The sequence below is a fragment of the Zingiber officinale genome, chromosome 9A, assembly GCF_018446385.1.
Source record: "Zingiber officinale cultivar Zhangliang chromosome 9A, Zo_v1.1, whole genome shotgun sequence".
Classification (NCBI taxonomy): Eukaryota; Viridiplantae; Streptophyta; class Magnoliopsida; order Zingiberales; family Zingiberaceae; genus Zingiber; species Zingiber officinale.
Genome location: NC_056002.1, coordinates 28463371 through 28607549, shown reverse-complemented (window position 1 = coordinate 28607549; position 144179 = coordinate 28463371). Strand labels below are relative to the sequence as shown.

The 144179-nt window shown below is 37.7% G+C and overlaps 3 protein-coding genes across 5 annotated transcripts; all 3 read right to left on the bottom strand.

Annotated features, from left to right (window-relative positions):
* Nucleotides 1-4353: 4353 nt before the first annotated feature.
* Nucleotides 4354-5810, bottom strand: LOC122021985 (growth-regulating factor 1-like). Of its 2 annotated transcripts, XM_042580180.1 has the most exons (4): nucleotides 5490-5810; nucleotides 5035-5413; nucleotides 4572-4971; nucleotides 4354-4488 (listed from the first exon to the last, which is right to left on the bottom strand). In XM_042580180.1, exons 1-4 carry the CDS (start codon nucleotides 5710-5712, stop codon nucleotides 4474-4476), a joined length of 1017 nt encoding a protein of 338 aa, XP_042436114.1. In that variant the 5' UTR covers nucleotides 5713-5810; the 3' UTR covers nucleotides 4354-4473. The 2 variants fall into 2 exon arrangements, with proteins under 2 accessions (XP_042436114.1, XP_042436113.1); XM_042580179.1 differs by having other exon boundaries at nucleotides 4354-4971.
* Nucleotides 5811-34430: 28620 nt separating this feature from the next.
* LOC122021588 (alpha/beta hydrolase domain-containing protein WAV2-like) lies at nucleotides 34431-51815 on the bottom strand. Its single transcript, XM_042579712.1, has 8 exons — nucleotides 51461-51815; nucleotides 49167-49202; nucleotides 48999-49077; nucleotides 48802-48856; nucleotides 48573-48689; nucleotides 47657-47821; nucleotides 34976-35228; nucleotides 34431-34789 (listed from the first exon to the last, which is right to left on the bottom strand). The coding sequence occupies exons 1-8, from the start codon at nucleotides 51696-51698 to the stop codon at nucleotides 34773-34775; spliced, it is 960 nt and encodes a 319-aa protein (XP_042435646.1). The 5' UTR covers nucleotides 51699-51815; the 3' UTR covers nucleotides 34431-34772.
* A 1467-nt stretch (nucleotides 51816-53282) lies between these two features.
* On the bottom strand, nucleotides 53283-89511 carry LOC122021319 (anaphase-promoting complex subunit 6-like). Of its 2 annotated transcripts, XM_042579435.1 has the most exons (17): nucleotides 89103-89510; nucleotides 87062-87196; nucleotides 83917-83990; nucleotides 73620-73659; nucleotides 71048-71093; nucleotides 70286-70365; nucleotides 70002-70183; nucleotides 69795-69920; nucleotides 69092-69166; nucleotides 65684-65809; nucleotides 64825-64894; nucleotides 61400-61482; nucleotides 60871-60984; nucleotides 59776-59875; nucleotides 55053-55088; nucleotides 54327-54537; nucleotides 53283-53516 (listed from the first exon to the last, which is right to left on the bottom strand). In XM_042579435.1, exons 1-16 carry the CDS (start codon nucleotides 89346-89348, stop codon nucleotides 54445-54447), a joined length of 1626 nt encoding a protein of 541 aa, XP_042435369.1. In that variant the 5' UTR covers nucleotides 89349-89510; the 3' UTR covers nucleotides 53283-53516; nucleotides 54327-54444. The 2 variants fall into 2 exon arrangements, with proteins under 2 accessions (XP_042435369.1, XP_042435370.1); XM_042579436.1 differs by lacking the exon at nucleotides 53283-53516 and having other exon boundaries at nucleotides 54437-54537; nucleotides 60903-60984; nucleotides 89103-89511.
* Nucleotides 89512-144179: the final 54668 nt, after the last annotated feature.

The window sequence follows — 144179 nt, the reverse complement described above, 5'->3', positions numbered from 1 at the left end:
AAAATCAACTAATTCATCTCATAAAACTATAGGAATACCTTGATTGATAAATTAAACCGAGTGAGATGATTAAGGACCCAAAATTTAATTATAAATATTAATTAAATGTTAATTCAATCCCACTTTGAATATTAATTAAATAAATTCTAAATATTAATCCACTTAAACTTTAAAATAAAGTTAATTAAACATTAAAAATTAAATTAAAACTTAAAATAAAAATAGAATTAAATGTAAAGTTAATTAACGTATTATATTAAATATATTTTTTAAATTAGTTTAAAAATTATTTTTTAAAATTTTTTAGAAATTATTTTAAAAATCCTTTAATTTTTTTAAATTATTTTAAAAATATTTTAGAAATTATTTTAAAAATATTTTAGAAATTATTTTAAAAATCTTTTAAAAATTATTATAAAAATATTTTTAAAATTGTTTTAAAATTATTTTAAAAATTATTTTAAAAATATTTAAAAAAATTATTTTAAAAATCCTTATAAATTATTTTAAAAATATTTTAAGAAATAAAAAATAGATAAAATGAAAATTATTTTAAAATTTATTTAAAAAATTATTTTAAATAATAAAAAAATTATTATCTTAAAAAATTAGTTAAAATATAAACACTTAGCTAAAATCTAAAAACTTAATTAAAACTTATACTTAAATTAAAATATTAATAAAATTAATTTAAACTTAAATGTTTACTTAAATTAATTAATATAAACTTAAATATTAATTAAACAATTAATTAAATTAATTAAAATTTAATTAAATTAAACTAAATTAAATAATTAATAAGTAAACAATTAAAATTATTTGAATATAACTCAAAACATTAATCTAACCTTAATTGATAATTTAGGATAATCTAAATTGAAAACTCAATTTAATTAATACCTTAATTTAATATAACCTAATTTAAATCAATTAAAGTGCCAGTCAATTAACTTAAATCTCAATTAATAACTAAGTATTATTAATCCAAAATAATTAATTAATTTAATTATTCTAAAAATTAATTAATCAATTCATACTTAAATTAATTACAACGTAATCCTTAATTTAACCTAAATTTAAATAAAATTAAACATACCTTAATACATTTAAAATTTAAATCAATAATAAAAAAAATCCAATTTTGTTTCAAGTAAATTATCAATCCAAATATAAACCTATTAAATACACTTAATTCAAACTAAAAAATTTGAATTTAACTTATCTTTAACTTAATAAAATATTAGTAATCAATTGATTCATTTAGTCTGAAAATTAATTAACTTAATCCTAGAATAATCTTCTAGGAATAAATAATTAATGATTAATTTAAACAATCTCAAATTAATCAAACATAACTTATAGTTTTTCAAAGTTATATATTTTCTGAAAATCAATGTACACTAAGTCCCTTAAACAATGATAGAGCTCCTTGGTGTCAGGTTAAGGGCAGTATCAACTTTAGGGGAGAAGGATTAAAAATAATTATAATAATGATAATAATAATAATAATAATAAACTTTAAAAAACCTTTTCAAATTCTTGAAAAATACTCTCAAAATATTTCCAAAACTATTTTGCTTAATCTTTTTAAAAAATATTTTGAAAGTCACTTTATAACTTTGAAAATTATTTCAAAAATTACATTGAAAAATCTTCTAAAAATAAAAAGCTTTGCAAATTACTCCTTGATAATCCTTTCAAAAATTAAGTTGTATGAAACCTCGTTTCACAATATTTTGAAAAGTATTTTAAAATTTATTTTGAAAAATTAACTTTCAAAAGTTGTTAAACATTAAAAAAAATTACTTTACAACATCACCTTGAAAATTATTTTTGAAAAGTGTTTTGAAATTTATCTTAAAAAATAAACTTTTTGAAAATTAATTGTTAACTTAATTTTTTTTCTTTAAATTTGTTTTAAAGAAAGTATTTACTTAAAAAAAATTCAAATCTTTACTTAATTTATTTACTTAAGAAACACATTTACTTAAAATCGTTAAAAAAATACGCACTTGTACAATATTTTGAAAATAAATTACTTAGTAACTTTTTGAAAAATCAGAGTAAAGGTTGAAAATTACTTTCCAACTATTTTTTTTTAAATTATGTTTTGGGCTAATGTTTGTTAATTAAACGATTTTTGAAAGAAAAAATTATACTTAAAAAATCTTTTGAAATCTTCACTTAAAATAATTTTACTTGAAAATACTTTAAAATCCTATTATTTTAGAAAATCACTTGCAAATCCATATTTAGAAAAATCTTTTCTTTTGTAAAATTATTGTTGATCGAACTATTTTTTTTTTACAAATGAGTTTAATATTCTTACAATCTCTTTTTAACTCAATAAAATTCTGACTCTTCCTAACTCTAATTCATATGACTTATTTGTTTCTTTGCATGTTTTGTTATGAATGTGAAAGGAGGAGAATAACGTTAAATTAAAACAAATTATGTTAGAACAAATTATGCAGAAGACTAAGTTGATAAACTCAAACCTAACTCTACAACTCAAAAGGATCAAGAAATAAATATAAATTTAAAATCTCAATTTCTTAGATCATTGTTGCATTCACTTCTTCTATTTTATTTCACTAACTTTAATTAGGTTGGCATTGCATCAAAAAGGGAGAGATTATTGGTGTAATTTGTACTAACAATCTAACTCAGGTTTTGATGAATGACAAGCAAGTTAAGTTATATATTTTTATGATCTAATGCATTTACTGAGCGTGCAGGGATTAACAGATCTAGGAGATCTGACACCAAGCTAAAACCCAACTAGGTCTGAAGATCCGATAATTGGTGCAAAGCCTAGATAAGTCAAAGGGTCGACTTAATGCCTGGCGGAAAGTTTGACTGGGTCCGCAGGGCCTGATAGTTGGTCGAAGTCCAGTTAGGTTTGTGGACTTGACAACTAGCGAGAAGACCTGATGAATCAAAAGACTAGTCAATAGACTGTAAGTTGGTAAGTGAAGGTAAGTCACTGGAGGAAAGAGTTCCAGTGAGGACGAGTCCAAATTTAGACTTTAGGCGCTGGTCCAGTTTAGGTCCATTTGGGGCACCTAAATTGAAACTATGACTAGTTTTTGGTCTTGAAAAGATAGAAACTAATTAATACTCTTATTTTATGTTTATGCTAACTTCATTTTATAGGGTATACTTTGTTCTTGGACTACTACATTTTGCAAGGGTGAAAAAGTATAAAAAGTCTCGGATGAACAGTGCTAAAGCCACTCCTGGCGATTGGAGATACCTCAGAGCAAAAGGCGCTGAGGCGCCTCCTGGCGGTTGGAGGAACCCTAGATCCAGGGTTGGACATGCCTCAAAGGTGTTGGAGGTGCCCTCGAGCAGATAAGAACCGACAGTCGCAGAGCTTATTGGAGGCACCTCGGAGGACGATTGAAGGTGCCCTCAACATGATAAAAACTACAAGAAGAGGAGTTTATTGACTCTAAAGGCACCTCGGGAACTATTTAGCCGAGCCATTTTTGCTCCTTTTGCCTTGTAATTTAGGTTAGTCCAACACAATAATAATCTAACTTGTAAAACAAAATTAGCATAATAATAATTTGATTAATTTATGACTTATACCCTATCTTCCAGACTAGGATCTAGTCAAGGTATCAATTTAGGTTTTCGAAATAGACCTAAATTAGATCAACGTCTACTGTCTCCTCAATCGGGACGCGCCCTCACTTAGTCACTCTCCTCCGGTGACTTACCTTTATTTACTGTGTGTCAAGCTACCTCCTTGACGTCAATCTAACCCACCTGGTCTTCCTACCGGAATCACACATCCAAACTTCGTCACTCGAGAATCGCACATCCTGATCTCCTACCGGAATCACACATCCGAACTTCGCCACTCGGGAATCGAATATCCTAATTAGACTTTCTGTCTAGTGTCAGGTCCTCTTAACTCGTCAAATTAGTCAACCCTGAACACTCGATAACAAGGTTAGACTATAGCAACATCTAACTTAATTCACTTGTCATTGATCAAAACTTGAATTAGACTATTAATACACATTGTATCAACAGATATCTCTTTAATCAGATACCTTTTTTATGTAACAATATTAAATATTAAATCGTCATGAGATAACATCCGTATTTAGTTAGATTTACTATAAATCATGAACATAGAGGAAGGGAGAATTGGGATAACATCCATATTTAGTGAGATTTCTTATGAATCATGGGGATTCTCCGGAGAATGTGTATATCTGTCTATTCATTGACTCGTATTTGGTCAAAACAAATATAAAGTTATATTAAACCCGGGCAATTAATCATCATTGAGAGATTGTAGTTTAATCTTTAGCAGAATGGAATTGTAGAAATAGGATAGAAAACACAACAGCATCTCTTCTTCATTGATCACAACAACATACTAGCAAGAGACGATTGACATAGCAAAAATCTAGAGCAGGGATGACAAAGTGCGGAAGGGCCAAGCTTCTCTCGTCTTTAGAAATCAACCTTCTGCGTTGTGAATGGCAACGAGGTTAAAAGAGAGAGAGTCACAGAGAGAGAGTGAGGATTGACGAACAGAGGAATGGAGATACCGTTGTAGCAGTGACTGGCACGTCGTGGTCGGCAAGCGGAATGGACATGGATAGCTGTGTCTTCGAGCCCACGTTCATGCTCATCCAAGAGCCATCGACTTTGGGAGGCCTCTCGTCGAGAAAACAGTGGAACGGCCTTGGTTGCTCCTCCTCCTTCTCCAACCTGCCATTAGCAGCCATCTCCATCTTGAGGCCAGCGCCCAAGAGGCAGCGCTGCTCATCCTCCTCTCCCTTAGACGAGCAAATCCTGAAGTGGGAATCAATACTCTGCATGCTGCTGTAAGTATGTTTCGAGCTCATCTCCATATGCCCGAAGCTGCAGCGAAGCTCCCTTCCGGTTCTGCAGCCTTCCGGGAGGAAAGGGAACTCACGCGCGCCCTCCTCGAAGCCAAGGATGTTCCTGCTCTCCAAACAGTTCATCGTCAATCGAGAGAAAAGCGCAGAAAGTGTACAGTAGCATTACCTGTGCTTATCAAGATATTGCAAGCAGAAGTTTGAGGAATCTTCGCTGTGCGAGTAGCCAGAACCTATGGCAGAAGGCCTTACGGAGGAGGAACGGGGGGAGAGGAGATGGTGATCGGTGCGCGGCGAGGAGAGGGAGAGAGGAGGAGGGTGGAAATTTGGCGAGCTGTGGGAGACGACCGGCCGGCCGGTGGCCAAAGACAATTCCACAGGCTTTCTTGAACGGCCTTTTCCCCTGTGGATGTGCCTCTCGCAGTACTTGGAGTCAGGAAACGCCTCCTTGGAACACCTCCATTTCTTCCCGTCCGTTCTCCTGCACCTCCCGGGCTCTGGATCCACCTCCTTCCTCGCGTCGCCCATCTGATAAGCCCCCCACCCAACTGAGTAACAACAAAAGCAGCAGGTGTTCAAATTCAAACATCGCCCGGCCAAACCAAAAAAGACAGGAAGACCTACTCGCAGGAGGATGCGGCGGCAGGAAGCGGGGAGACCGCGGCTCCGCGAAGAGACTTCTCCTGACGCAGCAGAGGAGATCAGGAGGAACGGGAACGGCCGACGCCATGTACTTGAAGACGAGCGCTTGGAGCTCCAACTCCTGCCATTGCGACGGCGTGAAGGGATGCCTACTGCTCCCTCCTCCTCCTCCTCCTCCTCCTCCTCCAACTCCTCTCGTCATCATCTTCTCGGAGCCAGCAAACAACAGGCGAAGAAGGCCAAAAACGCAGACAGAAAGCTACAGAGGAAGCAGGAGGCAGCATCACTAGTTTTAACTCCTGCAGGTGCAGGAGCAATAAATCAACTTTTGTCTTGTTATACGACTGCAGTGCGATGAAGGTCGATGAAGGAGAAGCGTGGCTCATTTTACTTGCGTAGGAAGTGTCATTCAGTCAAGGGGCAGAGGGGAATCATGAGACTGCTGGGGGCATAGATAGAGTCGAGACTAGAGCTAATAATAGATCACGGACAGAGAACTATTGTTTACTATTGTTCGGTCGGGGAGGAACTGTATTCTCTTCACCATGCACTCGGTTTAAAATTGAGGGTGTCAGCAGGTGCCTCCTGCTGCTGCTGTCGCTGCCACCTGGTGCCAGTGCTCCCTTCTTATTGCGACTGACAGAAGATAGAGCAACAGGCGTGACACCGCAGGTCTTCACCGACTCTGCGCTCTGCGCGCTGGCTCTTCTGGCTTCTGGCTTCTGGCTTCTGGCTTCTGGCTTGGCCCTACTGCTGTTCCTCTTTTTGTTGCTGCTCTCTGACTCGATCACTGCCAAAGAAACCCATAAGCAAAAATGAGGCTTAAAAACAAAGGGGATAGCATGTGAGTGCCTGACCAGCCACCGAGTGGATTGGTTGAGGAAAAATTATAGAGAGAAAACAAAAATTTCGATAAAAAACATAAATATGTATCTTTTTCATTATATATTATTTTTTAAAATATTTTAATATCTTAAATTTAAGGAGGATGTATTCAATCTAGGAATCAAATGATTTTTATTAATTTTTTTTAATGATAGAGTTTTGTGGAGTTATAGATTTTTATTGAACTTTATAGAATCTCATATAATTTTGAAAAAAATTCTTTGGATTTCTATAGATTTTTTTTTTACAAGATTTTTACATATATTTGTAAATTTTAATGAAACTTGTGGATTTAAAGGGGTATATTAGAAAAGCATATGTGATCATTTATTTTCAAACAAAACCTAAAATACTTAATTAAATTTATTTTTTTAATAAAATAATAAATAACATACTTGTCCATTAGATTTTTTTTTACTTTTTTTAACTTTTATCTTATTTTAACTAAAAACAAAGAAAATAACATCTCACTTTATAATTTAAAAAAAATTAATAATATAATTTTAAATCCAACAATATTATAATAATTTTAAATATTTGTATTTACAAATTTAATCTAAATTATCATATCAATTGTTGGTCAAACTTTTAATAAAATGTTGAATTGATAAATTTGATTAGTAATAATACTATTAAAATAAATATATATAAATATATAAAATTTATTTAGGAACTTTTAAAATTTAATAAATTTTATAGAATATTTTTAGGGTCTAATTTCATTAGACTTTATTAAATTATCTATTAATTAAGTTGAGAATTAATTTGATTTATTAATATATATTTTATATTAAAACATAATGCTTCAAGTTTCTCTGCCTTGTACGTCGTCCAAATTGACTTCAACTTCGACCTACTCACAAGTAGCCGACAGACCGAACGCCTCAAATAATTTTTCTATTTATTTTCCTCCTTTCCGACACATCGCAAGCTTCACTAGATGGCACTTCTCATTGTTTCCCATCACGAGTAACCGGAGAAAAATCTCTGCTTACAACCTGCCGCTGTGAGTCGTCGTCGGAGAAAAGGCTACAAGCGGCTGCCATTCCGTTCCAGCCGTGTCAATCTGTTCTTTTGTCGTTATAATATCGGAGAATGACGTTTCAGAGGACTTTCAGCTTCGCATGAAATGCATGCTGAGAGATTGATGCAAGCCGTTGAGAGGTTGAACAAGGATAGGACCTTTAAGATCAAAGAAATAATCAAAATCGAGGAGCAGGAAGAGAAAAGACTTATTCGTACAAAATTAAAACGATTTGAAGTCTACAGAAATCACAAGGGTGAGGAAAAGACTTTTTATTTTATTTTTAAAATTGTACCAAGTGTTTTAGAGATCTCTTATTAGTTAAAATTTATATTCAAGGAATTCTAAAAGAATCCATAAAAATATATTGAAATTTTGGATACCAAAAGATTTTCATAGAGTTTTAAAAAATAAGTTTGAATACCACATGACTTTTTAAAACTCTATAAAAATCTAATTTGGATACTACTAATTAAAAATACAACATTGAATACATAAGTATAGTCAAAATCAATGGAAGAGTTTTGATTAGATTCATTCTAAATATTATAATTTTTTAAAGAGTCCTGAAATTTATATGTGCTTAGACATTATTTTGAAGTTATTGACAGTAATGATTAAAAAGTTTTTAAAATTTATGATTTTAAGATAATTAATATATACATATAATTTATTATAGGGATATCAAGATATAGACATATTCACAAATACTTTCACTGGACTACCTCAAGGAATTTTGATTTAACTCATTCCAACTATTGTGGGTTTTATTGTGCTTTGGAGTCTAACGCATGAGAGGATAGTGATTATCCTACGAGTAGATAAAAAGAGTGATTGAGGAGAAGGTAAAAAAAGAACGTGAAGAAATTAAAACAAGGAAAAAAATTAGTCGTTTGCTAAAAAATAAGAAACTTGATTATTAATTGAGAAATGAATATTCATATGACTAGACATGAGTTTATATAGAGTTTAGACCCTAAGACAAAGAAAGGAAAAAAAAATTATAATATATAGATCTCAATTTTATTCTTGTTGAAAAAATAAAAAGAAAAGACATCTTTCCATAAAAGAATCTCTTGGTAGAAATAAAAATTAATAAAATAAGACATTATTTTAGACTAATTATGACCATAATTGTTGGGAATATCAAAAATACCTTAAAAACTATAAAAATAAAAATTAGAAAAAGTAATAATAAAATCTTTGGAGGCTAGAATGAGAGTCTAAACGGTAGAATTTGGGTCAAAAAATTGATGTTTATGGGTTCCCCTTAACAAACGTAGATTTTCAAATTGTGCACATGTGGCCACCAATAGAACATAATTCTGAGTCCCAAGTTAAAAGTTATGACTGTTTGAAATTCAAGAGATATAAATATGTCATTCGTTATTATTTTAAAAAATTAAGCACCACAACGATACTGATACAATAATAATGTGCTGGTGTTTCAATTATGGTGTTAATTTTAAAAAAATTAGCAGCATTGTTTTTTTAAGTTGCGCTAATTTTTTAAAAGTAATATCACAATAATCTTAATTTTTAAAAATGAGTATCACACCATACTAGTGTTTAAAAATCAAATCCATACAAAAAATAGAAGAGAGGAAAGGTATTTAAGAAAAGAGAAGAGAGAAAATTTTGAAAAATAAAATAAAATGTCACTCTAACGTAGCCCTCATAATTGTCCTATATTATTAGAAGAAAATAAATCAGGTATACATATCCACATGTAAGGTCTGTAGCTTTTGACGGGATTGGACCTTTTCTTAATTTTACAAATTTATCATATGATTATCGCTCTGCGAGGGGAAAAAATTATGAATCAAATAATACCGAACCGTATAAATAAGAGAGGAAAAAGAAAAGTCATAAGGTTTATGGTGCAGCGACAGTGTTAGCTTCTTGGCCGCCTGCCGCGAATATACACTTTTTAATTTATCATGATAACTGATAAAAAAATTCTATAGAGTATCATTCATATCTAGTCAATGAGATTTACTAGATTTATTTTAAAAAAAACTATTAGTGGGAGGGGTAAATAAAAATTACTTTGGGAAACAATGAAATCTTGGTGCGCTTTTTGATGAGCTTACACCTTTAGAAATTTGTAGTAGAAATTCGGAGTGTTAATTTTAAATATATGTATTCAATTAATTTTAAAAATAGATGATTTTTTAAATTTATTATAAATTTAAAGTACAATTTATATGTTAACTTTAAAAATATTCATTCTTATTAAATTCAAATTCAAATTATAATCTCTTATTTGTACCTGGCAAAAGTGTTGCCGCTGATGCTTTTATTTTGAATGTATCTCACACGGTTGTTGGGTTCTTGTTCAATGAATCTAACTGCCTTTCTACTCTGTCGTTCTTCTAACTAATAATTAGATAATCATTCGTTAATTCATCAAAATTAGGATTTAATCTTTAAATATCTGAAAACCGGAAAGACACTCTATTGTTTCACCATTATTTCTCGACCTTTTTGATAATAATATTCAGGTGATAAATGAATCAAATATTCATGAGCAAATTTGATGTACAACTCTATAAAAATTTATTTATGTTAGTTTAATACACATAAAATTAATAAAATAAACAAGTTAAACAATTCATTAAATAAAATAAATAAGTTTATATATATATATATATATATATATATATATATATATATATATATATATATATTCAGTTCGTTAATGTTCATGAACAGAGATTATAAATTGTCCATGAATAATATTCACGAATAAAATTTATATAAACTATATTATTTAAATAAATCTTATCAATATGATAAATAAAAAAATTAACATAAATAAATAATTTGTATTATAAACTTAATAACTAATCAAATAAGTTTAAAAATTATAAAAAATTCAAACAATAAACAAATTTAATTGAGAAGACTAACATCTAAACGAATAGCTCAAGACAAACATTTACTAGGCTCGTTTATAGCTGATGGTGTTCATTTCTTGCATAGACAATGTTGGTGCAGCGGAGGCCGGCAAGAGGGAGGTGAATTGCTGAAAACACAAAATAAAAATACTCTCCTCGGATTTCAACTCAATTAATGCAATAGTAAATAAAGTAAAGGCAGAAATAAAATTAAACCAAGCAAGGAAATAGAAATTAAGTAGAAAACAGGATTTAACCTGGTTACAACCAAGGAGGTTGTTAATCCAGGGCAGTAAGAAAAAGCTCAGTAGAAAAATCTCCTTTGCTGAAGGCGGAGAAGCCTTTTACACTTTGGAAGCTTAGAACTATTGCTAGGAATGGCTACACAATGATTGCTTGAGTTGTTGTTGAATTCCTAGCTCCAGGGGCCTTTTTATAGCTCCTGGAAAGTCTATCTCGAGGGTCCAAGGCGCCTCCAACTCGATCTGCGGATAAAACTTTATCCGCAGCGCAAACGGTCAAACTGGACTGCTCAAGGCGCCTTAAACAATCATTCAAGGCGCCTTCAATGTGTTCAAGGCGCCTTCAATGTGTTTAAGGCGCCTTCAAGGTTACTGCTACAGTAATTTCTGCTACAGTAATTTCAGCCTCTTTTGTCTTCTTTTCTTCTCCTCTTTAGCTTCCGAAGCTCCGTTCTTTTGGGTGATTGCGACCAACCGGAATAGGGCTCACCCGAACCCAATTCCCGGCCTTCTCCTCGAGCAGCCTTCCGTCCCGGCTTAACGTCCCTCGAACGCCGCGCACGCTCTTCACGCCCACCGGAGTACTCTTCCGCAGCTCTCTCGTCCTTCGGACGCACCGAGCCCGTTGGCTCCCTTCCCGTGCCGTCCTTCTCGCTAGCTGCGTCTTCCGCTCGACTTCCTGTGTTCTTAAGCTCCTGCACACTCAGACACAGGGATCAAACATAGCAGGACCTAACCAACTTGGTTGATCACATCAAAACTACCACGGGGTCCAACAGACAACTCTCGAAAAGCAGAACAAAAGGGGAAATTGAAAAGCCAAATATTTTTTTTATGAAAAAGTAAATACATAACATCAAAATAATGCACACATATAAAGACCAAGGACTCATGCTTATGTCATGTCTAATGAAATATTAGATCTGAGTAGATATTCACGATATGATGTACATGTGCTCACATGAGTATCATCACTCTCTCTATGCAACAATTGTTAGATTTGCTATAGTCTTTGCCTGTCTTCCATAGTGAATCATGTGAGATTAGGCATTGACCAAACTCTATCCTCGATGTCATATAGTCACTTCCGGTAAGTGCCCCTACAATATGAGCAGCTCAACATCCTCGTCTGGCAATCCTTCATCCTCCGAGAACCAACTCATCTAGGCTCTATACTCAATGTCTGACAATCACCTCTTCTAAGCGCCCCTACTGTATGAGTAGCACAACACCCTCCTTTGGTAATCCTTCGTCCTTTGGGTCGGGGGTCTTGCTCCTCTAAGCTCAGATGTAATAGTATGGTAGAATGATGTCTGAATATGCCTATATCTCCTCCTCCTCTGGCCCTATCCCATGCATATCTAGTCTGGTGTGGTGCCACGTCTGGTTAATGTCCTAGTGGGCGATGTGTACTTCTATGCCTCCGTACTCTCCATATCCTCATGGTGTGATGGTTATGCTAGCTCTACCATCAAGTACTCCAACTCTACTCTATATTTGGTCGGGTGTAGCACCATATTTCAACCATGCCCCTACAGGTGATGTGTACTCCTGTGGCTCCTCACTCTCCATGTCCTCCCCCATATGCCTCCTAACTGTATTATTCGCTTAGCACATTTGTCACCTCCATCTACTCACCAATCAATATATCCCATATCCATCCCTAAAAGACTCTATGAGAAATATAACTTGAGCGCCCACACCTAATAAAGTATCAAGTATGGAATTCACCTCAAAGAAGATTTTTTTTTTTTTGAAAAATCATGCAGTTACTCGTAATTGGGAAGGTGCTAGAATCTACTAGTGTCGTTAAGTCTGTACAATGTAGAGTGTCAAAATGCATGCCTCCCGACCCCTCCGATATGGCCAAAAATTGTAAGATCGAAAAGAACGAGAGGGAGGGGGAGTGAATATCATTTTAAAATTTTCCTTTTTTTGTTTTTAAAGGCTTTTTGAAAACACGAGTATGCAGGCAGCAGGAAATAAGAATGTGTTTGTTTTTACTTGATTCATAGTATCGTAACTACTACTCCAAAGCTCGCAATCCCTTGCACCGTATCAATTAGACAATCCACTAAATTCTCCCTTGAAAAATCTTCGGGCAAATAGATCAAATACATAAAAGAAGAGAGTGTTGAACACCAAACAATCTGTAGCCGGAGATTTACAGGAAATTAGCTGAATCTAAATACTCGAATTAAATTCAACTCACAGCTAAGATGACCTGAGCAGATAATCTCAGGCTGCCAGCAGGGGCTGATTTTTCTGACCTCAGAGTCTGAGCAATCAGATCGTCCGAGCAGACTGAAGGATAGACAGGCAGAGCGGGAGACCAGTCGGGCAGATCAGAAGGGCGAGTGGCCGACCCAGCAAATGAAGAGTCCAACCGAGCGGACAAACAGAGCACCGGACCGAGGCCTGCGATCGACGCAGTTTCCTTGAAACAGATTCGTCCCACCTCCGACTGTGCTTCGAGGTTTTCTCGGATCGTCTGTTTCCCAGGATACAACGGCAAGACCATGAACGCAACCAAGCACTGGTTGTTCGTGGCGAACTGAGAATGCACCTGAGTGCTATCACAAATAGTTTAGCCGAGCGGATGCACGACTGAGAGAAAAGAATCAGGGAACGAAGGTGGAAGAATTCTCTTGCTTTCGCTTTTTCCTTCTTAGCTTTGCTCAAGATCCAGCCTCCTTATATAGGAGCTCTCATCTTGCCTGCAATAAATGATCAAATTATGATCATTTAATGCTGAGTTTAATTTCGTCATTAATGATAATGACTTTAATGTCTTCATTAATGTCGAGACGTTACAAAATCATTATTAATGAGATTAATGTCGTCATTAATACTGAGACGTTACGAAATCACCATTAATGAATTTAATGTCGCCATTAATGTCGAGACGTTACGGAATCAGCATTAATTTCACATTAATGCTTCCATTACATCCTTGAGCAAGATTCAAGTGGCTATATGTTGGTCCATTCTTTTGGGTAAATTTTACCTCAACCGGTCCGGCATTCGACATGCACAAGTCGTGCTCGCGCACGAGTCAACCTTGGTTCGGTACAATCCGGGCCCTGGATTTGCACCCACCCCTGCGCACTCACGCGTGAGAGAGTCTCTCCCCATGCATATGTTTACAACGTCAATGCATGTGTCATAATTTAAACCAACAATAAAGCCAAGAGACTTCTAATATGAGACTAAACTCATGCACAATAGAGTCTCTTCGTCTCCATCTCTTTATTCCATTCACATTTCCAACAATCCCCCACATGAATGGAAAACAGGGTATGTGATAGCATTCAACAGTTGAGTCAAGTATAGGATAGGTAGGTTTTACCCTTTGAACTCTCCCTTGTGAAGATCTGGTTGCTTACTGGCTGATAGTAGACATGATGTCTTTGAACTATACTGCCGTCTGTGTAAGCAGTGACAAATCTCACCCAAGACTCTCCCTGATACAACTCAGTTCTCATGAGTGTGTTCGTTCTTGGCCATGAACACGCCTGGTTCTGTGAGAAGCTCTAAGAATTATGCCTCCAATTCTCTTCGAAGCGGCCCCACTTCTTTCTCACATAGGTGATCCCTCAAGAGTTCCAACTACTCTTTTTGATCATTAAAACACCCATCGGCTTACCCTCGTCTAGTCACTGTTTCATTGGGCTACCCCCACAGTGTGTCTTGTCAGCGCAGATTAGTTATCCCTTTGAACCTAGTTTTTGGGATCTCCAGTCAGTATAGGTTGGTTGTCCTCTGCACTGATCGCTGACAACGGCATCAAGCTCATTCCCTATGATGAGCTTACAACTAACTCTCGATTTAACCATTTGGTTAACGGATCCGCTAGGTTATCCTTTGACTTCACATAGTCAACAGTGATAACTCCAGTTGAGAGTAGTTGTCTAATGGTATTGTGTCTACGACGTATATGTCTAGACTTACCATTATACAGATGGCTCTGTGCCCGACCGATTGCTGATTGACTATCGCAATGTATGCATATCGTCGGCACCGGTTTCACCCATCGTGGAATATCTTCTATGAATTGTCGTAGCCACTCAGCCTCTTCACCGCACTTGTCAAGAGCTACAAACTCAGATTCCATCGTGGATCTGGTTATTACGGTTTGCTTAGAAGATTTCCAGGAAATGGCTGCACCTGCTAGAGTGAAGACATACCCACTCATAGACTTAGAGTCTTTTATATCGGATATCCAACTTGCATCGCTGTATCCTTCGATTACAGCAGGATATCTCGTATAGTGCAGTACATATTCACGAGTATACCTCAAGTACCTCAGTACTCTTGTTATCCCTTTCCAGTGCTCAACACCGGGATTACTCGTGTATCTACTCAGTTTGCTTACTGCGTAGGCCAAGTCTGGTCGAGTACAACTCATCAAGTACATCAGACTTCCAATCACTCGAGAGTACTCTATCTGCGAGATACTTTCACCTCGATTTTTCGATAGATGTTGACTCGTATCTATCGGCGTTCGTGCCAAAGCAGTATCACCCTTGGTGAATTTTTCAAGAATTTTGTCCACGTAATGGGATTGACTAAGAACAAGTCCTTCTGTCGTTCTAAGAATTTTGATTCCCAGAATCACATCAGCTAGGCCCATGTCTTTCATGTCAAATCTTGAGTTCAACATATCTTTTGTGGATTTGATTATCTTATCATTACTCCCAATGATAAGTATGTCATCTACATAGAGGCACAAGATGACATAGTCACTCTCTGTGACTCTCATGTAGACACATTTATCACATTCATTGATCTTGAATCCACATTTCTTCATGGCATTATCGAATTTCTCATGCCACTACTTTGGCGCTTGTTTCAAGCCATATAATGACTTCACCAATCTACATACCTTGTTTTTCTGTCCTGGCACAGAAAACCCCTCAGGTTGGTCCATGTAGATTTCCTCTTCTAAATCCCCGTTTAGAAAAGCTGTCTTTACATCCATTTGATGTATTTTGAGATTCCATAGAGCGGCAATAGCCAACAATATTCTAATGGAAGTTATTCTCGATACCGGAGAGTATGTATCGAAGTAATCAAGGCCTTCTCGTTGTTGGTATCCTTTGATTACCAATCTGGCCTTGTATTTATCGATCGTGCCATCTGACTTCATTTTCTTCTTGAAAATCCACTTGCAACCTAGTGGTTTACTTCCCGGAGGAAGATCCACAAGTTCCCAAGTGTGATTTTGCAAGATAGATTCTATCTCAGATGCAATTGCCTCTTTCCAGTGAGGTCTATCAGAAAAGCCTACAGCTTCTGAGTAACTACGGGGCTCACTCTCCAACATGAAAGTGATAAAATCCGATCCATAGGATTTTTCTACCCTAGATCTTTTGCTCCGTCTAGGCTCAACCTCCACTGGTTCCTCATTGTCATCATTTTCTTCTTCACCTTGTGTTTCATTCGCCTGTTTTAAGGAGCTAGCATCCTCACAGGTCTTATATGGAAACACATGCTCGAAGAAAGAGGCATTTCTCAATTCGATTATCGAGTTCTTATGTATCTCCGTTATGTGTGACTCATACACACAAAACCGATAAGCACTGCTGTTATGTGCATATCCAATAAATATGCAATCAACAGTCTTTGGTCCTATCTTAATCCTTTTAGGATCAGGCACCAACACTTTGGCAAGACACCCCCACATTCGTAAATATTTGTAGGGCGGTTGTCTTCCATTCCACAACTCATAAGGGCTCTTATCTATTTTCTTCTGAGGCACCTTATTTAAAAGGTAATTAGCTGTTAACACAGCTTCCCCCCACATGAACTCTGACAATCCAGAGCTTAATAGAAGAGCATTCATCATCTCCTTAAGAGTTCGATTCTTTCGCTCAGCAACCCCGTTTTGCTGAGGAGTGTTTCATGTCTGATCCCATGTTCAGCACACAACTCAGGGAATGGTGACACATATTCACCGCCTCGGTCACTTCGAACCACCTTAATCTTTCTATTAAGCTGGTTTTCAACCTCGTTCTTATAGAGAGCAAATTTCTCTATAGCTTCATCCTTACTTTTGAGAAGATACACATAACAGTATTTTATGTTATCATCTACAAAAGTGATGAAGTATTTATTTCCACCACGCGTTGGTGTACCTTTTAGATCGCACACGTCAGTGTGGATTAGGTCAAGTGGTTCGTTACTTCTTTCAATATGTTGAAAGGATGACCTTGTCATTTTCGCTTCAACACAAATCTCACACTTGTGTTTTGGGTCAAGGTGCAATGTAGGTATGCTTTGCATGTTTATTAATCTACGCAATACATCGTAGTTAACATGTCCTAGTCTACCATGCCACAAACACGAAGACTCAGCATATAAGTGGAAGAGCTTTCAGTTTTATTTATCTTGGGCCTAATGGCCATTACATTGAGCTTAAACAGCCCATCAGATACATAGCCTCTTCCTATAAACCTCCCATTTTTGGACAATACAACTCTGTCCGACTCAAAAACAATGCGAAAGCCATGCTTGCTCAGAAGTGATCCGGACACTAAATTCTTCCGAATCTCCAGAACATACAACACATTGTTCAGAGTGAGGTCCTTGCTCGAGGTCATCTTCAGCACCACCTTTCCTTGGCCCGTGATGTCCGAGGTTGCTGAGTTCCCCATGAACAGTTTGTCTCCAGTGACTTCTTCGAAGTTGTGGAGCAGCTCCTTGTTGCAGCAGACATGTCGAGTGGCTCCAGTATCGATCCACCATTGCCGCGGGTTTGAACCGATCAGGTTCAGCTCAGAGACCACAGCGCAGAGGTCGTCCATTTCTGGTCCCTCGTTCAGGTTGGCCTCCTGCTTCTTCTTCGGCTTTCTGCACTCCGAAGATTTGTGACCCACTTTGTCACAGTTGAAGCACTTCCCAGAGAATTTCTTCTTGCTGATGCCTCCTTTGGGTCCTATCTTGGAAGACTTGGGGTTCTTCCGTTTCGAGCTTTGTCCGTGCTCGACCACGTTGGCTTTGACAGTAGCCGGAGAGAACAACTTTCTCTCTGAACTCTTGTTGTCTTCTTCGATGCGAAGTCGAACGATGAGTTCCTCCACATTCATCTCCTTCCGCTTGTGCTTCAGGTAGTTCTTGAAATCCTTCCAGCCGGGAGGCAGCTTCTCGATGATAGCAGCCACTTGGAAGGTTTCACTCAGAACCATCCCTTCTGAGTGGATCTCGTGCAAGATCACCTGAAGCTCCTGGACTTGACTGATCACTGTCTTGGAGTCAATCATCTTGTAGTCCAGGAATCTGCCCACGATGAACTTCTTTGCCCCTGCATCCTCTGTGTTGTATTTCTTGTCTAGGGACTCCCACAGTTCCTTAGCCGTACTCTTCAGGCTATACACAGCATACAGCGAGTCGGCAAGGCAGTTGAGGATGTAGTTTCGGCAAAGGAACTCGGAATGAGTCCATGCCTCCACTGTACTGATAGTTTGCGCATCAGCATCCTCAGTGCGTTTGGGAGGGTCCTCGGTCAAGAACCAAGCCAGATTGAGTGTGGTCAGGTAGAAGAGCATCTTCTGCTGCCACCTCTTGAAGTTCAGTCCACTGAACTTCTCTGACCTTTCCCCATGACTGATTGGCACAGTTCCAATCGGGGTGGAGGGGGCCTGAACATGTTGAGTCTGTCGCACCTCAACATTTCGTTCCGTGGCCATCTCAACAGAATCGAATTTGTTTCAAGATTGTTGGAAATCAAACAATCTGTAGCCGGAGATTTACAGGAAATTAGCTGAATCTAAATACTCGAATTAAGTTTAACTCACAGTTAAGATGACCTGAGCAGATAATCTCAGGCTACCAGCAGGGGCTGGTTTTTTGACCTCAGAGTCTGAGCAATCAAAGCATCTGAGCAGACTAAAGGATAGACAGGCAGAGCGGAAGACCGGTCGGGCAGATCAGAAGGGCGAGTGGCCGACCCAGCAGATGAAGATTCCAACCGAGTGGACAAACAGAGCAGCGGACCGAGGCCTGCGATCGACGCAGTTTCCTTGAAACAAATTCGTCCCACCTCTGGCTGTGCTTCGAGGTTTTCTTGGATCGTCTGTTTCCCAGGATACAATGGCAAAACCACGAACGCAACCAAGCACTGGTTGTTCGTGGCGAACTGAGAATGCACCTGAGTGCTATCACAAATAGTTTAGCCGAGCGGATGCACGACTGAGAGAAAAGAATCAGGGAACGAAGGTGGAAGAATTCTCTTGCTTTCGCTTTTTCCTTCTTAGCTTTGCTCAAGATCCAGCCTCCTTATATAGGAGCTCTCATCTTGCCTGCAATAAATGATCAATTTATGATCATTTAATGCTGAGTTTAATTTCGTCATTAATGACTTTAATGTCTTCATTAATGTCGAGACGTTACAAAATTATTATTAATGAGATTAATGTCGTCATTAATACTGAGACGTTACGAAATCACCATTAATGAGTTTAATGCCGCCATTAATGTCGTGACGTTACGGAATCAGCATTAATTTCACATTAATGCTTCCATTATATCCTTGAGCAAGATTCAAGTGGCTATATGTTGGTCCATTCTTTTGGGTAAATTTTACCTCAACCGGTCCGGCATTCGACATGCACAAGTCGTGCTCGCGCACGAGTCAACCTTGGTTCGGTACAATCCGGGCCCTGGATTTGCACCCACCCCTGCGCACTCACGCGTGAGAGAGTCTCTCCCCATGCATATGTTTACAACGTCAATGCATGTGTCATAATTTAAACCAACAATAAAGCCAAGAGACTTCTAATGTGAGACTAAACTCATGCACAATAGAGTCTCTTCGTCTCCATCTCTTTATTCCATTCACATTTCCAACAGAGAGTATAACAGCCTACACTCTCTTATGCAGTATATAATACAAACAAATTTTAAATTATTACCAACACTTGCAAAGTATGAAGATTGTAGCTTGAGGTTAGTGTCACTTTAACTGCAAAAGTTGGTCACAGTCATCTGAGGTGCCTCCAGTCACTTACTCAGGGCGCCTCTAATCATCTGAGGCCCCTCAAGCGTTGTTCATTCTAAGTTGATTTTTTTTTTTTTGCATTTAACTCTTGCAAAAATATATTAGTCCAAATAACAAAATTACCTACAAAATACAATTAGCACGCATAATAAAATTTATGAATTAGATCTTGTCTGATACAATCAGGATTTAGTCTTGGTCTCAACTTAGATTTTTAAAATAGATGTAAGTTGGATCAGCACCTACAATCCCATTGGGACTCGTCCTCACTGAATCTCTCCTCCAGTTGCTTACCTTCACTTACTATTTACAGTTTTTCTTGACTCGACATCTGACTCACTAGGTTTTCCCACAAGATGTCTCATCTGGACTTCAGCCAATTGTCAGGTTCTACTGACCCAACTGGACTTTCTACCAAATATCAGGTCCTCTTTGACTTATCTAGACTTCTTGCCAGTTATCAAGTCCTCATGACCTAACTGGACTTCAGCCTGATTTTTTGTCCTCTGGACCCATAAAATCTTTCAACCTGCACACTTGGTAAATATATTATAATACACAAAATCTAACTTTAACCTTTTTCATGCATCAAATCTGAGTTTGATTATTAGTGTTGACTGCATCAACAAAAAATATCAAAGCAAATCTCATGTAGTGATTGTAGCCTAGGCTAGCTACTGTTGAAGAAGGGGGGGGGGGGGGGGGTTCTCCAATATTTTAAAGTAGCTATCCGAGGCTTAGTATTTCTATGATGACTCTACTAGATGCAAAACTCAATGTCAGTGTAAGATAAATACTCTCAACTCTGCTAGGGGTGCGTTGGAGGCCAAATCAATGGTGCTATCTACATGCATGCTCTCAACTTACTCAAAATGCATGCACTCATCCCCAAGTGGTATACTACAGACCTCCCTCTCCTTACAAAAGTATGTTATACAATCCTCACTGTAGCCCATGTTTATAACTATGCCCTTGTTACCCTAGCTACATGAATAATGGTATGCATGCTCTCACTCAAAGAGGTACAAAATGAGTGTCTTTCACCCAATTAGGTATTAGGTTAACCTCAGTACAAAATAAGTTTTTTTCAACCCTGGTGGATTGCTAGATCAAAGTATACATCCAGCGACTGATAGACATGGATATGTATCTTCATGAAGACCACCTCCATATCAAATCACACCTTCAAATATGTTGTGGTTCCTTACCCTTCAAACATGATGTACTAATGTTGACATGACAGGGTGATGTGCCCTCATCATGGCAGAAGTCACCTGACTGATATCTATAAATTTGTAGCATATGTCGATAAGTGGTCATCTCATATCTCATCTGTAGTCATGCCCTAACCCTCCCCCTAACTGATTGATTGGAACACATCTAAAAAATATATGGTCTAGTGGCTCCTCCTCTTGACGGTAGAAAGCACATCTTCTATCTTCCAGATAGTCTTTTCTATCTTGTGTATGAAGCCTCCCATGCGCTAGTAGTCATAATATAAAAGTGTGGCTTGGTTGAAGGTAACTCTGTCAAACTATCCTCACTCATAGCTTCCTAGGCCTAGCATCTCTAAAATGGTTATAAGTCATCTGGACACTTCCCTTCCTCTAATTGAATCAAGTGACCAGGGTTTGGCTTGCAACCTCAGAGCTACCTGTGAAGGCCAAAATAATGTCTCTAATGTGTAACAATTTCTTTATGAGTGAGGAGTCTACATGTCTAACTTGTCATTCTCATACTCCCAACATATTGTAAATATTCATTGATGCACCTATTGAATCCATAAGATGTCTTGTTTGTCATGTATACAACATAATAAAGCAATGTTCCATGCATGTAGTTCTCTCAAGTCAAGACCACCTTTTTTAGACCGACACAGTTCTAATCATGCTATAGGTGAATTTTTTATAATCCACATAAACGACTAGCAAATGTTATATACGTGCAAAGCTCCACTAGGAAGGGATAAGATGGATATGTAATAGCATTTTACACCCAGGAGAATTGAAGCGACGAGCTAAACTTTCCTAACATAGGAGAGGTATTCTTTGACCATGAACTAATCCTTTTGATGAGAGAATTCATCCTTGTTCTTTGTCTTCTCTCATACAAGGTGGGAACTACTTAGTGTTATTTGGCACATATTTCCCCTAGATTTATCCTATTTATGGAAGTCATTAAATTATCGATCTCTACATTGCTAGATTTGAGTGGAGGGAAATTTGAAGAATTAACTCTCGACACTAGAGAGAGATTTTCAAGAGGAGCGTCAATCCCGAATTCATCTTGAGGAAATTGGATGGGAATGTTGGGACACTTCGGAGCTAGAGGGGGTGAATAACTTGTCGTGCTTCGATGATGATGATTTGTAGTGGAATAGACTCGAAGCAAGCTCTCAATTCTAACGCTAAGGATTTACTTGGTATCCACCTCAAGAAGAGGTGACTAATCCAAGAATCTGGTCCTCACTCACACATCCACTATGAATGTATTCCTTCTTGGAAATACTCCAGAGGCAGTGAAGCCTCGTACAAAACTCTCAATACAAAGATACAAGAAGAAGAACAAAAGAAGCTAATATAATATGAACTCTTACAAGATTACAACAGTTGAAACCCTAGCTTCTTACTTCTTGTTTTGGAACACCTCTGACCTTGGAAGTGCAGCAACACTTTGCTTTAAGAAGCCTTAAGAACTGGCGGTGATCACCTGAGAAGAATCGCAAGAGAGTGGAAGGAGAGATTCGTGTCAGTGCTACTGAGAATCGAGCTCGAAAAACCCTTTTCTAGGGTTACCGTTAGTGCCTTAATCGATTTAGAATCCCCTTTATCGATTACCACATCAGCAACTTGTATAAATGACTATAGTTTTAACCTTAATCGACTACTCTAGTCGATTAGGCATTACTGAATCGATTAGCCAGATCGATTCAGCAACTGTCTGTTCAATCGTGAGAAATAGCTTAAGCAATCAGCCTAATCACTTAAGCTTTGAATAGAACCATTCTGTTTGAAGCAAAAGTCACTGTAAGCGATTAGGGTAATCTCTTACGGCATCCTAATCGATTACACTAATTGATTAAAGGGCCTTTCTCATGATTCCAAGCTTAAGTGAAGTCTAGGATTCTTTACTTAGCATCCAGTCAAACTTGACCTATTGAGACTCCTCATTGCCTAGCTTATGGTCAACCTTGACCAACTAGGACTTCTTCACCAAGTGTCTGGTTAATCCTTTGACTCACTTAGATTTTTCTCCTTGTGCCAAATGTCCAGTCAACCTTGACCCACTTGGACTTACCATCTCATGCCAAGTGTCCGGTTAACCTTGCCCCACTTAGACTTCCCAACGCCAGATGTCCGGTCAATCTTGACCCACCTAGACCTCCACATGTCTGGCTTCACTCACCAGGACTTTCCTTCTACCTAGCTTCACTCACTAGGGCTTTCACCTGGCTTCACTCGCCAGGATTTTCCATCTGTCTAAATTCACTCACTAGAACTTTCCATCTACCTGGCTTCACTCACCAGTGTTGGAGCAATTTTGGTACCCTAGGTTTTGATGTTTGGGCAAAGGTTTAAGTTAAATTTATTGTTGTATTTGATATGTATTGTGAGTGTGTAGGATATATGTACAACAAGGAAAGTCCAAGTGTAATCTTGGCAAAGGAGAAAAATCCAAGGATGAGTTTTGTCAGTGTAAGTCTAAGCATATAGTCTTGGCAATGTAAGTCCAAGTGTGACTTGGCAATGGATGAAGTCCTGGAGGTGAGGAGCATCTTGGCAAAAAAAGACCCGACAACAAGGATAAGGCTGAAGGAAGCTCCAGAAGGCAAGACGTGAAACATGGGGAGACATCTGAGGGACGTGAGGCTGATGGAGGAGGCTAGAAGGCTAGGTCTAGGTTGGTTGAGCGAGAACGAGTGTTAAGTGAATGTACTCGGGGGGTCAAATCCTAAGGTTAGGATTTGACTAGTTGACTGGGGTAGGGCACAAAGTGTTTCTGTGCCCGACGGTTGCGAAAATAGTCGTTCGGCACTGCAGTAGTCAACCGATTTACAGCAGTCAAACGGGCACTGTAGCAGTCAATCAGTACTGTAGCAGTCAACTGGTACACTGTAGCAATCGACTGATGCACTGTAGCAGTCGACTGGTGCATTATAACAGTCGATTGGTAGTCGACAATTAGCTTGTAACGGTTGAATTTCACTTAGGACCAATCGGCTGGTGGTTGTACCAGTCGATTGGTGGCGGGAAAACACTTGGTATTTTCCTCTCGAACTCTATTTAATAGAGCTCGGGGTGCTTGGGCAAAGTTGATGAAATAGACTTGGTTAAAGCCTATTAAAGTCTCCCAAGCCCTCGTGTGATCGGTGTACTTGTATTCAAGTGTTTGTGGCGAGGTTTCTCCACCAACAAGGAATTTAAGCTAGTAGGAGATTTTCCGGGGAGTCATCCATCGACGGATAGCGATCATCCACCTTATGAACAGCCATGGAATAGGAGTTTTATCTCCGAATCACGTTAAATCTCTGTATTAGATTTGCTTTCTCTTGTTAGTATTTATTTTTGTATTCCACTATGTGTACTAATCATTGTAGGAAGCGATGTTTTAGGTGAGACGCTATTCACCCCCCCCTCTAGCAGACGTCAAGGTCCCATCAACTAGAACTTTCAACACCAAGTGTCCGATCAACATTGACCCACCTAGATTTTTATCTTCTACTAACCTTCCCGTTTGACTTGTTTTTGCCTAACCTCCAGTTAGGACTTTTCAATCGAGTATCCGGTTAACCTTGACCTACTTAGCCAATTTCCACACATGGACAATTGCAACTGCAATCTCCATATATTGTCAAATATCGAAACTCAAACATCAAGACTCAAACTTGAGTCAACTCAAACTTAGTCAACCTAGTCAACTTTGACCCAAGGGATATTGCACCAACAATCTTTTACTTTTTGATGTTTGACAATACATCTAAGTTAGGCTAATCCCATAGCCTCAACTTCTTCTTCATGCCAAAATATGAATGAGGGTTTCCTTCGTTCTCTCCCTTCCCTAGAGGAAAAACTCCCCCTTTAGGTAATGAAGGCCTAACTTAAACCCTACATTCTCCTCCTTTGGCACACATCAAAAACTTTCCCCCTGAAGAGTTATCTTTTCGTTGTTTGCAACCTCACATGTTGTTCACAACACCACAATGAAGGTCTCATACCCTTCATTATCTTAAATGCTCACCCTTGAGCACTAACTCATCATTCAATGTTTATCCTAACTCATTCACACTCCAACAATGAAGATACCCAATCTTTCATTATTTTTCAATGCTTAACCTTAAGCATTCATCATAATAAAGGTTTCCAACCTTCTATGGTTTCGTGAAAAATAAATACATGTTTCTAAAAAATAGGTCACCCTCAAAACATGCTCTCAACTTTTATTATTGTACCAACAATGATTTGAAAATCCTAAACCTTTAGGAAACCAAAAATTTTAAGTTATGAGGTTCAACATTCAATTTGAAACTAAACCTCATCCTAAACTCCAACTTAATCTTCTTTAACCAATCCTGTCTTGTTTCAACAATAAAACTACCCTTAAATGTTTATCTAAGCACTTCCTAGGGTTAGGAATGGTTAATATGACTAAACACGGCTTATTCAACTTAAATAAACTTATTTAAGCTGAAATCAGGGTTTTAAGCGTTTAAACAAAGCTCTTAATCGCGTAAGACCGGTCGTAATTGATTAAAGTTGGAATTTAATCGATTCCCGAGTGTTAATCGATTGTTGTAATCGATTAAGACTCTTAATCGATCATAGTGATTGTCTGTACTCACGGAATTGCATCCTAATTGATTGTCATAATCGATTAAGATGGGTAATCGACTAACCTAGTCAATTACCATTTCTGATTTTTGAAATTGATTTCAGCCAAATTTTAGGAATACCCCAAAAATTCTATAAAATTTAAAAATTTATGAAAATTCTTGTAGACATTATTTAAGGCATATACTATCATAAGAAAATAGTTTTCTAAGAAAATATATCTTATTTTCAAAAATTAATATAAAATTGGAAACTCTTGAAAATTTCAATGTTTCTTCCAAGTTTGTGTCTAACTTTCCAATGGTAATTACTATCAACAAATAATCTTCACCAAGATTTTCTAAAAGTATGTTGAAATCATTTTTAAAACCAATTTCTAACCATGTTCCTTGAGCTAAGTGCACATGACTTGTACATTAGCTTTCCCAATGATTGGGTAACACATAATTATGTATTTTGATGAAGCTAAGACTCAAATAGATGCACTAGATCAACATCTTGAGTCTTATTCATCATCCTAATATCTCACTTATATCTAATGTGTACTAAAATATATATAAGTCACCTTATAATCTTTGTGAGATGTAGATTTTAGTTTTGCCCTAATTTAAGGGATCATGCATCTCTATCTGGGCATTGTTAAGTTGATCATCTACCTAGGATGTCACTTGTTGATAAATGACATTGTCTTTAATTACTAGGAATTTAAAATAATGTATGATGATATATGACATATATCAAAATGAATATTTTTCAAAAGAAAAACTCTTTTAGCTACATGATATATGTATGATATGACATGATATTTTTATATTTTTCATAACAAGCATGAATGCAAAGTATGATATCATGGCATAAGATGGGAAAACAATCATGGTAATTTAGCATAAATAAATATACCTTTATTATCTATCTAAGTAACTTTAAGTGTTAGCTAATTTGAAATTAATCCTAGATTGCTCCCTTTTTCTTCTAAGAAAATGTCAAAACCCAACTTGACATTTCTTTTGCCCTTTTTTTTTATTTGTGTCAATTTTAATTAAGTATGAATTTTCAAATTTTGGCACATTTTACTCTTCCAAAGAGTAACCATTTAATCATTCTCATTTTCAAGAAGTACAACTATCTTGAAAATGACTCCACGTGTCAACTTCACTAAGGTTGGGTTAACTTCTCATCCGATTAGAGTTGACACTCTCTAAATCCATCTAGGGTGTGAAGAACATACTCTTAAGAACCAAAAATTGATTGGTACTCCTTGGGTGTGTTATGTATTCACTAGAGATATCTTCTCTTGATACCTTCCTAATGACCTTCTTGGGCTTCTTAGAAACCTTGGTCACGCTAGACTCCCGTAAGTCAACTATAGGGATAACCTCCCTTATGACCTTTTTAGTGACTTGCTTAGGCTTCTTAGAAGCCTTAGTCACGTTGGTTTTCTCAAGGTTAACTCTAAGGATGGCCTCCCTTGTAACCTTGGTTTGACCCCTAAACCTAGGATTGGTGGATTGATTCCATAATTATATGGAACCCTACGGTATGACACTACATCCTTCTTGGCTTTAGGTTTGTATCCCAAACCTCTATGGTCATTGAATGACCCTTGTCTTACTAAACATAAGTTATGCTCATTTTGCCCCTTAAGGATATTTTCCATCCTTTTCAAGTCCTTTTTCAATTTATCAAGCCTTGACTTCAAGGCTTGGTTTTCCATCCTTAAATCCTTAGATTTTGATTTTTCATTAGGTCTTTGAGCATTTCTATTTCTAGGCTTATATCTAAAATTCATAGAATTTTTGCCTAGATTATTATCTACCTTCCTAACCTTATGTGAGGTGGTCTTAGCATGATATGCTACATATTTTTCTTTAACCCTATCATGCTTCTTATTTTCATGATAAATAGCATTAAAATGATATAAATTATTCTTGGCATGCCTTTTATCATTACTTAAAGGAATTACATTAATAAAAGATACCTTGGGTTTGCTCTTAATAGTTCTCCCTTGACTTGTGCTTCCTCCTTTACTCTTGGCCGGATTCTTCCCTTTTGGACATTGGCTCCGATAATATCCTCTTTGATTGCACAAGAAACACACAATGTGCTCCTTGTCCTTGCGTACTATGGGGCCAACCTCCTTAGGCTTCTCCTTGTCCTTTGGTGTCACTTGGCCCTTTTTCTTAGCCAATTTGGGGCACTTACTCTTGTAGTGCCTCTTTCCCCTACACTTAAAACAAATGATATGATCTTTATTATTTATAATTGAAATTTCTATAACTTTACTTGTAGGGATGACACTTTCTCCATTTGATCTGGATGAAGAGACTTCTTAATTCGGCATTGATGTTCCACACTCTTCCTCAATCCTTGAGGTGGAGGTCTCTTCATCTTCATCCTCATGCATATAAAATAAGGAGTATACTCCTTTACCTTTGTCTTCGTGCTCTCTAGAGGATGATTCTTCTTCTTCTTCTTCCGACGTTGAGCATCTCTCAACTTCGGACTTCTCCTCTTCTTGATCCAATGAGTTGCCCTCTTTTTACTCCAAAGCTCCTTGGCGTCTTCGAATTCTCCTATCTTACTCAAGATGTTGCTAGGAAATAGTTTGGCCAATAGCTTAGTCACTTTGTCATTAGCCGCACATTTTTGGATTTGCTCCTTGCTCCATTTGTTTTTCTTGATAAGCTTACCTTTGTCATTTGTTGGAGCTTCAAAGCCTTCCATTAGAACAAACAATTACTTTATCTCCATCATGAAGAAATTTTCAATCTTTGATTTCCAAAGATTGAAACTTATTGATGTGAATGGTGGAGGCATCCTTGTGTCATATTCAAGTCCATCTCGGAAATCCATCTTGAAGTTGAGCTTTTGAAATCTTTAACTTGTTGAAATTGGGGCTTCAAGTTCTTCTTCCTCTAGCTCGTTTCCCATTCGGCGATGCAAAGAGCGGCCTCACTCTGATACCATTTATTGCAACACTTCAGAGCTTGAGGGGGGTGAATAGCTTGTCGTGCTTCGATGATGATGATTTGCAGCAGAATAGACTCGAAGCAAGCTCCCAATGCTAACGTGAAGGATTTACTTGGTATCCACCTCAAGAAGAGGTGACTAATCCAAGGATCCGACCCTCACTCACACATCCACTATAAATACACTCCTTCTCGGAAACACTCCGGAGGTGGAGAATCCTCATACAAAACTCTCAATACAAAGATACAAGAAGAAGAACAAAAGAAGCTAATGCAATATGAACTCTTACAAGATTACAACAATTGAAACCCTAGCTTCTTAGTTCTTCTTGTTTTGGAACGCCTCTTGACCTTGGAAGTGCAGCAACAATTTACTCCAAGAAGCCTCAAGAAATGGCGGTGATCACTTGAGAAGAATCACAGGAGAGTAGAAGGAGAGATCCGTGTGAGCGCTGCTAAGAGTCGAGCTCAAAAAATCCTTTTCTAGGGTTACCGTTGGTGTCTTAATCGACTAAGAATCCCCTTTATCGATTACCACATCAGCAACCTGCATAAACGACTATATTTTCAACCTTAATCGACTACCCTAGTCGATTAGGCATTGTTGAATCAATTAGCTAGATCAATTCAGCAACAGTCTGTTTAATCGCGAGAAATAGCTTAAGTGATCAGCCTAATCACTTAAGTTTCAAACAAAACATTTTGTTTGAAGCAAAAGTCATCGTAAGCCATTAGGGTAATCTCTTACGGTTGTCCTAATCCATTACACCAATCGATTAACGACCTTTTTCGCGATTCCAAGCTTAAGCGATTACCTTAGTCGCTTAAGCTATCGTAATCGACTACCTTAGTCGATTACCAAACCCTAACTTCCCAAACTGAAGTCTAGGATTCTTTACTCAACATCCGGTCAACCTTGACCTATTGAGACTCCTCATTTCCTAGCTTCTAGTCAACCTTGACCTGCTAGAACTTCTTCACCAAGTATCCGATCAATCCTTTGACCCACTTGGATTTTTCTCCTTGTGTCAAATGTCCGATCAACCTTGACCCACTTGGACTTACATGTATTACATATTTGGAGTGGAATGTATTCGTTAGGAGGCAATTTGAGATGTTTGGATATTTATTTTTACTTTGTTGTTGGATTATTTTGATACTTGCTTGGATTGAGTTTGATATTTTCCATTTTTGTAAATATATCATTTTGTTGAATTTCAGTTTTGCGAATGTTGTAATGTGTTTGTTTGAGAATGTCAATGTTATATTTGTTAATGTGTTATGTTGTTTGTGAAAATATGTAATACATGTATTTGTGAATGTGTTATGTTGCTTATGAAAATATGTTTGAAAACCATTGATATATATATATACACTAGCGATCGTTATGTAGCTATCTAAGGAACAGTGACTTTGAAATCACTATTCCTTAGATATATATATATTTTTTTATGATCATTCCAAAAAAAATATAAATTGTGTCAACAAAGAAAACCCCATTTTTAATTTTTCTTTTGATTTTTAATTTTTATTAGAAAAAAATATTGAATAATTACAATGGCTTTAAAAAAATGAAAAACTTATTCTTAGATAAATCTAGTGATCATGTATTACATTGTGTGTGTAATATAATACATGAATACATATAAATTCTATAAGGACAAATATATACTATAATGGACTCATCCTTATAAAAAATTAATTTTTTCAATAACGCATTGCTAACAGACTCACCCTTGTAAAAAATTAATTTAATATATTATACTCGATTTTAGCAAAAAAAACCAAGAAAAATATGCTTTTTAATATTGTTAGCCCAAGTATTTATAAAAATTTCTCTGCTAACAATGTTATCAATCCTAAGATGTGGGACTAAAGAAATTATAAATTTCTAATTGATTAATGAGAAAAATTCATAAAAATTACTCATAAACCTTAGAATGATTTTCGATATGAATAGAAAAAATGATATTAATGTAATTTTATTTTAGTTTTCGTCAAAATTAATTGGATTTTTAATAAAATAATAAGATAGTAATATATATATATATATATATATAGGCACATGTTACTAGAAAATTTGATAATTAGTAATGGAATTTTAATATTATCGCTATGTTTATATATGAAATTTTAAAAGTTATGATAACTAGTGATGGATATTTAATATTTTGTCTATATGTAGTGACTAAATTTAAAATTTCATCTGTATATAGTAATAGAATATTAAATTTCGCCTCCATTTTAGTATATGGAATTTAAAAATATTATGATACTTAGTGATGTCATTTATTTATCCGTTTCTAATTATCGATGGTCTTTAATTATTCCATTTCTAATCAGCGATGATATTTTATTATTCCATCTCTAAGTTTGGGTATGTTATAATGACACCATTAACAATTTTTATAACATAATTAAATTAATCATTACTAATTAGAGACAGAATTAAATATCCATCTCTACAATTAGCGACTGGATTAATAAATAACTGTCTCTATTTTAACGTTAAGTCTGTCGCTAATTTTAACAACACTATTTAATCCCGTTTCTTAATTTAGAGATGAAATTTAATCCCGTCTTTAATTAATTTATTAATGGTGAATTATTTAATTTCGTTGTTAAATAACATTAGTGATCAATTTTATAATGACAATTAATCGATCGCTATAGAGATGGTGGAGCACATGCATGTACAGGACAGAGGAGCTCAGGTCCATAAATGAAAGTGACTTCAGAATTCCAAGTACAACACTGCCCTTCATGCAAACAACAGAGCCTTCCTTTCCTCTGACCTCGTGTTCAGGGAGGGGAGTCAAAGCCATTTTAAAGAGCAGTTTCTGCTGCAAATTCAACTCTGGTTAACTTTGTGATTCTTCCTTCTCGGACGAATACCTTAAAAATATTCAGAAAATAAAAGATATTCATTTTGCATGAGAATGAAGAAATTAAATCACTCTCCTTACTGCAGTGCACAGTTCGTGCAAAGTGCTGTTTGCTTGTTCATGTGACAGAGGCCAGGAATCCCTGCAACAGGGCCTTACTCATGGAGTATTTAGATGATTATACTCACTAGATGCGCATTTTCTTACTTTTGGAGAGAAATCTTCATTTCTTTTAAAAAATTAGATTTTTAAATAATCCACTCTAAGTTATATATAAGCCCAAGGTCACTTCCCTCAATATTTATAAGCTAAATCCTAGTACTCCACTTTCAATCTTATGTTTTTTTTTTAAAACACAAGCAAATTATTTCTTATTTTCTTGAATAAAATGTAGTTCTTATTCTAAGATTATTATCTAACCGAAGAATTTTTAGGGTTTCAAAAAAAGTATTCATCGATCAAACATAGTCTAAGTTGTTACTATCATTAGTGTAAGTTAAATAAAACAACATAAAAATAAAATGAAATGAAAATATGGATATCTGGGTGTTTGACCTTGAGAAAGCCCTTCAACTAATTCAAATGGCAGCGGTTCAACGGTAAGTAACCGCCATGCAACCGTTCGTCCTTCCCGCCACTTGGAGGCATAATTCTCTACACTTTTTCTCTTCTTTCCGGTTGCTTCTCTCCGTCGACTCCCTTCTTTTTAATCTCCCTCGAGCGCCGGCGCAAGCCTCGCCGCGGCTTCTCCTCCGTCTCTTCCTCCCGGGAACCGCTCGCCCTGTTCGCGCGCCAGGGCGAGCACCCCCCAGCGCTGTCGCCTGACGCTTAAGCATGGACGGCCGGTTTATTGGCACCTTCATCCCCGGCGACGACAACGGCGACGTCGTCAACAAGTACCTCAACCTCCCTGACTCTGATTGGTGCTCTCTCCCGCCGCCGCCGCCGCAGGTGGCTCCGCTAACGCCTCTGCCGCCGTCCCCCGTCGACGACTTCGACATGGCCATCCTAGACAGCATAGACACCAATCTGTTCTGGGAAATCGACGCCGGGGCCACCCTGACTCTGCCGGCGCCACCACAAGCAGAAGAGCGCGGGAAGGCGGAGCAAATGGCTTTGGCGCCTTTCTGGATTCCGGTGAAGGACTTGGATTGCAGCGGCTGCCTCGTCATGAGAGAACTGATTCACAGCGACGGTCTTATTCATGTCGTTTTATCTCCTTCTTAATCGGAAACCGATCAAATACTGAATCGATCGCGACTCTTCTGGCGCAGGAGGAAAAACCACGAAGCTTTCGCTCCACGGAGGCCTTGGCTTCTTCTACCACGCGGTTCTTCATGTTTACCACGACGACGGCGACGGATACAGCCTACTCATGGAACCATCTTCTTACCTAGAGTAACGAAATTCTTCTGCGATTCCTTTAAATTTTAACATCTCCCTATCTCTTTCCTCGTCTTTTTTACGATTCCAAACACGCGAATAAAAATTTAAATGTTAATTGATCCATTGGATTACTTGATGGAGAACGTACAGCTTGAGTACCCAATCACTGGAATGGGTGAAGCAGTTCTTAGTTAACTATGACATAGAACGATTGCGTGAAAGCTGTGTGATGCTGCAGGACTCGCTCTCAGAATTCTGCGACGCCCTGTGTGTGAGACTGAGCGACGCGAGGAGTGCCGGCGGCATGAGCCGACCGCCGTGCACGGCGGACGTCCAGCGTGAGTTAGTTTTTGGCATCGCTTTTTTCCTTGTTTGTGGGTTTAGTTTCAACGCTCGGTTCTGCGTTCAAACACAGAGGCTGCGCTGAGAACGTCGCCGCCAGGCACCGGCAGCTCCGGCACGAGAAGGCCCGACCTGGACATCGCCACGCAGGTAGGAGCGCGCAGTTGGGTTGGTTCGTAGTAGCTTCGATTTTGAGTTTGTATTGCTGTGTGATCCGGCAGAGGGAGAGGACGAGGAGGCTGGATTTGAAGGAGGTGGCCAACTACGTCCACCTTCCGATAACAGAGGCGGCCAAGGAGCTTCGGATTTGCCCTACGGCCCTCAAGAAAGTCTGCCGGCGGCACGGCTTGTCTCGCTGGCCTTTCCGCAAGGTCTCTCTCTCTCTCTCTCTCTCTCTCTCTCTCCTTTAGCAACTCTGTCTACGATAGACATGCCCCCACGGGCGGGATCAGCTGGTTATGACATGGTATTCTTGCATCATGAGTCGGGAGGTCGAAGGTCTGCGGCAGCAATTGCGATAACATCAATATCTGTCCATGCTAAACCCGTATTCACCGTGATTTACTCCCTCTCATACTTGTGGGGCCGGGGTGAGGGGGCCGCTGGGTTGGCGGTTCCAACCTTTTGCATCATGTCTACGATAGACATGGAAATTGCACAGAGTTTGATTGAGGAAGAAGATCAGTATGACCAGTTTGATGGCGATGGTGTTCAGGTGAGGAGCCTGGAAAGGGAGATCTTGAATTTGCAGAAAGAGCTGCGGCCTGGAACTGCAGCAGAAGCGGAGAACATTCAAGCGAAGATCGATCGGCTTGAGGACGAGAAAGCTAGAATTTGTGGTGGATGAAGATTTTACTCCGGAGATTGTTCATAGAAAACTAACTGTTGGTTGTATAGTCTTTTGGAAAGTCTATCTAAACATATACAAGAAGAAGTGTTGATACTAAAAACACTTTTCTTTTGAAAATAAAAAATAATAAAAAAATTAATTATGATATTAGTGAATTATTTTTAAAATATAGATGTAATAACTTAATGTTCTTGATATGTTGTTTGTATTACTATGATTCAGATTCTAAATTATAGATATGTTAATTTTGTGAAATTTTAAATGAAAATTATTAAAACATGAAATTTTTTAATGGACACAAAAAATAAATATATTCTGAATGAAATATATTTAATTTGTTGACAAAAGAATGCATTGGCTAGCCTTAGCATGACCTTCAATATTGTCTTACTTCTGTAGATCTTTAAGGCGGCTTCGATCTCAATAAACAAACTTGTATCCATGAGAAAAAAACATTTCAGAACATGTAAAATAACAAACAATACCCTTATAATCCAAGATCTATGTGAATAACCGACTAACTAGGATAAGAGCAAGAGCACAATAGAGAAACTATCCATACGGTAGTGAATTTCTACTTTAAAGCTTCTGGTGCAGCCAGACTCATGAGCACATTGCAGTAACTTACCCTTGTTTATCTACTTTATATTCTTTGAGAAATGGATTGTTCGCCAATATTTAATGACAAGAATTACAAGTATGATGCCTGTCACAGATAAATTCCATCCCCTAAGACTTATTTCATGCAAACAAATGTGTCGATATTGAGTTTTTGGAAAGCTGATAACCATAGCCACAACTTCCACATCTTCTGGACATGCTCAAAAAACTAGCTAAACCGACCGGATAAACAGCACGACGAGAGGGCTGTCGGTCCCATTTAAATACAGAATTGCTGCGGCATCTTTGATGTTTGGTTTGCATGCTAGACTGGAGCTGGTCTATAGCATTTAAGATCACCCTGCTGCCTCATCTGCAAGCACATGTTACATATGATGGTCTCACTTAAAGTCGCCAATCACGGTGTATAGATGTAGAGATACGCATTAGAAAAATATTGCGAAAGTAGCAAATTAGAATTTTATTGACTTCTGGTGGAGGCAGATGTACGAGTACAGGGAGATTTCTCTGCTTGGGAAGATCTAACGAAGCAACTTACCTTTGTCTTCACCTACTTTGCAGCTGATGTTGCATTCTTTGATCTCTGGAACATACTGATCTAAGAACAACTGGATTGCTCTCCAATATCGATCACCGCCAGAGTACCATGTATCCATGTGCATGCCATTGGGAAAATCCACAAATCTGCAATCCCGGTTATTTTCTATAGCTTTAGAGCGCAGCATCTGCATGTGTGAAGGGGGGACTAACTCATCTCGCAAACCAGATAGAAATAGAATAGGTTGTTCAATCTGCATGACAAAATAGCACTGTAATGAACTTCATCCATAGCTACTAGCTTAACAAGAATACAGATCATAAAAATCAAGATTCTAAAATTCGCTAGGCGCTAGTTGGACGGCAGACGAGCGCCTAGCGCTTAGCACCTAGGCGGAGACTAGGCGCCGCTAGACGGATTCTTCAATATCCTTTGATTTATGTGAATTGTGGACAATGTAATATACAAATCTAAATGTTGTCTTAAACAATTTTATAGCAATGGAGATCTAACTATGTATGCAGAAAAAAATACAAACTTTCCAATACCAAAAAAATGAAAAACACGAAAAGAAAACTAACAGTTTTGTGCAAGGAAAATATAATAGACCCAGTAAATACGAGCAAAAGAAACAATTGAATAGTAGAACATATATAGTAGAACATGCAGTAAGTCATCATAATCATGTAGTAAACAGTAGAACATATATCCAACTCGAATTTTAAAACCTTGCTATAAGTTAAAGAACTCTTACCAAAGGAGCAAATATTTTCAAACAAAGTGTCACACCATTCCAAAAACTTGTACTCATCAGTGCAAAGTAAGCCAATTTTTCTTTGTTTTTTTTTTACCATTTACATTTCTCCCACATATCACTTGTAAATATGACCCTTAAACTAATTTTTTTTTTCAATCAAACTTTGCAATGTGAGGAAATTTGATGCAAACCTAGTAACTCCTGGTCGGACTATGTCTCTCTTCTTCGTGAAACTTCTCATCAATGACAGTCTTATGGTGAGCATAGAGGAAAATGTTAAAAGACTTGGATTGCTCAATAACCTTTTTATATCGTGGAAGTTTGTCAATACTTTCAAGCATGAGATTACCAGTTGCACATAAACTCCAAAAGATCTCAGGTCACTTTTCTCTCGTCAATTTAACTACAGTCATATTGTTGGTGGCATTGTCTGTTACAATCTGAATAATATTATGAGCTCCTACTTGTTCAACACACTTGTTAACATACTCAAAAATAAGTTCAGCTATATGCGCCTTGTCTGAAGACTCCTAGACTCTAAAAATATAGTACCCTCCTTGCATTAACACACAAATTTAAGATGCTTCTTCTTTTTCTATCACTCCATGCATCTATCATGATCGAACATCCATTTTTGCTCATTCTTCTTCATGTTTCTTCAGCAATTATTTTGTTCTTTCAACTTCGGCTTTCAACTGTGACTCCCTAAGTTGATATTAAGTTGGAGACTTGAATCCTGATCCGACCCACTGCCTCCATTAGTTGCTTGAAGCTATCATTATCAACAACATTGAATGGGATTCCATTTTCATAAACTCATCTCCCAATATATTCTTGAGCTTATTCAGTTCTCTCTTTGAAAAAAGTCTCATTTATATTTTTTTGGCGAAGCACTTTACTCCCACTTGAACTTACATTTTCTGGAGCAATTACTAATGCATATCTATCCATAGGGCTAAGTGGAAGAGGTTTTTTAATTCCATCCATCCCTTCAATTTCAAGACCTTCTTCGTCTAGAGAAATAGTCACCTCTGCTCTACAACTTTGTTCTTCCATTATGCTGTTCTTCTTTCTATTCCGCCCTTCTAAAATAGTCTATTTGCACTTAATTGTCTTCTTGAGATATTTTTCGACAACCAGATACATTTTCAGGTATATTTCAAATGTGCTCCTTGATCCTATACACTCCCCCCGACATTGTTTTTCCACACAACTTGTATTTAACTTTATCGTGGTTCTTAGGATCAATCGACATCCCAAACTCCCATCCAATATCATTTGACTTTCTCTTAAGAATCTCAGATTTAAGTTGAGTGACAGATTCGGTTAAAGATGGATTGTTTACCATTATGATAATCTGGAAAACAGTATATATAAAATATTAAAATATAATTATACGATACAAAATATAGCATTAACAAGTCTGAGAATATTTTTTTATATATCTTAATCTAATTAATAAAATTTATTAGATATTTAAAAATTAAATTTTAAATATATTTTTAATATTTATTTAAAAAATATATTTTTAATATATTTTTTATATTTATTTAAAAAAATAAATTTTAAATATATTTAATTAGGATAATTTAATTAGGCTTTATAAAACCCTATTATTGAAATTATCCAAGTTAGGAGTTGTTTTATTTTATTAAATCTTAAAAATAATTAAACACAGTATCTAAAATCGTGATTCGCTACAAAACAACGCAACGCCACCACCGGACGCCTCGCAGGAGGTGCCTGGCACCACCGAAAGCGTCGTTGAACACGTCCGACGCATCCGGTGAAGTCCTGCATTGCTTCCAGCGGCACCGAAAGGGTCGCAGAAAGCGTCCGGCGTCACCAAAAGCATCGCAAGATGTCACCGGACACATCCTGCAACCCTTCCAGTGGCTGCGGATGCTTCCAGCGACTGCGAACGCATTCAGCGTCGTCGGAGATGTGTCGCGACAACGACTCATCAAAAGAAACAAAAAAAATTAATAGAAACAAAAAAGAGTAAAAACTTACCGGAAGCGACGAAGCCCGAAGCCACGGTGATGAGATGATGAGAGAAGACAAAGAGGTTTACGCAAACGAGCAAACGAATAAATTAGGATTTTAGATTTACAAACAGATTAAAAGCCCAAAATATCATCGCGGCGCCCAGCAGCAATGTTGAGGCCCGCCGAAGCCCGCCAAGGACCGCCTAGGTCACCCCCCTGTTAGGTTGCCGGCCCGGCCTGCTACCGCATAGCGGATAGGCGGCCGCCTAGGACATTTTTTCGAACACTGAAAAATGAAACTAGAATTTTAAAAAAATGTTTATATATCAAGTGTGGCATGCTAATGCAGGGATAGTATCCTTGAAGACTTCTAAATAGTCCCACAGCATGACGATGATGAAGTTTAAACATCAAAAGTAAACATTTTCTAGAGTGATGGTAATCAATGTGGAGACTTTTAGATCAGTACCATATTCCCTCTTGAGATTAGATGGTTAACGTGACAGAGGTTTCTAATATGATTTAGATGTGTTATAGTACTGGAGGCTGACAATAATTACTTGATTGGACTTTAGGCCTTTCGATGGATATCATTGTTTTGACTATGAAGTTTATGTTGATGGCCAGAGTTATAGCAAACACATGAGATCGTTCAGAGGGTACACTACTTTCCTAAAACACAAATCCATGGAACCGAACCTTTGAAAAGCATATAGAGAAGACACGCCATGGAACTGCTGCATAGTTCATAATGCAAATATTATATGTGATTATATGCATAATAACTTATATTCATAAATATATGATCTAAGTAAGATTATTGAGAGCTTAACATAGATTATAAATAAAAATAATTTACCCCTATCATGAATAGAAAAAAGAAAATGCACATAGAAATGATATCCTTACAGTTGATAACAGACTTGTACTGAATATGCAAACAAACTTATACCTATACATGTTCCAATTGAATATGTAAATCACATTGATTTCATCACATATAAATACATTTTTGGCTAACCATGAAAAGTCGTACTCAAACTAGCACATTAGAAATTTGATATGGTATAGGTACAAAATATGGAAACATATTATTTCTCGACTTTGTCATCACTTCTCTTTACTTACTGCTAATGCTCCAGTACATCTCTTCCCTCCCTCTCTTATGTTGTTCTCTTATGTGTTTTATCTCCTCCCTGTGACCTGTAGAAATCAAAGGATAAGTCATCCAAAGAGAACCTCCCCGTCTTGACCAATATCATTGATTGGTGCATCTCCTCTTCTCCTCCCTCTCTTTTAGTATTTTTTTTTTTTTGTGGTCACCAGACGTAATCAAAGGATGAGTGGAGAATCTTCCTAGCATTGTCAGATCTATCGTAGAGGCAGACACAGACCATCTTGGTTAGTACCACCAAAATCAAGACGGCATAGGCAGCTTAGTGGCATTTACTTATGATGATACAGTAACAATTGTTCAAAGCAAAACCTAAAATCTCGCATCTTAGAAACCATGAGTTAGGCCTTTATATAGGAAAGAAGATATGAACCAAAAGATAAAAAATACCCCTATAATTATTCTAACATTCCCCCTCAAGCTTGAGAATATAGATCATATGCACCAAGCTTGTTACATATGTAGTCAATTCGGAGACCTCTAAGTGACTTAGTGAATATATCTGCTAGCTGATCATATGAGTTGACAAAGCTAGTAGATATTTCTCCAGATATGACTCTCTCTAACAGAGTGACAGTCAACTTCAATATGCTTTGTCCTCTCATGGAAGACTGGATTTGAGGCAATATGCATAACGGCCTGGTTGTCACATATGAGTGACATTTGTATAACCTCTCCAAACCTTAGTTCCTGAAGCAACTGTTTTAACCATATAAGTTCTTGACTGGCAATAGTCATAGCTCGATATTCTGCTTCTGCACTGGATCTTGCCACAACATTCTATTTTTTGTTTTTCCAAGAAACAAGGTTACCTCCGACGAATATACAAAATCCAGAAGTAGATCTTCTATCAGAGGGAGATCCTGCCCAATCTGCATCAGAATACCCCACGACTTGAGTATGTCCTTTGTCTTCGTATAGAAGACTCTTTCCTGGTGCACCCCTGATATATCGAATAATACGAGTCACGGCATCCCAATGTTCTTTGCACGGAGAGCTAAGAAACTGACTTACTACACTTACTGCAAATGAGATATTCGGACGAGTGACAGTAAGGTAGCTTAGTTTCCCTACCAATCACCTGTACCTTTCAGGATCTGAAAGAGGCTCCCCCTGATTTGGCAGGAGCTTGACATTAAGATCCATGGGATTGTCGACTGTCTTTGAGTTTAACATTCCTGTTTCTTCCAGAATATCCATTGCATACTTCCTTTGGGATATAATGATCCCATCTTTAGACTGTGTCACTTCTATCCCTAAGAAATATTTGAGTTTGCCGAGATCCTTTGTTTGAAAATGTTTGAAAAGATGTTGTTTTACTTGTGAAATCTCAAGATGATCATTACTGTGATGACAATATCATCAACATAAATCACTACATAGATGCAACCAGTAGATGAGTGGCGATAAAATACAGAATGATCAGCCTCGCTTCGAGTCATGTCAAACTGTTGAATTACGGTACTAAATCTACTGAACCATGCTCTGGGTGACTGCTTGAGACCATATAAAGATTTTCGCAAGCGACATACAAGATCAGAAGACTCCCCCTGAGCAACAAAACACGGAGGTTGCTCCATGTAAACTTCCTCGAGCAGGTCACCATGTAAGAATGCATTTTTGATGTCCAATTGATGAAGGGGCCAATGGCGAATTGCAGCAATAGACAGGAAAAGACGCACAGAAGACATCTTGGCAACAGGAGAAAAGGTGTCTCCATAATCCAATTCAAATACCTGAGTATAGCCTTTAGCAACAAGACGAGCCTTAAGCCGATCAACCGTGCCATCTACACCAACTTTCACCGTAAACACCCATCGACAACCAACCACTGACTTCCCAGGAGGTAGAGGAATGAGGTCCCAAGTCTCACTGCTCTGTAAGGCACTCATTTCATCAAGCATAGCCTGTTTCCATCCTGGATGGGCAAAGGCATCACCTGCAGTCTTTGGAAGAGAAACAGACAATAATAATAGGATGGAGAAAGACGATGATAGCTCAAAGAAACATAGTGAGGAGAAGGATTACGAGTGGAACGCATACCCTTCCGAAGTGCAATAGGAACATCAGAGTCAGGAGATGGGATCGGAGGAAACGGCGAAGGACTTGGCTCCAAAGATGTGTCCACGGCAATGTCAGTGTTGGTCGGCGGCAAAGCAGAACGAGGACGACGCTGATAAACCTGCAAAGGAGGAGACGAGGCTGGAGATGATAGAGGCGCCTCCGAAGGACAAAAGATAGTTACTAGTGCAGGTGGAGAGTGAGAAACCTCGGCCTGTGAAGCGGAGGGACCAAAAAAAGAAACTGACTCAATGTGACATCAGCAAAGATGAAGTACCGACGAAGAGTAGGGGAATAACACTTGTTCCCTTTCTGAGACCGTGGGTACCCAAGAAAGGCACACTTATGAGACCGGGGAGAGAGTTTGTCAATGCCGAGATCAAGAGCATGAGCAAAACATATAGAACCAAAGACCCGAGGTGGTAGAGGATGAAGAGGCTGATGCGGATAAAGTACCCGATGAGGTATTTTACCCTGGAGAGTGGATGAAGGCATGCGATTGATGAGATAGCAGGCAGTAAGTACGGCATCACCCCAAAACTGATGTGGGGCATGAGAATGGAGAAGAAGAGTCCGAGTGATCTCAAGGAGATGACGATTCTTGCGTTCTACAACCTCATTCTGTTAAGGGGTATGAGGGCAAGACGTGCGATGCAACACACCATGAGATGTCAAGAAGGTACGAAATTGAGTAGCTAAATACTCGCATGCATTATCACTTTGCAAAGTTCGAAGGGAAGTACCAAATTGTGTTTTTATTTCTAGAAAAAAGGATTCAAAAATAGAAAACAATTCTGAACGATCCTTCATTAGATATAACCATGTACAACGGGAAAAATCGTCTATAAAAGTAACAAAATACCTTGACCCCATTATAGAAGAAACACGACTCGGACCCCAAACATCAAAATGAACCAAAGCAAAAGGAGACATAGCCCGATTCTCAATACGAGGAAAAAAAGAACTACGAACATGCTTACCTAATTGATAGGACTCACAAGATAAAGACTCTAAGTGAGAAAGACTAGGATGTAACTGTTTTAACTTATTAAGACCTGGATGTCCCAACTGAGCATGAATAAGTAGTGGAGATGTCGCCGCCGAACCAACAAAAGAGGGTTGTTGAAGCCGATATAAGCCATGAGATTCACATCCGAAGCCAATCATCCTCCCCGTACTCCGGTCCTGTAAGGAAACAGATGTATTAATAAAAGAAATGATACAATCAAGAGATCGAGTAAGTTGACTTATTGATAATAAATTAAAGGGAGCACCGGGAACATAAAGAACATTATGAATGGAAAGAGATGAAGAAGGATGAACAATGCCAATACCCTGGGATTGAGTTTGGGAACCATTGGCCATGGTGACTATTAGCAAATTACCAGAAATAGTGAGGGAGGAAAATAAGGATTTATTACCAACGATATGATCGGTGGCCCCAGAATCAAGAACCCAAGGACCCGAAGAACGAGATATGCCAGCAAAGGAAGTACCAGCGTGTGCGATGGTAGCAGTGGAACCAGAAGTCTAACGATCCTCAAACCATTTCAGAAAGTCAGTATAGGAAGGTATTGAAGTTGAATCCGGCGTTAACTGTGAAGTGGCAGCTGAAGAAGCAACAGAACTCTGAACGATCTGAGTAGCACGAGGAGGACGACCATGTAGACTCCAGCACTTATCAATCGTGTGTCCCGGTCGGTGGCAGTGATCACACCAAGGACGTCCTTTGCCACCTTTGTGAGATGGAGGTCCTTTGTGTTAAGAGACCAAAGATAACGAGTTGACAGGAACAGAAGAAGGCATCGTCAAGACTTTGGCCGGGACACGGAGAAGAGTCGCCCAGGTATTGTCCATGGTAGCTTCTATGGGGTTGCCCAGGATCTGGTCACGGACATGTGAATAATTTATGGGCAAACCATATAAAGCCAGAGACAAAAAATTTCTTCCGATTTTCAAGCTCTTCAACAGGATTGGCCGCAAGTGGGAGCAGTTCATTGAAGTCACAAAGAAGGCTAGAGACTGAGCCCAGATAAATTGACATTGAATCCTTAATCTGATGGGCGCTGAGGATGGTCATGAGATCTTCACAAACTTGATAGAGTCGCCTAGAGGTGTTTGTAAAGAGTTGTTGAGCTTGTGTCCAAACAGCTTTGCAGGTTTTGTGAGTACGAAAGACATTCCTAAGAGATGGATGGACGGTGGCTCGGATAATACAACACAATTGAGCGTCAACCTTCTTCCACAGAGGACGATCAACAACTTGAACATCTTCTTCAGTTTGAGTGAGATGTGTCTCATAACCCTGTTCAACAAGTCAAAGCTCAATGTGAGATGCCCAAGAGATATAATTTTTACCATCCAACTGCTCGGAAGAAAGAGGTGCAGTGATATGGTTGGTAAAAATTGAGGTATCTGGCTTTGGGGCGCCAGATGTAGCCATGAATAGAACTGTGAACCGGACTGCTGGAATAGATTTATTGTTGGCTGCTAGTGACAGAAGCAACAGCGGCAGAGGCGAAGGATATCTGTCTCGATGTTTTCCACAACAACTCCTTGAAGGATGCTCTTGCTCGATTTTTCTTTTTTTAGCCAGAAGAATTGGATGGCAACAATAAATATAGCTGCAGCAATTGTAAGAAACTCTCAGTAGCAAAGAAGCAGATGTTCATACATCAAGCACCAAATGTTCTAGTCATCCAACTCAAGATTTTGCAACAACGTCGAAGGATCCGCGGGAAGCTAGGGCAGAAGAACCAACAGGTGCGGCCTCGACGCCAATAGCGAGGCGGCTGCCGTCGCGGGCCTCCTGGAGGTGGGCAGCACTCCGGGCGAGGATGGAGACGCGGGCACCCTCGACAGCGGCCTAGCAGGCTAGGGCGAGGCCGATCCCGCTGGAGCCTCCGGTGTGGAAGACATGGCGACCTCGATAGGGCAGAGGAAGAAAAGAAACGAGTGGAGAAGCCGATAGTGCCGCTGGAGAACTCGCGGAAGAGAGACGCGGCGCAAACTCTCCTGGATGGGGAAGAGGCAGATGACGCGGGGAGGCAGACGGCGCGGGGATAACTCGTTTCCGACTGGGTAGGAAGATCTGCTCGAGCGACGCCAAGGAAGAAGAGCGCAGCGAACGTGAGGCGTTCGAGCACGAAAAGGACAATCGCGACGGGGAGCAGGAGGATAACGGCGCAGCAGATTCGGAGGGGAAAGAAATTAGGGTTTTAACTTGGCTCTGATACCATGTTCAAAGCAAAACCTAAAATCTCGCATCTTAGGAACCACAAGTAAGGCCTTTATATAGGAAAGAAGATATGAACCAAAAGACAAAAAAAAACCCTATAATTATTCTAACATATAATTATTCTAACAACAATATTAGTCAATGACTGGAATGCTATGATTGGATCCTGTCAACCGATACCATGGTCCTACTTAAGGAACCTCATTCTCTGAAATAGTCGGTCTATTGTATGCAGTCTTACCTACTTTGCAATAGGTTATTTCTAAGATTCAAACCCATGACCACTAGGTCACACGACAACTTTATCATTGCGTCAAGGCTCCCCTTCTACAATAAATAGAGACAAAATCCAATTTCTAAAAAGTCTCAAAAGAGTACTAATCCATAATGAATATTGGCCAAAGTTAATCGCATGAGGATAACACCAGTAGTTACAAGCTTTTTATCAAGAAGAAGAAAAGTCATCTCTAGCTAGAATCATCAAATAATCAATCTGTCTACTAGACATATATATATATGAATTTAGAGGCACCTTCCATATGATAAAACACATCAACCACATACCGGGGAAAAAAAATCCAAACTCGTCAACAGATAAGCTTCCTCTTCTGCTACATGGGTAACAAAGGTGCAAAGCATGGGAATATATTTTGTGCTCGAATCATAAAAACTGCACTGCAAGCCTTATGCACTAAGAGTCCTTAATGTTGAACTCATCCTATTGAAGCAGGAAATGAACCTGAAGCCTGGACAAGATGAATCTTCAACAAGACACGTTGATGTCGAAATTCTAACTACCAGTGAGGGTAATCTTACTAATATTTAATTTGATAGGAATACTAAAATAGGTAAGCAAATATTTATTGGAATTAAGGCATGCTTATTATTATCATCTGGATGGACAACTATTAGATTCAAGCGAACCAGACATAAAGACATGTAAGACAACTTGTTGCCCCCATGGTGTAGCCGAGTTGGTACTCAGGTGGCAGAGTTGCTTCATTGGGCAAGGGTTGATTCCCGTGGGATTCATTCCCCTAAGGATTAAATGCCCTCCCACCTAGGAGGCCGCTCGGTACATGTTTACCTCCCTTCATCTCGCTATGAGACCGGCGATGAGGGACGCTCAGGGTAAGCAAAATCACCTTTTACTTCATGAAGACAACTTGCTTTAATGGTGCTAAGTAGTCATCTCTGATAAACTTTAAGACATTTAAGAGCTGCACTACAAAATTTGGCAATCAACATTGAACTAAGTCGGCACTAGGATCCAACACCTTAAAAATTGAGAATGGATGGATTAAGATAGATTCTATGGGTTCAAACTAATTGTTGCAAATTTTCATGGCAGTTCGTTTTATTAGCAAGTAATCAGTTCATAAACTACAATAATATATGATTAATGTAGGTTGATTTTAAAGTGTTTACATATCTAAAACTGTGGATACTAGTTGAGCAATTTAACTAATGTAACTACATTGACCCACATCCGATCAAATACCAAATTGAATATCGATCTGTAGATGGGTTTTGGTAGTTGCCTCTGTGAAAAATCTACACCCTACAATCATGTTATATCCGTTAATCAAACTCTTTTGCAGCGGACTGGATGTTCTTTCCAGTTTTGATTTGCATTTAGTTTTATGACAAATAATCTTTTGGAGGCATATTCTTGATATGTAAGAGGAAAACAATAGCCATTTTGCTTGTATAATGTTAGGGGTGAAACCCAGTGAACAACCAACAAAAGGAGTTGGTATCCTGCCCCACCATACTAAAACATGAATGGATGCAGAGGGCCTCCTAGTTCACCTTACGAATCTCTTGATCCAGCTTTACAATCTTCTTCACCTGTCCCATGGGAACAATTGGCCAAGCATTACATTATTCTCTTCATTTTTCTTTCCTCCTTTATTTCACTACCCATGATGCGAGCTTCTTCCATAGTTGACATAAGGCGTTAAAGATGAAATCAATGACCACAAGGGTGGTGGGCACAAGAGATGGTGCAGAGGAGATTAAGCTGCTTGAGAGCTGAGTCAAATGCTAGTGTAGATGGCAGGGAAAATGGGAGCAAGTACAATTTTTGATAGCTAGGAGAAGTAGAAGGTATCAACATTTAGGATAAGTTTCAACGTTTCAGCCGGTATGGTATGAGATTTAGGACCTAGAAGGCACGAGATTTCAGACTATGGAAACTCCAATCAAATGCAAGATGATCTGTAAAATAGACCTTCGCTGTAGAGCTTCGGAATGCATCCAAATGGTTGTGCAATTTCTGGATCCAGACCAGCAATTTCTATCATCAGCAGGGCAGCTTGTTCTAGGTTCTGCAGTCATTCTTCTCTTGCTTTCTAACTCCTCTTTTTCAAATTATGACATGAGGAGTGAAGCAATTGATGGCATTATATAACTTGACATAATGCCAGACCCATGGGAACACAACTTTCGGTAACAACCCCTGGCCACCAAAATCACAGTGACATAACTCCAAAATCAAGCAGAGTGGTTAGCAAAACTATGTTCCCAACCCTACTTCCAAAACCGCTATGATATTAAATGTTGGTGGAACCAGATAGGGGAATGCAACTCTGCACACAACTTGACCGCTAAAACCGCTGCAACATAATGTCAAAACGCAACAGAGAGGAGCATGACTCTACACATAATCTGATTGTCATAAGTGCTGCAACGCAATGAAGGAACAAGGTAGAGGGTAGCATAACTCTGATCACAATTTAATCACTGAAATGGCTGAGGACAACCGGCCATCAAATGTGTCTCATGTGGACATGAACACAACCACTACCAAGTGATGGACATGCCAGAAATCAACACTTCTAGAAACCCCTGTGATGGTGATGCAGTAACATTTTTCTTCACACAATCAATTGTGTCTCATTCTATATTGCATCAGGAAATGATATGGTGGTGGTTTACTCCAGTCTCCATGTCGATCCTTTCCATCTCAAGGCACCATGGTGATAAATGTACTCCTGTCACTACCAAGCGATGGACATTCTAATTTGAGAATGTGGCATTCAAGCAATAATTGAAAACCATTTCTTAAGGACTTATATCAATTATTCCTGCAAGAAGGCATGCTTCTAATTCTCACATGTGGAGAACCATTTCAGCAAGTTGACAGCTAGTGATTTAAAATAATTTGTACGATCTTAAGAAATATAGCTAAGGTGTATGAAGAGAAGGGTGGAAGGTGAACATTGTACTAAATACTTGAAAGACAACTTGCAACAAAATAACTAATAAAGTCAACTAATTACCAAGAAATTAACACTGATATAAAGACAATCCAATTGAACCAATATATGATATCAACTATTCTGGCACATAAAATTTCTGAATGTATCACATGCTACAAACTTTCATAATGAAGTTTAAAGGAACAAAAATAAATCAATGAACTAGCTATGTGAAATACCCCAGTGATAGGTATACTGACCTTATCAATGATATCTATGGTGCTCCACGGTGAGCGAACAAAATAATTAAGAATCTTAGGGCCTTTAGGCCCATTGCTACCGATGAACCATTTCAGGAAAGGAAACATGATAGCAGCCATATCCAAAATGGAGGTGAATGTATTCTCTAATATGATTGCAGAAACCTGGAAATAGAAATGATAATAAAATAATGATTCAAGAACTTCAGATAACCTTCAAGAGTTGAAAATCAACAAAAGATGATTACAAAATTCCAGATCTAATCCAGAACGTGAGCTAAAAAAGAGGCATGCTAATCCAGAACTGACTTAGGACTTATGAATAATCAAAAGCCATAGGGATGTTAAATAATCAAGATTGAGAGATTGCAGAAAAGCAACAAACTAGTAAATTATAAGATTTCCTCTTTGAAAATTATATTCTTAAACCAGGGAAGAGTCTCCTTTGTTATTTCAGATAAAAATCATGCAACTGCTAGATTTAAAAAATAGTTGGACCTAGTGCGTTTTTGGATCAAAAGCAAAAGAAAAACAACTGTGTTTTGGGATCAAAAGAAAAAAAAAATCAGCACTGAATGTCAACTTAGAGAGACCTGGATGCTAAAATTCCAGGTCTAAGTCAGATACTCTGAACAAAACTTAGGGCAAATTGCCAAATAGTCTCTCCCATCTTCCACACTATCTTGTCTAAAATTACACAAGTAGAAAGAAACTAGATAATGAAATAGAGAAGGAACCTTTTCTGCCATGCCATTGATACCAACTAAGAGAAATGACATATAAGTTTAAATGTAATTGTTAAACACTAAATAGAGAAAAGAGATAGCATTCAAAAAATATTAAAAAATTAAAATTGAGAAAAAAAAAGAATAATTAGGATCGCAATTAGCATAGTACATACAGAGGGCAACAATACCTTATCGGGATTATTCCTTGCAAGCATAGCTCCAACTGCACCTCCTAAAGATCTCCCAAAGACTACTATTCTTGATGTGTCAATATCAGTTCTTTGTATTAGATGATCTAATGCTGCCTAATTATGAAAGAAAAATCTTTCTAGTCATAATTAACAGTTGTGATGGGTAGAAAGATCAACATTAAATCACAAAAGGGGGAAAATAAAAAAAATAAAAAGATCAACAAACCTGGGCATCCATTATAATGCCATGTTGTGATGGGTAACCATCACTTTCCCCATATCTGTTCAATCATGCATACATATTGGCGCAAGTATATTAGACAGGATAATGTAATGAGCTGTTTTTAGTTCCATATCAGCACAAAATTTAGGAAACCAAAAAATTGAAAAAAGGAGAAAAAAAATCTTATGGGAAAAGAATACCCTCTATAAGAAAGCATGAACACATTGCAGTGAAGCTTCTGCATCATTATCTGTACAAATTCAAGCCGGTGAGCAATATCTAAGCTGCTTAGTCAAGGCCTCTAACAAATATTTTCATCTACAATAGATGTACTGTAAGATACAGACAATTTGAGATGTTCAGGATACTGCCAGCATTTTCTTGGAAGAAAAGAACAGTTGGGCCTGTTGAACAGTAATATCAGGATATGGATAACTCTGAAGGGCCACAAATAATTGGATAACTTATGGAAAATTAATTATGAAAAATGATAAGTATAACTAGTAAAAGATTAACTAATGAAAGATAAATAAAACATCATTTCTGATAATGAAATGAATAAATTTACACATCCATATGCACCTACAGCAATACATTTTAGGCCATAATTTTTCTTTATGAGTTTGCCATACGTTATTATTATGTTTTCCTAGTTACTATAAACTGGGAAGTCAATTGCGCTGAAATGTGTCAAGTCTATGTCTATGCTTTAGAAACGTGTTTTGTCCATGGGTAATTTATTCCCTTTGATGAAAATAATGAGAGATGTTTCAGGAGGTGCTCTACTATCCAAACATTCCTCTTATGGCAACACTCAGATGACCTTGCCACTTGGCTAAACCCTAGTATCATCTGACATTTGAACCTTCTTTTCATTGTTTGTATTCAACACTCTCAAACATCTAGTTGTAGTTTCTACTTTGTTGCTCTTGCAATTGTTGGTTCCTTTGAGGATGAAGACAATTTTCTCTTGTCTAGCCCAGCTTGGAGATGCAAATAACTTATTGAACCAATAAGGTATTTTCTTTCCTCCATGCTTGGGTTTTGCCATCTCTTTGGTGTGGTACATTCTGTTAACTAGTCAATCTCATTCATACTTAAACAAGGAGTCTTCTGAGTCTGATCCTACAATAAGCATGTGGACATTTTACATCTCAACTGCATTATTTCAGATAGGATCTTCCAAATCTAATCCCTCATTAAGCAGTAAATATTTCAAACGAGCAGATGTTTCAACATATTAGCCATGCCAAGTGAAGGATTCTTTGAGTCATCCTTATACTCAGTTCAGTAGACATGTCAACATATCATCCATGAGATGGAGATTATCCAAGTTCGAACTCATGCTTAGACAAGTGAACCTTTTGAGATATCGCCCTTGCTTAAACAAGGATTCTTGAAGTTCAACCTTGCACTTAAAGGGGTGGACATTTCACTGGATGCTTCGAGCCCAACCTTGCAATTAAATGAGTGGACATTTTGACATATTGTCGGTGCTCAAACAAGGATTGTCTGAGTTTATACTTGCGTTTAGGTGGGTGAATGTTCAATGTATCACCTAATGCTCAGATGGGGAGACTTTCGATCCACACACATAGGTGCACACCTCATCCGCACTTCTAGGAGGGTCTTCCAAATCTAACATCACTCTAGAGAAAGTGGGCATTTAAAGGTTCACCCATATAGTATAAGAATCCTCTAAGTGTGATTCACACTCAAACAAGTGAATCTTTCAACATATCGTCCATGCTCAATCAAACTTCAGACTTCTATGACTCTCACCTCGTGCTCATAGGGTTGGATATTTTGACATATCACCTATACTTAGAAGGGAATTCTCCAAGCCCAACCTTGCACTCTGACAGGTGAACATTTGAACATATTGCCCATTCTGCCTTGATGTTACCTTTTCAAATGGCTAACATGGCCAGCCCCATAACATATAGGTAGAAACTAGGCCCAATCAAACCCCATCCTAGTCATACTTATGTCTAGTACTACCTTATAACACTCCTTTGTTCGTCAATTTCTTCCAATCAAACTTCTCTTCTAAATTGAAGACATAAAAAACAGTGTAATTGATAAAACATTTTCATTTGTAATATGTTTGACGTTATAAACCCATGAGTAGGTCTGCAATGCTGCATTTTTATGCTATTCCAGATGCAACTTTTCAGACATTTTTTTTTCTCAAATCAAACTGATTTCAGAAAGATAATTCAAGCAAGGGGAATCTAAAGAAATCAAGAGGCTCCTTTTAACAATGAAATTTGAAACAGTTTGCCACTGGATTCTTATGTGGAAGATGACACAAGTTTACCATGAAAATAATTAATAACGCTGATCCAAAATTGTAGAATTCAGAAGTAAAAAAGGCCGATGGGAGGACTTAATCGTGCAGGGTCCATACACTATCGACTCGAAAAAAGTCTACTTTCCTTGAGATCGCAGAAATAAGGCTGTCGGCATCTAAAAGACTAAATTAAGCTCTAGATCTACCCAAATAGCATCTTAAAACCCTAACCTTTTCCCCAAACGAAAAATATAGTTCACCATTATTTAAGGGGGCAGGAAATTCATAGGGAGATCAACATATATCTCAATAAATAAAGAGAATAATCTCTAGAATGAACAATGGGGATCAAAAAGGTTTCATATCCACCTGGCTTCCAAGGAGACTGCTTGACGAACCAGGCGTGGAGGCGAACACCATCCGAAGAACGAAAGAAAACGTCCTCGTAGTCGAGTCGAAGCCGCGCAGGCGTGATGGGGTAGGCGCGGGCGAGCCCGGGGAGAACCGGAACGTAAACCAACCGTTCCTGCAACGCTACCAGCGCCGCCATACCGACGACCACAACTCCGCCCGCACCGTACACTAGCGCCTTCAGGAACGATACCATCGCTGCCTCCGAGGAACTCCGTCGAGCAGATGGCCGGAGACAGAGGATGATGAGCTCCCGCGACCAGCCGGGCTCTGCCTTGGGAGAAAACGGAAAACAAAAAAAAAAGGAAATACGTCGCACGTGCGGTGGGGCCTGGCTATCTTTATATAGTCTCTGGCCACGTCACTGGAAAAACTGATTAAATTATACTTAAATGGTGCGGCCCCCGCATAAATGCGTGGAAGAAAAAGGAGAAAAAAATAATTAAAAAACCCCCTTAAAATTGAATTATTATCCTATTTTTTCTATTTTATTAATGCATATTAGTTCAATTTTATCCAAAATAATTTCTTCCCCGAACTTCTCTCAAAATATTTTTTAAAAAAATATATCTTATCGTTATTTAGTATATTTGATATTGGTTTCAACTGGTATTGTTAAAATGATTTTCTATTGGCCATGAAATACTACAGATTTTTTTAAAAAAATTTAGACATTTTATGTTAAATAAACGGATGTGCTTAAGTTGCTTTTTCACAAATACTTAACTATCTATACTTGGTTTTATGGCAACAAAATAAGCTTCTTAAGTATCCTCATGAGAAGAAATCTAGATACACGATCACTGATGTGCAACCTCATCTTATATTTTATGTCAGAGGGAGAATATAAGAACATACAAAATTAAATAAGATTAAAAAACACATTTAGAGTAATATAAACCTATATTAAATAATAAATATCTTAATTAGACAATGTGACAGTATAACAAACACATATTAACAAAAAAATAAGATTAAAAAAAATTATTTAACAATAATAAAATAAAATAAAATTTATTTAAATATAAATAAAAATTGAATCTAATAATATAGGAACAGGAGCATCCATATAAGGGACTCCAGATAAAATTTAGTTGTTAAATTGATATGTCCAAATTCATTACAAGCTCAAAACTAATTATGCATCCAAATGAAGATCGATCAGATATAGGTAAAAATGGCCGCAATGAAGAACATAATGAACACACATTTGTATAGATCAAATTTATCCACCAATCCAATCATGCCGTGAGAGATCGAGGAAAACTGGCATGTACATTAATTCACGATGACATCTTCAACGTCAAACTGATGTCCAGAATGATCAACTGGTGCAAAAGGACGTTTGTATACATATTTTGGTGGGTAGAAACCCTCGAACATCAATGCTCAGGCTTTTTGAACATCAGTCTTGCTCAGAAACATTAGCAAAACACCTTTTCTTTTTCTGACTGCTGTTTGTGTTTACCTCTAAAAGTTGCTGGAATGCAGCCCAAATGAATCATGAGCCACAAAAGCAAGTCATGAGAACTGGCCGATCGTATGATTAGGCCTAACTGATAAATAATAACTTACTCACCTAAGCTTTGTACAAGGCTTCTAAGTCATTTTGTTAAGATGAAAGAGCAAATTTCTAATTATAATTTCAACACAAACTTTGCAACAAATTTAATCAAAAATCTCAAATTCCATGTTCTCAAAGGTGTTGAGAAAGAAAAGCGGCACAAACAGAGCAAGCCGAGTCATAAGCAGAGGCATCGGCCTTCAGAGTCAGAGGTTCTCAACAAAAAATTAGACACCTGAAACATTTGTGCCATAAAAATTTACAATAGAGATATATTCGAGGAGAATAAAATTAAGAAACATTAATGTGTCGGATTTTAGAGGCAAAAATATATCATCAATGAATTTTTACACAGATATTGCTTGTTACAAGATCTGAGACATCCGAATTACTAGTTTCCACTCGACAAATCGAGGTGCCTTCCAACTTCGCTTTCTCATCTTCTGGAACCTATACAATTACTTGGCATTAGAAAACGTTATTCAATTTAGGTTTGTCTTCACTTCTTGTCACAAGGAATGAGAGTTACAGTTCAACATATTGCGGTTTAGAAATTAACATATCACAAGTGACAAGGAACGAGAATGGTAAAACGAACTTGTGGAATTACTGGAAATAACAAAATAAAAGAAATAACACTAATATATGAGAGTAATTAAGTCGTCTAATGGTTGATAAAATTTTTTTAAAAAAAGTTTCATGGACTTTTTTTTTTTTAAGTTTGCAACCGGTATCCAAGTTAAGCCAATTAATCCTCTGGGTAACCGGTCCAACCCTACGGAAGTTTTCCACCAGCCATTAAGGTAAATCGAGAAGCGACGGCCCATAAGCTCAACATTCTTATATCATCCGTCCATTAAACGAAATTCATCCATTCACTGAAGCTAGGACTCGATCCTTAGATGCCGAGAAAACTGAGAAAGTGCCCTACCACTGCACCATTACTCTAGGGGCAACATGGGCATCTTTAAATATAGTTAGAAGAGCGAAATATATTAAAATAGAACCTGCAGGATAAAGGGAAGCAAAGAAAAGATTACTTAACATAATAAACAATAATTTCTGTAATTATAACATTACTAGTTAATTTCATTAATTTGAATATTCCTAGCCGTATAAAACTCAATAGAGGGACAAGTATGGTTAGATGAAGATGAAGACGACATAGAAAGTATTTGAAGTTCTTGAAACATGCAGATACTCCTAAATCTAAATGTGAAAATGATAAACGAAATAACAAGCAAAAGAAGCATATATTACCTGCAAATATTATTTCTCACCCTCGAACAATTGTTAACTAATCTTGAAAGCTTTCTCGGAGCATATAAGCTTAATAGATGAGCATCATACACAGGCACATATGATACATACAAATAAGTTATTTACGATGATCTGTATTTCTGATGTCATCCTCAAGAGCAAGAGCCAGCATTTCTGTACAGAACTGATCGTTTGGATCAAGCCAGAGAGCCTGTTGAATGAAACATATAGATCTTGTGATCGTGCACCATGCAAAAACCAACAGAATAAAAGAATGCAGTAGACAAAATTCATAAAATCATCAAGTGACTATGAGATAGAGAGAAAAAAATTCTACCCTTCTTTTCAAAGAAAAAGGGGAACTCTTTGTGTACCCCTTTCCTTATTCCCCACTTTCACCCTCCCTCCTATTCACTATAAAGAAAGATAGCCCTTATCGCAAGAGATTTTAGTCATCTAAAAATCTATCAAGCCTCTAGATCACTATTGTACCACTGTACAAAGTGTATATTAACATTTCCCGACAAATAACACAGAAATGGATAGGTATCAACTATCAATCAGTTTTTAGTAACTAAAGTAACAAGTTAAAATAGACAAAAATATCCTCAAGATCGTGCATTATGCTAACGTACAGGAATTGGAAAGACTAATAAAAGTTGAATTTAGAATACTGATAAATCAAGTAAATGAAGACCGTCAATTTGAATTACTATGTGAACTCACTTTGTGGTAGTAGGTTATTGCGGCATCATAATTGTCCTGTGCAAAGTAAAACAAATAGTCAGAAACATGCATATATTAGGCAATTGAACCAATAGAGTATTTACTGTGGCTAAGATTTTTAATATACAAGCATCTAATTGATGAATACTAAAAAATTTATTGGCTGCAGGAAACTAAGTTTCATCATTTACTTATTGTCAATCTGTATGAAGATAGCACTAATCTTCCAAGCATAGTTATTTATGGTGTGAGGTATCCAAAAATGTATAGGTGATGTGGGCCTGAGGTGCTAGGTGCAAGGTGAGGCGCACGTCTTATTGAAATAAGACGTTTTGGGTATAAAATTTTATAATTCAAACATATATAGGGAATTTCTATCAACACATTTCACTAACAAAATTTAAATATTTCGCAAATTATTAAACAATAATATAAATAAAAAATTTGCTAACATTCAAATATTGAAATAGTTTATCTTCATAATCAAAATCAAACTTCAAATTAAATCTATGAGGGAAAAAAAATATACCGTTATGACGAAACAAAAGGAGTAAAGCATGAAAGTGTAGCCAAATCCAAAAGACCGATGTTGATGTTGTAGGCGAGAGAAGAGTTCACATGTGAGAAGGAAGGGGAAGGGAGGTTGATGCTGGTTTTTTAGGGAGAGGAAGAGTCACGCAAAGACAATCAGTGAAATAAATTTGCAATGGACTAATGTTGATGTTTATTTTCTAGGGGAGAAGAAGAGTCATGCATGAAATATGTGTCAGATGCATGCAAATTAATGCAACCTAATTAATTTAAAAAGTAATTAAAATATGGGTTGAGCTTTTAAAAAAATTAAAACTTCAATAAGGCAAAGAAAATCGTGCCTTAAGCACGCCTTAACCTTTCCAAAGGCATGCACTTCATTCAAGTATTACGCCTGGATCAATGCAAGCACAAATGGCGTGCTTAGCTGCACCTTGCACCTAGGCGTAGCCAAGCACATGCTTTTCATCAAAAGCAAGCATCTAAGAGGCAACTGAACCTGTGGGACATCACTGTAGCTAAGTTGCTCAAAAACAAATGTCTCACTTATCATTAAATATAAAATTGTTCCCAAGGGGAATTGAATTCTAGTATTGTCTTACTAGTTTATATATTATTCACATATAAAATAATACAACTCTCATACTACAACAACAACAGCCAAGCTTTATCCCACTAGGTGGGGTCGGCTATATGGATCCTTTTACGCCATTGAGCTCTATCTCCTACTATATCACCATCTATACTTAAATAAATTTTATCTTGTTTTATTGTTGCTAACCAAGTCTTTTTTAGTCTTCCTCTTCCTCATTTGATATGCATGTTTGTCATAGTTTCGCGTCGCCTAACTGGAGTATTTATTGGTTGTTTAAGTATATATTTGTACCATCTTAAACGTATCTCTCGGAGATTTCTCTCAATAGATGCAACTCCGACTTTCTCTCTAATGTTCTTATTTCTTATTCTGTCCATCCTTGTATGTCCACACATCCACTTTAACATTCTCATCTCTACAAGTCGCATCTTCCGCTCATGTGCTCGAGTCATAGCCCATACAATATAGCAGGTCTAACTACAATTTTGTAGAACTTTCTTTTAAATTTTAGAGGTACTTTACGATCACATAAACACCTGACGCTCTTCTCCATTTCAAGCATCATATTTGTACTATATTTAAAACATCTCTCTTAATCCCTCTATGATTTTGCAAAAGTAATTCTAAATATTTAAACCTCTCAGTTCCGGGCAGTCCATCATCTCCTATCTTAACAATTGTTTCATTACGTCTAATATTGCTAAATTTAAATTTCATGTATTTTATCTTTATTCTACTAAGTCTAAAATCTTTCCATTCTAGTGTTTCCTGCCAAGATTCTAGTTTAGCATTTACTCCTTCACATGTTTCATCTACAAAAATAATATCATCTGTCAACAACATACACCACGGTACTGTATCTTGAATGTGTGTAGTGAGTTCATCCATAATTAGTGTAAAAAGATAGAGGCTTAGAGTTGATCCTTGGTGTACCCAATCTTTATTGGAAATATTTTAGTTACTTCACCTGAAGTCTTTACTTGGTCATTACATCCTCGTGCATATCCTTAATTAGTTCAATATATGTTATGCTAACATCTCTCTTTTCTAGAATTCTCCATATGATTTTTCTTGGAACTCTATCATAAGTTTTTTCTAAGTCAATGAATACCATGTATAGATCTTATTTTTACTCCCGTTATTTTTCAATTAGTTGTCTAAGAAAATATATAGTTTTTATTATCGACCTTCCCAGCATGGACCCAAGTTGTTTTTTCTATTACTTTTTTTCCAAAGTTTCATGGTATGATTCATTAGTTTAACAGCGTATAGTTTTCTACTTCTGAAATTTGAATTCTACGATAAAAATTTAAATTACTATGCTCATTTGATCTACTTAAATTACCTAAGTTAAGTTGGTCACCTAAACCTTCATTAACAAATTGATGAAAATGCCTCTTCCACCACTCTTTTATTTCTCAATCGTTTACTACTACCCTATTATATTCATCTTTAATACATTTTATTTAGATAACATCTCTTTTTTCCTTTCTCTCACTTTAGTTATTCTATAAATGTCTCTTTCCCCTTCTTTTGCATCCAATTTTTGATATAATCGTTCAAAAGTCTCATTCTTTACTGCATTCACTACTTTCTTAGCCTCTTTCTTGGTTATTATATATTTTTTTAAATTTTTCTTTTTCTTACAAATATATAATTTCATATAAGCTGTTCGTTTTTCCTTCACTTTCTCTTGTACTTTCTCATTCCACCACCAAGATTCCTTAGCGGTGCATATCCCTTTGACTCACCAAGTACACTTTTAGCTACTATTTTCAACTTTGATACAATCTTATCCCATGTAGTATTAGAGTCACCATATATTTCACCTAATACTTGTACTCCTACCTTCTCATTAAATATATTTTGCTTCTCATCCTTTTCCACCACTTAATTTTAGAAGTCGTATATATTTTTTTTCTATTGATACTATACTTGAGACGTATATCCAACACTACTACATATGTTGGGTAGTTAAGCTTTCTCCAGGAATGACCTTGTAATATTTACAAATCTTTCTATTCTTTTCCCTAACCATAAGAAAGTCAATTTGCGATTTATTATTCCCACTTTTGAACGTGACTAAGTATTTTTCTCTTTCTTAAAAAACGTATTAGTTAATATAAGGTCATATGCTATCGCAAAATCTAATATAGTTTTCTCTTCTTCATTTCTCGTTCGAAACCCATAACCCCCATATACCCTCTCATATTCCTCATTTTTCACTCCGACATGTCCATTTAACTCGTATCCTATTAAAATCATTTCATTTAGCAGAATGTTTTGTAATATTTCATCTAAGTCGTCCCAACATAGTAATATTTGATATAATTCTAAAATAACTAAAGGAAAACAGTAATAGTTAAATTTAACCCATTAAAATCTAGAAGCTTTGGAAAATTAAATTAAACTCAATATATTATAAATTACACTGCAATCACTATTAAAAAAGGATGGGCATTATAGAATCCAACACAAATATATAGGAAAAAGAAGTGCAATCTCAAAAATTTGGCACAGACATAGAAGAAGAAAATTATCACATGGAGGCATAAAGTTAATGAAGAAATAGTGGATTAAATAAAGGGGAGAGGGAGGGGAGGGCTGTGCCATAGATCAGGATTTAGAATATCTCATCTCCCCACTCAACAATGTCGTGTTCTTGGTAGGAGAGATGTAAATATGGAATATACAGAAAAGGGATCTAATCTGAGAATATTTGAATTTTAAATTTGAATTTCGATTCAAGTTGTTTGGCAATTAATTTATTTTGACTTGTCATCTTTCAATTTAGGTAATCAATTAATGGAGATGATTTTATTTTCTGATTTGTTTATTTGTTTTCTAGTTTTTGTTAGGCATGAATCTATAAGTCACAGCCACCATGTGATTCACAACTTCCAGTTAATACGAATTTTCACTTTCAGTTCTCTATGTCCTTGTGAGGCTTTAGTTCTTGTTTATACTGTGTTGCTTCATCTATACTTTTATGATGGAATATTATATTATTTTACATATTTGTTGGGTACCACAATTATTCTAAATCAGAATTCGTTTTTAACATATTTTAGAATTTTCTATTTGAACCTTATGATGAAACAATTAGAATTGAATTCGCTAAAATGATTTAAGAATGAACCTTTATTTGACAACCTTGCTTGTCGTCAAAAAATATAAATCTACACGAAGCTAGTAGTTATATTCCAAGATAAAAGTAGTTAAAACAAAGTAGCACCTGTTGATTTTCTTTTTCGAATTTTCTTCCTTTAGTGTGCATTTTCTATGGACATGATTAATCAAAGATGCAATTCAAACATGTTAAACGATTTGTACTGTCAAGCTGTTTAGAAAACCAAGTGTCTAGGTAACCGATTTATGTATGGAAATCAATTACTGATAGAAAACATAGCATTCTGATACTTATATGTTAAGAAAAATAAGGGCAGAAGCAGTTATCTTCTTTTCCAACCTTTTTCTCAGATATTTAGTTTCCTTTGGAATACATGCCCCAAAGCAAATTATGATTTATGAGCATGTACCTATTTATGACAACTTGGTGAAAAAGGCTACAAAGTTAACAAAAATGTAAAACGATACCTGCAGATGAAAAGTATATGCCAGACCAGCAAATGTGTCAAAATTGCGAGTAGAAAGAGCAAGAGCCTTTTCATAACAAGAGATAGCCTTGTAGAACCTCCTGAAAATATTCATGGAACAAAATTACACAATATTATTATATGATTTAAGACCATCGTGTTTCTCAATTTCAATGTATTCTCCCCCACTGGAGAAAATCCGTCAACAGATAAGGGTGCAACAAAGTTGATATAAATTGAGATTTATAGTGCCATTTCTTCAAAAATCTGTTATATAAGCATTTAGAGACCTATGGAGATGCAGTCTGTTACATGCATGCTCAAAGACCTACAGAGATGCAGTCATTTTCATGAGTGCTCTGGAACGAACTTCAAATCTTTTAAAAGCTGTCTAAAAAATTTCTAAAGAAATTGTAGATTACAGATCATGGCATTACAACATGATACATCTTCAATAGCAAGATTTGAAATCTCAAGTCGTGCCAATGTTTCAATTTTTGTTCGGAATGATACTATTTCAGTATCATGCCAACGTTCCGATGTATGGTGTCAGTGATAAATTAGAGGGGGGAGGAGAAAGGAAATGAAGAAGAAAAAGATAACCTATATAGTTAAGTTCAATATTTGTTTTCTATCTATGATTTTCATATTAACTTGTATGGAGACAAACTACAAAATACAAAAAATAACATCATTATCTCAATTTTAGCATATTAAGGGGTGTCGAGAGTTGATATTAAATGATAATCGTTGACAACACAATGACCCAGGAGACATTATCTCGGTGCCGAGTAATATTGACTTTTGGTAATTTATCAAAAACTTTAAACTATGAATATCACGAGTGATAATATTTAGCATAATATTTTGCATAAAGTTCAATGATCATGTAGTCAATTCCAAATAGTTGGAATTAACACAATTTGGTTATGCGCACAACAATTTGTCCTACACAATTTAAATTAAAACCTGTTTGTTATGACCTCAGTTAATTGAAAATGCATAACAATGACATATGCACTTAGATACAAATCAAGAATTGAGAAAGTAGTTCCTGAAGATACAAGTGCATCAGTAAGTGGTTGAGAAATAGTACTTTAGTTTTCTTAATGCATGTGCGAGGTTTACCAAAGTTGGTTCCCACATCTCACTCAATGACGATGGCACACAATCCAGAGTCATCTCAAACCATTGAACTGCTTTCTGATACCTGGAACAAGAGAAGAAATTGGATCGTTGAAGATCAATAAACAATATATCCACCAAAAATATTGAAGAAGCCTATGCTATGGTTATATTCAATTTGAGAAACAACTTGAATTACCAAAATATCTCAAACATGGACTCTTCATTTACTTTGTCCCTTTCTCAAACACTAACAATCGTTGACACTTGACACCTAAATTGATCACGTACAAAAATTTATAAAAATAACCATATGGGACACTTGGAAATTCACACTCATATCTGATAATCATACCCATATCTGAGTAACATAGAGTATACCAACAAAACCACATTAATGTATATTGAATGGTGCCTACAATAATTTCTTGATGTAAAGAATGTACAAAGTACAAACTGCAAGGTTGGTCAAAGTAGAATCAAAAGGTAACTTTTCTTACTCCCTCATATGATAAGCGACAACTCCAAGTTCATTGTATACAAGTGGATCAGAAGGGCATATCCTTTTTGCCTGCAAAAAGAACTGAAGAGAAAGAACATTAAGAAATTTTCAATAAACAGAGTGGTGGTTAGCACATCAAAAATTATATGAAACATAGGTTTCTAAATCTCCTCTAGTCATATGGAAAATGAACCTGTGTTGCACAAACAGGTTTTTAGCAAGCACTCTTAAATAACCAGTATCTTATCGTAAGAATAAGATGCTCATTTTACATAACAAGCACTCTTCCAGAACCACAATCACATACTTCATTTTTGTCCAAATCATATTCCTCCTTTTCACATACCCAAAATACCTGGTTTGCCAAAAAAAACCTCTTTCTTTTCCAATTCTTTTGATAACAAAGTTGCTCATTTTAAGTAAAACTAGATATAACTTAAATTCTCCCCCAGCTTCTCCATTTGGAAGAGATCATTTTGTCTCTCTCCCTTAATTGAAAGAAAACTTTCCCCTCAACATCTCTCAGTTAGGAATCAAACTCTCTACTTTTCTCACTTTTCAAAAGAAATGGATGTCTCTCTTGTCCACTTTCTCTATATTTGGAAAGAAATTGACTGCTCTTGCTCACACAATTTGGAACTTTTAGACCACCTCTTCTTAGATTTGGAAGTTTATAGGATCTTAATATCTCCTCCATCCCTCCTCCCAATTTAGCATTGAGAAGCTTTAGTCACTGCTGGCTTGTTTTAGAAGGCCATTTACACTGAAGAAGAAAGGTGATCAATCTCCACCCTACCCCCCCCTCCTCCTCCTCCTCCTCCTCCTCCTCCTCCTCCTCTCGCTTGTGCACGGGAGTAATCAACAAGGCATCATGTGGCTTGGTGTATTCAACAACGAGCAAACAAATTTGAATTGAGTTCTCGATGGCATCTTGCCATGTTGATAGAGGATCTGAATGTTATATTTTATCCTCCTTTTCTATTAGATTTTCTTGAAAATGTTTATGTTTTGTCTTAGGACAGATGCATAGAGGGATAGAGACGACAGTTTCAGATCAAGTGTTTGTCATCAACATATATCTTTTTAGGGGTAGATTCCTAGCCTTTGCATAAAGGGAGCAAGCTTGAAGAGCATGTTCTTTAGCAATATTAAGTGAAACATGAGTTGCAATTGGATCCTCACAATTACTTAAGAAATTTGCTTCCCAAAAATTTTCTGAATATGTTGGAGAGAATTCATGAGATAATGGAAATGTGTCAAAGAATTCTTTTGAGATGAATTAAGAGCTTCCTTATGTATTTCAGGAAGACACAAATCTAACCATTGACTTTCTTCCACCATCAAAACTCATCTACCACAAAGGCATTGGATCATTGACATGTGATTGTCTGAAAAAATGAAACATGGAATTCAAATAGCAGCATTCTTTTCTGATGAAAACTTTAACTAATTTGAGAATAATTTATACTATAAAAACAAGGAAGTGATGGCCATTCTCATCTATATATTCCAAAGAATTTGGAGTGGATTGATATGGTCTCACTTTTAAATAGGCATGGTAAATTTCATCTCTTTGAATGATTGGATGATTGCATATAGATTGATAGATATCAAAATTACAACCCAAAGAGGATGCATCAAACTATTTAGTTTCAAGATGAGGAGACTCTTAGTGAGGGTGCCCTATATCATTCATATGTAGTATGGACACTCACAAGTAATTGCCGTGTTAATGAATTATTCTTTTTACAAGTTCTCTTGTTCATTTAAATAGTTGTAATAAAAGTCCATATAGTACTATTGTATTAGTGTATCATCCAGCATGATGTCATGATAGTAATACATGTAAGTCGCACTATTGTAAGTAACACTATTAATATGTCCCTGGTTAAATTACTATCGAGCCTGAATATTGACAATTATGGATAGATTGATACGCATAATGCTTCTACTGTAGGATAGCAGTAAGGTATTCTCACGCCATGTTAATGCTTAGACAGTATGTAAATGGGTTGGTGAAGAATCCATCAGACGTAAATCTCCATGAGAACCCATATGGTATTTGCTTAGCATCTATAAAATCTCATACATTCCAGGTGCAACTAGTCCTTAGACTTAAGGGCGTGACTACCACCACATATGAGGACCATACTTTGACACTTGTAGGGTGGGCCCTATGTGAAGCTGGATATACACTCATTGTTGGATGTAGCACAAGTTGTATAGAAGTAGGTGCTTAGTCGGCAAAGAACTTATCACTCATTGTAGGAGATATGTCACAGCTCTATTCTGTGGAAAATCTCAAGGAATTTGTGCACAATGTTAGAGAAACTGAGATGGGTATCAATTCACTTTTAACCCAGTAGATTAATTCACTTTCAAGCGAGTGGATCATTATGGGATGTCAAATGACATTGCAACATGGGCTAAAGGGATAATCATTATTCCATCCCCTAATTCACATCATGACATAGGAGAATAACAAATCATCATGACTTACAGCAATATTGTGTAGAAAAGGGCACTCATGACTTGCATATAAAAATTGATAAAGTGAATCTTTATCCAGGATTTAACAATTTGATCATTTATCGTATGCAACCAAGAATTATGCAAGCCTATAGAGTTACATGTACAATTTATGAACCCTTGACACATAGTTGCATAGTACAATAGAAAAAATATTATCTAATTAGGGCCAATGTAGTAATTAACTAATATGATTATTAAGTGATTTAATTATAATAAAAATAAAAGATTCATTTATTAAATTAACATATGAAGAACTAAATTGAAAAGGCAATTATGATTCATTTATTAAATCTTAAAATTGGAATTGTATTCCAATGGGATTATTTTATAAGTGTTCAATTAGAAATTAATTAGATTTAAGAATTATTTTATAGTTAAAAAAAGTCTAACTTATTTATTGAAGTAATTGAGACATGAAATTAATTGGGGAGATTTATGAAGATAAAAAAAGATGGAATTTCTCTCTCTCTCTCTCATTGCCCAACCACCCCATGTTAAAAAGGGGGGGTTGGCCACCACTTTAGTTGAAGAGGCTCAAATAGCCAAACTCCACTCTACCTCTGTGTCTCTCCATCCTCTATGTGGAGATTTGGACAATTCCGCTCTCCTTGTTCTTTGTTTAAGAGTTAATTGAAAGCCTACCTTGTGATTGTTCAAGAGTTAAATGGTCACCACTTCTTTAAAAAAAATATTTATCTATCAAGATATTAACACCTCTATCTATTGTCACATTTGAGGGAGTCTCACAGATAACATAGAGACTAGACATTTGTATATTTTGTCACCTATCATTATCAAAGATGCACCAAAACACCAATTAGATCAGAACTAAGAACAATAAACAGATATCAAAACAAATATATTGCAATCTTAGAGTAGAAAAAAACTTACTTGTTCTGCAAGCTTGTAATTATGTGTTTGCATGTATTCCATTCCAATATAGAGGGTTGGCAAGTGACACCTGTGTTAAATTCTAGGTAAGAATATGATCATCAATAGGAAATCACATGTAAAAATCAAATCTGCACCACAAATAGTAGAAGTACTTGATCAAACTTGATATGAGTACATAATCCAAGACTCAGTCAGAATCCGCCAACTTATATAAGGTAATTAGGAAAATTTCAGTTAACAACTTTTCAAATCAAATGATATTGAGCATGGTTCCCATCCCTTCTGAAGAAAAATGGGGTATTTTTGCCAAGTGTGCTCGATTTTATTAGTCAATTCTGCCAAAAACTCAACATTAGCTAGAGGAATGAGCACATATCACACTTTTTTCAAAACCGTACAAGAAAGAATTGAATTTGGCTAGATATGTGCGGTTGATAAACAAGGATAAATTTTTTTAGAGTGCATTCTTAAACAATCAAACATGATTTCCTAGGATATATTATAAACATTAGGGTCAGGATTGAAGAATGTTTAATAACTTATGAAAATTGCACTCCTTTGTCTAACTGATTGGCATTTGCAATTTAATAATTTTTGGAAATATCAATACTCAAGATGGGAATCACAAAAGAATATTTACTGGAATCAAATTTAAAGCCAATAGCTACGACAAGGAATTATCAAAGCAGAGCCATTGGCTTGGGGCAAAACCTCTTAATAGTACTGTAGAATTAACAAGTAGCTATGGTTCTTTCTAAGATTAATGGCCCATTACATGTTTCAAACGGAGAAAAAAAATCTGATGCTAGCATGGATTTGTTAGAATGACCACATTAAAAAGCAATAGCTAGTTTACCCAGGAAACAAACGAGCTCCTGTGCGGAATGCAGCCATTGCTTGTTCACCCTCACTTTGTGCAGCATAAGCATTACCAATACCTATCCAAGCAGGTGGAAATGCCCCATCCAAGGTGGTAGCCTTGCTGCCAAGAATCATGAGATTGATTTTTTACATTGATTTAGATGGATGTAAAGATCAATTAATAAACCAACTTAAACTTATTCGGATGAGGAAAATGCGGTAAAAAACAAATATAGTGAAATTATGAGCAAATATTAGTGTGAACTTTTGACATAAAATGGAAAACAATCAAAGTAAAAACTAGAGAATCTAATAATTAGAGCTTCATTCAAAGGAGTTTGTGCAATTGATACTAAGATTGAATAGTTCCTTGAGGATAGAATTGAGTATCTTGTAATTTGTATTAAGAAAAATTAAGTTATGTTGAACATCTAACAAAAAGATGCTTTGAGCCTTCCACAGGATTTTAGATAGAACTATAATGACAAGCACTTAACTACTCCAAAATCTCACACATTTGCTATAGCGGATGAAATATTGAATTGTACATGAAGAGTTAGAATTAATGTATTAGATATAAGATTAGGCACGGCTTAGACTAGTTTATATCTAATATTTTATTGAATAACTCCATAAACTGGAGCATAAATACTATCTAGGTTCAGCTTGTTACATATACTATAAAAAAATCATAAGAAAGGATAAAAGTGATTTAAACGCAATGACAACGAAAGCCAAGATACAAGAGTAGTGCAGCAGCATGACAATGCAAGACCCAAGATTGATCTTTAAAGGAATCTTGTCTGTCATAAAGGCATTTAAAGGTGAATCTGATGATGACCGTCAAAAGACTTGATATCCAACAAAGTGAAGTAAATGATGATCTTCGATGGACTTTGATATGATCTTCTTAACTTCCCCTCAAGCTAGAGACACAGCAGCATTCTGAAATTTCTGAGGATGGATGACAACTATCAAAGAGTTGAAAAGAGAAATAGAATAGGGGTGGTTCAATACAATATATCAAACCCTAAACCCGTATACCGTATACCGTACCAAAAAATTCAGTATAAAAAAAAATTCATACCGATACCGTACCGAAATTTCAACGTGGTATAAATTTCATACCATTTATATTAAAATTTCAGTATTGGTACAGTGTACCGATACTAAATTTCATACCAATACCAAAAAATTTAGTAGAGTATAATATCATACCAAAATTTTTAGTATACCGATAATATCGGTAATGATTTGGTATATTTCGGTACGGTGCGGTATACCGAATCTTCAGTATTTTTCCCCACCCCTAAAATAGATAGATTCAAGGGTGTAATCGAGCCGAGCCGAGCCGAACTCTTGGATGTTTGAGTTTGACTCGTTTATAATCGAGTCGAGCTCAAGCTTTATTTAACGAATATATTCATGGCTCACGAGCTTATTCGAGTTTTTATCGAGCCTAAACGAGCTTAATAAATATAAATTATAAATTTAAATATTCATTAAAAACTAAATTATATATTTTTAAAAAATTATAATATTCTTGTTAAAATTTATAATTTTATTCTAATAAATAAATTTAATATATTTATCTATGTTTTTCATAAGTAAGTGTAAAATCTATAAATTCAATATCAAAACTATTATTTTTTTTATTTAAAAATTGATTCATGGGCTTAATGAACATGTTCACGAGCTAACGAGCCGAATATTGTGAAGCTTGAGCTTGATTTATTTATCTTAACGAGCCTCATTAAACGAGCTCAAACGAGCTTTTATCGAATCGAGCTTCGAATAGCTCACGAGCGGCTTGGCTCATTTACACCCCTATCATAGATTATGGTTTCAACATCTATTCTTGAACAAGGAGTTAATATTGAATAAGAGACTTCGTAAAGGTTGATATTACTCCAAGAGAGATGTCAAGGAGAGATTAAATTCTAACATCTATTCAAGAATAGAAGGAAATCAAAAATATTATATATACATATATACATGAAATTGCAGGCAACGAAAAAAAGTGTTGATGATAAATAGAGACTAAGGTTCCAATAATTCATTTAGAAAGAGAAGAATGCCAATAGGTGCTGGTCATTTTTCACCAAGAAAGGAAATAGATGGTGAAAATTGCAAACAATAACTAGTCTCATCTTGTATCGCCCACACAAACAAGTGAAAGAAAGGCAGGATATCTAACTTCTAACAAAACATAAGACCAAGTGAAGGATGAAGAAGAAACTTAGAGACCTTTGTGTAATTTTCTCTTTATTTTTCTATGTTTAAAAAAATCTGCCCACACCTTTTTTATCTCCTACCTCTCTTTATGCATCTTCCCCTTCTCTTTTTGTTTGTCAAGCTTTTTTTTTCTCAAGTTTCTCCTTTTCTTTTTTGTTCCACCCTCCTCTTTTATAGGAAATCTACTCTCTTTTAAAAAAAATGAAAAGTTTTTTTAAAAAAATAAATAAATAAATGCTTGAATTGGTACCTATGGCTATAAGAAGACGATTGAATATTTGGACAAAAATTTATAAAATGTCAAGTCTACGAAGTGCTAGGACCAGGTCTTGAATTGAAGGTGGTTGTACCAGATCAAGTGCGGTACCCGCAGAGGGCCTATGGATCCTGCAGTTCTCCTTTATGCAACAGATTTATTCAGAATCTAGGCAGTGAAGAGGATTCTGCATTTCTTCTGGTGATTAAAGGCAGAAGATCCGGACGGAAGAGCGCCATTAATCCCACTTATGCATGGGCAGATATATAATGTAATGCTGATTCTATGATCAAATCGGGTAGAAATTGTTGGTGGACTGCATATTTACTGGATGGTGCAGATTTACAGAAACACACTATTAAGACAAAGCATAGAGAGGGGAGGAAAAAATCAGGAATTCAATGGTGGCGGATGGTAAAACCAAAAGTAACTCCTTCGTGTAGGCAACTTCTACAAGGAAAACTTGTAAAAAAAAGGTCTGCAGAGAGGAGGCAAGGTGTTGTGAATTGTAGTGAAAAATAGCAGAAGAAAAGGAAATTAGCAGTTTGAGCCATAAAGGAAGAGCGTGCCTTCATATTCATTTCAGCCTCCCTTTAAGGGGATTGAAAAATAAAACCTAAACCAAGAACAGGTCATTCAGGATAGCAGCTGAAAAGGATGAAATATTGTATTATACATGAATAAAATTACAACTTATATATCTATATCCCTTACCCAAAACCATTCTATCTAAAACTTGGGCATAAGAATAGTATGTCTTAAACCAAGTTATCCTAATATTTTTGTCCAACAATGTCAATAGCAAGAGAAAGGATGACCATGTTCTGAGCAAAGCTAATCTCGATAAAGAACTTAGGCTAATATAATACAAAACTATGAAGGAAAACAAGATCTGAGAGTTGTAGCAATTACCAAAAGTATCTCCGTGACTGGTCATATTTCTTGATACAATAGTAGTAACATCCAACAGCAAACCAGGACAGAGCTCTAGAAAGATGTTAAAACAAATAATGAGCATAATACCCAATAACTGTGACTACAGTTGGGAAAAAAAAACACTAAGCATTTAGCAGTTTAATAATCCACAATTGATTTAAAGGGAAAAAGATAACTTGCAAAGATAGTCGTAAGACAATGCAAAGAAACAACAAAAAGAAAATAAAATAAAAACAAATGAATATAAACATATCAGAAGCAAAGAGAAATGATGAAAATTGTTCACAATCTAGAAACAAACAACAGAGATTCATCAGCAGTAAATTAAGAAGAAAATACAATTCAGATAGGTTCTTGCAAACCTATAGTTTTCCTTTGATTACAGTGTATCTACAGAAACAAAAGTTCAGTTTTAGAAGTTTTAACTTCATAACAGATGTAATCGCTATATCAAGAAGTCAATCAAAATTTAATATCATAAAAACAAGTATTGTTTATGAACTACTTTTCAGATTCCAACCATAACTTTGGGAAAACACTTAACCAAAACAATCTATAAATTCCAAACCAACTTCTACAAATGCAATCTGTGTCTGTATTTTGTTTTACATCAAATACATTCTTGATAATGATTGATCGAAGAACCTTGAAGCTAACAAAACTTCTTACATTTACTTACTTTTGAGGATAATCTTTCACCAAATTGCAGGACATCAGATAGAGATCATTTGAGCGACCAAGCTCCATTGCAGCCGCTAAATGAACTAATGTACATTTAAAATGGTAAGGATCTCTTTCTAATACCCTGAAAGAAGCATTGACTCAGTACAATAAAAACTAAATATGTTAAATTTGAATAGGGTAGAAGCATGGCTGTAATCCTTACACAGATGTGAGCTCAAAGCATTTTTGATACTCTCCATTGTTGTAATAGTATTCAGCTCTGCGGGAGAGTAAATCAGTGTTGTTTTTTAGTTTTTGGCTAAAAGAAGAAGTAGAAGATGCAACACCACAAATCTCTCTTTCAAGCTCTGTGAACTTGGCTTCTACAACATGTTCTTTGTCATGCTATAACATAGAACAAAATCAATCAAATTAACAGTTCGCAGAATCAAGAATTTAAAACAGTATTAACTTGATGCCATTATAAATATAAAGACAAGATATTACCTTCTTTACAAGACATGAGTAGAATGAGGAAAGCCACCTATCATCTTTCCCAAATTGCAAAGAAGCTAATAGATTTGATTCTGATACATGTCAATAAATCAGACTTCATTAATATATAAGTAAAAAATTAAAAAAAGGTTGACATCAAAGTAACGCTATACTAGTTACATTACAGGAAGTCTTGACAGAAACATCTTGTTCAGGCGATCATATATATAGTATAGAGGTGCATCTTTTAAAATCATGGCAATTTTTTTATTTCTAAGTGTTCAATTTTTTTTCAAGAAGTTACTATATTACTAGAAATATATACTAGTTGCAATCTTTCAGAAGTTAAATAAGCTAAAGAAAAGATGATCTTTTATCAATAATCATGGAATTTATAATTGCATTATTCAATAACAAGAAGCCATAGACCCCAATTATTTAGTGATGGCCATGTGGATCTTATCCTGTATTGTAGGTTATAAGCTTGCAATATTTAGAATATCATAAAAGCTAGGAGATGAACTAACTTTAAGGTTGTCAAATTCACAATTTCACATAACAAGTGAGACAATCCCCAGCAGATACAAATTCTATTTTTTTCTACATGCATTGATATTCTTCATTTATCAAGAAACAAAATAACTAACAATATAAAATTGTATATAGTCATATCTTTATATAAATCAATGTCTAAATTTCTTCACAAGAATAGCTGTAGGGAATAGATGACTCTGTTAACCAAAAACTGTAAGTAACTAGATCATTTAACCTTACCCTCCTCACATGTGAGCATGTAATTGTCAACCAGACATTCCAAAGCCTGACACAGGTGACACAATGGCAATATAAGACAAAATAAAGGGAAAAAACTTTCATACTGATGAATCAACTGTAATATATTCAATTTACAGTTTACTAATTATACAGCAAAAAGTAAGTCATCATTATAATACACTAGAGAACGACCAGTTAGGAAGAATAAATGACAAAGGGAATGCGAAGCATGTATACATTAGTTTGACTTTAAGTCTTCATTCAAGTTGCAAACAGATCTTTCATAAACTAGATCAATTATTTGTTTGCTAAACACTACATGGGATTCAATCATCAAAAATGTATAGAAATCATATTGTCAAACAGTTTCATCTGATTATGATATGGTGGTTTTGACTAAGCTCTTTTCATAAATGCTGATATGCAGTCTACACACTACTTAGATGTGGTACATTTAGAAGTTTTGCAACACTCTTTAAGGAATACAGGACAGAGAAACCATGATCCGAGCTTACAAGAACGCCATGCCACATTAGATGTACTAGTTTTTGAAATATCAAGAAAGAAAAGGAAGGAAAAACAGTTCAATCTTTAAGCACAAGTACTTTTGTTCAGGCTATAATCAACCTAGAAAAGGCATGACATTTCTTCTAGTTTCACTGCAATCAATTAGCATTGCCTCTCATCATACATTTCAGTAACTATATAGATAACTTTTATTTGCAAATTTTTCCATGCAAATGCATTCAATTTGACAACATAGGTATTAGCTAGCATGCTTAGCAAAGAAGAGAGGTACACCTATGTCAGACCACAGTTAATCCAGCTGATGGTTTAAAAGGTGTCCGCATGGTTTGGTTTGTTGTTTTACTACTGAATATCTCATGGTAGTTCCCTTGACCTATGTTTATCATTCGCATAAAAAGTACACTTTTAACATCATAAAAAATGATTTTTTTTTCAAAAGAACATTGTAAAACATGGAATTTGCAATTAGTTCCCTAACACCTTCTTAACTTACTCAAAGATAGTATAAAAAACCAACTTTTAATAGATCTAGAATCTCAGGACTTCTTAGGACTTGATTAGCAAAACCTCTGACCATTAGAACTAAAAAACATAGTTATCAAGAAAGGTTGAGATCAATAACACAAATTGCTTGAGTTGGATCAATATTAGCCAAGGCTAATGCACTCTTTCCATGGATATCGGGTATCTCACCAAAACTTTAGAGAACTTTAAAAAAAAAAGATTCAAAGAAATTACCTAGAAATGAATTACATTCAAACACTATCAATACATGAAAATAATTGAAATCAAGCCAAATTAAATGCAAAAATAGATGAGGTCAATTGAAATTTCGTCAAACAAGGTTTTTTGGAAAACTCAAAGATTTAGCACAGTTTTTGGGAATTTCTGCTTGAATTTAGTAAATAAGCGTGAGAGGGCAAGAGCATCTTCTTCACTCTCTTGAATTTCAACTTAGATTTCTTTACCTCATCACCACTCGAAATTATCACGAGATAAATAGTTCAACTTAATCATTTTTTGTGAACCACTAGCTATATATCTCAAATTACGAGAAATCCAATAAACTTGATATAATTTAGGTCCCAATTAAATCCTATAAATGAAAAATTAAAATAAAATAACTTTATCAAATAAAATAAATATAAGTACTATTCAATTCTATAGAAATAAATATGAGTTTAACAAAAACAAACTGAAAAGTTTTTTTTTCAAATGAAAATGAACCAAAAAACAATTATAACTGACTTTTTAAACTTGGTTCAGAATGATTCAATTAGTTTGTATCGATCCAATGCCCACCCTAGGTCTTAGATAACTTTTATTTAGCTAGATGGTTAGCTTGAGCTGGAATGATTTTAACCAGTATGAGGATATTAAAAGATGTACCTACTGCAGGTAAACAGCTGGCTCGAAACATATACTATTCAAAAGAATAACTGCACAAACAAAATAAAGCTCAAGTTTGTCTGTTTAGAATATATAGGTTGAGGCCTTTCTTAAAGAACTTAAGTATTTGGAATGAGTATCCAATTACACTTAATATGGATACGTGATAAGATTGAGTCCTTCCTAAAAAATTAGCTCTCTTGATAGGTGGACATGCTAGCCAACCTAACATTGTCAGTTTGAAATAGAAGTATGTAGTTTCTCCAGTGTTGGGAATTGACTTAAATTTAGTTCTCTTAAATTTTCTTTTGTTTTCCCCTGTTTTTGGAAGATGATGATAATTGAAAAACGAATTGGAGTGAATAACAATATGAAGCTAGTACTTTGAAACTTATTGACTATTGTCTCCACAACGTGAATAACCAGCTAATTATTCATTCTAGATTATGTTCATTTATTTACATGACCAATCAGCAACTGATGACACTTCACCCTTTGAAGCAGGAATAGATGCAAGGAAAATTATTCACCCATCAAGTGCCAAGGTAGATAAAATGTTTGTCCATTTCGATACAATAGCAATCAAACTTAGAACCCCTTCATATTAACACCAGTTGGGCATATTTTAGATCAAAAGGACAAGATCAATTATTACCTCAAAACATAACGGATCTGCCTTAACAGCTGCTTTATACCTTAGGACCAACCAAAGATATAATAGTATGAGAATATTGCAGTGTACAAAGAAATTGTAAGTTGGTAAAAATAAGTTGTAATTGCTTAAAGAAAATGAAAGACAGTTTGCACAAGATTCACTTTTTAACAATATTGAGACAGATGATTAATATAATAAAACCAACTAGTATGATTAAATCTAATATATCAAACAAGTACATAAAACATCATAACAGATGAAAGAAGCCAAAAAAAAAAGTATGTTGACATTGTCAACAAAATGCAATATGCATAAATGAAGTCAGGTGTCAGTTTCCCTCTTTTAAAATGGTAATTGTATATACAATCAGGCAGTGAGGCTGTATTTAGTGCCTGAGCTCCAACCCCATTGTGCTTCAGCTCTTTTCACCAATTAATGTGGACCATTGACAGTTCACTGTGTTCTCAAGTGGAGGCGGTCAAAATTCCCTCCATATCCCCTTACATTTCCAAAAATCTATCAGCTTCAAATTATCTCCTTTTTATACAGGGATAAAGTATTTTAAACAAAAGCAATTATCAGCTCCTCACCAGCATAAACTATTTAAGTATTCAGCTATAGCAAACACAATATTAAAATTTGCATTAGCCATAAGAGTGTTAGAGCATAAATGATGTGTGTTAAATAAATTAGACATAATAGAAACTTTCATCCAAGACATATCTAGCCATATGCTTTAATTTCAATAACGTACTTCATTAGCCTAAATAAAACAGCTGGGACTCAAAGCTTAAACCACTCTGAATAAGAGCCTTTGACTGGACTGGACTGGACGGATTAGAGCAGGCAGAGCAGAGGAAAGCAAAAACTTGGATGTAAGAAGAGAAAAAACATAGAATTGAGATTACTCTATTTGTGATCTGAAAATTAACATATGATGACAGATGAACCTTCATCCAAGTGCTAGCAACATTAATCATGTCTGGTTGATATATATATATATATATATATAGAGAGAGAGAGAGAGAGAGAGAGAGAGCGCAATATTACCCTAAGGACCTTACCGCACACACCCCATGCAAACCTCAAAAAAAAATCAGTTTGAAAATTTTTTTGTGTTTAATACTATAACCCAACCCCTAAATCCTAAAGACAAAATCTTATTGATATAACCGGGAGCTTAAAAAAAATCAAGCTAGCGCGGACGAAGTCCGCATGACTTCGTCCATAGCATAACAATATATATATATATAATTCCCTGCCAATCCATTTCAAAATACTTTACAAATATAGAATTAGAGGATCTCTCAAAAAACTTAGCAATCTATTAATTAATCATTAGAATTCACAGACAAAGTGATAATCATCTTAATTTGCAGCTTCCCATAATAAAAAAGATAATCTTTGTATTTCATCCCCTCATGAAAAATGGGATTAGAAGCAAGATACATAGTAGTATGATTATCACACTATAGCTTCATTGATAAAGTAAAATCATATCCAACATATTCATCAACATGTGCCTAGAGTTAATTTGCACTTGACCTAGTCACTTTAGTTTGTTTCTTGATCATCCAAGATATTTGATTGTCTATTCTTAGCATAAATTGGTTATATGTGAGAGTCTACACAAACTGTATCTGTATACTAACATGGAAAAATAACACAGCAGGTTTCTAGAAGATTGTGACTGCTACATGGGTCCCATGTGTACAATCTAGATGGAATTCAATGTAAGAACAACGCAAGCCATGGATCTCCACCAACTCTACCTAGTGTGTGGTGCCTAAAGACTGACCAGTGCACCTTTCTCGAGCCAATAAAAATAGTCCATCCATCATAGAGAGGACATCCTGCACAAAATTTTCCTCAGCCATTACAGCCTTTAGAGAGCTTACACCATCTGTGAGGGCAAGAAAGAGTGATAGCCATGCGCCATAGGTTGTTGTACATTTCCTTTCGCTCCATATATATAATTTACCTTATCCAAAAAAAAAAAAGAAAGAGAGATAGCCAGCCCCAGGGTGTAGCCGAGCCGGTAACCATGTGGCAGATTTGCAGCGAGAAAGAGAGATTGCCTTTTATTGGAAGGGACAATAGGAGTCATGCACTCGAACCTTAGACCAAGCCAAGTCTCCTCTCTTCAGACTAATCATGGCAAGGCTCATCAAGACCCAAGCCACCTCATATTGAGTGGCATCACCCTGAAGCAAACATCCAATTCTAATCTACTTTGGGAAAAACCTCAAGCCACCTATGATCCCCCTCCGGAGACAAAAGTGTCACTTCCAGTCAGAGCAGAACTGCTAGGCCACACCAAACTTGTACTCATCTAGCTACATGCTCTCGTTGTAATTTGATCTAGATTATTAATAAAATTTGACAAAATGATATTATGTGTTGCGCCCTGAGCATAATAGATTTGGTGTCGTGTGAGAAAAGCGTGCACACTCAGGCATCGAGTCATAACGAGAAAATAACAGATGAGGATCAAATCCACCAAAGGCCCCAAGGAAAAGAATATATTGTGGGATCATGTATGCAGCTAGAGGAGAGTGAAAATCCATTCACAGTCTTTTTGTTGATCATGCTTGTCTACAAACATTAGTGCACAGAAGAAATAAAGATCACAATAAATAAGAAAAACACAAGTCCACTATTTTTCTGCTTGCTGAATACCTTCCGAGGCGAAACCACTTAAAAGTCCTTTTCTTACAACAATACAAAAGTACAAAAACCAAGCAACACTAATGAAAGTGAAATAAATAAAAATTACAAATGAAGAACATGGTTGCTTGATTGTTGTTGATTGCTCTCTGGAATCCTTGAATGCAGCAGCACTCTTCCCGGACGAACAGAAGCAATTCTTGATTGACTGTTGATTGAATGTATGTATTTCTTGATGATTTTCTGGTCTCCTTCGAAGCCCTTTATATAGTGGCTTCACTTATGTTTTTGTCAATCAGATAAGTCTACTTATCTGTTTTCCAGTTATCCTTTCTCTGGTCGCTCGCATCATGTTCCTGATCAACCAGAGTCTTTCTAGTTACACAAAAAACCTTTTCAGTCGCATGGAATGTTCTCCACGTAAGCTTCTCCATTTACATAAGCTACAGTTTCTGGGATGACTAAGTCTTCCAGTCTTGCGGTCCCCCGGACACAATTTATTGGACGAGTTCTAAGCTTATTGGCTTATCTAGTCGCTTGGATCAATTTTATGGTCGCCTGGAGCTGCAGTCAACCAGAAACTCTTCCGAAAGTTTTCTAGTTATAAATAAATTAGTCCAAACAAGCATACAACATATAAACATGTTTGTTCGACCTACCCAACTGGTATCTGGTTTGTTTGACCTACCAAGACTTCTTACCTACTTAGAATCTATTCAACCTACTAGGACTTCTAGCCTACTTGGTATATGGTGTATCTGACCTATTAGGACTTCCTACCTGTATGGTAATCTAGTCTACCTGACCTACCAAGACTTTCACACATGCCTAGAGTTCACTCCTCTAGGACTTCCATACCACATAGAATTCACTCCTCCACGACTTCCACACCTGCCTAGAGTTCACTTCTCGAGGAAATTCCACACCTGCCTAGAATTCACTCTTTCATAACTCTTCCACTTGTCAGTTATCCGAACACCTTTGACTTGCCTGAACTTCCTCACCTACACCTAACCTTAGGTCAACCTTAATCTGTCAACACATCCTATCAAACAAGTATCTAGTCAACCTTAACTCACTTGAACTTCCAAATGTCAATTAAAATCGGACTTCTAACTAATGTCAAGTGTCTAGTCTACCTGAGTCACTTGACTTCTCTACTATCAAGTATCCGATCAACCTTAACCAACTTGACATCTCGCTCAACCATCAAAAATATTGATTAAACATTGAAATCTTATTCAAACTTGGTTAACCTAGACCAAAGGTCGATTACACCAACAATCTTCCCTTTTTGATTTTTGATAATATGTTTAAATTAGGTGATATATACAATGACTAATACAACATGGGATAAGATGGTATCAAAATTGAAAATAGGAGCTAAGAGTGTACTCGGTGAGTCAAAGGGACATGCACCACTAAGTAAAGAATCTTGGTGGTGGAATGAGAAAGTACAAGAGAAAGTGAAGGAAAAACGAATAGCTTATAAGGAATTATACATTTGTAAGAACGAGGAAAACTTAAAAAAATATACAATAGCCAAGAAAGAAGCTAAGAAAGTAGTGAGTGAAGCAAAAAATGAAACTTTTGAACAGTTATATCAAAAATTGGATACAAAAGAAGGGGAAAGAGACAATTATAGAATAGCTAAAGTGAGAGAAAGGAAAACAAGAGATCTTAGCCAAATAAAATGTATTAAAGATGAATGTAATAGGGTATTAGTAAATGATAGGGAAATAAAAGAGCGGTGGAAGAGGTATTTTCATCAACTTTTTAATGAAGGTTTAGGTGACCAACTTAACTTAGGTAATTTAATTAGGTCAAATGAGCATAGGAATTTTAATTTTTATCGTAGAATTCAAACTTCAGAAGTAAAACAAACTTTAAATGAGATGCATAATGGAAAAGTCGTTGGACCAGATGATATTCCGATAGAGATATGGAAGTGCTTAGGGAAACAAGGTATTGAATGGCTTACAAAATTATTTAACATGATATTGAAAACGAAAAGAATGTCTGATCAATGGAGGATAAATACTCTAGTTCCCTTATATAAGAACAAGGGAGACATACAAAATTGTGTAAACTATAGGGGTATTAAACTAATGAGTCATACTATGAAACTTTTGGAAAAAGTAATAGAAGGAGACAGAAAATCAATTTGGGTTCATGCCTGGAAGGTCGACAATAAAAGCTATACATCTCCTTAGACAATTAATTGAAAAATATTGGGAGCAAAAACAAGATCTACACATGGTATTCATTGACTTAGAAAAAGCTTATGATAGAGTCCAAGAGAACTTATATGGAGAATTTTAGAAAAGAGAGGTGTTAGCGTAACATATATTGAACTAATTAAGGATATGTATGAGGATGTAACGACCAGAGTAAAGACTTCAGGCGGAGTAACTGAAGCATTTCCAATAAAGATAGGGTTACATCAAGGATCAGCCCTAAGTCCCTATCTTTACGAACTCACTGCGCACATTCAAGACACAGTACCGTGGTGCATGTTGTTTGCAGATGATATTATTTTAGTAGATGAGACACGTGAAGTAGTAAATGCTAAGCTAGAATTTTGGAGGAAAACACTAGAAGGGAAAGGTTTTAAGCTTAGTAGATTAAAGACAGAATATATGGAATTTAAGTTTAGCAATATTAGAAGTAAAGGACGAGCTGCCCGGAACCGAGAGATTTAAATATTTAGGATCATTTTTACAAAATGATGGAGGGATTGAGAGAGTTGTCTTACATAGAATACAAGCAGGATGGGTGAAATGGAGGAGAGCGTTGAGTATTTTATGTGACCGTAAAGTACCTCTTAAACTTAAAGGTAAGTTCTATAAAACCGCAGTTAGACTTGCTATGTTATATGGAACTGAATGTTGGGCTATGACTCGAGCACATGAGCAGAAGATGAGAGTTGCAGAGATGAGGATGTTAAGGTGGATGTGTGGACATACGAAGATGGACAAAATAAGAAATGAGAGCATTAGAGAGAAAATCGGAGTTGCATCTATTGAGGACAAACTCCGAGAGACACGTTTAAGATGGTACGGACATGTACTTAGACGACCAATAAATGCTCCAGTTAGGCGATGTGAAACTATGATAAACATGCATATCAAACGAGGAAGAGGAAAACCAAAAAAGACTTGGTTAGCAACAATAAAACAAGATAAAATTTATTTAAATATAGATGATGATATAATAGGAGATAGAGCTCAATGGTGTAAAAGGATTCATACAGTCGACCCCACCTAGTGGGAAAAGGCTTGGTTGTTGTTGTTGTATGTTTAAATTAGGCTAACCCATTAACCCAACTCTTCACATCTTATGCAAAAGCATAAATGAAGGGTTTCCTAACTTAAACCCCTTTGGCATACATCAAAAAGGATCACCAAAATTAATGCCAAGTCTTAAGTATAGGTTTCTTACTTATATTTTCTTTTTTTTTTAATAATTTGTCCAAAGCTCAATCTTGAGCTTATGACTTATTACCTCTCCCTTTTTCCAACCCTCTATTAGACTAAGGACTTCCCCTTAGTTATTGCACCAACAATATCCCCTTCACCTAAAATTCCTAAAGAAATTCCAACTTTCATAGCCTCGAGTTAAAAGTTCAACATTGAACCTTAACATCCCTTTCAATTCTTCATTCTTCCGTTTTCAAAGAGGATCGAAATTTCCCTTACCTCTAAGAATTTCCTTAACTTTCAACATTAAATACTCCCCCTTAACATATTTTTTTAGAGAACATTTTTAAAACCATTCGAAAAATATTTTTAACATAATTTGAAATATTTTTTAAAAAAATCATACAAAAATTTAGAAAACACAATTTGAAAATTATTTTTAAAACATTTTTGAAAAAGGTTTTCAAAACAACTTTTGAAAAATGTTTCCGAGACAAATTTTCAAAATAAGTTTTTGAAAAAAAATCAAAAATATTTTCAAACACTTTTTGAAAGATTTCTTCAAGATAATTTTAAAAAAAATTCAAAAACACTTTTTTGAAAAAAAAAATCAAGAATATTTCCAAAGCCATTTTCAAAACATTTTGAATAATATTTTCAAAACCAATTTTCAAAGTCACTTTTCAAAAATAATTCCAAAATAACTATTTGAGAAAGTATTTTCAAAGTCAATTTTTAAATTCATTTTTCAAAAATATTTTCAAAACCTTTTTCGAAAATATTTTTAAAGTTTTTTCAAAAACCCTTTTTGAAAATAATATTTTCAAACTCTTTTTCAAAGCCCTTTTCTAAAGTATGTTCGAAAAAAAAATAAAGTCTTTCAAAAAACTATTTTCAAAGACTTTTTCAAAATCCTTTTAGAAAACTTTTTAAAATATTTTTGGAAAAGAATTTTCCAAAATCATTTTTGAAAATTTTTTAAAGTCTTTTCTTGTAGAAAGACCTTCATCCTTGTTCTCCATAGGTCGAAGTCACCCGATCCAAAGGGTGGTGGCATTCTGGTGTCGTAGCCAAACCCATCTGCGAACTTCATGAGCTCTGGTGAGTTCTCCTTCTTCTTCCTCTTTAATCTCGTTCTCAAAAGGTTGTCAATCTGATCAAGAGCCCGCCTAGCTCTAATACCAATTGTAGGATCGTGTACGTAGTTAAAAGGGGGTGAATAGTCATTCGCATTTTCTTTTCATTGATCGCACTTATCTACAATCGTTTGTGCACAACAAAAATAAAGAAGACATTAAATAAGAAAAACACAAGCACACAATGCCTAATTTTTTACATGGTTCTAAACCTCATGTTCCTACTCCACGACCTATGAGTCTGAATGCAAGTGCTTTACTTTTCTCCTTATCGGACACCTTCCGAAGGATGGAGAAACCTCTTACAAATCGTGTTCTTTCACCAATGTAAAAATATAAAAAGCAAGCAACAATAATGAAAGTGAAATAAATAAAAATTACAAAATGAAGAATGTGGTTGCTTCATCGTTGTTGATTGCCCTTTGAAAGCCCTGAATGCAGCAACACTCATCTAGGGTTGAATAGAAGCAACTCTTGATTGATTGTTGATTGAATGTATGTATTTGTTGATGAATTTTTTTGTCTCTTTTGAAACCCTTTATATAGTGGCTTCACTGATGTTCCAATCGATTGTACTACTTATGTGATCGCCTAGATGAAATATTATCTGATGACCATTTTTCATTGGCTATCGCTTTTCCATTGCCCGCATCAAGTTTCAGGTTGAATGAAATCGTTCCAATTGCAAAAAGGAAGTTGTTTCCATAGCTGTTAGCGCTCACAGAGGTAGCACTTATTTAGGCCACATGGTGGGGTGTCCACGTGTTGTTTTTGCTAGCAAGGTTTGCATAGGCAACATTAGAAAAGGTACAAGGAGCATTGTCAAGTAGAAGGGAGAAGTAGATGAAGCTTATGGCATCAAAGGAAGGCTTAAAGGAAGTTCTCGACTCTCAAGCAGAGGTGGTCTCACTAGAAGGTTCAAACTCGCATAGAGAAGCAAGAAATGTGAGTGGATCACTCGCACAAAGGCTCATGATAGATCACTTGCAAGGAGGTGAGTTGCTTTGACTAGCTCAGTTGCATGGAGGTGGGTTACTAGTACAGTGTTAGAATATTGTAACATAACTAGGGGTATTATTGTAATTATACTGTATATCCTCCTCTATATAAGTCAATAACTCCGTGGTGTCTAAAAACACGGATTTCTTTCATAACATGGTATCAGAGCCAAGTTTTTAAGAAACCCTAATTTCTTTCCGTCGTCGTTCCTCTCTCTCTTGCACACGCACAAGGCTTGTTTTTCTTTTCTCTTTGCACTGTGCGCGTTCTTCCTCCCGACGCCCCTCTCCTTCACGATTTCTCCAGCGGCGACGGATGGCGTGTTGCAAGGGCTAGGGTTTCCACAATGAGCGGCGGCAGCGGCGAGCTTCGATCTTCATCTCATCGGAGTTGGTTCTCTAGTGAGTTCTTCACCTCGAGGGCATCTCCGACATATCGTTCTCAACGGGCGGCCACTATCTCTGCTCCGCCTCCGCATCTGCCTCTCTGTCACGCCCTCGCCTCGCCTCCTCCGTTAGGCAGGACGCCACGATTTGGACCCGCCTCTAAGCCTCGTCACCCCCCCCCCCGGGAGCGTGGTCTCCTCGTCGCCGTGGCCGCTCTCGATCTCTCTCGCGAGGTGGCTTAAAGACGTGACCTCCTCGCTGTTTTGGTGTACTCCAGAACCTGGCGACGACAGTGATAACAACCTCTTCTTAAGGTTCTCTACCGGAGTCCGAAGGGGTGATTCTACTCCGGCGGCAGCAGTGAGTTCGCACATCTCTCGGTTCAAGGAACAGGCGGCTCAATCTAGGGTTTCCTTGTCTGAGTGATTTTGCTCCGGCAAGGTGTCCCTTCTCCATCTCTTCCTCAAAGAATCGCCTGTGACGTGATTGCTTCAGGAACTCAGGTTTGGGGAGGTTATACAAATGTCACTTATATGGCAGCCATGCATATTGCCTCGAACCCAGTTTTTCATGAGAGGACAAAGCATATTGAAGTTGACTGTCACTTTGTTAGAAAGAGTCATATCGGGAGAAATATCTACTAGTTTTGTCAACTCACATGATCAACTAGCAGATATATTCACTAAGTCACTGAGAGGTCCTGAATTGACTACATATGTAACAAGCTTAGTACATATGATCTATATTCTCCATCTTGAGGGGGAGTGTTAGAATATTGTAACATAACTAGGGGTATTATTGTAATTATGTCGTATATCCTCCTCTATATAAGTCAATAACTCCGTGGTGTCTAAAAACACGGATTTCTTTCATAACATACAGGATAGGTTGTGCAGAGGTGATGTTCATAGTAGCTTTTGCACGAGGATAAGAGTCTAAGTAAAAGTAAACTTTGGGGCATTAAAATAGTATGTCAAAGTCTGGAAGAAGACGATATCCCAAGGTCATGGTAATTTTGATAGCATGAACGAGCTAATGGGAAATTATTAAGGTTCCTTACCTTGATAGTCCCCTCTACCTATATCTATATTTAAATTATGTATAATTAGAACCATAAGCCAATAGTAAAGGATTTTTTTTTAGGCTATTCACAACTCCATTATGAGAGACTCCGTTGGAGTAGTAATAAATTTTTTTAGCAATTTTACACCTACACCATGTTGTATGTATAACTAGGTCCTTAGGTCCATAATGAAGGCCAACATGTGATTTGTTTTAAGTTATTCAGATACTATTACGTCAGATTTTATTTGGAGCACTAATACATGTAGCAATTCTGTGTTTTACACTCAATGTAATTAGGAATGTGATCCAATCATCAATCCATTTCTCTATGCAGTTATGTGTCCAAAGAAAGTGATAAATGGTGTCCATTCGACCAGTTGGTGTTTCAAATGAAATGTTTTGTTCAAGAAAAAAAAAGTAACTTCAAAGATTAATCGACGATTAGATCTGTATTCAACTAGAACAAATTCTAACGTGCCTAATTAGTGATTTATTTAAAGGAAAGCACCTTACTGTACATAAAAGGCTTAACTCACTTCAAAGTCTAAACGATGAGAAATTCAATAGACAGAATATACAACAATACAACAAGCTGCGCAAGTAAATTTGAGAATAATACTCTCACCATTGTCTGGCTTGAGCGCGATTTTCCAAAGCCTCATATGCCTTGCCACGTAAAAAACAAATTGCAGAGATAATCTGATTCAGAAAAGAAAGCTTTAGTGAGGGGTCGTAAAAAAATTAGCTTCAAAAAAGGCAGAGGCAATTCAAATTCAACAAAATTGTTGCAGATTCAAGTCTTAGGAAATCTGAAGCAAGCTGATACAAACAATACAAGTGATGTACACAAAAACATTAGGATTCTATGAGCAGAAAATTTTTGGAAAGTGAGAACTACTTAATCTTCATTTATCTGCATGATTCAAGTGTGAAAACCCCATTCCTTTTGAGAATAGGATTCCTAAAGAATCATATGTATGAGATAAAAATCAATCGCAAAAAGGGACAACATAGATGAATCTTCAGCTTTAATACCTAATCCACTTTGAGCAGTCAATCATAGTCAATAAACCTTGGTTAATTGAACTCATAATCAAAGAATAGCACCTGATAAATTGATCATTACATTGGTGAAATAAACCTTCAACTAACAGCTTCCAAGTTACAACAATAGTATTAAACTTCATAGAGAATCTGGACAGATTACCATTGAATATTGACATTGGATCTGGAAAACCAAGTTGAAAAGCAGTATGCAGCCAAACTTAGACCCGGGATTTTGGAAAAAGAATCTACATGGCAAGAATAAAGATAAGCAGAAACTATTGAGTATGAGGATGGGTAGTGGAGGCAAAGAGCCAAGGAAAATGACTCACAAACATGGATAGAAATATTGTTATCATCCATCAATTACATGGGGAGAGCTACAGCGATTGATTTTGAGATGGAGTCGGGCATCTAAGCAATTGGACATCAGTTAGATTTACGAATACTTTCCTAAAATTCTTTTGAGGCAAAGGCTCTGGAAGTTAGGGTGTTTGGTAAATTTATGACTAAAGTTCTTTTACTCAAATTACTATATTCTCAAAGTTACTTTTTCAATGCAGATAGAAAGTGTGCATTCCAAAAGCTACTTCCCAAAGTAATTTTTAAATGCACCGAAGACTCAATGTATAAAAATTGTGTGGAAAGTTAATATTAATACAAATATTGATAATAGTAATATAAGTATAATTTTACGTTATATTACAAAATATATTTAACTTACAGTTAGTATTTGAATCAATATTTATTAAAACAAATAAATTAAAATATAAACTATTATTTGTATGTTAAAATGTCTAAATTAAAAAAAAAATCAAAATATTGTTTAATAAACTAATGAATATATGCATTGTTTAATGGAGTAAACATAAATCATTAAAATATTGATAAAAAGAAAAGTTGAGATGTAAATATATAATCTGTTTAGAATTAATTAATGATGATAATAATTCTCATTAATTGGTATATTATCCGTGTATTTTAAAGTGAAAAGTGCTTTCTAAACACACTTTCACCAAAGACTATAGGCTGCAAAGCAATTTGAGATATGGACTATCAAACACTAAACAACTTTCACCCAATCCACTTTAGCACAAGTGCATTTTCTAAATGCATTTTTGAAATTCAAATGCAATGACAAACTCAGCCACCACACTATAAATAGCATATCTCTGATTTTTGAAAGGAGTGTATATACTTCCCAAGGTCAACTACAATGCTCTTTTATAATGGATAAAGTGAAGCTGGATTTTAAGTATTTGACATGTAAGTTTAATTTAAAAGAAAAAAGAATTACCATAGAATAACTTCCAAAGGCAAAACCAAACCAACAATTTCTCAGTAAGTTACTCTCATAGAGTGAGGTGTGATGTACCAAGATATACCCATTCTTTTTGAGGAATTTGATAATCACACAGATAAAAATCTTCTGAGGTTGAATGGAGCTTTAATTACACTCTCACAAAGTTGGAGCAAAAGAAGAAGGTGAATTCCAGCCAATTTTCAATAAAAGATAATCCACTTGGATTGTTCTAACTTCCACAATGTACACAAGCTAGTACACCAATGAGAAATATGAACATGGTGTATCCATGAAACTAGACCTTGAACAAGCATTCAATAATATGAAATGAAACTTCCTCCTAAACTTGTTCCAGGCAAGTAGTAATAATCCTCTTTGTATCGGTCTGATAAAGCTCATTTTGGAATTTGGTCATTCAACCTACTAAAGGTTTCCAAGCATTTTTCTCTCACAAAGATCAATTTCTTTTAACTATTAATCCCTTAGATGATCTGTTTGGCACAACATTGCTTCAGCCACACAAGGCTCTAATCTACCTTTTGATTAAGAGTGATCCAACATGCCAGGTTCACTAACATGAAGTTTGTGGATGATGATTTGGTTGTCTTATAAGGAGCATGGATAACTTTAAACCTCAAGTTTATCATGTTAAAGTCAAATTCACTACTAGATTGAATGTTTTCATTAATCCAACTTGGTGCATATACTGGGGGTTGAGACCAGAGCCCAAGAGGTAATGAAAAGTTTCCCTATCACATTTCTGGGTTTGCTGCTTCTTGATGCTACTTCCAAACACTAGATTGGAATTCTGTTATTTGAGAAAATGGATCATTGCATTACCCGATCCTATGGAAGAATGAAGTTTTAGCAAAGGTGGAGCCAATCCTGTATCGTTAGCTCCCTCTGTCAGGCCATTTAATTTCTCAAGCCCAAAATGGGTCATTTGAGATAGAATGCAGACGGTAGGCATCCCATTGGAATGATGACGAATAGTGCCAAGGCATTTGACCTTTAGTAAATTGGTCACAAGTGATTCTCGCATAAGACAAATCTAGTGGTCAAAGGAGTCAAAATCCTGGTCATAACATTGCCAAACTATGTAAATTGTGGTGAATGGTCATGAAAAGATAAACTACCTTTGACAGTCAGATACTGAAAGGGCATACTTATCCGGGAGAAAAAGTTCTGACTAATCAAACTAGTCATGATTCTATCACATTTGGAATAGAAATTCTTGTTGCTCAAATCTGAAACCAATATTTTGGCTTTGTTCATGTTGCTTAAAAAAATGGTTTCCTAGGCAAAAGGACAAGTTTTAAGTTTATTATCGAAAGTGTGGTGTGTGATCTACAGGAAGCATGGCAAAGAGCATAAGAAATGATTTCCTTCTCAATAAAAGGAATTTTAGGAAATAACATCTCACATTAATTTCATGATCTTCTCCATCTTTATCCAAGTACATTGCCGTCCCATCCTTTTGTGAAAGAACATGTCCATGTTCATCAACTTTAGCATCACCAAGCATAGCAAGACATTGATGCCATTCTTTCAGCTCTTCCTAAACAAAAACATATTGAAGTATATATTCAGTTCTTCAGAATGCTCCAATTAGCAGGAAAATGTACATACATTTCAACTGTGAAAATTTGTTTCCTAATTTCAGTAAATATTTCAGTTAGTTAAAAAATTTAGAAACGTAGATTGTGAAGATTTATTTATGATATGATAAGCAAAAGTATCAGATACACGATAACATATCAGTCAGATGAAAAATATAGAAAATTAGATTGTGAAGATTCATTTATGATAAACAAACATATCAGGAACAAGATAACAGTTAACAAATGATACACAAGCACCTTGATGTCAAAAATGTTCAAAGGAAAAACAGCAATAAAAGGCAAGAACATTAAGCTTTGGACATGATATCAAACATAAAGAGTTAGGCACAGAATATTCAAAAGGTCTTTAGTTAACAAATAATGCACAAGCACCTTGATGTAAAAAAATGTCCCGAGGAAAAACAGTAATAAAAGGCAAGAACATTAAGTTTTGGACATGATATCAAACATAAAGAGTTAAGCATAGAATATTCAAAAGGTCTTTAAGTAACTATATATAGTGCAAACTGGTAATCTTCCAAGAAGTAGATGAAAAAAAACAGACATATAAAACTTAATATCTAAAGCACATTAACATCCAATTACATAGGTTGTTCACTCAATGAGATATTGATGATAATATTTCAATCAAGCTAAGAGTCATGAAATAACATTTTTGTTTCTCACAATATGTTTGGGGTATAATCTCTCCAACTATCCCTGTTCAAGTGATAATAATTGGTTATACAAATGACTCCCTAGACATAGTCCAAACTCCAAACCACTATATAGTTTGCCCTCATTTGTTCTTTAGATGAAGCATTCTTAGGCATTGTTTGGTTGGGAAAATTTTCTAAAAATCATTTTTTATTTCTTAGAAAATAGATTTGGAAGTTGAAAAGTGAATTAAATAAATATTTAGAATTGACTGTTTTGGCACATTTAAATTTATTAGAGGTAAATAATGTGATAAATGTTTTTTCCAGTTTTTGACAACTTTATTTTATTTTTAAAAATTGCAAACTGAGATGAAAAATTTTTCCAGAACCAAAGCAAGACTTTAATTGTTCGAGAATGCCAACATCTCCATTTCATCTTTTATAGGAGTAGTCCATTCATCTCAACATCCTTAGCACAACTATAGTAGGAATACTCATGTGTGATTATGCACTTGCTTGAGTAGGTACCATGCCAATATCAAGGTATAAACGCTGAAATAATTGATTCATATAAACAGTTCAAGAAATTTTGGATGCATATTACACTCATGTCTAAGCTTTGACCCAGCGAGCCCAAAATAGGTGTTGATTTCGAGCTAACACCATTATTCACCCATGGCAAAAATTGGGGATACAATTGTCTGAAGGGTCCATAGTAGTCCATGTTATTCTAGTACCTAATTTGCTCCTCAAATGTTTCATCATTCTAATAGTAGATCCAGAAGAAACAAGCAGAAGAAGTATAATTATCATGATTTAGCCTCCTACATAACCAAGAGCTGATTGGGATAATGAGCAAAACTCCTGTTCTGACAAGAGTCAGGGATGCAAATACAAACATTACACGTTAAATACGATATAATTTAATGAGTATTATCCTAATTCTTAAAGGTCCACAACCTTGAGCCATCTGAAAAAATGGATTGCATAATGATAACACCATCAAATTTTACATATTGAGGATCAAACTGCTGGTGATAACAAAAATGCACCATCAAGGATATAACACAAACATTACCAGCTCACGCCACCCGTGTCCAAGCTCAAATAAGAAACACTGGATTAAAAAGAACTATCTGGGACAAAAATGCCTCAAAGAATGAGATGACGCGAAGAAGAGGAGTGAGTGTTAGCGAGTGTTTACCAAACATTTGGCAGCGAGGTAGCGAAACCGAAGGTCGCGTAGGACGATCTGGGAAGAATTAAGAAGGTGGAGGGCACGGCGGTACTGGCGACCTAAGAAGAGAGCCTGGGCCTGCATGTAGATGTCGGCAGGATCACCGGTTGCCGCCGCCACCATATCAGAGAAGAAGATGGCTGACGAGTAGAGATGCTTGCTGACGCAGTCACGCACCACTCCTCGCATCCTCTCCACCTCCTCCTCCCTCATCTCTCTTGCTTGCCTGCTTTCTCCACCAAATCCAAAATCGAAATGAGAGGGAAAGAAAGACGGGAATTTGGATCGAGATCAGCAGGGAGTTAGGGTTTATGCATTCGGCTCGTCATTTCAAAATGTAGGGTTAACTAATCTAGCCACTATAATTCATTTGATAACGGTCCCAAAATAATAATAATGCGATTTTTTTCCTAATTAATTCTGAAGGTAAACTATTTTTCCTAATAAATTTAAAGTATAATGTAGGCTTTGTTGGCTTAGGAGGAGGGAAATAAAAACTACTGAAAAAAATTCATCGTCAAAAACTTTCCTCAGCTTACTTTCTAAATAAAGAAACAATAAGAGGAATTCTTTTCTTTTCATTTATTTGATTTGATAAATAAACTTATAAATTGGTGGATGGATAATTTTTTTTCATCATTTTTACTTCCGCTGAAATTGAGAAAAAGTAATTCTCTCCTTCCACATTTCAACATGCATATTTATTTCTCATCGTCGCTACTAACAAATACATGACGGTAATCGACGACCCTACTTAATGTCCTTTTCTTACCAACGGCCCTGTGAGAGCGTTGCACACAGCCAGGAAGGAGACAGCCAAGTGAGCATGAGCGACCTTGGAGGTCATTTGAGGGGTTGGTGGCCCACATAGGGTAGCGACCTCAAATGTCACTTTCGGGCCCAACGGCCCCCAAGACGAGTGACCTTGGAGGTCGCTCAAGGAGTTGACGGGCCCTTGAGATTGAGCGACCTCGGAGGTCACTCATGGGGTCAGCAATTAACCCTGTGAGAGCAAGGGTGAGTGAGGGGGGTGAGCATGAGTGAGGGTGAGAGAGCGAGCGAGGACGGTGGCCCTATAAGGGCGAGTGAGCATGTTGGGTCGGCGCTCCTGTGAGGGTGGGTGTGCTAGGGCGGTGGCCCTGCCAAGGTGGGCATGCAAGGCCAACAGCCTTGAAAGGGCAAGCACGGGCGAGTGACCGTGGGGCTTGTGGCCCTACGAGGGTCAGCACGTGACTCGGGGCCAACAACCCTACAACGGTGAGGGCGAACGTGAGGAAACCCATGATTCTATGTTATTTTTTTTCTTTTTTTTGTCATATCTTCCCCTTCTTCTGTGTATTCGTTTCTTTTCTTTTCTTTGCTCTTACCTTTCCCTATGGAATTTTTTCAACTTTCCTCCCCCTTTCCTTCTTTCGAAGTAAACATAGGCTTATGTAAGTCAATTTTTTGAATATTTATCTAAAGTCGTCAATTTGAGTCGTGTCCATCGATTTGATTTATTCCGACAAACAATTTAAATAGATTGAATTGAGATTTTATCAACCTATTTAGAAATAAGCTTAAATAGGCTAGCCCATATGGGTCAAGCCGACTCGTGACCAGACTTAAGTTGGCCCATGGATTTGAAAAGAAACAAAAATCCAAATTTCCAATTAAAATGTAAAAAATCAATGAACTAGTGAGGTCACTATCAACATTGGAATTAAGAAAGTGAAATGGTGTCTCTTCCCCTTTATCTTTCTCTTTAATTAGCGACGTTATCGTCGCTTTACCTTTTGCATAAAAGTGTCCAAGGCAATCGGTGGAGAGGTCATTCAAGAGAGAACAGATCAAGGTCGTTGATTCATTCATTTGTAGAAGAGAAATTTGGTTTGTGAAATTATGAAGGGCAGTTCGATCTTCCATGATTGCTCTTCTGACGACAAGCACGAAGGTCACAAGGGACCATCATCAATCGCTCACGAAGAACACAGGATCCGTTGCGAATCCACTGTAAGTGTTTATATTTTACATATTTCATTTTCTGTATTTCATGCTTGAGATCAACAATAGTACCAGCACCAAGATTGCAAAAAAGCATGAAAGTTATCCCTGTTTGATGTCAAATAAATTGCCGACGGAGTACTCCATCAAGTTATGTCTTCACTTGGACTGTCACAAGCGTCGGCGACCACGTCAAGTGGCTGGTGACCAACGTCTATGGCCAGCAAGCACCAACAATTGTGCTAGAAGGTTGACGATTGGATGACCACCATATTTATCGCGGGAAAAGGGCACAGTGTGAGAAAAGGGTATCATGACAAGGCACAGTAAGTGAGAAAATGTTTGATTTTTATAAATCAAAATAAATAAATAAAAAATCTCACGTGCAATCCTTCATCAAAGAAAAAGTTTGATTTTTCTAACAAAATAAAGAAAACAAGAAAACAGAAGAGTTTTCTCATGTGAAAAATCAAACTAAAAATAAAATAAAATAAAAGATTCAGTGTATTTGAACTTGACTAGTTTAGTTTAATTGAACCAGACCAAGTTGATTCAATCAGACCCACGTTTAGTTGAAACCATTGATTGGTTTAATTAGATCCGGTTGATTCTTTTAAACCCCAATCTGATTCAAATCATTAATTGGTTTAACTATATCAATTTAATTCAATAAAAGATTGAATCTAATTAGAATAGTATAATCCAATAGGTCTAGGCTAATCAAAATTGGCCAAAATTAAAGAATTGGGATAGTTTGATTTATTGGGATAGATCTTTCCAGATTTGATCAAATGAGTCAGATTTGTTCTAATATGTCATATTTGATCAAATAAGTCAGATTTAATCCAACGGACCTTAGTTTGATCAAATAGACTTGGCTTTAATCAATAAGTTTTTGTTAACGTAAATGAGCTTAGGTTAAACAACAATAGTACATAGATATAAGGGATTCTATCCAATTAGATTAATTCTAACGAGGATAATAGACTAAGCTAATACTCAAGATCCAGTTTCCCAATTGACTGTTCCAGTATATCAGTCAATTGGAGCTCCTCAAATAAAAAAAAAATATTTTTCTTATTTGTTTATAGATTTTGTGTGTTTGTTTTATGCATATATGTGAATTAAATTGAGCTGATTTTGTTTTCGATTTGACAGTTTCATACTAACATTATTATTTTCAATTCTAGATATCGAAGATGACTCGTCATGATGTGCGACAACTTTCGCGATGTGTGACGACTCGTCACGATATGCGACAGAATAAGCTGAGAGAGACAATTGAGGAGATCGAGTATGACCTGGTTTACGAAGTTCACGGACATATTGGATGGCCCAATCAATTATTCTGGAAACTCGAATAGAAAGAGTTTCTAATCTTGGACAACTACAAGATCTGAGCTTTGATTCGATTATTTCCAAGGCATCCCAAGGTGATAGCACACCATATATAGGGATACTATGAAGGGTGCATCTCATATTTAGAGTTGTGTGCGGAGCTACTTTACCATGAGTATCCAGAAGAGAATCCTGAAGATTTTGAGGAGGATCCTAAAGATTCTGAGGAGGATCCAGAAGAGGATTCGAATGTGGATCAAATAGAAAATCCTGAAGCTGATCTACTTGAGTTTATCATAAACGAGTCTGGGATAGATAGGATAGTACTTCCCTTTGCACAAGCATTTTTCCTAGTTGGAGTGGTATTATATTATCTATTTTATAAGAATTTTGTTATTATTATTATCGTTATATATAAATAGTATTAGTCCATTTTGTTTTTGAAATGTTATGTTATATATTAACAAATTAGAAAAGAAATGTTATGTGTTAATAATTTTAAAAGAATGATTAGTATATTTAAATGATGAGTTCATTTCATTATTTGTTCACTTAATAATTAATTCATTTGTTGGGATATGTATAATATAATTAGTCAATGTTGTATGGATCGTATGAATGATGAGTGGAAACGAAATTGTCACTTGATTTTGTAAACTAACTCAAATTAATATTGAGTAAACATAAATTATATACATATGAAATACACTGAATTACTGAATAATGTGTTTATTTATGTTAGATCATGACTACTAAGAGCATCATAGACGAACTCAATAAGGGAGAAATTATATATGGGGATAACTATAAAATATGATTCTAGAAGTCGTATGGAAGAACCTATTAATGGTTCTACAGTGTAGTATAAACGTGATCTTGATGTCTATAAGGCATGGAATAAAAAGAACTCCACTGTTAAGGAAATATTGATTAGTTCAATGATAGGTAACCTAGTATTTGAGTATGAGCTATTACCATCAGCTCATGCTGTTTGGGTTGCCCTGAGAGAAAAATACAGTGGAGTCCGCTTGAGCAAGCTTCATCAGCTAACAAATAAGCTTGATAGCTGTAAAAAGTGTCCAAATATTCATAACCCAACATCTGAGGGAAATGACAAATATGATTCGGGATTTAAAGGCTATTGGTCATGAGTTTATTGATGAATAACAAGTTTAGGCAGTTATCCGCTCCCTTCTTGATTCTTAGGAAACAATGAAAAAGAAATCTAGCTCAAAATGAAAGTATCAAGACTTTTACTAATGTCTTATGCCATGTTAAACTAGAGGCGGAGATAATAGAATCTACAAGAATTTTTGGACAAACTTTTGTAGCTAAAGGTTTTGTTGGAGCATCTGGATCTAAGAATAAAAAAGATGGTTCTCGAAAGGAAAGGGAAAGGGAAAAAGAAACTAGTGTTATTGATGGGCAAGACTCAATCAAGAAGAAAGGAAAGAAGTATGAAAAAAAATCTAAAAACAAGCTGACTTATTATAACTGTAGCAAGAAGGTCTACTTTGCTCAGGGATATACTGGTCGAAAAAGGTATATCCATATTTATCTTCTTTCTATAAGCATTATGTTGCTAGTTCAATGTTATTTGTTGATTCTTATCCTTTATGGATTATAGATTCAAGAGCAACAAATTATGTAGCTCGTGATCAAGCTACATATGTGGAATATCATCGGGTACCAGCTGACAATAAATGGATGTATATGGGAAATAATGCAAGGATTGAAGTTGAAGGAGTTAGCACTTGCAAACTTAACCTACTTGGTAGGCGTATCTTATTTCTACATGATATCCTTGTATACTCCTAAGATTCAATGGAATCTGGTTTTCGTTACTAGTCTTCTTGATTTTGGTTATTGTGTAAACTTTTACAGTCATTGTGTGGAACTAAGAATTAACTTTGGGTTAATAGGATATGGTTATGTGTCGAATGGTTTCATGGTTCTTGATGCAGAATCAGATATTGATTGTGGCAATAATGGTTATTTTTCAAACATTACTCTTACTAGCGATGATGATGTAAATGATGAAGTTTGACATGCTAGATTAAGACATATAAGACAAGAACAAATGAATAGATTAGCTAAAGATGACTTGCTTGGTACTCAAACTAAAGTTAACTTGTCTATATGTGATTATCTTGTTGGAAAAAGCAATTAGAAAATCATTTGGTAAGACTATTACGGTTGAATCACCATTACAATTAATTAATTTGGATATTTATGATCCAATGAATATGAAGGATAAACATGAAAGTTCTTATTTCATTACATTTATTGATGACTTCACACATTTTGATCATGTGCATTTGATTTTCGATAAATCTGAAGCATTAGATTGTTTTAATCATTATTTGAACGAAGTTGATAATCAATTGGAAAATAAGGTTAAAACCTTACGGACTGACCATGAGGGTGAATATTTGTCTAATCAGTTCAAGATAATATATAATGAGGAAGAGATTATTAGACAGTTAACTATCCCTAGAACTTCACAGCAAAATAGAGTTTCTGAAAGAAGAAATCGAACACTTCTACATATGGTTATTAGCTGCAACATATTTACTTAACTGAATGCCTTCTAAATCTATTTCATCTACTCCATATGAACATTGAACAAATAGAAAACTAGATTTAAGTAATTTGAGACCTTGGGGGTCAGCTACATACATTCATGATAAAATTCACAAATATAGAAAATTATGACCCAAGGATAAGAAGTGTATCTTTATTAGGTATTTTGATACTTCTAGGGATTATGTCTTCATTGGTGAGCAACAAGATGGAATCATCTCTGAAATAAAGTCAAGAGATATTACTTTTCTTAAACTCAGTTTCCAACAAAAGGTGAAGTTGATAAGACCATTCCTTTATTTGCAATAGAGGAGTATAATGTTCTTTTATTAATAGACGAGGTATCACGAGAGATGCATGGATCTAGTCAACCTAGTGGGAGTGATTTATCGATGAATAATTTAGTTTCTCAATAGCTTAACCTTCAAAGAAGTAGTCGTCAGATTATTCTTCGAAGAATGTTTGATATTGAGAATGAGGCATTAATGATTCTCCCAATTCATGATGAGGAATCTCAAACTGTTAAAGGAGCTTTGAGATACTCAGTTAAAGAAGAATGGAAAGTTGAAATGGATAAGAAAATGAAGTCTATAAGAAAGAATTAAGTTTAAAATTTAGTAGATCTTCCTTATAACTGAAGGACTATTGAGAATAAGTGGATTCTCAAAATCAAGAGGAAAGCAGATAGATCAATTAATTGATGCAAAGCTCGACTAATTGTAAAAAGATGTACCCAAATGGAGGATATTGATTTTGAAGAGACATTCTCCTCAGTTATGAATGTAAAAATAGAATTATATCAAATGAATGTAAAAATAGTTTTCCTTAATGGTAATCTTAATAAAGAAATCTATATGACATGGCCAGAAGGTTATATTGTCGATGGCTAAGAGAATAGAGTATGTAGACTTAAAAAGTTTATATATGAGTTAAAGCAAGCGTCAAGATAATGGAATATAAGATTTAATGAAGTCATTTTGTCTTATGATTTCGAAATGATCAATGAGGATCATTGTATTTACCTACGAAAAGAAAAAAAAGGAAAGTATGTCATCTTATCATGATATGTTAATAATATGCTAATAGCTGGAAGTGACATAAAATTTATGATAGAAATCAAATCATGACTTTCATCATAATTTAATATAATAGATATGGGAGAAGTTGAATATATTTTAGGAGTAAAGATTATTAGAGATTGATTAAAAATATTTGGGTTTGTCTAAAGAGGCTTATATCACTAAGATGCTACAACACTTCAATATGTAAGATTATGGTTGGTGTCGTTATCACTGACGATCAAACTCAGGTTTGATATATACAAATGGTTAAAGTTAGATTTTGTATGATATAATATTTTTACCAAGTATGCAGGAATTGATGGATCTAGAGGACCTGACCTAGACTAAAACTCAGTTTGGTCTGAGGACTTGATAACTAGCACAAAGTCTATATAGGTCCAATTGTGATCTGATATTTAGTAAGAAGTCAAACTAGGTTTGCAGGACCTAACAATTAGCTAAAGTCCAATTGGGTTTGCGAACCTAACAACTGGCAGAAAAACCTAACGAGTCAAGAGGTAAGTTACAAATAGTAAGTAAAGATAAGTCACTAGAGAAAAGTGATAGTGAGAATGAGTCCCAGAGGGACTATAGTCGTTGGTCCAACTTAGAGTCATTTTAGAAGTCTAAGTTAAAGCCATGACTAGATCATGATCTTGGTAAGATATGATATAATTAATAATAATTCTATTTTATATTGTGCTAACTCTATTTTGTAAGTTATACCTGATTGTACTAACCTTGGAAATTATATAGTTAGAAAAAGGCTCCAGACACTAGGACACAGTCCAGGTGCCCGAACTTGGTTCAAGCGCCCAGAAAGGGGCCGAACAGGAGACAAGCTGAGCTAACGTGGCAGACTCTGATAAGCCAGTACACGTCAAGGTTAAGGCACCCGGATTGGTTCGGACACTCGGAGATGGATGATTTTTCAGAGATAGAGCTTCGACGAGGTGTGGACACGTCAGCAGTCCAGGTGCCCGGACTGGGTCCAAGCGCTTGATCATGGATAAGTCAGCAATGAAGCAGGATTGGATATGCCTCAATCAAGGTGCCTGGGGTGGTCTAGGCCCCTGGGGATGGCTATAAAAGAGTCTTCGACTAGCAATCACAACACAACTTTAACAAAGAGCTCCAACGATCATTTTGCAACTTCATCTTCACGCCGCGGCTTCACTATTGCTCTATTACACTCGACCGCTGCTGGAAGACTGACACCAACACATGAGCTCATCCATAGCTTCATCTTCTGTGTTGGTAACAAATTTATTATTATTTTTTATTATACCTGCTTAAAGGAAGAATAACTTGTTACACTAGCCTATATTGTTTTTGTATTTGATTAGTCTACTGGGAGTTTACTGGTAGAGAATTTAGTAAATTATCTATTGATAGATCCAAAGGATTTAAGTTTTAGAGTAGGAGTCATCGAAGGCTCCGAACTAAGTAAAATACTTGTGTTCACTTTATCTTATTGTTTTCTGTTTTACTTAGTTTAATTCTTCCACTGTGAACTTAATTTCAAAAAAGAAAAGAAATCTTTTTAAAATCATGTGATTCATCCCCTTCTCACGTGATCAACAGCCCTACAATTATAATATTGAATAAACATCTTCAGCAAGAGGTATTATTTTGAGCAAAAGTATGTATCCCAAGACTTCTGAAAAAGTAGCCAAAATAAAGAAAAAAAATCATATATCAGTGTCATTGATAGTTTAATGTACATTATATCGAGTACACGTCCTGATATAAGTTATATTGTTGGCCTTGTTAGTTATTTCCAGTCAAATCCATGATCGAGACACTAAAAAATGGTGAAAAGGATATTTATGTTGGAACCGAATTCGAAATTTAGTGATCGTGTTTCTACACTCCTATGCACAGCAGAAATTAAAATTTCATTTGTGATTTAACAATTAAATCAAAGGAGCATTCGTATGGTTTTAAAATAAACATAAGCATGATCTTTATCTAAGCATGCATTACAATCTAACCGTATAAGTAAGATCCTAAAAGCATAACAAAGATACACTATCATATGATTGATTCATATAATGCTAATTTAATCATTTTATTTATACATGCTAAAATATCTAAAATAAATACATTAGATCATTTAAGCATAACATAAATAAAACTATTAATATGCATTAACATAAATATGAATCATAGTACAAACATAAACATACCTTCCAAACAACCTGTGTTTGGGATGACTCCAGCTATTCTGCTTGTAGCGAAATAGCTCCTCGTTATTGTCACAAGCTCGTACTTCCTTCGTCTAATCCGGTCCACAATCGGAGTCCTCTTTCCAACACTTGATCGCACTAGAGATCAAGTGTCGTTTTTCGTCGAGACGATCAAAACAACTTCCTCGAAGATGAAGAAGGGGTTGCCCAATTATCCTTCATTAGGGGTTGTCTAATAGCTCTCAATAAGGAGCTATGCCTTCCAAAATTATGCAAGAAGGCGGGGCACCGACAATGCTTCTCAAAGAGGAGAAGTAACAAACAAACAAGGAAATCAAACTTTTCGATAGAAAAGAGAAAAGAAGATCTCTATATTCTTCTCTAGAAGTGGCCGCTGAAACTCTCAAGGAGAAGAGAAGAATGCATGTTGTCCGAATTTTTTGCAATACTAAAAAATTGGCTTCTGAATCTCTTCTCTCCACCGAAGACACTCCACGAAAGAAGCAATCTATTCTCACTCTATCCAAAATTGTTGCTGCCGTATTCACTTGAGACTCACCACTCAACTCTCAAGTGAAAATGTCAACAAGAGAAGGAAGGAAAAAAAACGTGGAGGGAGAGGAGAAAATGGAAAACATGGATGAGTGGAGGAGTGGATAAATGGAGAATAAGAAAAAGGAAAAAAATTAATTTATATTTTTTTTTCTTTTCTTTCCATGGTCTCATCCCGTTGAAAATTAAATCTCATTTATTTATTTATTTATTTCATGATGCAATATTTAATTATAATTGCATTTTCTTTTAGGCTTAAACTCTTAAAGCCCAATATCTCTTCCATCTTGATTTATTGGATTTTTAAAATTTTTCTATAATCTAATAATACGAGTCTATTGTAATTATATCAACGATCCAATATCGTTGACACGACAAATACATTTGCTCACTATTACAATAGTATAAATCAAATTTATATACTTTGTGTGGAACTCTTCCATTCTCCTTGTTTCCATTGATTGAAAATTTTTATAACATTTGATTATATCAAACTTTATTTACTAATACACTGTTTGATCATATCAAACTTTATTCACCAAATTCAACTCCTTGAATTTGACTTTCTCAACTGAAAATAGGGAAACTAATACTTGCGTGACCCTCAATGGTTCAGGGATACACTTAGCCATGGGTTCACAACTCTTTGTGATTCAGGACTATACTTGTCCTTTATTCGGGCATACCCTTAATAGCCTCATCCTATGATTAACTCCTTAATTATAGGATGTCAGAACTAATTTTGATTAACATCCAACGAATCATGGTAAGAGCGTCTAGCAGCACCGCCCCATGATTCCTTAGGTATCACTGAATAGTGTCTGCAAGAACCAGCCGATTATGGCTAACGTACAGTCCGGTCCCTTCATCTCATATATCCCGATCGAATCTACAATCATTGGTACATCGAGGATTGCATATTGATTCGACAACCATGTGATATATCTTATAGTGATATCGCATGTGTAATTAGGAAACTTCTTTCCTAAAGTACATCTTACAGCTCTGATCAGAGATTTCATTCACTATAAAATAATATATTACATAGGATATCCACACCTGTAGGTGTGCGGTGAATCCCCGAGTACAATACACTAACTCCTATATGTTTCGTTACTACACCTAATCTCACCACCTAATGACCCTAATAGAATCAGTAAATGAGTCAAAGTGTAGCCCCAACATATAGAGTCTCAGAATTGCCCCGGGTCATAAGGACTACTAGTGTACAACCACAACCAAAGACTTATTCACTCGATAAATGATAACCACTTGGAAAGTCTGTGTGAGGGATGTTCGATGAACTCATCATATGATCACCCATCTGTATGTTTGAACATCTCTATATCTTTACCAATGAAGCATGATATACTACATCACAGATGCTAATCTCTAGCTCAAGCAGCCTTTTATCCTTGTTTATTAGGCAACCCAATTTACTAAGAACAAATTTAGAATATATAGTGAATATTGTTGTATTTCATGATGACCATCATATGTACCACCACATCTCACTATAATATATTCAAGGACTTTATCTATGCATATAGCATGAGTATAAAGATAAAGTAATGTCAAACTGAATTGAATTATATTAAAATAAAGATTGTTTATTTACAAGAGTCAATAAATCCCTAGCCAACAGTTGATTTTGCAGGGCACCTACTCTAACAATTTAGATATCTCAAAGGAACAACAGATTATTGTCTATATTTTTAAGGATCAAATATGAGCATGAAGGGATACATAGATGCAGATTAGGCAGGAGACCTTGATGACATAAAATTCACATCTGGCTATACCTTTTTGCCGAATAGTAACATCATCTCATGAACAACAAGTAACATGCTTGTGTAATGTTATCAACAATGGAAGCTAAGTATGTGACTTATATAGTAGTTGTGCAAGAAGCTATCGGGTTGAGAAGGTTTCTGAAGCATCTGAAGATTACTAAGGACAACGGGAGTCTTATTATAATGTATTGTGACAGTCAAGCTATTAAAGTATTTTCTAAGGATCTCAAATATCACAGTAAGGGCAAGCATATAAAAATTAAGTATAATTTTGTAAGAGATATTATTGATAAGAAAAAGATAATTTTTGAGTATATCCCTATAATTGTTATGCTTACAGATCGTTTTACTAATTCATTGATTAGAAAGTCATTTCAAGGCTATATAAAGTCTTAGAGACTTTATAAAATGTAACATATTATAAAACATGATAATATATTCAGTGCATATATTGTTGTTACATTTTGGATAAAAGTCTCGGTGAGCATGTTGGCATGTTGAGATTAGTCCACTTATATGGGCAATCATCTCTATTTGTTAAATATAAATAGATGTAAAACTATTACTCATGGAACAACTTATATAGTTATAAATAGAGATATACTTATAAGTTGGGGTTGCCTTTATAATAGTGTCAAGATAAGATCACTTATGTATTAATAATGATCAAAATAAATGAACCATCATTTATTGAATCTACTAAATACCATATTGGAATTTGTAAGTTGAATTTAGGATTAGACATTAGGTATGTCTAGATCAAAATCTATATGATGTTAAATTTTGAAAAAAAAACATGCACTTTTTTTGTAAAGAGAAATACATCATAGCATGTGTTATGGCGACAATAAGAGTAGTAGGAGAATGGATCCCTACTTTTCTACTATGTGAGACCCTTAATATTATAAGTTAATCTTAATTTTATTCTCAGTGACTATTTAGTTGTCTATTTGAAGTTATAATTAGTGTATTCTACTTTAGCATGTATCCTATTGACTATGGATGATTCAGTCTAAGAAACATAACTAGGAAAGTGAATGATTAGAATGAATATATTCTAACTAAAAAGTAAGAGTAAAATTGATTTACATCTTTGACATTTCTTCACTAGTTGACTAGTTATATTTTTTATTGAGTGCTTAAAATGTGTTTGTGAATGATGTATTGATTGTAGATGATAGAACATACTCTCGATATAATAATTATTATGAAGAATTAGAGATATTTATATTGATATAAATGATTTAATCTGAAGTAAAGACAAGTTATTGATGTCTTTAATTTGATTGATAGAGCAGCTAAGTTAAGTGTAACAACTTTTTTAGTAGTAATTGTTAAGTATGCTTACTGTCATAAGAACCATTTCCCTTGAAGTATAAATTGAATGTTCTTACATGGTCTTTATGACTAAAAGATCTTTATGGATTGACTTGGATGAGTGGGAGATGTTGGAGATAAGAAGGTGAAATGATGCCTCTTCCCCTTTATCTCTCTTTAACTAGCGATGTTACTGTCGTTTGCCTTTTGTATAAAAAGCATCCAAGGCAATCAGTGCAAAGGTCATTCGAGAGAGAACAGATCAAGGTTGGTTCATCCATTTGTAGAAGAGGGATTTGGTTTGTGGAATTGTGAAAGCCATTTTGATCTTCCATGATTGCTCTTCCGATGACAAGCACGAAGGTCATAAAGGACCATCGTCGATCGCTCATGAAGAACATAGAATCCGTTGTGAATCCACTATAAGTATTTAGTTTATAGATTTCATTTTCTGTATTACTCAAACTTACAAATTTTAATTTTTTTTTATATTTTAGTGGACTAATGATTAGAATTTGATCATGCGTCTCTAATAATAAAATTCATAATTCAGGTGGTTGTTTATTGTTTAGTCAAAATTGCATTTTATAGTTTTGTTTCTATATTTTTTTTTAATTAATATTATGTATCTAATTATTCAAACAAATTAATTTTGAGGACGATTGACTCAGTCCCATAAAAATTTTCCATCAATGATCAAGGTAATTAATCAGGAGGCATTTATAGTGGTATAACCAATGGGTCACTTTCTTAGACTCACTACATATTGGAGAAAAAAATTTCCATAATTGACAGCATTAAATCTTGACCCTAAGATTCTTAGGATCCATGTTTAGGTCTAACCATTGCACCATAACCCTCGGGCAACTTCATTTCTACATTGATCCTTATGTGCACTTTAGCAATTATATTTGGTGCTTTAATCATGAATGAACAACTGCTTTATGTTCTTTCATTCGAGCTTTGTTACTCTCTCGGAGCTATGGTGTAGTGGAAATGTGTCAAGTTGTCATCAAGCATCAGTGATTCAATCCCTAACTACAGTGCATTTGCAGTGGAGATTAACCACGGGATGTTGGTGTTAGTACCCCCATGTTGGTTTTGATGTGATCAACTGAGTCAAGTTAAGCTCTGCGTTATTTGATGTCTTGCATCTGAGTGTGTTGTTGGTGCAATTGACCTCTAGAATTTCGATGTTTGACAATATGACCAAGGGTTGACCCAAACAGGACTTGATGTTTGGGAGAGAGAAGTCTAGTCAGGACTAGATGACTAGCAAAGGTAAGTTCTAACCAAAGGTTAGGCAAAGTGGAAGTCCCGGTAAGTGAAGTCGGGCCCTAGTGAGTGAAGCTAGGTGGTGGAAGTCTCGGTGAGTGATGACGGACCCTAGTGAGTGAAGCTAGGTGGTGGAAGTCCCGGTAAGTGAAGTCGGACCCTAGTGAGTGAAGTTAGGTGGTGGAAGTCCCGGTAAGTGAAGTCGGGCCCTAGTGAGTGAAGTTAGGTGGTGGAAGTCCCGGTGAGTGAAGCTGGGCCCTAGTGAGTGAAACTAAGTGGAGGAAGTCCTGGTGAGTGAAGCCAGACAATGGAAGTCCTAGTGAGTGAAGCTAGGCAACCCTAGGGAGGTAACCCTAGGTTTAATGTACTATTTTTATCTATTGTGCTAACTCAATGTTGCTAGGTCGACGGGCTGACCAGGTAGTTAGCACAAAATCCAAACGTGTTGACGGGCTGGCCGGACGTCTGGCAGGTAAGTTAAGGTAAGTCACTGGAGAAGAGTGACTTGGTGAGGACGCATTCCCGGTTAGGGAACTTAGGCGCTGATCCAACTTATAACCATTTCAGAAATCTAAGTTAAGATCTTGACTAGATTCCGGTCTCGGTGAGACGAAATCTAATTACTATTCTTTTATTATATTGTGCTAACTTTTGTTTTGCAGGATAGTTTAACTATTATTTTGCCTCGGACTAACTCTTTCTTGCAGGAGAAGGACTTTCTGGAGAAAGGTGGTCCGGGCGCCTGAAAGGGATCCGAGCGCCTGGAATTGGTTCGAGCACCCAGAAGGCAAACTTTATCCCCGCAAGTCGTCGCAACATGGAGCTCACTGGTTGGCTAGGCTACATCACAGTCCAGGCGCCCGGAAGGGATCTGGGCGCCTGGAGCCTCCTATATAAAGAGGGCGAGCCTTGAAGCAAAGAACAATAATGACATCTACTCTACTGCGCTGTACCCCTGCGACGTTGCGAAGCTTCTCTGACAACGTGTTGATTTTTCTTTCCTTTATTGTTGTCAGTATTTCCTCTTTAAAAGTTCTTGTACTTTCATTTGTAATATTTTTACGAACTATTAGTGATTGCCCAATGAAAGCACTCGACGAGTGCGTGCCTTGGAGTAGGAGTCGACCAAGGCTCCGAATAAAGTAAATCGATTCTTGTTAGCATTGTTCTCTTTCTTTTCTGCTACGTACTTGTTATGAATTTTTCGATCGATATTCACCCCCCTCCCCCCCTCTATCAACTTTCATGATCCAACATGTGTAAGGATATATGAACGCAAGAAGTCGAGCAGAAGATGAGGTGGACGAGAACATCGAGAAGGATGACATGGGAATCGAGTTGACAGGTTCGGTGCATTCGAGGGACGAGAAGCTACAGAAGAGTATGTCGATAAAGTGAAAAGGACGCACACGATGCTTCTAAGGGATGAGAAGCTGGAGCAGAAGTCTGCTCGAGAAGAAGGCTAGAGTTGGGTTTGAGTAAGCTTAGCTCTGGAAGGTCGGAGCTGTTGGTTGGTCCTAGGAAGATCGTACCGGTTTCACTGTACAAAAATTTTGTACAAGTGTCGAACATTTCCAAACAACCTATTGTGTTCTTTAGAAATTAAATTCGGAATCGCAAACAGAACTTAACATTATTGATTCTAAATTTAACTTATTTGTTCTTAGTGGTTTAGACTCGGATCATAAACGATATTTAACATTATAGATCCAAATCCACTTAGGTTACAAATTTAATTAAATATTTATTTCGGAAATCGGCTCCCAGGTCAAACATGGCGAGGCACTTGGCCTTCTTGGGTATGGGAACATCCACCACTGCCTCGACAAAGCCTCTTAACGAAATTCAATATTTAATTTCCTTATATAACCTTAGGTTTAACCAAAAAAGAACAATCGAATCACAAGATCGATAAATAAAACAAAAGAAACACAACTTCAAATTACAAATATGAAACTCTAGAATCTCTAGTCTCTTGTGTTTGGAATTCATACAAAGAAAAACTAGTATGATGCGGAAAATAATTACTAGTTATACCTTTCTTTGTAAGCAATAACCTTTTGATCTTCTACCGTATTCCTCTTCTTGTCTCGGATGTCGTGTGGGCGACGATCTTCCAAGACGAGAACCACCCAAGCCCTTCTTCTTCCTTCTTCCAAGTTTCAGCCAAGCAACCTTCTTCAAGAGATTATAAGTCTCGGCCACCAACCAAGCTCCAAGGGAAAACTAGGAAACAAAACCTCCTCCTCCTTCTTCTCCAAGCTAGATCCGACCACCAAAACAAGCTCCTTGAGGTTGAAGAGGTTCGGCCACTAAGGAGGAAGAAAAGGAGGAGATAAGGAGATGATATGGTAGGCCACCACCAAGGAAGAGAGGAGAGGAAAATAGAAGAGACTTCCCTTGTGAAGGCACCCCCTCCCTCTCTTTTATAATCCTTGGTCTTAGCAAATAAGGAAAGTTTTAATAAAAACTTCCTTATTTTCTTTGCCATGAAAAGGAAAATTTAATTAATAAAAAATAATTTCCTTTTCTTTTATTAAAGTGGTCAGCCACTTCTACTTCTCCAAGCAAGGAAAGTTTTAATCACAAGAATTAAAACTTCCTAATTTGTTTCTGGATTTATTTTTAAAATAAAAATTTCTCTATTAATTTTCCTTCATGGTTGGTTATAAAAAGAAATTTTTATAAATTAAAATCTCTATTAAAACATGTAGATGATTTCCAAAAATGAAAGTTATCTTTAAAATTAAAATCTTCCTCTCAATCTACAAATAAGGAAGGATATCAAATCTTTTTCTTAATCTTTTGTAGAAACTATAATAGGAAAGATTTAATTTTAAAACTCTCTTTTAAAATCATGAACATGGTTTCATAAAAGGAAAGTATTATAAAAAAATTAAAATCTTCCTTTCAATCTACAAATAAGGAAAGATATCAAATCTTTTCTTAATCTTTTGTAGAAAGCTATAAAAGGAAAGATTTAAATTTTAAACTCTCTTTTAAAACCATGAGGATGATTTCATAAAAGGAAAGTTAAATAAAAAAAATTAAAATATTCCTTTTAACTACAAATAAGGAAAGATATCAAACCTTTCTCTTAATCTTTTGTAGAAAGCTATAAAAGGAAAGATTTAAATTTTAAAGTCTCTTTTAAAACCATGACTTTCACATAAGAAAAATTTAAAAAATAAAATCCTTTTTAATTTAATGTGGTCGGCCATATCAATCTTGGAATCAAGCTAGGGCTGGTCACACAACTTGGCTCATCCTATTTGCTTGGCCGACCCAAGCTTGGGTTCCAAGCTTGCTTGGCCGACCACCTTAGGATGATATAAAGGTGGGTATAGGTGGATATAATACTTTATAAATAAGAGGCTACGATAGGGACCGAGGGGAGGAATTGGTTTTTGTAACGCCCGAAAATTCTCAAAATTATTTTAGAAATATTCTATGAATTTTCTGGAATTTTAGAATATTTTTACGGAATTTTTAGAATAGCAGAAGTAGCAAAAATAAATAGAAAACGAAAACAGCCTACGCGGGAATTGAACCAGAAACCTAGCGAACCCTATGACTTATAGATAGATTTAATAAACCAAGTGAACCCAGCAGGGCCATGTTGAAAGGAAAGGGAAACAATTATATTTATATTTGAGTTGGGTGAATTTAACTACTTAATATAAATAGGGAATTAATAAGTGAAGAGTTATTTTTGACGTAACTTTTCTCCTCCTCACCCTAGCCACGCCGACCCCTCTCCCTTCCTCACCTCTCGGCGCCAAAGTTCAAGGAAGAACCTAGGGTTCCGTCCCTAGAGCCATAGGAGTACTTCCCGGCGATGACTCCGACACGAGGACGCTCCCTTCCGCGAGAGGAACGCATAGACGTGAGAAGATCGTCGAAGAGATCTCTTCTCCGGAGAACCTAGCGATTAGATTTGTAAGAAACTTCGAACAGGAGGTAAGAAACCCCTCATCTGCAGTATAAGTAGCTTTGCGTACGATAGAATGCTTTTAAACTAGCTATATGTAGATTTTTCGACGCATAGGGTGTATTGAACCCTCCTCGCAGATTTAGGGATCTAGTTGAGCACCTCTAGATGGGCCAGACACGTTTTCTCCTTTCAGTTAGAGATTCTAGACGTTGTCGGGTGCCTAGAGGTGGCCTCCCTAATAGAGGGGAGAGTTGGGGCACACTAAGTGTTCGACAAGATGCTTAGCTCAGTAAAATGCTACAGTAGGCATTTTTAATAGCTCAGTAAATGCAATAGAAGCATTTAAAACAATTTAGTTAGTTTTGCTACAGCATATATGGGACTACGGTCCAATGGGTGGGCACCCACAGTCGTCTCTAGGTTCAGATAACCTAGTAAAAGCAAGATAAATTAATTAGCTATGATCCAATATTTTACTTTCAGTAGGGGCACTATACAGGACTAGATGTCCTTGGGTTGGGCTCCCATAGTCAGTCCCTAGGTTTAGATAACCTAGTAAACCTTACTAAATTCGAGATTTGCAACCCCGGGTCTTGTTAAGGATGCGCGCATAGCATGTACAATTGCCGGGCCCATTAGCAGTATGATTATGTATTTTAATCTATTATATTATTAGCTTTTCAAAACTCACAAAGATCAGTTATGTTAGTTGAGTTTGAATTCAGTTACAATCTAGCTTAGTTCATGTTCAACTCAGTTCTTCTTTATTGATACACATGATAGTTTATGGTTAGCTTTGTATGCCATGCTTTGGTGTTCATGTTCAGTGATTTCAGTATGCCATGTTTTAACAAGTTTAACATATGTTTGATAGCATGTTTTTAAAAGCATAAAGGCATCGCATGCATGTTTTAGTGAGTTAGATGGTTTCTTACTAAGCGGAAGCTTATAGATACTTTCTTTTCCTTATACTGCAGATAAAGGTAAAGGAAAGATGAACTAGCGGAGGCTGGAGGGCAATGCTACGAAGATGTGTGTGGGCAGGAACTTGGAATAGAGATCTTAGGGAACTTTAGCAAGCTTGGTTTAAACTTTAGAACTTTTCAGTGTTTTAGCATTTTGCACTTTAATATGTTAATTGCTATGAATTAGTTAACCATGCACTCTATTATGCTTAGAACACTATTTTTATGATGTTAGAATGTTAGTTATTATTGTTAGGATGTTCTTAGTCATTTTTGGAGTCATTATGTGTGATTTGGCATGAGACAGTGCTGAAATCAGATCTTTGGCACGAAATCAGAAACTCGAATCGATCAGCTGATCGATTCGAGGGTTTCCAATCGATCGATTGATCGACTGGGCAACACGTCTCGCGAACAGTAGGCGTCGGGATCGATCAGCCGATTGATCCAGCCAATTCCCTCGCGAACAGAAGGCTCGGGGATCGATCACTGGATCGATTGACCAGTCTGGATCGAAATGCCGATCGATCCAGAATATTGCCCCGAGCACAGTAGCGTGCTGGATCGATCACTGGATCGATCCGACATTCCAATCGATCAATGGATCGATTGGGAGGTCTGATATCAGCGGGAAAATGTTTAAGTTCAGTTCCTTGACCATGGGGAAGGTAAAACAGGTTATGAATAGTTAGTTTACACCCCTTAGCATGTATAGAACCAAGAAATGTTAGTGGTTTAGCAAAATTTCAGTTAGTACAGCTTCCGTACCTAGATTTAATGGTGGTCAGGGAATAGTTTAGCACAGACTAATGTAACGATCGGCCTCACAGCTTAGTTAGTAGGAGGGGGGTCGTTACAGAGTGGTATCAGAGCCAAGTTCCCATACTTCCTACACACACATCAGCATTGAACCTGCAGCTTCCAAGTAAGAAACATCTCCCTCTTTATTATAATCTTTCTTTCATGTTTATGGATAATGTAGCATGTGATTGATGATAGTACCTAACATGATAGTGATAGTAGTTATATAAACATGATTGCCTTAGTTATGTATATCCTCTATGTCTTTAGCAATGGCACGAGGACGCCCAGCTAGAAGGGCACCAGCTACTGAGCCCCGGCATGAGGCAGGCAGTTCAGTGCCTCCCCCAGACCTTACAGCATTAGTGGCTCAGTTACAGCAGCAACTAGCTGAACAGCAATAGGAGATAGCCACCTTGAAGGCTAGTCAGCAGAACACTCCCACAGTCACCCCGGAACCAAACTTAGCAACGCCAGTAGTCTTAGAGGTTCCCCCAGTCCAGCCTACAGCACCAGTAGCCCCAGCAGCAGAGGCAAAGAGAGAAGCCTATCTGATCCAGTGGCAGAGAGTCAAGCCAGGGAATTTCTCAGGCACCAGCGAACCATGGGATGCCCAAGCCTGGTTCAAAACACTGGAAAGTACGATGGAGCTTCTGGACTGGCCAGAACATGAGAAGGTGAAGTGCGCCTCCTTCTGTCTGACAGGAGATGCACGCATGTGGTGGGAGAGAATTAGAGCGAAGCGCCCAGTGAACCAGATGACATGGGCTGACTTCGAGAAGGAATTCTTTGAGGAGTTTTTTCACATGCGGGTCACAAACCACCACTATGACGAGTTCACTGAGTTTCGCCAGGGCAACCTTTCAGTGGAGGAAGCCGTGAAAAAATTCAACATATTGGCTCGTCTATGCCCTGAACTAGTCAGCACAGAAAAAGAACGAGTTCGGTTGATGCTCAAGATGCTGAGGCCGGAAATAACAATGAACGTGGCTGGTGGCGTTCATAGGCCACAAACCACAGAAGAGCTAGTGAGCAACGCTCTAATCACTGAGCATTACCAGAATAGCATCAAGCAGCAGAAGCAAGTCATCTCAGAAGCTAAAGGTCAAGGAGGCTCAGGCACTCATAAACAACAGGGTCACAGCTCCAACTGGAAAGGGAACTCCAGCAACAAGCGCAAACCAGGGAGTTACCCAAGAGGAGGGCCAGCTAGCAAACAACCCAGTTATCCAAAGTGTGCTACTTGTGGGAAATTCCATCCTGGAGTTTGTCGTAAGGGCACACGAGGATGCTTTGAATGCGGACAGGAAGGGCATATGGCCAAGTAGTGTCCGAACAAGACTAGCTTTCCTCCACCACAGCCGATCCAGTACGAAGCCAAGCCAGCACAGTTGCATCAGATGCAGGCCGCCTTAGATGGTCCACACATCAGCCAGGGCAGACTAGAAGCCCCCCCAGCTATGACGAATGCACGGATCTACTCACTGACCAGAGAGGACGTAGCAAATGCCTCGACAGTTGTTACAGGTCAGATTAGTATTTTACAGCAAAGTACAACTGTCTTATTCGATACTGGGGCAACCCATTCATATATATCCAGGGCATTTGCTGAGAAGTTAGCAATACCTCCAGAGGTACTCAGTAGTCAGTTTCTGAAGACGTTACCTTCAGGAGAAATTTTGGCATCCACACACTGGCTCAGAGCAGTGCCAGTCATTATAGCAGACAGAGAACTCTTCTGTGATCTGATAGTGCTAGATATGACTGATTATGGAGTCATCTTTGGAATGGACTTCCTGATCAGATACTGTGCCTCTATAGAGTGCCGTAAACAGAAAGTCGTATTCCAACCTGAAGCAGAAGCACAGTTTGAGTTCATCGGAGAACCCAAGAGAAGGGTCAAGAAGTTTCTCTCAGCTATGATGACACAGAAATTAATGGATTCAGGATGTACGGGATTTTTAGCACATGTAGTCAGTACCAGTCAGGACAAGGACCAACAGCTAGCAGAGGTCCGAGTCGTATGCGACTACCCAGCAGTCTTCCCTGAAGAGTTACCAGGCCTAGCACCAGACAGGGAGATTGAATTCGAAATAGAGCTCATTCTCGGTACCAATCCTATTTCCAAAGTGTCTTACCGCATGGCTCCAGCAGAACTGAAGGAACTTCATGAGCAACTACAGGAGCTGCTTAACAAAGGCTTCATACGCCCTAGTCACTCACTATGGGGAGCGCCTGTATTGTTCGTGAAGAAGAAGGACGGGAGCATGCGCCTGTGTATAGATTACCGGGCACTGAACCAAGTCACGATCAAGAACAGGTATCCTCTTCCCCGAATAGATGACCTGTTCGACCAGCTAAAGGGAGCAGCAGTGTTCTCTAAGATAGACCTCAGATCAGGTTATCATCAGGTGAAAGTCAAGGAAGGGGATATACCCAAGACAACATTCAGGACTAGATACGGACACTACGAGTTTGTAGTCATGCCCTTTGGCGTGACAAATGCTCCAGTTACTTTCATGGACCTCATGAACAGGGTATTCAGAGAATACTTAGATAAGTTTGTCATCGTATTTATCGATGACATACTTATCTATTTAGGAACTCAGGAAGAACACGCCGAGCACCTGAGAATACTGTTGCAGACCCTTCAGCAGAACCAGTTGTACGCCAAGTTCACAAAATGTGAATTTTGGCTAGATCAGGTGTCCTTCCTGGGTCACATCATTTCAAAGGATGGTATCATGGTAGACCCCAGTAAGATAGAAGCTGTGAGCAATTGGAAGAGACCCAAGAATGCTAGCGAGATCAGAAGCTTTCTGGGATTAGCAGGTTACTACAGGAAATTCGTAGAGGACTTCTCCAGGATAGCCTCCCCACTGACAGCTCTCACCAGGAAGAACAGAAAGTTTCAGTGGACAGAGGACTGTGAGAACAGTTTTAGCGAGCTGAAGAGAAGGTTGACCAGTGCACCTATTCTGACTCTACCAGAGAACGCAGATAGCTTTGATATATATAGTGATGCCTCTAAGTTGGGACTAGGAGCAGTGCTGATGCAAAATGGCAAGGTCATCGCCTACGCCTCCAGACAACTCAAGGATTATGAGAAGAACTATCCTGCTCATGACCTTGAGCTTGCAGCAGTTGTGTTCGCCCTCAAAATTTGGAGACATTACTTGTATGGAGCTCAGTGCAGAGTGTATACAGATCATCAGAGTCTGAAATACTTCTTCACTCAGAAGGATCTGAATATGCGACAGCGCAGATGGCTAGAGCTGGTCAAAGACTACGACATAGACATCCTCTACCACCCAGGAAAAGCAAATAGGGTAGCAGACGCACTTAGCAGAAAGTCCAGTGCTGCCCTATTATCTCTAGCAGCCATGTCGCCACCCCTACAGAAAGAGATCACAGATTTCGGTCTCGAACTCATAGTCGGACAGCTCTCTACTATGACATTAGAGTCTACCTTGCTTGGTGACATCCAGACAGCTCAGGAGCATGATCCTGAAATTCAGAGAATCAAGCAAGGTTTAGCAAAATCAGAAAGTGGAGAGTTCAGAATATCAGATAGCGGTGTACTATATTTCGGCGACAGGCTATGTGTTCCAGATCAGGAGGAACTACAGAAGAAAATCCTAGACGAGGCTCACAAGACTCCTTACGCGATGCATCCTGGCTCTACCAAAATGTACCAGGACTTGAAGAAACGTTTTTAGTGGCCTGGGATGAAGAGAGACATCGCTCGATATGTCAGCACCTGCCTAACCTGTCAGAGGGTTAAAGCAGAACATCAGAGACCAGGAGGAGTTTTGCAGCCTATTCAGATTCCAGAATGGAAGTGGGAAGACATTTCTATGGATTTCATAGTGGGACTACCCAAAACCACGAATGGTTTTGATGCCATCTGGGTAATAGTCGACAGGTTGACTAAATCAGCCCACTTCTTAGCTATCAGGATATCCTACTCCATGGAACAGCTAGCACAGTTGTATCTCAAGGAGATCGTTAGACTACATGGAGTCCCACGAACCATTATATCAGACAGAGATAGCAGATTCACATCACACTTCTGGGAGTGTGTACAGTCAGCGTTGGGCACGAAGTTAAAGTTCAGCACAGCCTTCCATCCTCAGACAGATGGACAGACGGAGCGAGTAAATCAGGTACTCGAAGATATGCTCCGAGCATGTGCCCTAGACTTCAAGGGAAGTTGGTGCAAATATCTGAGTCTAGCAGAGTTTGCATACAACAATAGCTATCAGGCCACTATCGGTATGGCACCTTATGAGGCTCTTTATGGGCGGAGGTGTAGATCTCCAATCTGCTGGTATGAGAGTGGTGAACAGAAGGAACTAGAACTCCAGACAGATCTAGTAGCAGATACCACAACAGCTAAACAGCAGATCCGCCAGAGGATAGAGACAGCTCAGAGCCGCCAGAAAAGCTATGCTGATACACGGCGCAGACCTTTAGAGTTTTCAGTTGGGGATACAGTATTCCTCAGAGTGGCTCCCATGAAGGGAGTAATGCGTTTTGGGAAGAAGGGCAAACTAAGTCCCAGATATGTGGGATCATACCTTATCAGCAGAAGAGTTGGCAAGGTAGCATATGAGTTAGAGCTACCCCAGGAAATGTCAGCTGTTCATAATGTATTTTATGTCTCTATGCTGAAGAAGCATATCCCAGATGCCACCCAGGTGATTGAGCCCCAGTCGGTACAAGTCCGCGAAGACCTCAGCTATGATAGTCGGCCTATTCAGATAATAGACCGAGCAGTTAAGAAATTGCGGAACAAGGAGGTACCATTAGTAAAAGTCATTTGGCAAAATCACACAACAGAAGAGGCAACATGGGAGACAGAAGCTAGTATGAGACAGAAGTACCCAGAGTTATTCTAAGTTTGAGGATGAACTTTTTATAAGGTATGGGGGATTGTAACGCCCGAAAATTCTCAAAATTATTTTAGAAATATTCTATGAATTTTCTGAAATTTTGGAATATTTTTACGGAATTTTTAGAATAGCGGAAGTAACAAAAATAAATAGAAAACGAAAACAGCCTACGCGGGAATTGAACCCGAAACCTAGCGAACCCTATGACTTATAGATAGATTTAGTAAACCAAGTGAACCCAGCAGGGCCGTGCTGAAAGGAAAGGGAAACAATTATATTTATATTTGAGTTGGGTGAATTTAACCACTTAATATAAATAGGGAATTAATAAGTGAAGAGTTATTTTTGACGTAACTTTTCTCCTCTTCACCCTAGCCACGTCGACCCCTCTCCCTTCCTCACCTCTCGGTGCCAAAGTTCAAGGAAGAACCTAGGGTTCCGTCCCTAGAGCCATAGGAGTACTTCCCGGCGACGACTCCGACACGAGGACGCTCCCTTCCGCGAGAGGAACGCATAGACGTGAGAAGATCGTTGAAGAGATCTCTTCTCCGGAGAACCTAGCGATTAGATTTGTAAGAAACTTCGAACAGGAGGTAAGAAACCCCTCACCTGCAGTATAAGTAGCTTTTCGTACGATAGAATGCTTTTAAACTAGCTATATGTAGATTTTTCGACGCATAGGGTGTATTGAACCCTCCTCGCAGATTTAGGGATCTAGTTGAGCACCTCTAGATGGGCCAGACACATTTTCTCCTTTCAGTTGGAGATTCTAGACGTTGTCGGGTGCCTAGAGGTGGTCTCTCTAATAGAGGGGAGAGTTGGGGCACACTAAGTGTTTGACAAGATGCTTAGCTCAGTAAAATGTTACAGTAGGCATTTTTAATAGCTCAGTAAATGCAATAGAAGCATTTAAACAGTTTAGTTAGTTTTGCTACAGCATATATGGGACTACGGTCCAATGGGTGGGCACCCACAGTCGTCTCTAGGTTCAGATAACCTAGTAAAAGCAAGATAAATTAATTAGCTATGATCCAGTATTTTACTTTCAGTAGGGGCACTGTACAGGACTAGATGTCCTTGGGCTGGGCTCCCATAGTCGGTCCCTAGGTTTAGATAACCTAGTAAACCTTACTAAATTCGGGATTTGCAACCCCGGGTCTAGTTAAGGATGCGCGCATAGCATGTACAGTTGCCGGGCCCATTAGCAGTATGATTATGTATTTTAATCTATTATATTATTAGCTTTTCAAAACTCACAAAGATCAGTTATGTTAGTTGAGTTTGAACTCAGTTACAGTCTAGCTTAGTTCATGTTCAGCTCAGTTCTTCTTTATTGATACACATGATAGTTTATGGTTAGCTTTATATGCCATGCTTTGGTTTTCATGTTCAGTGATTTTAGTATGCCATGTTTTAACAAGTTTAACATATGTTTGATAACATGTTTTTAAAAGCATAAAGGCATCGCATGCATGTTTTAGTGAGTTAGATGGTTTCTTACTAAGCGAAAGCTTATAGATACTTTCTTTTCCTTATACTGTAGACAAAGGTAAAGGAAAGATGGACTAGCGGAGGCTGGAGGGCAATGCTACGAAGATGTGTGTGGGCAGAAACTTGGAATAGAGATCTTAGGGAACTTTAGCAAGCTTGGTTTAAACCTTAGAACTTTTCAGTGTTTTAGCATTTTGCACTTTAATATGTTAATTGCTATGAATTAGTTAACCATGCACTCTATTATGCTTAAAACACTATTTTTATGATGTTAGAATTTTAGTTATTATTGTTAGGATGTTCTTAGTCATTTTTGGAGTCATTACGTGTGATTTGGCACGAGACAGTGCTGAAATCAGATCTTTGGCACGAAATCAGAAACTCGAATCGATCAGCTGATCGATTCGAGGGTTTCCAATCGATCGATTGATCGACTGGGCAACACGTCTCGCGAACAGTAGGCGTCGGGATCGATCAGCCGATCGATCCAGCCAATTCCCTCGCGAACAGAAGGCTCGGGGATCGATCACTGGATCGATTGACCAGTCTGGATCGAAATGCCGATCGATCCAGAATATTGGCCCGAGCACAGTAGCGTGCTGGATCGATCACTGGATCGATCCGACATTCCAATCGATCAATGGATCGATTGGGAGGTCTGATATCAGCGGGAAAATGTTTAAGTTCAGTTCCTTGACCATGGGGAAGGTAAAACAGGTTATGAATAGTTAGTTTACACCCCTTAGCATGTATAGAACCAAGAAATGTTAGTGGTTTAGCAAAATTTCAGTTAGTACAGCTTCCGCACCTAGATTTAATGGTGGTCAGGGAATAGTTTAGCACAGACTAATGTAACGATCGGCCTCATAGCTTAGTTAGTAGGAGGCGGGTCGTTACAATTTTGGTCTCCCAATGAAATTAAGCTTCCCGTGTTCGCCCCAAATACCCAACTTAATTTCATCAATAATAATTCATTCCACTAAAGAATTATTATTGAACTACCGCACCAATCCCAAATTACATTTTGGGTTCCTTCTTATTATAAGTGTGTTAGTCTCTCTGTGTTTAAGATGTCGAATGCCCACTAATTAAATGAGTTACTGACAACTCTTTTTAATTAATAGCTTAGTCCAAGAGTAGTACCACTCAACCTTATTGTCATGTCGGATTAAGTCCACCTGCAGGGTTTAACATAACAATACTTATGAGATCCTTTTGGGGGCATTATCAACCTAAATTACTAGGACATAGTTTCCTTCTATAATCAATAACACACATTATAAGTAATATCATTTCTCAACTTATCGGACCTATTGATTTATCAAGCTAAATCTCTCACTTTGATAAGTCAAAGAAATAAATAATAAATATATATGCTTGTTATTATATTAGGATTAAGAGCATACACTTCCATAATAACTAAGGTCTTGTTCTTTTATTAAGTCAGTATAAAAAAAACTTACCTTAAATAGTTCTACTCAATACACTCAGAGTGTACTAGTGTAATTTATCAATCAAGATAAACTAATACCTAATTACACTACGACTATTCTAATGGTTTGTTCCTTTCCATCTCAGTCGTGAGCTACTGTTTATAATTTATAAGGAATTGATAACATGATCTTCTGTGTGTGACACCACACACCATGTTATCTCCAATATAAATTAATCGAACAACTACTCTTAACTTATAAATGTAGATATTTGACCAATATGATTCTTATTTCTAAGTAAATATTTATACAAAAAAACTAGGCTTTTAGTATACATTCCAACAATCTCCCACTTATACTAAAAGACTATGCTGCCATATACCCTGCCATACATCTGATTCCCAACCCTTCAACATGTCCATCAAAAGCTCTTGCCTTAAGGGCCTTAGTGAAAGGATCTCCTAGGTTATCACTTGATGCAATCTAGGCGGTAACAACTTCTCCTCGTTGTATGATGTCTCGTATTGGGTGGTACTTGGATCTATTGTGTTTACTTGCCTTATGGACTTATGATTTCTTCGTGTTTGCTACTGCACCACTATTATTATAATAATTTTTGGGCAAACCAAAAATCATATCTAAGTCCATTATGAAGTTTTTGAGTCATATAACTTCTATGGCCTCCTCAGAGGCTGTCACATACTCAGCTTTTATGGCGGAGTCCGAAAAAGCACCTATGCTTAATACTCTTCCATTGTTATGGCTTCACCTCCTAAAGTAAACACAAAACCCCGAGGTTGACTTACTATTGTCCCTATCTGATTGGAAGTATGAATCCGTGTAACCCACAGGGAGCAAATCATCTGCCTTATAAACTAGCATATAATCTCTAGTCCCTTTAAGGTACTTTAATATATGCTTTACGACAGTCTAGTGCCTCGGTCTTGGATTACTTTTGATATCTGCTAATCATGGCCACGGCAAAGCAGATATCTGATATCGTGCATAGCATACATTAGGCTTCCGATAGCCGAAGCATAAGGAACTATCTTCATGTCCTCTATCTCCTTTGATGTCTTCGGAGACATCTCTTTAGATAAAGTTACTCCATGTCTAAAAGGTAGAAAACCTTTCTTGGAGTCTTGCATGCTAAAACGAGCTAGGATCGTATCGATATATGAAGCTTGGGATAATCATAATATTCTTTTCTTGCGATCCCTTATTGCTTTGATCCCAAGAATATGTGCATTCTCCCAAGTCCTTCATATCGAATTGTTTGGACAACCATACCCTTACTTCCGACAACACTTTGATATTGTTTCCAACTACCAAATATGTTATCTACGTATAGTACAAGAAATACCACCACGTTTCTATCACACTTCTTGTATACACAAGACTCATCCGGACACTGAATAAATCCATAGGTCTGGATTACTTCATTAAACCGGATGTTCCAAGACCTTGAAGCTTTGCTTCAGTTCATAAATAGACTGATTAAGCTTACATATTAGATGCTCTTTGCCCTTCGCAATGAACCCCTCTGGTTGCTTCATATGGATGATTTCTTCAAGACTTTCATTAAGGAAAGCTGTCTTGACATCCATTTACCAAATCTTATAATCCATATGAGCAGCAATAGATAAAAGAATCCAGATAGACTTAAGGATGACTACCGGTGAAAAAGTTTCCTTTTTCAATAAGCCTTGCTTTGAAAGTTTCCACCTTCCCATCTATCCCTCTTTTCCTATTGTAGACCTATTTACACCTAATGGCTTTTACACCATTTGGTGGTTCTACAAGCTCCCAGACTTTATTAGAATACGTAGATTCTATTTCAATATTCATTGCTCTTTGCCAAGATGCTGCATCTTTATCTTGGAGCGCTTCGTCATATGTCCGGGGATCAAGTTCATGTTCACCAGGGATCAAGTCCAAAGATTCTCCCAAAATATGAATCTTTTAGGTTGCCTAACAACCCTCCCACTATGACGAGACACTGTCTGTAATTATGCATTATTTGTGACACGTGTTGCAGTTTTTTATGATATCTCATCTTGTATTGTTGGTACTAGATTAGACGTGTCCTTTATTATTTCTTTAAGAACAAATTTAATTATGGGCATGTGGTTCATTACGTAGTCCTATTCTAAAAATCGAGCATTGGTGCTAACAATGACCTTCTGATTTTTAGGACTATAAACCTCCTTTCATTTCTCTAGGATAACTCATAAACAAGTGAAATCTTGTTCTTAATTCCAACTTATCAGTGTCTCCCTTCAGCACATGCGCTGGACTACCCCAAATCCGAATATGCTTTAGACTAGGCTTACACCCATTCTACAATTCTATGGGAGTAGAGGGTTCTGATTTAGAAGGTACTATATTCACTTTCGTTTTTAGAGTATATCCTCAAAACGAATTTGTTAATTCTGAATAACTCATTATCGATCTAATTATTTCCATAAGAGTCCTATACCTTCTTTCTGCCACACCATTCTGTTGGGGTGTACCAGGTGCAGTTAGTTGGGATTTAATCCCGACTTCTGATAAGTATCTCCTAAAATCTCCCAAGAGGTACTCACCACTACGATCTCATCGCAGTGTCTTGTTACTTTTACCTTGACGTTTCTCCGCATCAGCCCTGTACTCTTTGAACTTATCAAAGTACTTAGACTTGCGGCGCATCAAGTAAATGTACCCGTATCTTGAATAGTCGTCTATAAAAGAGATGAAATATTCGAAACCACCTTTTGCCTGGATAGTCAAAGGTCCTCATAAATCAGAATGAACTAATTCCAACATGTCTTTGGCTCTATTCCCCTTAGACTTAAAAGGCCTCTCGGTCATTTTTTCTTCCAAGCAAGACTCGCAGGTTGGAAAGTTTTCCACCACCAATGAACCCAAAAGTTCATCGGCTATTATCCTTTGAATCCTATTCAAGTTAATATGACCTAACCTTAGATGCCAAAGATATGATTGGTTCATTTCCGAATGTTGTTTTCTCTTATTAGAGTTAGAAGATGTGTTATTAATTTCCGTTCGTTTCATCGTGGAATTTATTGGATTTATATAAATTGCTAACCAACATACCAGAACAGATAACTTTCCTCTTTTTCTTGATAACAACTTTGTTATCAAAAGAGACAGAATATCAAGTTCTTTGAATAGTTTATAAACTGAAATATAGTTCTTTCTAAACTTGGTACGTAAAGATAATTTTTCAAAATTCATGTTTTATTCCTATCAAAGAATAAACATCTCCCACTACAACAACTGCTATATTTGCAGTAGTGCCCATGTAGACGGTGATTTCTCCTTCATATAGTTGTTGGGTTTCCTGGAACCCCTGCAATGAATTACAGACATGATCAGTGTTTCCCGTATCTACACACCAGGTACTAGTAGATAACACCATTAAACATATTTCAACAACTAATGAATAAAATACATCTTTATTGTTCTCAGTTCTGAGAGGACAGTCCACCTTAGAGTCCAAGTTTGTTTCCAATCATAATTTGGGCTACTAAGTCTATTCTATAGTATAACAGCTAGGGGATTGACTAACATTTGAAATCCTAAAAATCATAAAAATATTTGGTCAAGACCACCATCTTAAAATCCCCGTGAATTTTGTATGCCACATATACAAATTCAATCTTTAAGAGGAGATTTTATTCATTAATTTTATTATCCCGTCAACCTAACTTTATGACAAATAAAATTAATAGTCGGTCTGTCTTTGATCAAATATGTGGTCAAAACTTTGAATTTAAAATAATATTGATTCCTCAAAACAATATCATTTAAATTCACCAACACCTCAAACACCGTGAATTTTGTATGCCACGTTAGTGTGGACGTATACACAATCAAACATTTATAAAAGGAGGGTCTTACCCATTAATTATCTTGTCAACCTTAAATTACCTCAAACACCATGAATTTTGTATGCCACGTTAGTGTGGACATATACAAATTCAAATATTTGTAATAGGAGGTTATACCAAACTTCATTATAAATTAATAGTTGGTATTTCTTTGGTCACGCAAAACAATATCAGTGACTCCATTGGGGAGGATACTATTGAATGCGTCTAAGTGTATGCCATTACTTGATACTTAGTCCATTAAATAGGATTATGCCCCTTCAATTGGAGAAGATCACACGCTCCTAAATAATTTCCTATAACCATCCATAAAGAAAGTTTGATCTAGTGATCCGCAACAAACCCATCCGTTGTGGAGGAAGACACTCAGAGCCAACACGTAAGCTTGTTGCATCATTTACAAACCAGTAATGGAGACTATGGAATTTATTTAAAAATTCCTCTCCCACTTAATTATTTAAGGTGAGGAATTTTAACCTAGCAAGCATACATCACACACATCACAGTAAATAAAAGCAATACATATGGAAATTAATTTTCCAACTATTATGACCTTTTCCATCACTGTCCTTAGTGTGCTGCCAGCCCTAGGGTTCATGTCGTCGGGTCCATCGAGCTTCCTTTTCCGCTGCGCCTCTGGTCTTCCAATAGCACCACGCCTCGCAAGGATACGATTTGCGACAGAAAGCATAAAATTTTACATACATCGATCCTATATTCCACAAGGGAATGTATATCAAGTCTAGATCGAACATAAATGTAAAATCCAAGGGCTAATACAGCTCCTGCTGTATTAGTTAAATACAATTATGCACACACAATAAAATGCCCTTGACATGTCCAAGGGTCCAATCACACACAATATCTATAAGCCATAATAGTTGGAGCCTGCAACCACAGAGTTAGCACATCCTACTATTATCCTACCTAAATTATGTATGACAAATGCATACTTAAACTGAAAACCAAACACACAGAGGCACACCCTAGCTCTGATACCAAATGTTGGTTGGTCCTAGGAAGATCGTATCGGTTCCACTGTATAAAAATTTTGTACAAGTGTCGAACCTTTCCTAACAACCTATTGTGTTCTTTAGAAATTAAATTCGGAATCACAAATGGAACTTAACATTATTGATTCCAAATTTAACTTATTTGTTCTTAGTGGTTTAGACTCGGATCGCAAATGATACTTAATATTATAGATCCAAATCCACTTATGTTACAAATTTAATTAAATATTTATTTCAAAATTCGGCTCCCAGGTCAAACATGGTGAGACACTTGGCCTTCTTGGGTATGGGAACATCCACCACTGCCTCGACAAAGCCTCTTAATGAAATTTAATATTTAATTTCTTTATATAACCTTAGGTTTAACCAAAAAAGAACAATCAAATCACAAGATCGATAAATAAAACAAAAGAAACACAACTTCAAATTGCAAATCCGAAAATCTAGAATCCCTAGCCTCTTGGTTTGGAATTCATATAAAGAAAAACTAGTATGATGCGGAAAACAATTACTAGTTATACCTTTCTTTATAAGCAATAACCTTTTGATCTTCTACCGTATTCCTCTTCTTGTCTCGGACGTCGTGTGGGTGACAATCTTGCAAGATGAGAACCACCCAAGCCCTTCTTCTTTCTTCTTCCAAGTTTTGGCCAAGCAACCTTCTCCAAGATATTATAAGTTTCAGCCACCAACCAAGCTCCAAGGGAAAACTAGGAAACAAAACCTCCTCCTTATTCTTCTTCTCTAAGCTAGATCCGGCCACCAAAACAAGCTCCTTGAGTTTGAAGACGTTCAACCACTAAGGAGGAAGAAAAAGAGGAGATAAGGAGATGATATGGCCGGCTACCACCAAGGAAGAGAGGAGAGGAAAATAGAAGAGACTTCCCTTGTGAAGGCACCCCTCCCTCTTTTTTATAATCCTTGGTCTTGTTAAATAAGGAAAATTTTAATAAAAACTTCCTTATTTTCTTTGCCATGAAAAAAAAATTCAATTGATAAAAAATAATTTCCTTTTCTTTTATTAAAGTGGCCAGCCACCTCTAATTCTCCAAGCAAGGAAAGTTTTAATCACAAGAATTAAAACTTCCTAATTTGTTTCCGAAAATTTTTTTAAAATAAAAATTTTTCTATTAATTTTCCCTTCATAGTTGGTTATAAAAAGAAACTTTTATAAATTAAAATTTCTTTATTAAAATATGTGGATGATTTCCAAAAAGGAAAGTTATCTTTAAAATTAAAATCTTCCTCTCAATCTACAAATAAGGAAGGATATCAAATCTTTTCTTAATCTTTTGTAGAAACTATAATAGGAAAAATTTAATTTTAAAACTCTCTTTTAAAATCATGAACATGGTTTCATAAAAGGAAAGTTTTATAAAAAATTAAAATCTTCCTTTCAATCTACAAATAAGGAAAGATATCAAATCTTTTTTTAATCTTTTGTAGAAAGCTATAAAAAGAAAGATTTAAATTTTAAATTCTCTTTTAAAACCATGATGATAGTTTCATAAAAGGAAAGTTTTATCAAAAATTAAAATATTCCTTTTAACTACAAATAAGGAAAGATATCAAACCTTTCTCTTAATCTTTTGTAGAAAGTTATAAAAGGAAAGATTTAAATTGTAAACTCTCTTTTAAAACAATGTCTTTCCCATAAGAAAGATTTAAAAAATAAAATCCTTTTTAATTTAATGTGGCCGGCCACACCAAGCTTGGATTCAAGCTAGGGTCGGCCACACAACTTGGCTCATCCTATTTGCTTGGCCGGCCACCTTAGGATCGGTATAAAGGTGGGTATAGGTGGGTATAATAATTTATAAATAAGAGGCTATGATAGGGACCGAGAGGAGGAATTGGTTTTGGTCTCCCGATGAAATTAAGCTTCCCGTGTTCACCCCGAACACCCATCTTAATTTCATCAATAATAATTCATACCACTAAAGAATTATTATTGAATTACCACACCAATCTCAAATTACATTTTGGGCTCCTTCTTATTATGAGTGTGCTAGTTTCCCTGCGTTTAAGATGTCAAATGCCCACTAATTAATGAGTTACTGACAACTCTCTTTAATTAATATCTTAGTCCAAGAGTAGTACCACTTAACCTTATTGTCATATCGGACTAAGTCCACCTGCAGGGTTTAACATGACAATCCTTATGAACTCCTTTTGAGGGCATTATCAACATAAATTACTAGGACACAGTTTCCTTCTATAATCAACAACACATACTATAAGTAATATCATTTCCCAACTTATCAGGCCTATTGATTTATCAAGCTAAATCTCATCCTTTGATAAATCAAAAAAATAAATAATAAATATATGTGCTTGTTATTATATTAGGATTAAGAGCACACACTTCCATAATAACTAAGGTCTTGTTCTTTTATTAAGTCAGTATAAAAAGAACTTACCTTAAATGATCCTGCTCAATACACTCAGAGTGTACTAGTATAATTTATCAGTCAAGAGAAACTAATACCTAATTACACTACAACTATTCCAATGGTTTGTTCATTTCCATCTCAGTCATGAGCTACTGTTTATAATTTATAAGGAATTGATAACATGATCTTCTGTGTGTGACACCATACACCATGTTATCTCCAATATAAATTAATCGAACAACTACACTTAACTTATAAATGTAGATATTTGACCAATATGATTCTTATTTCTAAGTAAATATTTATACAAAAAACTAGGCTTTTAGTATACATTCTAACAGGAGCATCACCCACACAAAGAAGATCAACTAAGGAGTTGATCTGCCTCAGGGAAGGCGCCTTCAATGCCTTGGAAGACACATTCTATGAACAATATAAAAGGCATCTTCCAACCTATTGAAGGCGCCTTCAGATGACCTTTGGCAGAAGATAAGGTTTTATCTTCGGCGATAAACCTTAGCCTATTGAAGGTACCTTGGACCTGTAAGTACCCCGTCGTAGTTTTGATATGATTAATCAAGTCAAGTTAGGTCTTGTTATTGTTTGATCATTGTGTCTAAGTGTGCAGGAACTTAGGAGCATAAGAAGTCGAGCAAAACACGCATCTAGTAAGAAGGACGACACGGGAGAGAGTCACTGGGCTCGGTGCATCTGAGGGATAAGGAGCTGCGAAAGAGTAAGCTGGCGAATAAGAAGGAAGGGCACGACATTTTTGAGGGCTGAGAAGTCGGAGTGAAAGCTTCCTCGAGGAGAAGGACAGAAAATGGGTTCGGGTGAACCCTATTTTGGATGACTGAAATCATCCAAGCAAGCAGAGTTAGAGTGGAAGACCTGGATAAAAAGTCAACCTGAAATTGACTATGGTCCGGGTGCCCAGAGCTACTTTGAGCGCCAGGACCAGTCTGGTCCAGTTGAGGCGCCTTGACAAGGTGCCCCTGTGCGAAGGTGGTTCGGGCGCCCAGAGCCGTTCTAAGCGCACAAACTAGAGAAATTTATCCAAATCGAGCTGTTGTGATTCGTTACATTGTAGATAATGTTTTATCCACACCCAGGTGTTCGGAACCTTCTAAACGCCTAGAGCAAGACTATAAATACAACTCTAATTTTAGTAGTCAGAACAACACTTGTAAACAATCTTCTCTTCTGTTCTACTTTATGATCTAGTGCTTTAACTATTGTAAAAGGCTTCTTAGCAAGAAGGAGATTTGATAGTGAGTTTTCAATGTCTTGGACTAGCAAGCTTCTAATTGCAAGCCAAGTAAAAAGATCTGCCTCTACTTTCTTTTTAATTAGTTTACTATTAAACATGTGTGTCTTAATTTAGTTTGAAAAGTCGAGAAAGGTATTTTATTTGTTTTAGATTGTGGAAGGTAATTCACCCTCTCTTGCAGTTCGAAAGGAACTAACAAGTAGTACCAGAGCCTAACCGATTCAGAAGGACTAATCGTCAATCAGAGCAAACAAGATGTTGGCCGGACCGAGCATCCATCCACCAATGTTAGAGGGGGAGTTCATGTTTTGGAAGCGACGAATTGGGGTATTCTTTAAGACTCATTTTAATATTTTATTAATAATGAAATATGGTTTTGAAGCACCAAAGAACATGAACGGAGAAGAACTCGAGGAACACCCTGCATCAAAAAGCAACGCAACGAGTTTATGGCAAACGGTAAGGTTGAATTTCACCTTAAAGCGTACTATCGATTGATGAACTTGACAGAATTGACAATTACAATAGTGCAAAAGAACTTTGGGAAAAGTTCTTGAAACTCTATGAAGAACCAACAGAAGTAGAGTCCAAGTCTTTGATAGACACTGAGTTGTCATTAAAAGAATTCGAGACTGAGGAAATTGCTGAAACAATATTGATAGCTGAATACTTACCTGAAGACAAAGAAATCTCGTCCGAGATGAACATCGATGAAGAGGAAGAGTCTTTGGAAGAAAGCAGCGATGAAAGAGGTGTTGGTTGGTCCTAGGAAGATCGTACTGGTTCCACTATACAAAAATTTTGTACAAGTGTTGAACCTTTCCTAACAACTTATTGTGTTCTTTAGAAATTAAATTCGGAATCGCAAATGGAACTTAACATTATTGATTCCAAATTTAACTTATCAGTTCTTAATGGTTTAGACTTGGATCGCAAGTGGAACTTAACACTATTGATCCAAATCTACCTATGTTACAAATTCAATTAAATATTTATTTCAGAAATTGGCTCCCAAGTTAAACATGGCGAGGTACATGACCTTCTTGGGTATGGGAGCATCCACCACTGCCTCGACAAAGCCTCTTAACGAAATTCAATATTTAATTTCCTAAAATAACATTAGGTTTAACCAAAAAGAACAATCGAATCACAAGATCGAAAAAATAAAAAAACACAACTTCGAATATCTAATCCGGAAATCTAGAATCATATGTCTCTTGTGTTTGGAATTCATACAAAGAAAAACTAGCATGATGCGGGAAATAATTACTAGTTATACCTTTCTTTGTATACAACGACCTCTTGATCTTCTACCATACTCCTCTTCTTATCTCGGACGTTGTGTGGGCAACAATCTACCGAGATGAGAACCACTCAAGCCCTTCTTCTTCCTCACCAAGTTTCGGCCACCAAGACTCCTCCAAGGATGTAGAGGTTCGGCCACCACCACCAAGCTCCAAGGGATGCAAGAAACAAAGCCTCCTTTCTCTCCTTCTTCTCCTAGCTAGAACTGGCCACCAAGGACTCCTTGTGTTGATGCCGCCGGCCACAAAGGAGGAAGAGAAAAAGAGAAGAGCTAGAAATAATGGTCGGCTACGATAGGGACCGAGAGGAGGAATTGGTTTTGGTCTCCCGATGAAATTAAGCTTCCCGTGTTCGCCCCAAATACCCAACTTAATTTCATCAATAATAATTCATTCCACTAAAGAATTATTATTGAACTACCGCACCAATCCCAAATTACATTTTGGGCTCCTTCTTATCATGAGTGTGTTAATCTCCCTGTGTTTAAGATGTCGAATGCCCACTAATTAATTGAGTTACTGACAGCTCACTTTAATTAATATCTTAGTCCAAGAGTAGTACCACTCAACCTTATTGTCGTGTCGGACTAAGTACACCTGCAGGGTTTAACATAAAAATGCTTATGAGCTCCTCTTGGGGACATTATCAACCTAGATTACTAGGACACAGTTTTCTTCTATAATCAACAACACACACTATAAGTAATATCATTTCCCAACTTATCGGGCCTATTGATTTATCGAGCTAAATCTCACCCTTTGATAAGTCAAAGAAATAAATACTAAATATATGTGCTTGTTTTTATATTAGGATTAAGAGCACACACTTCCATAATAACTAAGGTCTTGTTCTTTTATTAAGTCAGTATAAAAAGAACTTACCTTAAATGGTCCTGCTCAATACACTCAGAGTGTACTAGTGTAATTTATTTATTAGTCAAGATAAACTAATACCTAATTACACTACGACTATTCCAATGGTTTGTTCCTTTGCATCTCAGTCGTGAGCTACTGTTTATAATTTGTAAGGAATTGATAACATGATCTTCTGTGTGTGACACCACACACCATGTTATCTCCAATATAAATTAATCGAACAACTACACTTAACTTATAAATGTAGATATTTGACCAATATGATTCTTATTTCTAAGTAAATGTTTATACAAAAAACTAGGCTTTTAGTATACATTCCAACAAGAGGAGTATCGGACCACGAAATAATAATGATAAGTAAGGTACGTTTCCAATCCCTTGAAGAACTATTTGAGTTCATTAAAATGCTTTCCAAAAATATGGTTAATTTTAAAAAAGAAAATGCAAAGTTAAAATTAACTTTAGCAAATGCATGCATGCTAGAAGATTTTGATAATTTGGAAATTAAAAATAAAAAATTGAAAGCACAAATAGATAAATTTAAAAATGACTATGCATGTTCGAATATTCCTCGAAATTCAAAACTTAAAGGTCTAAACTAACATTTTAGATATTATAAGGGTCAAATTAGAAAATTATCACTAAAATATATTCCTAGAAAGTTTTTATTAATCCGATAGGAAGAAACCTATATTGGGTTCCTAGAAAATTAACACTAAAATATATTCATATAATTTTTGTTGTAAATTGATTTTTTCTTTAATTTTTCTACTAAAGAGAATTTTATCACTTATCCGTAGGAAAAATTTTAAATTTTTCTGACGGTTAAATTAATTTTTATGATTTTTTAAAAAAAATTATAATCTTCAATTTAAAAAGATTTTACAGTGCTATTTTTTACAAAATTTATTTTTTATCAACATTTATCATATTCTCTATATAAGGAAATATTTTCAAATTTTTTAAAACTATTATTAGATTTTTTATGAATTATTTATCCAAATACTGTCTTTTAATATTAAAAATTCTTGAAAAGTTATTTTTTTGAAAATTTATTTTTTTTACAAAGAAACTTGCTATAATATATATTTAGAAATTTTTTCATGATTTTTTGAGTTTAGAAACTATTTTTAAGTTAACTTTTAAAGAAAATATGTCTTTTTGTTGGAAAGAAGTTATTATCGCTTAAATTATTTTCAATTTTTTTTGAAAATTATATCTCTGGTTTGGATATGGCTTTTTAACCGTTATAAATATTTTTCTTAATTTTCACATGAATAAAATTCTGTTTTAAATTATTTTTTCAAAAATAGTTTATAAATTATAAAAATTTATATTTTTGAAATTTAAAGTTCATGATTTTTCTAGATGATAGTCACTGTATTTTTATCCCTTAGACTCTGTTTTAAATTTACTTTAAGTTATTTTTATAACATACCCCTATTTTTAATGTGATCAAAGGGGAGAATTAGAGGTTAAGTCTATGAGAGGGTACATCTTGATTTTTGCACATTTTTTTTAATTGCAAAATCTATACTTGTTACCTTATTGTTATTTGTTTTTTTGTTTTTAGCCTAACTTAATTTGGTTTGCTCACATCAAAAAGGGAGGAGATTGTAAATACCTTATGTTAGTTTTAATGTGATCAACCAAGGCAAGTTAGGTCTTGTTATGGTTTGATCCTTATGTCTAAGTGTGCAGAACTTAGAAGTAAAAGAAGTAGAGCGAAACACACAACTAGTGAGAAGGGCAACACATGAGAGAGTCAACAGGCTCAGTGCCTCAGGGAGACAAGAAGCTGTGGAGAGAATTAGAGGTTAAGTCTACAAGAGGGTACATCTTGATTTTTGCACATTTTTTTAATTACAAAATTTATACTTGTTACCTACTGTTATTTGTTTTTTGTTTTTACTCTAACTTAACTTGGTTTGCTCACATCAAAAAGGGGGGAGATTGTAAATACCTTATGGTAGTTTTAATGTGATCAACCAAGGTAAGTTAGGTCTTGTTATGGTTTGATTCTTATGTCTAAGTGTGCATGAACTTAGGAGTACAAGAAGTAGAGCGAAACACACAGCTAGTGAGAATGACAACACGAGAGAGAGTCGACGGGCTTAGTGCGTCAGGGGGACAAGGAGTTGTGGAAGAATACGCTAGCGGATGAGAAGGAAGTACGCGACGTTTCCGAGAGATGAGAAGCCGGAGCGGAAGCTTGCTCACGGAGAAGGCCGAAAAATGAGTTCGGGTGAGCCCTATTCTGGATGGCTAAAATCACCCAAGCAAGTAGAGTCAGAGCAGAAGACCCGGATGAAAAGTCAACCTGAAGTTGACTATGGTCCAAGCACCCAGAGCTACTTCGGACACCCGAACCAGTCTGGTCCAACTGGGGCACCTTGGTGAGGCACCCCTGTCCAAAGGTGGTCCGAGTGCCCGGAGCTGTTACAGGTGCTTGAACCAGAGAAATTTATCTAAATCGAGCTGTTGCGATTTGTTACATTGTAGATAAAGTTTTATCCACACCCAGGTGCCCAGAGAAAGGCTATAAATATAACCCCGATCTTAGTGGTCAGAACAACACTTATAAACAATTTTCTCTTTTGTTCTACTTTGTGATCTAGTGCTTTACATACTGTAAGAGGTTTCTCTAGCAGAAGAAGATTTGAGAGTGAGCTTTCAACATCTTGGACTAGCAATCTTCTGATTGCAAACCGATTAAAAAGATCTGGCTCTACTTTCTTTTTAATTAGTTTACTATTAAACAAGTGTGTTTAGTTTAAAAAGTCGAGAAAAGTGTTTTATTTGTTTTAGATTATGTAGGGCAATTCACTCCCCTCTTGCTGGTCGAAAGGGACTAACAGGACCCACTTGAAGGGGCCTTCAAGGTTCGGATAGAGTTTTTCAGGGGTTATAAAACAACCTATGGACCTAAGAATTCCACGACAACTTATGTATTCAATTCCTAGCTGACACCTGAACTTTTCAAAGAGTACAAGAGACTTCTCTGCCTTCAATAAAAGAAATATTTTTAGTGGAGCTTTGCAACTGTCGTAGATTAACAACCACCTAGGTTTTAACCAAGTAAAAACCTCAACCTTCTTATTTATTGTCTTTCTAATTTGTTGTCTCTTTTATGTCATTTATTTTGGTTAATTAATTGTGTGCTTACTAATCAAGGTCCAAAGAACAAGAAAGGGGTTATTTAATTTCTTGTAGGAAATTCACCCCCCCCCCCCCTCTTACTGAGCGCACTAGAACCAACAAGTGGTATTAAAGCCTAACCGCTTCAGAATGACTAACCGCCTACCGAAGCAAACTAGACGATGGCTGGATCTAGTATCTACTTGCCGAAATTCGAGGAAAAATTTGTGACTTGGAAAAAGAAGATGAAGGTATTCTTCAAAATATATTTCATTTTACTTTTAATAAGGAAATATGGTTTTGTAGCACCTAAAGATCAGCAAGGAGCTAATAAAGAAAAATATCAATGGACGAAGAAGGAGCAAGTCGATTTTTTGGTAAACAGTAAGGTAGAATTTTATTTGTTGAGTATCCTACCACCACAATAACTCAATCGGATCGGAGCCTATGAGTCAACCAAAGAACTCTAGGAGAAATTCTTGGAACTACATGAAGGGACCTCGGAGGTGAAACTCACAAGACGGGACTTGCTCCGGAACCAAATCAACAACCTCTGGATGGAAGAAGGTAAAACAGTCGCACATCTATACTCGAGGATCAAATAACTCATCATCGGACTCACGAATCTCAGAGAAAAGATAACAAATCGAGATTCATGAGGGTACACTTTAAATTCATTTTCGAGAACACCCGGGTGAACATCGATAGTCGACTCGTTCTACATCTCTAAGAACCTCGAGGTTAGTATCTTAGAAAATTTATTTTCTACTTGTGAACTTCACGAATCAAAATGTGTAAGCCTAAAGAATGAAAAAGAAAAGATAGCCCAAAATGTAGTACTAAAAGCTAACCAAAAAGGCAAACAAGATTCAAACACATCGCTTGATGAAGACGAGGCTACATTTATGGTAAGAAAATTTGGAAAGTTCCTTAAAACTAACGAATTTAACAAGTCGCGGCTAAGAAACATTCACAAAGCAAACGCATGGTGAGACGTTATAACTACCATGAAGAAGAGCATATAAAGGACCATTGTCCAAACCTGAATGATGCGATGATAAGGGAGATCCCACTTGTCACGGGTCAATTGACACGATGTCGGTCAAAGTCAAGGCGGTCAACGCCGAGCTTACAGTTATCCCGGTCAGCAGAGGAGTGGCCGAGCGGACATCATGGGTCGGTCGGGGCATCATGGGCAGAGGAGTAGCTGCTTGGACTGCTCGTCTGGCACAAGGAATGACATTACACAGGAGGAGACAAGAAAGCAAAAGAGAACATGCCGTCTATCATTAAATATGAGGAAGTTAAGACAAAGGAGAATACTACATTTATCATTAATGCATGGAAGTCAAGACAAATAAGCCTTCCTCTAGTAATTAATATCATTAAATAAGGGCAGGTGAACGATCACAGAAAAAGGTATACAAGGGTACGCCAGGTATAAGGAAGGCAAGGCTTTCTATTTTATGGATTACTCATTCTCTTCTTGATTTTGACTTGAGCGTCAAAGGGTCAACGTCAGAGACCCCTTCCCTGGTTTTGGTTTTGTTTTGCAGGATCGAGGTCTTCTCTCCGTCAGTGGTCACCCCATCCCCGGCTTTCCAGATTCCTTCATTCGAACAGGATCAATTTGACACCGTCTATGGGAATGTTGTATGTATCTGAATAAGAAAATGGAAGACCTTGGACGACTCATAGCAATGCCACTGACGCAAGAGGAACTCGATGCACTAATACAAGCTCGAGTGACAAAAATATTGGTGCAACAACAACAGGTGTTGACCGATCGACCAATGCATGAGCCCGCTGCCTCTGCAGCAGGTCGGTAGATTGAAAGAGAAAGAGAAGATCAAGTGGATCAACTTTCCTCTCGGAAGGCAAATAGGAGAACGATCGGCTCCTATGGGGACGCCCGTAATGCATCAATCCCCTTCAACCGAGCGGCATCATGAGCTCCCCCAGAAGACAGAGGTCGAGCGGATAGAGACCGAGGATCTTCCTTGGATGAGGCCCCCGTGTGGGATGCACGAAAAGGAAAAGCGCCGAGAGAAGACGACTCTCCCGAGCGGGTCAATCAATAATTTTCGGAGGGGATCCTAAATGACCCTCTGCCGAAGCATTATACCCCGCTGATGATCGAAGAGTATAATGGAACGACTGATCCCGATGATCATTTGGCCAAGTTTGACAACGCGGCCACCCTTCACCAGTACACGGACGGGGTGAAATGTCGAGTCTTCCTTACTAGTCTGTCTGGATCGGTGCAATGGTGGTTCAAATAGTTACCGAATAGCTCGATCTACAGCTTCAAGGACTTTCGAGCAGCATTCCTGCACCACTTTGCTAGCAGTCGCCGCCACCAGAAGACTATCGTAAATCTATTATCGTTGAAGCAAGGGCCTCGAGAGGCCCTGAGGGCCTACATCCAGCGCTTCAATCAGGCGACGATGGACATTCCAGCCGTCTCCATAGATGTATTGGTGAACGCCTTCACCCAAGGGCTCACCAAGGGAGAGTTCTTCCGATCACTCATTTGGCGGTCGCCGAAGGACTTTGGTCATCTCCAAAAGAAGGTCAATGAGTACATTAATGTGGAAGAAGTTTAGGCGGCAAGGAAGAAAGAGACGACCGCCGAGCTCGCAGTAGCATCCGAGCGACGTCAATCAAACAGTCATTAGCCACCTAAAGGGCCCCGGTTGGGAGCTCCTTCACACCAGGAGACTAAGCCATATGTCATACAGTAGGTGGCAGCCGCTCAGCCAAGAGCCAAGAGGTGGGCACCAATGTTTTGCAATTTCCACCAGTCAACAATGCATGACGCTAGGGATTGCTATGACCTGACAGCTAATAGGTCAATTCCACACGAATACCGCTGCCGATCGCCAATTCCAGTTTGGCGTCATCGAAGCTGATCTGCAGAACGAAGGAAGAAGGAAAGGACAACCGAGCCACGCCACCGCCATAGGGACTGAATCCCTGTCCGAGCCCCTTCCGAATGGACCAGACTGTCCACAAGGGAAGAAGAGAACCAGAATAATGCCGCTCGAGGGGAGATAGGAATGAATATGATCGCCGGAGGGTCGACCAGCGGAGATTCTAACCAAGCAAGGAAGTTGCATGCTCAGGGGCTCGAGATACATGCTGTTGGTTGCAGCAAGGAAAAAGCTGAGGGACCCAAGATTAGCTTCAGCCCTAAGGATTTGGAGGGAGTGGAGGTCCCCCACGATGATGCATTAATCATCCAAGTGGTAATCTCTAATTATACAGTCCATCAAACTTTTATTGATACAGGGAGCTTGGTAAATATCATATACAGGAAGACCTTCGATCAATTGTAAATTGACCGGAGTCAACTGCTACCCATGTTGACTCCGCTCTATGGCTTCACAGGCAACGAAGTGTTGCCGATCAGCCAAATCAAGTTGGCCATCTCACTAGGAGAAGAGCCCTTGAAGCGGACGAGGACCACAAATTTTATAGTGGTAGATGCGCCCTCGGCCTACAACGTTATTTTGGGCTGACTGACACTCAATAAGTTTCGAGGTGAAGTGTGCACTTACTGCCAGAAGATCAAATTCCTGGTGGACGGTAAAGTAGGCGAAGTTAAAGAAGATCAATTGATCGCTCGGCGTTGTTACGTCGAGATGGTCAGAACGGAAGCACGAATCGCTTGGAAGACCCCTCGCCTAGAGGTGAACGCCATCATTGAAAAACCTCCCACTGTGGTTTATGAAGAAAAAGAAGAATTTTAGATCCACCCTGACCGCCCGAAAGCAACTACCTTCATTGCTGTCGATCTGGAGGACGAGAAAAAGACATAGCTGGTAGCTTGCCTCAAACAGAATCATGATGTGTTCGTCTGGACGACACACGAGCTTTTCGATATTTCACCGAGTGTGGCTCAACATGAGCTACACGTCCGACGGGACGCTCGACCAGTAAAACAAAAGAAGAGGGACTTCAACATGAAATAGAACTTAGTCATCCAAGCGGAGATAGAGAAATTGTTGGAGGCCGGCCACATACGGATAGTACAATTTCTGAGCTGGCTTGCTAACATAATACTAGTCCCCAAGATGAGCAGCAAATGGAGGGTCTACATAGACTTCCGTGACCTGAATAAAGCGTGCCTGAAGGATTTCTATCCGTTGCCCCGGATAGAACAGATGGTGGACTCTACGGCAGGCTGTGAGTTGATATGCATGCTCAACGCATATCAAGGTTGTCACCAAGTGTTGCTCGCCCAAGAAGAATAAGAAAAGGTAAGCTTTATCACAACTGATGGAACATTCTGCTACAACGTCATGCCGTTCGAACTAAAGAACGCCGGGGCCACCTACCAAAGACTCATGAACAAGGTGTTTCGGTGGCAGATTGACCGCAACATAGAGGTATATGTCGACGACATATTAATAAAATCTCCAAGGGTTATTGACCTTTGCACAGGCCTGCTTTGTCAAGACCTGCTCTGTCGCTCTACATACCTGCTCAAGTCGGTCTGCAACACAGACATGTTGCTCGGTTGATCTACCCGCTCGGCGACTCAATGCGCTCTTCTATACATAACAGAAACTAGCCCCTACTAGTAGTCTGAGATCATCCGCTCAAATCATCTCTATTGTAAGTTGAATTTAAATTCTGTGTAATTTTAAAATTTAGCTAACTCCTCAAAATCTCTGGCAACAGATTATATTTTCTAACAATTTGTACGTTGGATCGTGGTCAGAATCCGACTAAAATTGACTACAATTTCCTCTTGATTCACCTTCCCACCTACGTCATAGTTTGGGTCGAGCTAGACGGCCGGAGGCTGCCGACGGTTGGACGGACTGTATGGCGTAGGCAGGTGGATGGCCCGCCCACCTCCAGCAGCCTCCGGTTCCATGGCTCGACCGAAACTATAACATAGGTGGGAAGGTGAACCCACGGGAGATCGTATCAAATTTTGGTCAGATTCCGATAGCGATCTGACGTGTAAATGATGGAAGGGATCATGAGGAGACCAGTAATTAAGGACCAGAGGATCTAAACTCTGAGATCGGCCATGTGAAACCACCAGAATAGTAGCTGTTGGATATATGTAAATGGAGAAGAAATAGAAGAGAAAAGAATCTTTATTGTGAATGAGACTTTAGTTCCACATTAGGAGTTTCAAAGCATATTAATTAGTTTATATTGATTCACATGATGTGAATAAATGTATGGAGAGAGGCTCTCTCTCATGCGTGAGTGCGTGGGGGGGGGGGGGGGTACAAATCTAGGGCATGGATTGCACTGAACCAAGTTGACTCATATGCAAGCACGACTTACTCGCGCTGAATGCCAGACATGATCGGGGAAAAATTTGCCTAAGTGGAATAACCAATATTTTGCCACTTGGATTCTTTTTGTTTGCTGCTCAAGAAGGTAATGGAAGCATTAACTATAGTTAATGACAATTTATTAACCTTTCGGATAGTAATAGTCGACCATTGATAGCCGACAATTATCATTAATCCCCGAGTATTGAATGATCATTACTTGACGTTCAATGCAGGGGAGGGATATAATGCTCCTATATAAAGAGAGACTATGGTCTTGAGCAGAATACACAAGGAAAAGCATAAGCTCTCCACCTACATTCCCCTCCTCCTCCTTTGTTGTGCTTATCCTGCTATGTAGAATACCCATGATAACAGTCGAATACTTCTCAGTTCGCTGTGACCTTCAGTGTTGGGTGTGCATATTGGTTAACTGTTGTATCCTATGAAACAGACGACCCGATAAAATCTTAAAGTACAGTCAGAGGTGGGGAGAATCTATTTCAAGGAAACTACATCCATCATAGGTCTCGGTCCGCTTCGCCCGCTCGCCCGCTCGCCCGCTTCGTCCGCTTGGTCACACTACCTGCTCAGGTTGCTCTGTCGCTCAGGCTATCCTGCCATCTACTGTTAGGCTACACTGCTCGGTCAGTCACTCTGCGACTCGGATGATTTACCCGCTCAACCTTATTACCCTGTCAACAACTCTGCCCGGTGGAACACTCGGCCTGATCTGCGACTTGACCGCACTACTCGGACGACCGGTCTGCCCGCTCGGCCTCACTACTCGGTCGGTTGATTTACCCGGTCGGACACTCAGCCAGATCTGTGACTCGACCGCATTGCTTATCCGCTCAGTCGATCTGCTCACTCGGCTAAACTGCCCACTCGATCGTTCTGCTACTAGGTTGCTTTGCCCGCTCAATCGCTCTACAACTTGGTTTCCCTGCCCGCTCAGCTGCTCTGCTTGCTCGGTCACGGTGAAGTCTACACTCAGTATTTGATAAAAATCAATTCCTGTTAGCAGTTTAAATTATCAACTTCGATCATCTCGAAGGATAAATTAAATTTAATTTGATATATTTAAATTGAACTAATTTCGTAAAACCTTTAAATTCCATCTTTTACTACATAAGCCTAAACGATCTACCAAAAGTAACTCATTTTAATATATTATTCAATGGTCCTTAGATTTCTAAGGTTTTAATTATCTTATGATATTCCTTGATGATAATGATCCCCTACCTGGCACGTTCACATTTAAAAGTTTTATTTTGCTCCTAAATCGGTAGAAATGAGTAGGAATCGGTTTAGATGAAGTCGATAGAAATACTTTTTCATATGTAGTACGCTCGATTTTTTAATTAACCTTTCTATAAATAAATATGGGGTTGGTCGTGTCGGGGCATTCGGGGAGCGTATGACTAGAAATCTAATAGAACCTATCTACGTGGGGCGATTTGATCAGCTCGGCCAACGCATGTGGCACTGGCTCTCTTTATTGAATTGTAACTCAACACCTCCCTAGTGATGATCTCGCTGTTTGGTGGCTCGAGCATCCTAAATGCCCAATAGTCCGAGCATCTTTCTCATTCTTCAAAGTGCTTTACGGCCCCACTTTATCGGGTCAAGTCCTCATAATTTACCTAGAAGGATCGCATGAGACCGTTCTAAAGGGACTCGGGTAAAATTTATCATCTATTTTTTGCAAAAATACTATGCCGGCCAAGTTCTAAATATCTTAATTTTTTTTTTATAATCCTGGTATCTTGGGACAATGGTTAATTTAAATTTAGAATCTCAACTACAAGTAGAAAATTTTTCTCTAATTACAAACGAACCTAAGAATACTTTCCATCTATTGCATCATCTTAGATCGTTCTTGGGCATGATCCCTTTTAGGTACTACCTTTATTTGAATCTGGTCCCTGCTCTCTACCTCCGCTTATAAATGTCAATTATGTTCGCTGATCCCGTCCGAAGGCTGAGTCGGACGGAGGTTGGTCGCGGTGGCTTGGTTGTTGACGGAAAGTCGTAGGTGACCCGGCTCCCACAAGTGGCTGATGCTGCTGCAGGACCCTGCGCACACTCAGACAATCCCCCTCCTCACGTTAGAGACCAGAACCCAGGGAAAAAGTCCCCGGATCCGGCCCTCCGACGCTCAAGTCAGGTCCCTTTTTCCCCAGAAGAAACAGAGAGAGTCGAAAAATGAAAAGTTGTGAAAGGAAAAATGACGAGAGTGCACGTACCTGCGTACGAGGAATCTCCTCCTTTTTATGCATCCGCTTCGCTTCCAGAACCTGCCCTCCTGTCAGAAAAACATTAGACGCTGGGCTTTGTCGTGTAGTCCTGGACACCTGTCGCGCTGCTATTGGTCGTGAAGGCATCTTCCTGTTTAGGAACCTCCGCCTTTACACATGGGCTTTGTCTTGTAGTGAACGACACCTGTCAGGCCGCTATTGGTCATGAGAGCATCTTCTCCTTTAGAAACCTCCGCCTTCGCACATCTCACTGGTATGTGATGATTAACCTTGACGGACAATTGTGATCCTTCCATTCCTGCACAGCTTGGCTCATCCTATTTATCACGGTCGGCATCTACCTCACACCCCTCGACCAGATCTCGCCTCTAAGCGCTACTTGTTAGTCGGGCTGACCCTATGCAGCCCCGTCGCTTCTGACCTATGACTTATGGCTTGCCCTTCCGGACCTTCGAGTAGCAGACCCGCAGACAGAGCCGTCTCTGTACAACCCTGCTGCTTCCAACCTTTGATTCGTGGCTGGCGCTTCTGGGCCTTCAAATTGCAGACCTGTAAATCCGGCTGTCTCTACTCAGCTCTGCCGCTCCTGACCCATGAGTACTTGCTGGCCCTCGACCGTAAGCCCGTAGATCGGGCTGTCTCTACATAGCTCCGCCGCTCCTGACCCATGAGTACTTGCTGGCCCTCGACCGTAAGCCCGTAGATCGGGCTGTCTCTACATAGCTCTGCCGCTCCTGACCCATGAGTACTTGCTGGCCCTCGGCCGTAAGCCCGTAGCTCGGGCTGTCTCTACATAGCTCTGCCGCTCCCGACCTATACCCGGTGTTCCGCCAGTCGTCTCCCCTTGTCTTTCAACTAGTTTGCCTCCTTGATCAACAAGTCCGCCTAGCCTCTGACTACCCCACATGCTTGCCTTTGACTGCCTAGCCCACCTGACCATCGACTGCTGAATCACCCTGACTATTGACCGCCACGCCCTCTTGACTTTTGACCGCTATATGGCCTTGACTTTTCTAACCCTTTCCTCTTGGGCCCCTCCATTGCCACCCGTATCACAAGCCTCCCTCACAAGTCTAGTCGAAGGAGGACGAAAGTCTGACTAACTAGACCTCAGCACATCTTTAAGATCTCATCATATCTTTGTGACCTCAGCCTATCTCTGTGTCCCTGCCTCAGCATATCTCTGCGTGTTTTGCTTCCTGCCTCACGCATCAACCTTTGTGTCGCGTCGTCTGGGATACCATGCCTCCTTAATTGCTTTGCCAGTCGCTTGGGGTACCGTGCCCACGTAGTTGCTTTGACTTGGCCACTCGCCTTCTTTATAAAGAGCCTCACGATCACTTCTTTATCCCATCCTTCCTCTTTCATGCCTTCCTACTTCCTTTTGCTAAACCGTGTTCTACCAGCTTCTTTGCCACATGATGCCTTCTCCTTCTTCTGAGGAGGTTGATCAACCACTCTCCCAAGTGATGATCAATCAACTCGCCTCGCTACTTTCTACGAGGGAACGCGAACTGGAGCGCGTGTCCCAAGAGCGGGCTCGCCAGACGGCCGCCCTGCATTCCATGGAAGCTCAGTATCGTCTCGCAAAGTATTGCGTGCATGCGGAGAAGGCGAGGAAAGAGGAATGCCAGGCTAGCCTGCAGCGCCAACTCAGCCTTCAAGAACGCTTGAAACAAGAGCATGAAGCGGAGCTGTCTCTCCTCCGTGCGTATCTTGACGACAAGCAAGACACGATCGTCCGACAACAAACAGTCATCGACTCCCTCCACGCGCAGCTGGCTCGAGCGTTGAACGCCCCAGAGGCTCCTGAGTCCCCAGACATTTCTTCACGCGGCAGTGCTCATTCTCCATGGCCAATCCTTTCCCCGAGTTAAAATTAGTTCAGGCCATAGTTGTCTAAGTGGCTCCTTTGCCGCCAAGCGTTCCCTCCTGTGGCCTTAGCTGTATCGCCTGCTAATTGAACTGTGCTACTGTACTGGTATATCTATCCTTTTCCGACCTAGTCTTTCCTGCTCAATTTTCATCTAGCAAGCATTTTTAGAAATTGGCTCGTATGTAAGAGCTAAGAGTTGTATCATGACTCCTCTTTATGTATGAATTTTGGATAATAAAACTAACATAGTGCTTGAAAATTAAAATTGCAATAAACGTGCAAAACTTGATGCCGCAGTTAACATCGATGCTTTAGGGGTAGGGTGGATGGCCTCCCGTACTTCGTGCCTTGCTTGTTTGCTGCATATTTACAATTTGTATAAAGGAGTTAAAATGAAGCCAGCTGTAGCTGACCTGATTATTTGGAAACGCTCCGCACAATGTGAGGCATATCCCTCTAAGAGGTAGTTAGGCGTGGGCGTCGAGTTCGCTTATGATTTTCGCAGGGGGGTTGATTTTTTATTCCCGCATGGGGGCTGATCTGAAAGGTCGTTGGGCGTGAGGACAAAGCTCACTTCTAACTTGCACTGGGAGCCGACCTGAAAGGTCGTTGGGTGTGAGAACAGAGCTCACTTATAACTCGCACTGGGGCGAGAGTCTGGAGATACCGACCTAAAAGGTCGTTGGGCGTGAGCACAAGGCTCACTTTTAATTCTCGCATGGGAGCCGACCTGAAAGGTCGTTGGGCGTGAGAACAGAGCTCACTTATAACTCGCACTGGGGCGAGAGTCTGGGACTACCGACCTAAAAGGTCGTTGGGCGTGAGCACAAGGCTCACTTATAATTCTCGCATGGGAGCCGACCTGAAAGGTCGTTGGGCGTGAGAACAGAGCTCACTTATAACTCGCACTGGGGCGAGAGTCTGGAGATACCGACCTAAAAGGTCGTTGGGCGTGAGCACAAGGCTCACTTTTAATTCTCGCATGGGAGCCGACCTGAAAGGTCGTTGGGCGTGAGAGCAGAGCTCACTTATAACTCGCACTGAGGCGAGAGTCTGGGACTACCGACCTAAAAGGTCGTTGGGCGTGAGCACAGGGCTCACTTATAATTCTCGCATGGGAGCCGACCTGAAAGGTCGTTGGGCGTGAGAACAGAGCTCACTTATAACTCGTACTGGGGCGAGAGTCTGGGACTACCGACCTAAAAGGTCGTTGGGCGTGAGCACAAGGCTCACTTTTAATTCTCGCATGGGAGCCGACCTGAAAGGTCGTTGGGCGTGGGAACAGAGCTCACTTATAACTCGCACTGGGGCGAGAGTCTGGGACTACCGACCTAAAAGGTCGTTGGGCGTGAGCACAGGGCTCACTTATAATTCTCGCATGGGAGCCGACCTGAAAGGTCGTTGGGCGTGAGAACAGAGCTCACTTATAACTCGCACTGAGGCGAGAGTCTGGGATACTCCGGTCCGAGACCGGTGGCGATGGCGCTGGTCCGAGAGCAGTAATGATACTCCGGTCCGAGACCGGTGGCGATGGCGCTGGTCCGAGACCAGTAATGATACTCCGGTCCGAGACCGGTGGCGATGGCGCTGTTCCGAGACCAGTAATGATATTCCGGTCCGACACCGGTGGCGATGGCGCTGGTCCGAGACCAGTAAGAACTCCAAACGGCAAAGGTATAGATGCCTTGCTCTTCTTCGCCTTCATTCGTCTCGCCCACGCCGACCTGATCGCTTTGGCTGATCTGGTCGTTATTGTTGGCTTTGCGCGTCGTATTTCTTCCTGCAATTGCGCTATGTACAATATAGAATTAAGAATAGAGGAGGGAGCGTAAAGACCTTACTCAACCCCTGGGCCACAGTGCCCTTGCAGCTTATGATGACCCCACGGTTCCCGCGATGCGCCCGGTTAGCTGCTCAGATCAAGGGCTGTCTACGCATGACTACTCACCTGCTTGATACTCCTCTGATCTGACATCCACTTCTGCTAACCTACCTTGCCTCATTCGCGACCCTTTTGAATTGCCCGGCTTCTGCAGCTTCATGAAACTTCCCGCCTAGCCTTGAACCTTTCACGAAGAACGCTTCTTTTTTGAGGCCACGCCCCTTCATGATTACCTTGCCTTGTCGATCTTTAATGCGCTTCTTCTCGCGGTGACACCTGTCCGACGCCTTTACTGTGCACGCTTCCTGACGCCAGCCTCTGACCCTTTTTTGCACCCTTCGGCGCTTATTTCCCATCAGACGGCGCTGGGGCGTGTTACCCCAAAAGATACTCGACTCGACTCTCGATGTTTCCTAGGAATGAATGGGCTTTATAAACCCTAAAGGCAGTCCGCTTTCCTTACTTCGACGCTTCGCTATCCTCCTCCCTTCGTTCGCGGCCGTTTCTGGCAGTGCAACTCCTCGTTCTCCTGCTTGCGCCCGACCTGTGACCTCTCTTGTCTTCATCCCCCTTGCCTGCTTGCTCCTCATAGTCATGGATGGTAAGGAACTCTTCTGGTATTCACGTTACATCTCTGATTTAGACCATCATGACCTGTCTGCACTGCAATCCAACTTGGGGCTAGGCGCCGCATATGAGTTTCGTATTCCCTCACCAGATGAACATCCTTCTTCTCCTCCCGAAGGGTTTATCACTATTTTTAGGGATCAAATCTTAGGCGGTCTTCGCTTTCCTTTGCATCCTTTTTTCTCCGAGTTGAGCCAGTATTGCGGTATTGGTATCTCTCAGTTTGCCCCCAATGTATTCCGAGCGGTCTGCGGAACCATCATCTTGTGCCGCATTTATCAAATTCCCTTGACTGCTAGACTATTCCATCACTTCTATTCCTTCCGGCGAGCCGAGGCAGGGATATTCAACGTTCAGGCCAAGCCGGGCCATAATTTTTTTGATGACCTTCCTTCTTCCAATAAAGGCTGGAGATCTCACTTTTTCTTCCTCAAACCCCCCGTCCCCTTAGCCGTGCCTTCCCAATGGCATCCCATCCTTGCTTCAGACTTCCCTTTGCATGTCCATGAACCTGCCTGCTCCGCAGCTGCGGACAAGCTGAAAGGTGTTGTTGTTCGCCTGTCTGTGCTGATGCTAGAAGGCATTCTGCACGCTTTTGGTCTTAGCCCTATTTCCACGGAAATCGGAGCTCCTTTTGGTAAGTTGTTATTTATTGTATACTGCTTTTCACTAACTGAGGTGCTTTTTCCTCTTATATTTGTAGTGGCTGCCCTCCTTCACTCTTTTGCCAGTCAGGAGATACCCTCGGTGGCCGTTCTGCAAGCTCTGAATGAGGAGCTAACACAAGGCCTATCCTCTGACCCCGCTGTTTCCGCCGGTCCACAGCCCTCGGGACACCAAACCTCCGAGACGGTAGCTGCCTCGACGCTTATTGAGCCACCAGCCTCCAGCCCTGCAGACTCAGCCATACCCCGCCGCTCTGATCAACCCGCACCCGAGCCATCGCCAGCAGGGCAAGTGCCTCCGCTCTCTCCTACTATGAAGCTGCGCCTTACGCGTAAGGGCAAGAGAACGACTCCAGTCACCGCAACTTCTCCTCCACCTCATCGCCGTCAACGCGTAGTGAGCATCTCTTCCCCCGCCAGGTCCTCGGACACGAGCTCGACCCAGGAGACAAGCTTGGCCCAGGAGAAGGCCTCTGATCTGGAGGTGGCAGATCCGCCATTGGACCTGACCGCTCCGATGCCCATCCAGAGTGTATTGCCTGCCCCGCCTTCGTCCTCTAGCAATCAGCCCCCAGACTCGCTGGCTCCCTCCGCCTCTCCTCTTCTTGGGCCTCCGAGCTCGGCCCTGCCGTCTCTGAACCTGGCTTCTGCAGACCTGGCCTTTGAAGCTTCCTGGAGGCTCCCTTCAGAGACCGACCCGGCCTACGTGCCCGCTGCCGACCTATCGCCTATCTTTGGTAGGGTCGACTTCTGTGGGGACTTGGTCATCTCCTGGCAATCAGCCAATCGACAGTTCTGGGAGAGCAATTCCCCTTTTGAGGAGTTTGATCAAATTGCTCGCTCCTTGGTAGCGGTAAGCTCTTTCTCTTCTTCTTCCTGGTATCCGTGTGTTTCTGTAACCCCCTTTCTCTTCCTCCGGCTACTTGCAGACCTGCTCCG

What these genes read in the sequence shown, in the direction of transcription:
- LOC122021985 (XM_042580179.1), bottom strand. Translation starts at nt 5,712, where the DNA reads ATGATGACGAGAGGAGTTGGAGGAGGAGGAGGAGGAGGAGGAGGAGGG. An exon ending in GCCGCCGCATCCTCCTGCGA is followed by an intron (nt 5,414 to 5,489) that starts GTAGGTCTTCCT and finishes GTTGTTACTCAG; the next exon opens with TTGGGTGGGGGGCTTATCAG. An exon ending in CAATATCTTGATAAGCACAG is followed by an intron (nt 4,972 to 5,034) that starts GTAATGCTACTG and finishes TTTGGAGAGCAG; the next exon opens with GAACATCCTTGGCTTCGAGG.
- LOC122021319 (XM_042579435.1), bottom strand. Translation starts at nt 89,348, where the DNA reads ATGAGGGAGGAGGAGGTGGAGAGGATGCGAGGAGTGGTGCGTGACTGC. An exon ending in ACCTCGCTGCCAAATGTTTG is followed by an intron (nt 87,197 to 89,102) that starts GTAAACACTCGC and finishes GTTTTTGTTTAG; the next exon opens with GAAGAGCTGAAAGAATGGCA. An exon ending in ATTACAAGCTTGCAGAACAA is followed by an intron (nt 61,483 to 64,824) that starts GTAAGTTTTTTT and finishes CTTTCTCTTCAG; the next exon opens with TTCTTTTTGCAGGCAAAAAG.
- LOC122021588 (XM_042579712.1), bottom strand. Translation starts at nt 51,698, where the DNA reads ATGGTATCGTTCCTGAAGGCGCTAGTGTACGGTGCGGGCGGAGTTGTG. An exon ending in CTTCCAAGAAAATGCTGGCA is followed by an intron (nt 49,078 to 49,166) that starts GTATCCTGAACA and finishes TAAGCAGCTTAG; the next exon opens with ATATTGCTCACCGGCTTGAA. An exon ending in CCATAGATATCATTGATAAG is followed by an intron (nt 35,229 to 47,656) that starts GTCAGTATACCT and finishes TTTGTCATGCAG; the next exon opens with ATTGAACAACCTATTCTATT.